The sequence below is a fragment of the Protomyctophum parallelum genome, assembly GCF_964188405.1.
Source record: "Protomyctophum parallelum genome assembly, chromosome: 13".
NCBI classification, from domain to species: domain Eukaryota; kingdom Metazoa; phylum Chordata; class Actinopteri; order Myctophiformes; family Myctophidae; genus Protomyctophum; species Protomyctophum parallelum.
In genome coordinates this window covers 5,280,163-5,401,701 of record NC_139708.1, presented here as the reverse complement: position 1 = coordinate 5,401,701, position 121,539 = coordinate 5,280,163, and the positions used below count along the sequence as shown (strand labels likewise).

General features: G+C 42.5%; 5 protein-coding genes across 9 annotated transcripts; 3 read left to right on the top strand and 2 right to left on the bottom strand.

The window, feature by feature from the left end:
* The first annotated feature begins 9,391 nt into the window (after nt 1–9,391).
* On the top strand, nt 9,392–28,421 carry epn3a (epsin 3a). Of its 4 annotated transcripts, none has more exons than XM_083779352.1 (10): nt 9,392–9,681; nt 13,533–14,184; nt 18,833–18,927; nt 19,868–19,951; nt 21,109–21,192; nt 23,089–23,175; nt 23,282–23,429; nt 25,178–25,273; nt 25,783–26,022; nt 26,682–28,421. In XM_083779352.1, exons 2-10 carry the CDS (start codon nt 13,599–13,601, stop codon nt 26,984–26,986), a joined length of 1,725 nt encoding a protein of 574 aa, XP_083635478.1. In that variant the 5' UTR covers nt 9,392–9,681; nt 13,533–13,598; the 3' UTR covers nt 26,987–28,421. The 4 variants fall into 4 exon arrangements, with proteins under 4 accessions (XP_083635478.1, XP_083635477.1, XP_083635476.1 ...); XM_083779351.1 differs by having other exon boundaries at nt 13,439–14,184; XM_083779350.1 differs by having other exon boundaries at nt 13,436–14,184.
* A 677-nt stretch (nt 28,422–29,098) lies between these two features.
* arl16 (ADP-ribosylation factor-like 16) lies at nt 29,099–33,872 on the bottom strand (the record flags this gene model as incomplete). 2 transcript variants are annotated; one of them, XM_083779689.1, is made up of 6 exons in its annotated part: nt 29,099–29,772; nt 29,932–30,061; nt 30,612–30,727; nt 31,781–31,897; nt 33,348–33,394; nt 33,721–33,872. In XM_083779689.1, the coding sequence occupies 6 exons, from the start codon at nt 33,788–33,790 to the stop codon at nt 29,737–29,739; spliced, it is 516 nt and encodes a 171-aa protein (XP_083635815.1). In that variant the 3' UTR covers nt 29,099–29,736. The 2 variants fall into 2 exon arrangements, with proteins under 2 accessions (XP_083635815.1, XP_083635816.1); XM_083779690.1 differs by lacking the exon at nt 29,099–29,772 and having other exon boundaries at nt 29,785–30,061; nt 33,721–33,790.
* Nucleotides 33,873–34,044: 172 nt separating this feature from the next.
* Nucleotides 34,045–39,272, top strand: fn3krp (fructosamine 3 kinase related protein). Its single transcript, XM_083779904.1, has 6 exons — nt 34,045–34,338; nt 34,973–35,124; nt 35,434–35,525; nt 36,690–36,772; nt 37,296–37,418; nt 38,027–39,272. The coding sequence occupies exons 1-6, from the start codon at nt 34,198–34,200 to the stop codon at nt 38,363–38,365; spliced, it is 930 nt and encodes a 309-aa protein (XP_083636030.1). The 5' UTR covers nt 34,045–34,197; the 3' UTR covers nt 38,366–39,272.
* A 2,921-nt stretch (nt 39,273–42,193) lies between these two features.
* On the top strand, nt 42,194–118,238 carry tbcd (tubulin folding cofactor D). Its single transcript, XM_083780514.1, has 39 exons — nt 42,194–42,812; nt 43,666–43,716; nt 49,473–49,570; nt 49,707–49,808; nt 52,009–52,155; nt 54,589–54,644; nt 56,742–56,874; nt 58,141–58,186; nt 59,338–59,470; nt 60,359–60,501; nt 60,761–60,821; nt 61,013–61,087; nt 62,189–62,283; nt 67,919–68,075; nt 73,058–73,115; nt 73,264–73,293; nt 73,674–73,759; nt 75,677–75,757; nt 75,863–75,936; nt 76,055–76,172; nt 78,012–78,072; nt 78,180–78,202; nt 78,576–78,607; nt 78,729–78,791; nt 79,023–79,099; nt 83,634–83,715; nt 83,917–84,035; nt 84,141–84,232; nt 85,892–86,032; nt 87,670–87,753; nt 90,870–91,028; nt 92,233–92,371; nt 95,220–95,341; nt 97,334–97,411; nt 99,764–99,850; nt 100,653–100,740; nt 111,364–111,473; nt 117,083–117,167; nt 117,810–118,238. The coding sequence occupies exons 1-39, from the start codon at nt 42,614–42,616 to the stop codon at nt 117,822–117,824; spliced, it is 3,600 nt and encodes a 1,199-aa protein (XP_083636640.1). The 5' UTR covers nt 42,194–42,613; the 3' UTR covers nt 117,825–118,238.
* znf750 (zinc finger protein 750) lies at nt 62,872–66,850 on the bottom strand. The gene is made up of 3 exons (XM_083780607.1): nt 66,773–66,850; nt 63,913–65,213; nt 62,872–63,798 (listed from the first exon to the last, which is right to left on the bottom strand). The coding sequence occupies exons 2-3, from the start codon at nt 65,190–65,192 to the stop codon at nt 63,195–63,197; spliced, it is 1,884 nt and encodes a 627-aa protein (XP_083636733.1). The 5' UTR covers nt 65,193–65,213; nt 66,773–66,850; the 3' UTR covers nt 62,872–63,194.
* Nucleotides 118,239–121,539: the final 3,301 nt, after the last annotated feature.

The following is a 121,539-nucleotide window of genomic DNA, read 5'->3' as shown; positions in this document are numbered from 1 at the left end:
AGTGCAATCTCTTATTTTTCCATTATGTTTCCCATTTCCCCCCTTTTTATTGTATTCAAATGTCCTGTGTGTGTGTGTGTGTGTGTGTGTGTGTGTGTGTGTGTGTGTGTGTGTGTGTGTGTGTGTGTTTTAGTGGTGCAACGACTCCCTTACGGAGCTGTGTGTGGGTGGCTGGGTCTGAGCACGAAAACAGCATGGTTGTTTTTCACCACCGGTGTGCAACCTAACACACACGCACATATTAACTGTATGATTTTGTACACTGTACTGTGCAGTACAGTACAGTAGAGTAGAGGGACCCCCACACGGTAATTCTGTCATTTCTCAACCGTTTCGGACGTGGGGCGGCTCGCCGGAACCGGCCCGGCCCCCTGGGGGTTTTTATAACTCTGTGTCCTGAATAGGTAATTGCCTTGTTGAAATAATCATGCAAATTTGTTTTTTCATGCCTAGATGTTTTTGAACAAAACCTTGCTGCAGAGCCTTTTCTATTTATAAGTGTGTGGGCAAGTGGGAACACCGTGTTTTCGCCTTTGTATGATTAGATGGATTGCACCGACATGACCTGATATACTGATAATGTTCACTCTGTTGTCATGGACACTCAGGATGTGAAGTATGTGACTATGTGCACGATGTTCTCTTACAAGGCTGTCATTGAGACAATAGTGTGTAGCCTGTATTTACATTGATTTAAAATGTATTATAGTTATGCATATTGCATTCATTCAAGACCTGTAATCAAGTCCCAATGGCATGTTTGCAATCATTGCATTTTAAACATATTTTGTCATTCAATATTCTTAACAGTTTATAAGCCACAGTATCAACTGACATAACTCTTCACTTGGTGTTTTGTTTACATGATAAAGCAGGCTTTACAATAAGTTATTGTTGCATGACAAACCTCTGTGTGCTCTACAGCAATCACAGCTTCATCCACACTGTTACGTGTTGCTGTGTAAAAGCTGAAGAAACGCCTCATGCTCTGATTCACCAGGACATACTGATGACTCCATTTTGCACCAGGTACCATCATGACATTTACATGTTTAAAGGTATATTCAGTGATTTCACTTAATTCAAATATCACTTATTTTTTTGTTTTGTTGTGATAATCCTCCCTACTATAGAGTGTGCTGGCCATATAAGGAGTTCCTCCCTGTCCCCGGTTAACCCCTGGGGGTCAAAAAACCTTAGGTTTCGTTTTTGACTCTCTATCCTGATTGGACGAAAGGCTGGGTCCCACAGCCAAAAACGAAACCTAAGGTTTTTTGAGTGAAATCACTGAATATACCTTTAAGCATAAAATCCTCTTATTGGGAGTCTTTGGGACGTACCTTTTTGTGTGAAAATTGAATAGCTGGACGTTTAGAAGTCATGCAATATAAACCCAAACGCCCACTCCAAACTTAGTTGCAGTGATGGAAGTACTGACATTGTGTACTTAAGTAAAAGTATCAAATAGTCTGTTAACAAGTGCATGTTTGGTATTCAAAATGTACTTTAGTAAAAGTGCAAAAGTATTGACATCAAAAATGGAGTGAGTAAAAGTACTCATTATGCAGAAGGTCCCATTTCACAAGTTTTCAAATGTAGAAAAACCCTTCGGAGTAAGATGTAACGCACATCCTGGTCATTGGTTCTGAGCCAAACCGTTAAAACAGACAAAGTAGAACAACGCAAAAATAATATGACGTTTCAACCGTGTGGTCTTTGTCAAGTATGTAATACAATATATATTTTACAAAGACCACCTGGTCGAAACATTATTTTTTCCTGCTGTGTCACTGATTAATATCTTTAGGCTATTATTATTATTAATTTAAAAACATCCTCAAAATTGTACTTCAGAACAGTTCTTGAGTAAATACACTTAGTTACTATCCACCACTGATTAGTTGTATAGTAGGCCTACAGAAAACGGTTCCCGGTGAAACCTGCTATGGAATTAGGCCTTCTTTCAACACATGCGTGAAGCATGTGAAATGGAAGAACATTATATCCCCCATGATAGAAAATGATTAAGCCAGTCTGTTTTCTCTTGAATACCACTAGGAATTCAAGTCAAAATGTGAGATATCTCCTTACTTTACAATAATGTTTCAAGGTTGTTTAACCGCTTGAATTCTAGCATCCCGTTATTCTAGGCATGTCATAATAAGCATAAGAGAGAAAAACATGGCAAGTTACATAATGGTTGCCTACAATGCTGAATTTCAATTAAATTCAATGCCCTTTCTCTATCCAAGGACACTCAAAAATAAATAGCATTGTGCTGTTGGAAAGGGAAAAAACCTATTGCCATGGAGACACTATTCTTGTTAGCATTGACAACTTTGACTAAGAAAGGATAGAAGCCACACAGCTCGTGGTCACGATGCTATAGAAGCTTAATTAAGCATTGACAACTTAAACACTTCCATTCTGCCAGATATATTTGTCATCATGTTTCATTACTCTTAATCTATAGCATTTCAAGTGAGACAGGGATTTTTTAAATAGCAGATCTACAAGCTCATAGCATGAAGAGACGCACTGTCTATGACAGGGATATTCAACTAGATTAGGCAGGGGGCCACAATTGTAAAAATTACTTGACGTCGGGGACCACCAGACAGACCGTAAATAAATGTGTAACTGGTTGGTTAAAACGGTTAATTGTGACCGAAGGTGCAAAGGTCATTTGTAGGTAAGTTTATTACTATAAAGAATGCACATATTTTTTAGTTTTGAGCGGACTCCAATCACCCATAATAGCATCCCGGGCTGAATATCATGATGCCCCAACTCTATACTAATGTTCATGAAATGCATCATGAGAGCTTGTGATCTCTGTCTCTCTCTCTCTCTCTCTGTCTCTCCCTTCTAAGATGAAATAAATGGTGCCTTCTGATAATGCGCATGAGGTCCGAATTCCAATTATATGAAGATAGACTGAAAATTGGTTAATCTGTAGCTGCCTATTTTTGAGTTTTGAGTGGACTCCATTCACTCCAATCATTCAGCTGTATGGCTGAATGTCATGATGCCCTAGCTAACTCTGCTTCTGCCTAACCTCGCGTCACCAGACTTTCCACCTTCGAGAAAAGCCTGGTCTGTGTTTCTAAATCTCTGTGTGATCCGGTCTAGACTAGAAAAAAAGAAAAACGTTATTCCCGTTAGTGGTTTCCGGCGTTTTCTTTGTTTTTGGTCCCACCCTATTGGTTTTTAATCCTGCCACGAGTTGGAATAAAATATGGATATACCAAATGAACAATTTCAATACGAAGAAACGTGTCTGATTCATATGCCGCATCAAGGCTTTTAATGGGTAGGCCCTAAATTTACGATGCCCTTGATCATGGGGAATTTTGGATACGTATTATTCCGCTTTGTGGTTTCCTGGACCTGAATCCTGCCTGATGACTACAAATCAGTGACTACGACGTGACGTAAGTTACCATCCACTCCCAACCCGGATCATGAACACGAAAAGGAATGCTTCCCAGGCTACTGCCTTGTTCTATAGGTTCCACCCTGGTTCTACTGCCTTGTTCTATAGGTTCCACCCTGGTTCTACTGCCTTGTTCTATAGGTTCCACCCTGGTTCTACTGCCTTGTTCTATAGGTTCCACCCTGGTTCTACTGCCTTGTTCTATAGGTTCCACCCTGGTTCTACTGCCTTGTTCTATAGGTTCCACCCTGGTTCTACTGCCTTGTTCTATAGGTTCCACCCTGGTTCTACTGCCTTGTTCTATAGGTTCCACCCTGGTTCTACTGCCTTGTTCTATAGGTTCCACCCTGGTTCTACTGCCTTGTTCTATAGGTTCCACCCTGGTTCCGTCTTATGGTTGTTGAATTTGATAAACCTAATTTATGCCCAGTAGTATACTGCACCTGAGATGTTCCTTTTTTACTGAGACCAAGTAAAAAGAAAAAAAATACACTGAATATCAATACGAAGCAACTGAAAAACCCGTTATTTCGATGGTAGTGGACGGAGAGAAAGGATTTTTGTCCAACCAAGAAACATCAACCAATGGATGGGAGCAAAGAGGGGCACAACCACGGGCGGGACTTGACAAAGACACACCCGAAAAAGCCGGATGTCCGGGGTATTCGAACCCACAACCTCTGTGGTGGTGGGCAAGGACTTTACCACAGAGCGTTATGAATTTCATTTTAATGTAGGGGCTTAGAGCTCATTATCTCTGTACAATCACCATGGGTACGGACAGCGTTCTATTATTCATTGTCTATGGAAGCAGATGACATCATTCCAGTCCTGTCACTGCTGTTGTGTTTAGCTTAAGGATAGACTTGTTCAAATTCACAAATTAAAACTATAGCAGTACAATATTATAGAAATAACATGCTGTACAGTATGACCAAAATGTTCCTTTTTAAATTAAAATGTCGGAAATAGCAGATTTACAACGCCAATGTGACATGTTTTGAGCTTGTAGTCACGCCATTGATCATTATTGCTTTAAGAAATTGGAACATTTTGTGTCCAGGGAACATTTTATTGAAAGAATAATGAATGTATTGTTTCTGGGTCACTTCGTTGCCTCTGGGTTGGATCATTGTTGCCCAAAATACTTTACTATATACTATTGTTATCTCAAGACACTGCAATACACTGACAAAGGGTATAGTGCACTATTTGTAACTTTTTCTGTTTGTCTGGGGCTAATCTTGCAAAATGCTCGACAGATGAATTCCAAACTTCTTATGGATGCTGCCAGTAGTCCAAAGAAGAACATTTCCACTTATTGTTTTCACACATTTCATGTTTTGTATTTTTTTATTTCATAGTGGAAGTCGATTAAATTTAATTCAAATGAGCTTCATTGGCATGAGAAAACATATGTTTACATTGCCAAAGCAAGTGCCAAAATCTATCTATCTTATATATGCACCACGTCTCAGTCTGTGTACGGTTGTAATGCACGTAACTCGAGAACCGTTCACCCCACCGACTTCAAATTCGACACACGCGTTCCACACCCCCACAGGGAGTGCAGTGCCCGTTGTGTGTCGGACCCATGGTTGTCCAGAACCGCCACAAAAGGCCTCTGCCCAAGGCTCTGGACAGGGCCACTGCCCGACGTCAATATTTACAATTTACAATTTAGGCATTTAGCAGAAGCTCTTAATCCAGAGCGACTTACATTAAGCAGGAACAAAAAGCATGGGAATACATCACAAAAAAGCATTTATCATGAAACATGCGTAAACTAAGAAAGTAACAGTGGAATATCTATATTATGAGACTATACATATAAACTATATATATATACTACTATGCTATTATGTACTATGGCGTGCTATAACTATATACAATGCAATTATAGTGCTGTCTACATAACATGCTATAAGTCTGTATCAAATGCTATCTAAGTCTACAGAAATGCTATCTAAGGGGGTAGGGTAAGTGCTATGGGCCATGATGGAGTCTGAAAAGGTGGGTTTTCAGACTACGGCGGAAGATTGGGAGTGATGCTGCAGTTCTGACTGCAATGGGAAGTGCATTCCACAGTTTTGGAGCCAGAAGGGAGAAGAGTTTGGGACGTGTGGAGCGTTGTCCCGGCGTTTTTAGTGAGGGTACTTCCAGCTTCCCTGCGTTGGCTGATCTGAGTGCGCGGGAGGGTTTGTAGGGTTCAATCATACTTGCAAGATATGGGGGAGCCATACCTTTGGTTGCTTTGAATGCCAGCATCAGAGTTTTGTATTCTGTGCGGGCAGCGACCGGGAGCCAGTGGAGGGAGCGGAGCAGGGGGGGGGACATTTTGGCTGGTTGAAGACCAAGCGAGCTGCGGCATTTTGGATCAGCTGGAGAGGCTTAAAGATGGAGAGCCACCATTACAATTTACAATTTACAATTTACAATTTAGGCATTTAGCAGACGCTCTTAATCCAGAGCGACTTACATTTAGGCAAGAACAAAAGCATGGGAATACATCACATAAAAGCATTTATCATGAAACATGCGTAAGATAAGAAGGTAACAGTGGAATATCTATATGATGAAACTATACATACACTATACATAATAAACTATACATATTCACTACTATGCTATACATATGTACTATGGCGTGCTATGACTATATACAATACAATTATAGTGCTGTCTACATAACATGCTATAAGTCTGTGTCAAATGCTATCTAAGCCAACAGAAATTCTATGTAAGGGGTTAGGGTAAGTGCTATGGGCCATGATGGAGTCTGAAAAGGTGGGTTTTCAGGCTACGGCGGAAGATTGGGAGTGATGCTGCAGTTCTGACTGCAATGGGAAGTGCATTCCACAGTTTTGGAGCCAGAAGGGAGAAGAGTTTGGGACGTGTGGAGCGTTGTCCCGGCGTTTTTTCCATTCTTTTCCACCCTAAAACATGATCATCAGGTATTATTACAATATAAGGGGGAAGAACTTTTTCCAAAAAGTGTACAGTATTTGTTAAAATCATGCTTTTATGTGGACACGCCCACCAGTTCATTAAGTATGCCTGGTCTGCCTGGTGGGTGGTGATGGGTGGTGATCCACCTGAACTGAAGCCGCACCCACAGCTGTAGTTGTATGATAAAGGGGGAGGGGTTAGGGGAGGGGCTGATAGTGTGGTGTCACTATATTACTGTTTACTTCATTGGCCCGTTTGACTGTCAAGGGTTCAGCCTCCAGGAAGAAACCCTAAATACAAAGTCAATACACCATTGCACATAAAAACAACTCCAGGGTGTCTAATGAAGTACTGTCACCTCATAGACACATGACAAACTGGAAAAATACAAAAATTGTGGCCCTCCTAATTGTGGATTAGGAGCTGGCCTGTTCTGACATCATTCTGACATCTGCATAGACTTCATATTTGGGCATGCCTGGCAAAGAACTCCATATATGGGCATAAATGGGACACAAACACAATATCTGGGTGGGGCATTCATTTCCAACTATCGTTCCACAGCAGTGCCCAACGGGAGCCAATGTAGAGGTTCCAAGGGGCACCGCTCTAGTATAATAAAACAGTTGGAGTATGGAGTATACCCTAGTATACAGTTTATACAGTAGTATATAGTACAGTTGGAGGCGGTACACTACAGTCTACAGCATTGTGTAAACACTGAGCTATGTCACATTACATTGTTATATACATGTTATATGTACAGGGTCAAGGTATGACAAACTGACCAGTTTGTTTTGGGAGGTCTGGAGCCTTGTTTTAAGGGCCTTTGAGGTGCTGTGGTACCAAGAGGTGCATGCATAGTCAAAGAAACCTTGTACGAGGGCTCCTGTTAAGGTCTTCAAGGTGTTTTTGTTGACCAGTGAGGAGATCCTGTAAAGGAATCTTGTGCTTTGATTGACCTTTTTGATTACGTTGGTGGCCATTTTATCACCGGAAAGATTAGCCTCCAGGGCCAATACTGTAAGGAGGAGGGGTGTTTGGTTTCATGTGTTATTTAAGGTAAATGTTGGTTTTGATTGAAGATTTTAACTGAACAACATATTGTAATACTCTGGCAGGATGAACTGACCAAACAAAAACACTTGAGGGCAGCAGAAACATACACTTTCAAGAATGAGAGTATAGGCTTTGTTATGTGGGCAGACTGGGCACAAATTGACATTTGACAACTCACTAAGCAAGGTCCAGATCTTACACTGCTATGTATTCCAGCGTTGATCCCAGCAGGAATCACCTCTCTCCCGTCCCGTGATGTTACAGCCATGCAGTAGGCTGGTATTATTATCAGTTTCCCCCCACCTCCTTCTTTTATCTTCCTTCCAAGACCATGCCAGCATGTCCCCCTGCAATGACATCACCCAGCCTTTGTTTGGAAACAAAGAATGTCCAGGAGTCTGTTTTCAGAAGAAATAAGAGAGGAGGCGGCCTGAATGATGAGATATAAATTGATCGTTTGAATACAACTGAACCAACCTTTTGACAGAGAGTTTTATTAAAGATGAATAGCAGTTGCAGTTGCAACAAGTGTACAGGCGAAACATAACACAAACTTATTTGAACTATCCAACTAACCGTTTCTGAAATGCTGACCCCTGCTCTTTTGTATAATGTCACCTCCGCCTCCTCCCCTTGTTGCCAGATAATGTTATATGGTTTCTTTACTCTGCTCCATTGTCGTGTCTTTGTGGCTTCAAGGTGGAGCTGGTATTTCCGGAAATTCCTGCTTATTGAACCTGTCACAAGATCCACTGTTCCCAGTCAACAAGGAATGCCTTTTCACTATGACTTTACCTGTTTTATAGCCTGTTTTGTATCAATTCCTACATCATTTACACAGTTTATAATAATGAAGCTGTATATAATCATATGTGCACAAGATTATTCAGAATTGAATAAGATGTTTACATCTTATCGGTAGATTCAGTAGGCTACACAAGAGTAAATCCACCTTGGTTTTAGTTTCTCAAAATCTTAGCAGCAATAACAAAAAGGAAAAAAGTAATGTACAGCGCACTTTGAGTTTGAGGGGCTTGAAGGTGTTGTGCGCATGGGACCTACTTCTAAATAGTATATATATATATATATTATACTATATTATATTAATATATTTATGTGTAAATCACATGTTTATAAGCACATGTACATTGGGCCTATGTGTACAGTTTGCAATCTTCATTTGTAAAGTGTCAGGGAGGGGGTGGATTAAAATGCGGACCCCTCAACCGATACTCTTAGTAGCTTTAGCTTAAATCCTTACCAGCGACATAAAAAGTATCCAGGGCTTTGTATAATGTATAAGAATGTGACATCACAAAGTGTGCCATTAGTGTCCATGAATAAGTAAAGGCCACACTGTAGCAGAGATTGAACAATGAGGCTGCTAAAACGGAAATGAGTGCTTTGAGGAATCCCTCTGGAATGTTTTACCATTATTTTCTTTTGTTGTGGGATTTAGCGTATCTCATTTCATTTGCTATCATTATAGCTAACAACTCCATTGAGTTAAAAGCATCTCGTTGCACAAAATGTGAACACACATTCACAAAATGTATACAGAAGGCCTACTGAAACCTAAACCATGCCATCTGAAGAAACACCTGATACCATGCATTGTATTTTGTGTGTAGGGGCTACTATCCATCACTTTCTCCAGCCAAGCCAATACACAATCCTCCGTATTCATTTATCCTTTATCATAAGTCTGAGAATGTAAAAATGGAACCAAAATAACGGACCCGCCGTATAATGTACAGTAGGCCTACTGTAAATAATGAAAGCCCAACAACTGTGTAGTTAGTGTGTACAGGGCCAGGCATTTACTTCAGCAATGAATGGGTTAAATCTGACTATGCAGGCACCCCTCCCTCTCTGACTCCCTCCTGTCGTTCCGTTCCATTCCATTCTACTGGCTCTTTTTAGGGGGTTGTGCCAATGCTCTGCAAGCCTGCCGGGCCGTGCTGTGTTTTTGTCATATGCACACAAGCAACAAAGTTTCACGTCGGACGCCCGGTAGCAGAAAAAAGACGTCACCACGCAAAACATTTTCGGTTCATGTAGCTCTCGGTAGATGCTTGTGTTTCTATGATTCGAGTATTATTTTGTATTAGTTTCTTTCCCCCCCTTTTCCACTCGAAACCCTCGGATTCGGAAGATGTCGACGGGAGGCGTTGCTTCTTTTACCGAAACTGATCCCAAGTTGGGACCTTTTTGACGCGTGGATCAATGCCAGAGAGGTAAGAGAACGTGTAACCATACGTGGTTTATTTTTTACAGTTTGTTTTAATTTAGAATTCTGATTGTTTGTAGGATCAACTGTCTTATAAACTTAAAACCAAGAAGCTATCTATACTATAGCTGAGTCACGGCTGTGCTCTGTTTTGCCTGGGCTCACCTCAGCCGATCATCCCATTTGACGCAATGTGAGGGATGGGGGCTCATATGCGTCCTAGTTAAAGTCATATCCCCAAAAATAAAGTTGCAAAAGGTGCCATCAGTGGCTCAGCATTAAAACGCAATTAATATCGGAAGGACTCAATACAAATTAATGTACAAGTCTAGCAACTAGACCAATGAGTGTAACCTCACCGTAGCTACATGCATTTTATAAGTGGTAACAACTAAATGACAATGACAATCAGCTTATAACCTGAGGATAATGTTAATGAAAAAATATATATCCACAAACTGTCAAGTTAGCGCTCTACTTTCACCATTCAGCCCCATATATGTCATGTCAACAGTCAAGGTCATGGCTCCCATTCTTTCCCAACATATTCTAATCTAAGGTGTGTAACAGTTACACAACACCAGAAGAGAGCTAATGGAGAATGCTGAAATACTGTCTGATATGTCTGTGTGAGGTTCTTGTTGTTGTTTTTTTTTTAATATCTGAATGAAACACTGCACTCAATTAAAACAATTTAAATTAGCTTTATTGGCATGAGAAAACATACATTGTAATACAAGCCAAAGCATATTATAGTCCGTGTCAAGGTGATATTTGTATCACAAAGCTGCATGTGAATCTAAACATATGTCAGTGGAAGCATCCAAGTTGGACCAGAAATCTGTCCTGAGGCAGAGATTTGTCCCACTCTTCCATCGTCCCATCATGTCAGTTTCATCATTAATAAGTAGCCTATGAATTCAACCCTGTACCTCCCCAATGAATAAACAGTAGGCTACCAGCCAGGTATAGATATCTTTTTTAATAAACAATGTTTTTTATTTGTTATATTATATTTATTTCCTACTTCGGCCTGAGTGGGAATTCCAGGAATCCAGGGTTTTGCTGGACTGTCTGTCTGCCACAAGGATATAGTCTCATAATATAGATATTCCACTGTTACTTTCTTAGCTTACGCATGTTTTATGATAAATGTTTTTTTGTGATGTATTCCCATGCTTTTGTTCTTGCTTATTGTAAGTCGCTCTGGATTAAGAGCGTCTGCTAAATGCCTAAATTGTAATGAGTGCTGGGCAGAACTTGTATGGTGACCACTTGAGATAGAAGCCTGCAAGTTGTCAGCCGAACCACAACACTGTCTGCCCCTTCCACTTATCTATTTACAGTTACAGTTTGCTATCTATTATGATATCATAAAACGTATTAGCTGCCCAAGTCAATGTGGTCACCTTTTTACTTATTGTACGTGTGGTGTGTATTATAGTGTGGTAAACTTATATATTGTGTTGAGACAATTAGGCCTACAATTGGTTGCTTTTGTAATATACTATGTTTAAAAACTATAAGAAAGATGTTTGGTCATTTGGTTTCTTAATGATCACTAGCAAACCATTTAAAGTGGGCAGACTCCTACTTAACTTAATTTTACCACCATTTTGGAAACACTATAACTTGGGGCAACACTTTCTCCTGAACAAAGGGATTGATCCTGGTACCGGCCCATGGGCCGGCCGGTGCGATAGGCCGGTCTGTGGATAGGTCGGCCGGTCCGTGGGTTGGTCGGCCGGCCGGCTTTGAGACCCCCAAAGACGCCCCAGGGGTGCGACACGATTCAAATGAGCCCACCCCCGTCCAAAACGGTAGAGGAATGACAAAGTTACCATTTGGGGGTCCCTGGGGGACCCCGAACCTTGAGACCCCCAAAGACGCCCCCAGGGGGGCGACACGATTCAAATGAGCCCACCCCCGTCCAAAACGCAGAGGAATGACATAGTTACCATTTGGGGGTCCCTGGGGGTCCCCGAACCTTGAGACCCCCAAAGACGCCCCCAGGGGGGCGACACGATTCAAATGAGCCCATCCCCGTCCAAAACGGTAGAGGAATGACAGAGTTACCATTTGGGGGTCCCCCAACCTTGAGACCCCCAAAGACGCCCCCAGGGGGGCGACACGATTCAAATGATCCCACCCCCGTCCAAAACGGTAGAGAAATGACAGAGTTACCATTTCGGTACAAAAAAGATGACCCACCCACGGACCGGCCGACCTATCCACGGACCGGCCGACCTATCCACGGACCGGCCGACCCTCCCACGGACCGGCCGACGGGCCGGCCAGTACAAATGGATTCTGCCCTTGCTGGGATCCTGCATGTTCATGCATATAAATTATTTGTTAAATAGGTACCACTGACTTATGAGTGGAAAGTTTCCTGCGTTCCTGATTCCCTCCCTGGCTTGATAGGTAACAGAAAGCATTTCAAAGTCCAGGTTAATGCCCACTGCTGCATAGAATGCAACGTGGAAAGTGTAATTTAATATGATGTCAACTGGTAGTAATTTCATTATTGTTGTGTGTATGCATTGCAGATATGCAATAGGTAACCACTTAAACCACGTATACTTCATTAACTGGAGTCCCCCATGGTTCTATCCTTGGCCCCCTCATTTTCTCCCTCCACCGAATCTCTTTGCCAAAAATAGCTGATCTACAAGGCAAGCTCACAATGCGTCGCAATGTATGTCTGCTATTTTTACCAAAGCGAGGCCGGTTCATATGTTAAACTGATTAGTCAAGTGGAGTTTTGCAGGTCGTCTAATGGTCTGAGGTCATACTGTACTTCTGCTCTGGTGTTGCAGTTTATAGGTCACTAAAGATGAGAAGGGGCTCCTCCCTTTTTGTAATATCTCTCAAAGGAGAAGTGTTGGACAGATTTTTTTACTCAGGGAATTTGGCTTGTAGTTATAATTTCTGCGATCACACCCATTCTCAAACTAATAATATTTGTGTTGCCATGAAACAAGACCTGCTGTTCTGATATGGCATGGAGGGAAAAGGCTGACAACAGGCCGGTGATTATTGCTTATACTTTGAGAGGATTCCACCATGATCAACTCCAATAGATGTCACTGTGCCACTGCCAAGTTCACTTAGGTTAAAAAAAAAGGTCCAGGTGTACTGTTTCACATTAGTGGGGAGGTGCTGAGTGGTTCCCTCCATGATCTACTCCTGAATGGACAGAAGGGCGACAGTTGAGTTGTATTTACCCAAGCATGTGTTACAGATAACATGCCAAAGGTCTCCGTGGTACCTACTGTAGGAAGAGGCTCCGTAGTGTTTGTTTAGCAGGGTAAGAGTTCACTTAATATTGTAGACCCTGGAAGGTACCAGTATGTGTGTGTGTGTGTGTGTGTGTGTGTGTGTATATACAGTATATATATGGTCTGTGTGCGCTGACCAGCTAAGCCACAATTCACTCTGATATCACAATATGTCTTTAGACCATATATCTTGATGTGTCAAATAATATTGTGCTGATGACTGTTGGTGCTTTCATATTCAAAACATCCTCAGTAGTGCCTGTATAATAACTATGCAAAAGCAAATAATAGAACAGTTAGGTACAGAAGATTACCTTACTGTAATGCAGCCTTTAAACACAGGAAGAGACAACACTAGTGCCATTATGATATTATGATATCCATAAACACAGATTAATATAATATCGATATAGATATATACTATAGATAGTTAATAATGACACTGCCTATGCATCTAACTGATATGATGTTATCTTTCAGTAGGACTGAGCTCATGGACGTCACCGAAGTTCTCTAGAGGAGGACGACGTTGCTACTTAATCCACTGAACTGATCGTCAAGCCTCTTCCCTTTCCAGGACAATACAGTAGGCTGGCCTGCTGTTCCAAGAACTTCTGTTAGCGGTGCTGCTCCCACTGCCACCATGCAGACCTCATCGCTACGACGGCAGGTGAAGAACATGGTCAACAACTATACGGAGGCCGAGGTCAAGGTCCGCGAGGCCACGTCCAATGACCCCTGGGGTCCGCCCAGCTCGCTCATGTCGGAGATCGCCGACCTGACCTTCAACGTGGTGGCCTTCACCGAGGTCATGGGCATGATCTGGAAGCGGCTGAACGACCACGGAAAGAACTGGCGCCACGTCTACAAGGCGCTGACCCTGTTGGACTACCTGATCAAGACGGGGTCCGAGCGTGTGGCCCAGCAGTGTCGGGAGAACATCTACACCGTCCAGACGCTGAGGGACTTCCAGTACACAGACCGGGACGGGCGTGACCAGGGCGTCAACGTGCGGGAGAAAGCGAAGCAGCTGGTGACTTTGATAAGGGACGAGGAGAGGTTGAAACAGGAGAGGACCCAGGCACTGAAGACCAAGGAGCGCATGTCGGGAGCTGGGTCGACCATGCCGCCCCCGTACCCAGGGCGTCGCACGAGCCAGCCCACAATGGCAGCCCTCTATGGGGACGAGTTCAGCCGGTCTAGAGGGTCCCCCCCATCCTCCTTCCAATGTGAGTATTACAACACCCGTTAAGCCTTATTTATACTTTGTTTGTTGATGCTTTACTTGGGAACACTCATACAGTACTGTATGTATGCGCTTATTGCGCATACATACAAGCAAGCATACATACATAAAAGTTATAAATCTGGCATTTCATTTCTGAGTGTCAAGTTAACTTACAGAGTGTACAAATAAACCCATACGTCCTACTTCTAGAGTCTTGAACGTTGCATTGACAGTATTGTACAGTGTAGACGAAACTCGACACTTACCCATTGAAGGAATGACAGAAATGACAGAAACCAAACATGAAAAAACATAAAATACCGGTTTACAAGATTAAAACATTGCCTCCTAGCGTTCTTCAGGCAGGCTCACTTACCCATTCTTGAACATTATTGGACAAATCATGTTTCCATTCCTCATGTGGTTCATAGAGTATCATAGACCTACCCGTTCAAAGTAAGAATGTCTCTTTCAGTACACAGCCTCATCACCTGAGCGGAATGTACTTTAATCAGATTTAACAGCATTCAGGCTTTGAATTCATCACTTGTTCTTTTGTTATTTGAGAAGGTTTTATGGTGAAGACACAACATTCTTTTGAACTTTGTGATGTTCTTTTCTGACACTCACCTCTCAAGAGCTTATGCAACCAGCAGGAATTTACTCTCATATCTGTGTGGCGTGGGCCCTGTTTGAACAACAAAGTTTACTTTTTGCCCATGTGATTTTCATAATGAAAAAAATAGCTGTATATTTCCGCTCTCTCCAACATTCTGTGTGGTTTTGCGTACAGGCCGCTGCAGCTGCAGCAGCAGCAGCATCAGAAAGTGACAAACGTCAGCCCCAGTGGCCAGTTCCCCATTGAAGCAGGTGCCATTGTCCTTTCAGCAGCTGGACACCAGGACCTCGATAAAGTCCCCAATGATTCGTTCCTCCGTATTGTCCTTCCGGTGGTTCACAGTCACACACAGAAAGTGTTTGTTAGTTGCTGTCCTGGTGGTGGGACATGGAGGGCATTCCACTCATTCCCCTGCTTATCGTCCCGTCAGCTAAACTGGAATGACAATGGTGGGGAGGCCCTTTTTTTCTGTCTGTCACACACATGAAAACCATGAGTGGCCAACTGGCCATCCACCCACCGTGGTCGCACTGGTTGTACAAGTACCGTTGTGCTGCAGCTGTGGTACATAGTTCATAGGCCAGATTTATATTTACGTGTATTGTGGTGCTAATGTACCATGATCATTTTGAATTCATGTTGGTCTGTGCAAAGGATGTAGTGTTAGTGTGTGCTTTGTTTTTAACCACTTTAACCGTGGCATCCCAATTTTTTGGGGAAAATCATAAATTAACAAAGAAGAAAAAAACAAAAACATAATTTATTTTCCTCCAAAATAGCCAATCTACAAGGTTATTTTCAAAAATAAATATGAAATTGTTTGTGGTTAAATGGTTATGGTAAGTGTAAGTGGTTAAGTATTTGGGCTGTGGTTTCAGAAAAGCATCAGACAGTCACTTGTGTCACCCACATGTCATAGACCTACGTCTGGTCTCTGTGGCCAGCTTGAGCTTCCCAGAGTTTCACGGTGGGCAGAGTTAGACGTCACGTGCGTGCCCATAGATAATATCAGACTCTCTTTCACCACGGACTCTTTTAAAATCCAATCCCAGTTGCTGTTTCGCTCCAGAGAATTTTCCACTTGATTTAAGTTCCCGCACATACAGTAGCTTCCCCCTTTCCCCTAGTTCTCTGGTTCAGTGTTACCTTACCTTACCGGTATACAGCTTCACGAAAAGAGCATCTCTGAGAAACCGAAAGGAAATCTGATAGGTCCTCCTGACTGGAATGCATTATAGCAAATGTTCTACAATATGCTCACTTTGGGAGTTTGTTTTCACCAGACCAAAACAAAGTGTGTCAACGTCGTGTTCAGTGAATTTTTGTTTTGATGGCGGAAGATAAACATTATGATTCCACTCGCTAGAATTTCAACTTGTAATTAACCCATTCTGACCCGAGATCAGATTCATACGAGGTTTCCGCCGGACACACGCTGGTCTGACGAACCCATTCTGACATGAGATCAGATTCATACGAGGTTTCCACCGGACACACGCTGGTCTGACGAACCCATTCTGACCTGAGATCAGATTTAAAAAAATGTCAGTCGTTCTTCGATTTTTCAAAAAATAGCAGACCTACAAGCTCGTATCGCGCCACTCGGTGGCGCGATATGAGCTTGTAGATCTGCTATTTTTCAATAGCTAAAGCACAACATGATGCCGACACCAAAATGGGTGCCCGGTCAGAATGGGTTAAAATCACTTGGTCTAAATGCCAGGTTGGCATGCTTCCAAGCAGGCTGCACAAGAAGCTGTGGTTGTCCCCTTGAAACAGTTGAGTCTGTGTTTGTTCCCACAAACACTCTAGTCTACCGCACCTCAATATTGACTTTTTATCACAAATGTAATGTACTGTAGGTTTCAAATTACTTGAAAATGGACATCTGTGCATTATGTGCTGTTTTGTCTGCGTGTGCGAAGTACAAGAAGTTATGCTTAATATATCTAGTAGGCACAGGGTTGTGTGTAAGTATGACAATATGCTTTAGTGCAATTTGCCAAATAACGATAACGCTGTGAGCTTCTGGATCTGCTATTTTCACAGAAGGTTTGATCATTTTCACTGAATCTTCACCTATTATGCCCAGAATAGGGACACTAGGGTTCATGGGGTGCAGTACTTAGTTTAGACAGTACTTGGTTTAGACCAGTCATTAGTCGTTAATCACTTCTGGCTCATTTTGAAAAAGGAGAGTGGAGACAGAGTGCTACTGCGTCCATTAGAGACCTTTTTTGACACCCGCATCCGTGTGTGCATATTAATAATCCGCCCTTTATCCCACCGCATTAATTAATCCAATTTATAAATCGCAACCGTTCACTGATTAATTGTAAATGGTGGACCCTGTTGTAAACAAGTGTAATGCTTTATCAGTGTGTCGTCCACAGTAATAGTCTTTGTATTGAGTTGTGCTTTCATGTGAAATGAACCCATTTTGCAAACTGTTAATAAACACTTCAATCAGTCAATTCAATCGCGCATGGAAGCACAGTCAGTATAATTCAGCCATTAATCAACGCGGATCGGCTACACAATATGTCACTCACCACTCTCGAGAGTCACCAATGTTATGTAGTGGTTGTATTTCCATGGTAACAAGCCGTCCACGTTCTGACGTTCACGTTCTCATATCGTGACGTATCGTCGGCAGGGTTAAGAACTTCAATCCCATGATGTCTCACGCCAAACTTATATTCCTCTCTTCTTTTTGAGTGGGGCAGCCACTCCAAGGAACAGCAATGTCCCTATGTCCATCCCTATGTCCGCATCCCTATGTCCCTATGTTTAGAGTACCAGTAGGGGCAAAAGTGGCGCTGTTGTGCTAGAAACAGAGAGAGAGAGATAGTGTTGCACTGTTGCCTGCTAATTACAATGTGGAGCTTGCATGTGAGAGAGAGAGAGAGAGAGAGTGTTACAGTAACTCACGACCATTTCGGACGTGGGGCGGTTCGCCGGAACCGGGCCGGAACCCTGAGCGCGTTCCTGTGGGTCTGGAAGTTCCAGGGACCCACCGGGGACCCCCACACGGAGTTGCACCACTCAGTTCACACGGGTGTGATTAATATTTAGTTTTAACTTTCTCTCAGACTCATTATAGCTGCCTGTAGCCTGTACCCACTGTGTTTTGGGTCCTTCCCAATGCAATGTGTATATTGGCGGGTAATTTGTGCCAGATGAAAGAATGTGTGTTTTAAAAGCTATAATAAGCCTATAGATAGATGCCATACATTTTCTTTCTGGCATTATTTCACCCGCGGTTTATCCAATGTTAATTTATAATATGTTTTAACGACCCATATCCACCGCGGTTAACTGCGGCAACCACGGCTAAATCGGCCACCCGCTGGTCTCTAGCATGCATAGTAGCGCTGGTGGCCTTGTGCGGGTTCCAGCCAGTCAGCCTGTGGCTGAAGGTTTGATGGGCTGCTGATGGACAGAGTGGGTGGAGGTCAGGAGGTTGGACATTCCAGTCCAGGCGGGGGACATTGAGGGGCAACGCAGTGGAAGTGATTGGGTTCAGGGACCCGGCTGTGCCAACGTGTGGCCCACTGCACTTTTTCTTTAGCCCCATTAGCCCTGACCCACAGCCTGGCACCCAGACTGGTACCCCGCCAGTTTACCCTCCCCACACAATCTGGACGTTACTTTAGTCCTCCTGGAACCCACCCAAAGGATGTGGGGGTAATAATACGGGCCCCACTCCAACCCCCTTCCCCTTTCCCTCTCTCACTCCCTTCACCACCCCAATTCCTCACACAGGCACGCCATTGTTCAAGTTGGAGGCACAGTCAGACAGGCCGTGGTAAGCGATGCCAGCACAGGCCCTGAGACAACAGAATTAACATGCAAAACCAGTGGCAGCTCTTTCTTATGCCCTGATCTAAAAGAAACAAGTCCAAAGCAAACTGTTTACCTCCCCCCCAACTTCCATCTGTCAGTGCTTCTCTCAATACGCCGCATGAGAACACCACTTTCCTGTCCTGTTCCTCTGTCATTGAGCCTCGTCTTCTTCCCCCCCGTACAGCTCCGGACTTGGAGCAGGCTCGGCCCCAGACCAGCGGCGAGGAGGAACTACAACTACAGCTGGCCCTGGCCATGAGCCGTGAAGAAACCGATAAGGTACATTTCCTCATCATAACACACATGGAGGCACGCACGCACACACATCACACACAAGCAAACACAGTGACCAGACACTAAGCACAGCAAACCTCAGTGCAAGGACCTTACAGTTTGTAAGAAGCCCTTTTAGTCCTGCTGACTGTGCAGGAATGCTGTAAACACGATCACCCGCCCCCAACCCCTCCACCGCTCCACTCAAATGCTTGGACAGTGTCCCCTATGGAGGAGGGGGAGCATCCCTCTGCGCTCCTCTCCCCTCTAAAAGGGGCCTCCACTTCCCACAACCCTGAATCGAAAAGAGCACCATCATCTCCTGTCTCTCCAATGTGGTCAGTAATGGAGCTTTGGCCAATCGGTGCGAGTGATGCTGCAGGAATGAATGAATGAGAGGCCAGGGCACATTGATCCACTGCCAGCCCTGGTGTCTGATCTAGCAAGGGCAGTCACTGTCCTCTGTGCAGCCTATTTATGTTAAAGGGAATATTGTGCATGAGAAACCTCCCGCTTTTCCATTGTAATCAAAGCAAATCACGAAGATTTATCTTTTGTCATGAAATTGAGTTTATTATGAGTTATACTACTATAAATATAATTATAATAGATTCTCTGTTCTAATCACTTTTAACCGGCGAATGATTACATTGATTAACTGTGTTGTATGTCTTTCAAGTTATAAGATCATCTAATCAGGCGTTTAACCCATTAAAACCTGGAAAGCATCTGTGTCATTTTAGCATACCAGTATTCAAAAATAGCAGACATACAAGCTCACAGCATGTCACTTCGTGCCGCGCTGCGAGCTTGTACATCTGCTATTTTTGAACCTTTTGGGAAAGTGTGAGAACTACTGATTCAGGAGGGATTTGTATAGAATGGTCCTCGGGTCTTAATGGGTTTAGTCAAAGATGATTTGACCTTTTACCCTACTTGAACCCAGCCGCCGCCGCCTCCCCCGGTGGATATCGATGAGCAGACCCAGCTCCAGATCGCTATGAGTCTCAGCAAGGAGGAGGCCAAGAAGGTACACAGAGAGATGCCTGACCCAGGGATGTCCCCCCCTGCCTTGCACCTAGCCACTGACCCAGGGATGTCCCCCCCTGCCTTGCACCCAGCCACTGACCCAGGGATGTCCCCCCCTGCCTTGCACCCAGCCACTGACCCAGGGATGTCCCCCCCTGCCTTGCACCCAGCCACTGACCCAGGGATGTCCCCCCCTGCCTTGCACCCAGCCACTGACCCAGGGATGTCCCCCCCTGCCTTGCACCCAGCCACTGACCCAGGGATGCCCCCCCCTGCCTTGCACCCAGCCACTGACCTGTAGCACATGCATTTCCCTTCAGAACAAACTGCTGCATGCACTAAGTACTCACTCTCTCTCTCCCAGCATCTGATCTGTGGCCTCCCCTCACCCCTGAGCAGCTGAAAGTGGCACGTGTCTTTCTCGCTCTAATAATTAGAGACTAACCAATAGCACTCTCTTTACTGTATCCTGTCTTTAGACCAATCATTTGCCAAGCCCAACAACCTTAGCCTCTCTGACCTCTTCTGGTGTGATGGCCGAACCGTTCTGCCAGGGAAGGGCAAAGGGACACCCCCCCCCTTTGCTCTTATTGGTTGGGTGGAGAAATCTAGTGTGGCTTGCATGGAATATATATTGTATGGTTATAGCAATGCACTTTGTTTTAAAGGGGATGTAATTTATGTGATATGTTTTTGTTAAAATGTCTTGTTTGTTAAAAAGTTATATCTCTATATACCGGCAGTAATCATTGCCTATAGAATGTATTATTATTATTTGTATTATTACAGTATAGGGGTCTCCCCATCTCTAGCTCTTTAGCAAATAGCAAAAATAACAAATATCGGAAATATAGAGGAATTTAAAACGTATTTTAACACAAATATATCAATTACTCCCCCTTAAGTCTAATGTTGATGGTTTGCAATGTCCTTCACTGATCAATGTCCTTCACTGATCAATGTCCTTCACTGATCAATGTCCTTCACTGATCAATGTCCTTCACTGATCAATGTCCTTCACTGATCAATGTCCTTCACTGATCAATGTCCTTCACTGATCAATGTCCTTCACTGATCAATGTCCTTCGCTGATCAATGTCCTTCACTGATCAATGTCCTTCACTGATCAATGTCCTTCGCTGATCAATGTCCTCCCAGCCGGTGCCACGCCCGCCCCCTGAAATGGACGAGGAGGTTCAGCTACAGATCGCCCTGAGCCTCAGCAAGGAGGAACACCACCAGGTAACGTTTGAGGCCTGATTTATACTTGATTGTGCACTTAACCCATTTAGGCCGATAAAAAAAGGCTTCTAAATCCTAACAGTTTTCTGAAAAACCTGTTTCTGTGTCAGTGGTGCTCAACCATTTTCATGTCTAGGACCCCCAGAATTATCTATATTTGCCTGCGGACCCCCATCTGAAAATATATAGTTCCAGGGACCCCCCCCCCCCCCCCAGAAGCAAAGATTTTAGTTAAAAACGTTACATAATGCTTAGAACACCAAAAGGCCAGGGCACGGTGGCACAGTCGGTAGTGCTGTCGCCTCACAGCTAGAAGGTCCTGGGTTCGATTCCCGTGCGGGATGCTGTGGGTGCTGGGGGCGTGTTCTCTCCTCCGTGTCATCAGTGCCCATACCTGAGATGGGGTTGGCGAAAGGGCCTTTCTGTGTGGGGTTTGCATGTTCTCCCCGTGTCCCCTAGGGTAGGTACCCTCACAAAAACATGCAGTAATCCTGGTCTCTATACTGCCTCCCCCTGGCCAGCCGGGACGCCTGATGGAGGGGAAAGGAACTGGTTGGAATAACGTGTTCCTTCCACGTGCTACGTCCAACCAGGGAAACTCCCTCCTGTCAGGTGTAAAGGAGCGACTTGGACACTCATGCATATAGGAAGCATGAGTTCAAGTCCGTTGCTCTCCCCAGGTTGGCGGAGGGTGTGTAGAGCCCAGGACCAGATAATTGACACAGGGGTGAACAATGGGTTACAAAATCGTGGGATAAAATATTAAAAAAGAACACCAAAAGGGGTTCCCGTCCAGAATGGGTTAAAATAGCGGATCATCAAGCTCACAACGTATTGCAGCGTGATGTGTTGTGACCTTGTAGATCTGCTATTTTTTGGCACTCATTACAACTGAGCCATGAATCAGCCATAAAGGTAGCTCTACAGTAACACTACAGACTACAGATTACTGCAGACTGGTAGTCGAGTGAAGTCGGGGGAGATCAGTCGGTTGGAAGGTGGTGTAAAAAAAAAGTTGCTGAATGCACCTGAGAGCCGATACTGACAGGCGGCAACTATGGTGCTAAAATCGCCTATTGCTGTTGTTGGGTGAAATTCTGACCACATTCTGCTGACTGCCTCGTAACATAATGGTCTAGTGACTAGACTTTCAATCCATAGCTCCCGCGTTTGAATCCCACTTGCGCCACTATTTTTGTGCCAACCGCAAACAACTTATTTTGGCGAGAAAGTAAAGTTTTATACCGCGACATAGTCTGTGAGGTTAGGTTAGTGGTACTGTAGGTGTAAAGTTGGCCGATTGGTCAAGGCTCCGAAAAGTCGAGAGATGCAAAGTTTGGGGCGTTTTATTTTCTCCCAAACGAGTCTTCCAACAACAATTATAGTGCAATATAAATAGTGAAGGCCTTAAATAACACTTTACCAAAAGTTCACAAAGAAACTAATACTTGACAGCAAATTAAACTAATGAAAACAACCTAGGAACTTAAGTTACGGTTTAACAGGCGACACCCTTACATGACAAGGGCCCTGGCAGCTCTCCCCTAGGCACTTACAGCTTGTCTCCCTCTTATAGGGAGTGGATCCTACCACATGGCATGCAATCAATTAACAGTCATTAACCCAGCTATACATTCTCATAGCCTATGATGACTAACCTCGCCTTTAAAGGATGTTGTACACCATAATATAAGTTACATTTCTCACTCAACATTATATTCAACAGACTACTACAGACTCTGTAGTGTGCAGACATTCAATCTCTTGGTCTGGTGTTGGGTGGGACCAGATTTTATGTGTGTGCCCTCTCCCTGACTCATAAATATAATGTTTATGACAACCTGCCCAAAGTACTGTCATGCCCACTGGCGTCCATGTGTCTGTGTCCATTGCCAGGAGCAACAGAGTCGCCAGGGAGACGAGTCTTCGCTCCAAAAAGCTCTTGAAGAGAGCAGACGAGAGATGGAGACCAAAGGCATTGGGGTATGTTCTTTTTACTGTACCAGGAGACTCTTTCACACATTCTCTTCAGCATTTTATGGGAAATATCACCTTTAAAAAAACAACATATTCTTGTTCCTGTGGTCAGACTGCCTTCATGGACCTGGTGGATGTTTTCGCAGTACCCGCAGAAGCTCCCCGCAGTGACAACCCCTGGGACATGTCAGGGAGTGACGTCCATGTCCGGCCTCAGGCCTCTGCTCACTTGGCTGGCTCAGACCCCTGGGACTCGCTTGGTGAGCCATGAGCTAGCGTGCTACAGTATGCCTGGTCCACAGCATATACATATTAACCTCGCTGTACTGAATCATTGATGAAAGGCCCATATGGGGTCTCCATATGGGCCTGTGATCACCAGTCATACTGCCTGTCAATACACATCGATTGCACAACACATTTTGTATTGGTTATTCATTAACACAAGTCCTACTACACACGCATTGCAAAAGTATGGTGCAATCCATACATGCAAATGTATGGATTGCACCGCATCTGACACATACAAGGATAATGTTACAGTTCAGTACAAGATAAAAACCAAAAAATTAAACACCTCAACAAAAGGCAGCGGTAAATGGAAAAGATTTCTGCACCTTGTGGTCAAGTTCACCCTGGACTGGCCTTTCATGCATTTAATAACATAACTGCAGGAGTATTGTTGTATATTCTGATAAAACTAATGTGCATGTCACTCAGAAACAGTTTTTATCATGTGAAGTAGGCCTAAATAGCACAGCGTATCTGATAATTTTCGTTTGCTGCTTACCGTATCTAAATTAATCGTCATTCTGATTTATTTAATAAGAAATGGATGAAATTGGCTCAGGTAACTGCAGCTGACAAGACACACATTGGATTCAGACAAAGCTTTGGGTTACAGTGTGGCTACAGTGTTGATAATGTGAATGACTTTAATTACATAAGATTATATTATTATATTTATTATTATCACGTTTTACAATTTTTGGGGGCTTTTCTGTCTGTATTTTGGATAGTGCCGTGTAGAATGACAGGAAACAGGGAGAGAGATGAGGAGTGACACGAAACAGGTCGCGCTCTGGAATCAAACCCGCAGCTTGCTATCAGGCTGCAATAGAGCCTATATAAGATACACACCTTAACCACTAGGGCTAGGCCATCGGCGTCATTACGGGATACATTTAAACTTTCAGATTTAAAACAGTTTCCGTGCCGGGAATGGTTTAATCCAGGTTACTGTCGCTGCGATATACGACATACCCGCCTTTTGTTTTATGTGTTTAATCCGCTGTATTGTAATAAATAAAAAGAAAATCCGTCTTCGTCGCGGAGATAGAGACTAGATGCATTCGCTTTGATGACGAAACCGGAAATCGTCACATGCTGTGGGCTGCTAGGGCTTCTGGGAAATTGAGGCCAATGGAAATGCATGGGGTGCAACGCCTCATTGAGACGAGTCTTGTGTGCGTCTTCCGGGTGCACCAAGATGGTGGATGATACGCTCGGATCACAACAAACCGAGGGAGCTTTTTTCGCTGGATTTTCGCAGATTAAAAGCCCAAATTATTCAGCGTATGCTCTAAAGGTAATACAACAATCTCGGCAGTGAAGGGGGGTTGATTAAAATGCGGGTTAAGCGTGTAAAACAGTCAAACTGTTAATGGCCATCTACCGGTAGTCTAGTTATCGATGGCCCACTCAACTTGACTCAAGTGTGTATTTATATATATTCACAACTGTTCACATTGTTGCTTTTTAAGCTAAATACAAATGAAATCAAATGAAGCATGTTCATAATGAATGGCCGTCAACAAAGGCGAACTCAGTGTGGACATATATTTCCTGTGTACACTAAGGCACTCGCTGGTCTTTCCCGCAGCAGACGCATGCGAGACACCACATCCATGTGATTCTTCCAGTGTGTTTCGGGTCTAAGCACGTACTCTGGTTTCGAATATGTTGATGATATAATAACACAACATTGTGTCTTGGCATGTCTCTGCAGCTGCTTCGGGTGTCGATCCATTCTCTGCCCCAAGAGAAAGAGCTGCACCTGTGGGTGCTGCTAGGGCACCTTCTCCCCGAGCCGGGAGCCCCTCAGGTGAATACATGTTAAACCCTGTTTTGTCATCATTATTAGGCTTGCCAATATTATGACATAATCGTCGAATCGCAATTATTTTTTAGATTAGATTAGATTCAATTTGACATTATTTTGTTTCCATGTTGAAAAATTTTCATACATTTTCCAAAAATAGCAGATCTACAAGCTTACAACGTGTTGTGTTACTGCTATTTTAATGGCCATCAAGAGCAGAAAATCTGATGAATCGCAATTATTTCTGTGACAATTAATCGTCAACTTCAATTTGTAATTAGCACTTGTAATTAGCACTAGTCATTATAGGTGAATACTTTCAAAAGTTTTCAAAAAACATTATTTCCCTTTCTTCCCAAAATGTGCAGAAATAGCGAAAATAGCTGATCTACATGATGGTATTCTAGTTTTGCTATTAGTCGTGTGACAGAGTATACCGGGATTGTGTGGCTAATGAGGTTGGATGACTCCCACATACGTTGGACTTCTGACCTCTCTTCTTCACCTGTTAGATGGGGATCTGTTCGATGAAGCCATGGATGGAGGCCACATGAATGGGAACTGGAGGGGTGGCGGCAGCCCTGAGCTCTTTGACCTTTCACGTCTCGGGGAGAGCCTGGCCGCTCCCAGCCCTCGTTCCTGTCGGACCCCCGAGGCCTTCCTGGGGCCCACCGCAGCCAACCTCGTCAATCTGGACACGCTGATCCCTGCCAACTCTCCGGCCAAGAACAAGAACCCTTTTCTATCATCAGGTAGGCCCCATACTTCAAATCCCAAAACATGGTGTGGCAGCCTAAATTGGGAAAGCATCTGTGTTTGATTTTTGGCTATTATAATGGAAAATATGAATATCCAGTCAGGGTGAAGTTTTGAGAATTAATTCTGAAGCTTCAGGCAGAAGAACAGCATACAGATCATAAGGAACAGGCCTGTTCCAGCAGCCCCTCGGGACACAAGCCTTCCTCAGCCCCAAACTTAGACCATTCTTATAGTCCTCTCTAACAGAGATGCTATTCTAAATGTTTATATAAGGATCTGCACTAAAGATAAGGGCAGCACACAAATAGTTACACAAGTACACATTCGCTGACAGAGTGATAGTAAGTAAGGAGGAGTCAGGTCAGCTGTTAGATCCACAGCTGTAGTCTAGTCTAGGCGAGTTAGATTTAGCACATTGATGCTGTGAAAAGTGACAAATACAGAATAATACATATATTTTTTAATATATTTGGCATTCTAAAATATCTATTACACTATTCAAAAATAGCAGATATACTGTACAAGCTCACAGCACGTTGAACATTTTTGAAACATCTTGAAAGTGTGAGAACTACTGATTTAGAAGGAATTCGTAGAATCGGCCTCAGGCCTTAATTCAAACAGACCTGATAATATCTGTTTCCTTCTTCAGGCCTGAGTGCTGCTCCTTCAGCCACAAATCCGTTCCAGACTGAACAGCCCAAACTGACTCTGAATCAGATGTCGATCGGCTCTGGTTCTCCCGTACCGCCTCCGGCCACGTCTCTCACATACAGTGCGTCCCTGCCCCTGCCAGTGAGCACCCACCAGCCCGCCAGTCTCCCAATGTCCCTCACCCACCCGACGCAGCCTGGTCTGGACATGCCAGGGGCCCTCCCCCACCCGCTGCTGCCCCTCTCCTCTGCCAGCACTCTGGGATCACAGGTTGATCAGCACAGTCAAAACCCTTTCCTATGAGGAACAGGAAAAACAAACTGGAACTGGACCTTAACTCATCGCAGTGTGTATAGAGGGAGAGGGGAGGGGTTGGAGGGGGGCAACAGGTTATACATACCGTACTTTTGAATTATCAGTCTAGCCTCAGACAGAACTGGAAAGTCCCAGGACTCAAAATGAAAAACCTTGTTTTTATATATTCTCTAATACTGTAACCCTTAGAGTGCTGCAAGTTGCCTCTGCTCTGTAACAGCCTGCCTGGTTCCTCATTTTTGATGGAGGTTGTGCTTTTTGTATCCTGACAAGGTTAGTGTCACGTATTTAGGAACTCCTCAAGGCCCTAACCTGATGTCAAGTGAATCCAGACACGAACCTACTGTATATGCCCGCAGGCTGATATTTTGATGCCGTACCGTACTTTGCCATAATTACCGGACACAGGTTACTGCTTTTTGACTTCACACCACTCGCCCTACTCCGCTGCTTTATATGGCTGCCTTAGCACTGTTGCTGTTGATCTAGCAGCACTGATCATTGAATGCCAGATATGCCCGCTGCCTCAGCTAGTCCACAATGCTCTTGAGATAGGCTGTTCTCTGCTGCTTGCACCGGTCCTAGGCTCTCACACATTATGGCCCCAGGGAGGAGAGGGTATCTGAAGATCTAACAACCAGCCCATCCAGTTAAGTTTGCTTAAGTTCACTTGAAGTGAGCTACTATTGGATTGGTACGGATTGAGAAAAAGTGTATGGCTTAATTATATTGTAGTGGAATGATTTACTGGGGTTAACTGAATGAAATATTACATGTTCTTATGTGATGAATGCATCAGAATTCACTAGTGAGCAGGGTAACAGTTGAAAATGTAGGAAATAATGATTTTTCATTGCTCGTTGCTTGTGAAACACTGATTCTCATGAAATACAAGGTTAGACTTAAACACAACTGTATTTGCTATTCTTCAGTTCATTCTTTTCTTGTTTTCATTTCTTGAATTTCATGAAGTGCATTCACTGAATCGTTCATCAAAGAAGCACAAATGTGAACTGGCGTTAAGCACATTTCAGGTCATTTTTATGGATCTAATGCCCCCTGGTGGTCATTACTCATCAATTCATTGCAGCCACCGTTCCACACCTTAGTGCCCCACTAGTGAATAAAATAAAACATAGCCATTTGTATTTTAGGTAAGACTTTCTATGAGTCCCAAAGCCCCATAAATAAGCCTCCTTAATGTCACCATGATGTCTTGCAACAACAACTTTAAAGTCACTTCATAATGTTTAATGCAAACACATTGGTTATAATTATGAGCAAATGTGATGCCTGAAGTCCTATTACAATAATTGGAAGTGGTTCAACGTAAGTTGAGTAAGACATTGTGAGGCATTTATGAAGGCTTATAAAAAACCCTTATAATGCATTATGCATGTGTTATAATGCACGATAGATAAATGCTTAACCCATTCTGAAGGGGCACCCATTTTGGTGTCAGCATCATGTTATGCTTTAGCTATTTAAAAATAGCAGATCTACAAGCTCATATCGCGCCACCGAGTGGCGCGATACGAGCTTGTAGGTCTGCTATTTTTGAAATATCGAAGAGCGACTGACATTTTTAGAATCTGATCTCAGGTCAGAATGGGTTCATCAGACCAGTGTGTGTCCGGCGGAAACCTCGTATGAATCTGATCTCAGGTCAGAATGGGTTAAACGTGTTAGCATATTGGTAGATGATCGCTCCATTATACCGTGAGATACTAACACTTTTCCAATACTTAAATTTCACTCAGATTTCTATTTTTTTACATCTAGCTATTTATAAACTTGTAATTTGTGCAAATGACTACTGTTGTAGGAGCAATTTTAATATAGGTTATAAAACTATTGCTACTACTATATTCCTGCAAATCAAACATACCGTTATTGAATCTTATAAGCAACTGTGATCTTTTAATCCTATTATAATCTTGACTTGTTACTATTCCAATGACCAAGTTGTGACAAGCGATATTGAAATACAAAGGTACAGTGCACATTTTCACATGACTTTGTAGTGTTTATTTAAGGACAGTCTTTAACATAAATGAAACTATAATTTGATTAGCCAACAATTATTATTTTTTATTTCAAACTGACCGTCAAACTGACTGTCTTTGAAATAGTATTGGTTTATATTCAGCTGGTAACAAAAAATAATAAAATAAAAAACTACAATAAACCTAGTGAGAGCTAAACAGGGAACTAGTAATTCAACATTGCTAGTTTCTGTTAATAAATGGTCAGTAGGATTGTACTACTTATACAAGTTCAAGATGTCTTAAAATTTGCTTTGCAGTACTGGGATTCAATGTCAAAGCTTTAATAACGCTCACTTCTTTAAAACTGAACATTTACTGGGAATGCAGATAGTCGATTATTACAATGGCCGGTAATATCGTCATTCCAGTTTCCTATGATAATAAGTTACAACACATTGATTCATGACTTCATCATCTTCAACAGTTCCAAATAAATGTTGTGCCACACAAGATTATTAATTTATTTACTTTCAAGTCCATTACGTTTTCTTTCTTTCTTCTCTACCAGAGCTCTTATACAAACATATAAAGCATGTATAATAGAAAATTGTGTGAAAATACTCTTTTATTTATATTACGATGACATCTCCTGCCAACTCGGTTTGTACAGTACATCACTCAAAGTCTTGAAGTTGTGACGGACGGTGGTGTCATGCGTTGTTTGCAAGAGGAGGAGGATGGCGTGCAAGTTCACTTGGTCACGGCTGCATCGAGCCAGGCCAGTACCTCCTGAAGTCCCTGACCAGTTCACTTGGTCATGGCTGCATCAAGCCAGGCCAGTACCTCCTGAAGTCACTTGGTCACGACTGCATCAAGCCAGGCCAGCACCTCCTGAAGTCCCTGACCAGTTCACTTGGTCACGGCTGCATCAAGCCAGGCCAGGACCTCCTGAAGTCCCTGACCAGAACGGGCACTGAGTTCCAGCGTTGTGATTGGCTGCGTAGCGGATGCAACAATGTCGTCCATTCTGAACAATGACTTCAGCTCTACCAAACTCATTGTGCAAGGCAGATCCCTGGGAAAAGGTGGGAAGAAAAGAAAAGGGTGTTTCCAGCTGAGAATGACAGCACTGTTCTCTCTGAGAGCCTGAAGAGTGGGGTCCAGGGACCCTCAGGGTTCTAAATGGACTCTGAGAGTGTACAAATGGAACCAATTTGTTACCCTCTCAGGGTTATGGGGGTTCTGATCCTTGAAATTAAAAGGTTTGAGAACCACTGCTATATATTATTTTATTTCCTGTCTCTGAGATCTAAGTAAGTACCGTAATTTCCGGACTATAAACCGCACCTGAATATAAGCCGCACCAGCCAAATTTAGGGAAAATCCCATATACAAGCCGCACCGGACTATAAGCCGCACCGGACTATAAGCCGCAGCTACGTTAGCTCAGCGCCTGAGATGGCTCTGCGTTAGCTGTAAAAATCCATAGATTAGCCGCACCGTTGTATAAGCCGCAGGGTTCAAATCATGGGTAAAAAGCCGCGGCTTATAGTCCGGAAATTACGGTATACAGAGTGCATTAAATGTCAGTGTTATGTCAATGTTATGTATTATGGCAGATTCACCTTTTGTTGAATATAACTAGAACGGAGGCAGTCTGCAGAGGCTTGGCGGCGAGAACAGACAGCAGCTGGATGCAGGAGGAAGATACCTGTGATATGTTGGCTGAGTCCACCATGAACTATGTAAAAACATACAGTACATAAATGTATCGGTCAATCAGTCAAGCATCATGTCAGCACTGAAAACTTAAACAGGCTTTCAGTTCACATGTTGATGTTATTGTGTATTTTAGAGTTAGCCTAAAATAATACAGAAACGGCGAGTATGCCAGTCCGATACCACATCATTTATCACATGATACATTTAATTACAGTCATATTTTGAATGCTTCAAATGATGTTGCAAGACTGTTTTATACACTTAGTGCTGGACACTGGACACGTTTTTCGGAAAAACTCAGCTAGAAATCCGAAAAACGCAGTACTGTGCAGGGACCTTTACTAATTAATTTAAATAATATTTTTAATTTATTTTTACCAACTTGTAGCTGCACTCTAACAAATTATTAATGGAATTGTGATTTATTCCTAGATCAGTGGCTCTCAAACCTTTTAATTTCAAGGACCCCCATAACTCTGAGAGTGGAAGCATTAAGGGTTCACACTCAGAGTTACAGACCTGTAAGGGTCCATTTGGAGCCCCTTCAAGGACCCCCATAACTCTGAGAGTGGAAGCATTAAGGGTTCACACTCAGAGTTACAGACCTGTAAGGGTCCATTTGGAGCCCCTTCAAGGAACCTAGTTGGCCCCTGGGCCCCACTTTGAGAGCCATTGTTTGTCCTAGATTTGTTTGACCCATTCTGACCTGAGATCAGATTCATACGAGGTTTCCGCCGGACACACACTGGTCTGATGAACCCATTCTGACCTGAGATCAGATTCTAAAAATGTCAGTCGCTCTTCGATTTTTCAAAAATAGCTGACCTACAAGCTCGTATCGCGCCACTCGGTGGCGCGATATGAGCTTGTAGATCTGCTATTTTTAAATAGCTAAAGCATAACATGATGCTGACACCAAAATGGGTGCCCGGTCAGAATGGGTTAAATGACACAGTGGTATCGGATTGGTTTCTGGAAGGAAGAAATTGTATTGGCACATCTCTCTAGTGTGGCTTAGTGTTAATTCAGAAGTGATTCTGAAAGAAAAACGTATGCTATAAGAAGAACGTACAATGACACAGGAGCAGTCGTTGAAGTAACTCGGCCAGATGGGGCCCATACAGCCTCCTAGCTCCCTGACAGTCACCCTCTTCTTCTTCAGTGTCACGTCTGTTAGGTTGGTGCCCACCTATTTTAGAAGAGAGATATTATCCGTTAGGTTGGTGCCCACCTATGTTAGAAGAGAGATATTATCCGTTAGGTTGGTGCCCACCTATGTTAGAAGAAAAAATAAAATACAGCGCCATATGACAATCCACCCATTTTTATATATATATAGAGCACATTTCACAACTCAGGGTTTACAAAGTGCTGTACAGAAAGTTCAAAGCTAAATACACTGTAAAGCTAAAACATAGAGACACCAGCTAAACCACACAGTAAAAAGAACACATAACAACAAAGCCAAACATAAACACAGAAACTCAAACAGAATTAAAAGCCAAGGTGTAGGCCCAGGCCGTAGCGTAACGGTCTGGGCACCGGACTGGTAATCCAGTCGCAGTGTGCCGCGGGTTCGACTCCCGGACCCGACACGGCCTTTACTGCATGTCATCCCCCCATCTCTCTCCCGTTTCCTGTCAGCCTACTGTCTGTCCCTTCAAAAATCAATAAAAGGCGTAAGCCGCAAAACTAAAATATCTTAAAAAAAAAAAAAGCCAAGGTGTACTGGTGGGTCTTAAGATGAGATTTTAAAGTCTTGATGGTGGGGGCCAGTTTCACATGGGAAGGGAGCTCATTCCACAGTTAGGGGGCTACGACAGAAAAGGCGCCTTTTTTGTGACCTTGAGATTCAACTGGCCTGCAGACCACAATGGCCTTGAGGGAGTATAAACCTTTATAAGATCAGAGAGGTACTATGTGGTGCCAGACCATTCAGTGATTTAAAGACAAACTATAACATTGTAAAATCCACAAGCATTGCAGTAGTCCAAACTTTTGAGTGTAAAAAAAAAGCATGAATAACATGTTCAAAATCGTTCAAAGAATGCTCAGACTTGATTTTGGCAAGCAGCCTCAGGTGATAAAAGCTGAAACTGACCACAGCGTTTATACCTGTTTGTCTAGTTTGAGTGCATTGTCAAATTTGACTCCAAGGTTGGAGACAAGGGGTTTGGCATTATGGCTGCAGGGGACCAAGGTTGGTGGGTACAACACCAGGGCCACTATAGGCCTAGCCCTGAAACATGACTGCCATGATGGTTAGTCATGAACCATGGCTACTATAGGCCCGACACTATGACTTCCGTTTTGCTTTCATTTACACTAAGGAAGTTAAGAGAAATCCAGCCTAATCCAGGCCTGGCCTAAATTAAGATCTTTCGCTGCCTGCAACACGGAGGACCTCTGCTTGGATTCATGGTGAGTGGGGGGGCACCGACGATCTGCAAGCTTACAACGCGCTGCATGTGGACGCAACACTTGGAGCTTGCCAAGCCGTGTATATCCAATTATCCACGGATATCCGTGTACAATGACCTAAACATGAGAGAGATGTGCATGCCATATATGCGCACGCACGATGATTCCATTCACACCTCTCTCTCTCTCTCTCAACACCACTTCTCTTTATTACTCACTGTAGGCAGAGTAACAGGCGGTTCTCCCAGATCAGCTGACCCATCACCTGTGAGCTGTACACACGACCCGTGTTAAAGAAGAATGTTTATATACTTACTTATCTTCATACACAATTTCAGTTTAGGGTTGTACTCCCCCAACCCTACACCCACCTCCAGTTATATTACCCTGTGTTGTCGTTGTCGCATTTATGTACAAAAACCTAAGGTGTGTAGCCTAAAGATGTAAACTCTCGTACACACACGTGCAGTCAATAACCGTGTAACCAGAAATAATGTAGTAAATCAATACTGGCCCTAGAATGGCAGATCATACAGTATACTGTATACACATGACGTATTACACACTACAATCTGTGTAGACCACCGACACAAAGGATATTATGTAGACGCTTCAACAATAGAGTTTTCCCAACACCAGTCGCTCCAAGCAACAGACACATTTCATTGCTTTTCCAAAACAAAACATGTGCTATTATCAAACAGGAGTAGATCACACATCACAGCGATGAGCTAGCAAAGACCACTAGCCAGACAGCCTGTCTGGTACCATAGAAACGGACGCTCATGTGACAGTACACCGGAACTGTGATAGGACAAAAATAAACCAATCATCCAGTTGCGGATTGTTGATTGGTTAATACCTTGATGACACACTCACACACATAACCAAGCACATAACCCCGGTACCAAAACACAAGTCGCAACATTACAATAACAAGCAGCTATACTCCCATCCTCATGTCAACCTATTAACTCGCCTCGAGAGTCCTACTGTCAACAGTAGGAGTACAGTGTCGTGAACATTCTACACCGGTTCCTCGAGAACTTGTATCACACCATATGGACCATGGAAGCTAAGATCAAGAAGGAGCTGGGCACCTCCACGCTGAAGGCAACTGGATATTCTGGGAGTGGATGCATCAGCGAAGGGCACAGCTATAACACTGACAATGGGACTGTGTTTGTGAAGATAAACCACAAGAGTCAGGTTAATTTAGCTGTTTATGTCTTCTGATTTAATATCAGTTCGTTTGCAATTTACTTTAGTGTCCCCCTGGACTCCCCCTCATGATTCTCATCACACCTAAATGGACACACAGGATAGGTGCATGGGCACATCGATGTAAATATTGTATTTTCTAATATTTTGGAAAGAATAGCCAATTTAACATGGAGATGCCCACTCTTGCTTGTTGCACACCTATCCTGTTACCATTTAAATGAGTTGGCTCGATGGAATTACAGTTACACGTATTATATAATAATACAGTATTCATGGATATGGAAAATCTAAATGTTGAGAGCCGACACTAATCTTTTAATGGTGCAACCACACACACGTGCAATTTACAATTTACAATTTAGGCATTTAGCAGACGCTCTTAATCCAGAGCGACTTACATTTAAGCAAGAACAAAAGCATGGGAATACATCACATAAAAGCATTTATCATGAGACATGCGTAAGCTAAGTGCACACACACACACACACACACACACACACACACACACACACACACACATATATCTTAATTGTTAACCATACAACAGGTGACGTGTATCATGTTACTTCAGGCATGTTACTGAATCTCAAATGTTACCGTTTTCTTTGACCGTATTCAGGCCAAGGAGATGTTTGATGGGGAAATGGCCAGCTTGGAGGCCATCATAAAGACAGAAACCATAAAGGTTCCTAAGCCTGTGAAGGTCATTGAGCTTGACACAGGAGGCTCTGTGTTTGTGATGGAACATGTGGACATGAAAGGCCTGACCAAGTAAGATCTCTTTCATACTATTATTGGTATAATACTGTATATATTGACATTTGTTATTAATCTGACATTACCGTACACAGGATGCAGGTACTCACTATTTCTCCTACACTGTTGCGTACATTTACTATGTCCTCATACAGTATTAACATCAGAGCTTAATATGTGTCTACTTCTGTATGTACAGTTTGTAAAATTGTATATTCTTACGTTAAGTTAACTTGTAGCGTCACGTGGGGTGGATTGTTGGGAGTACTGAGGTGAATATATTTGATGATTGTTTACCATCTTCAAACACTTCCTCAAATACAGGTATTCAAAGGTACTTGGAGAGCAGATGGCAAATCTACATCTTCACAACAAGAGACAGATTGACAAACTAATTGAAGAGCAACAGACCGTAGGTAATTCAACTCGTATCAATAATAACTCACTCAATACCAGCCACTGTAGGTAATTGTAAAATGTAAGAGATTTTTGCCGGATACCTTACTGTACATGTTATCGTGGTTAGTCTATGTCTCCTTTAAGTATAATATATAAATACATATTATGCAAAATAATAATAACGCCTCAGATTTATATACCGGTAGTACTAAAAATCGAAATGAGAAAGTTCCACCAGGAGGTTAGCGGCATCACTGGACTGGACTAGCCCCTTTCGGAACCCTACATAAAGCTTTTCTGAAATTTTGATGAGTTTTATGTAGGGTCCCTGTTCATGACTATATTTCCGTATGGGAATTCTGAAACGCGGACATAAACATTCTCTCTAAGAACGAATCTGCGGCGTTTGACGGCCTTTTTTTGTTTGCGTTATTCTGAATTCGGGAACTTTAAGTACCTATACATTCCGCTGCGAATATCTCCTGTGGCGCGGAAGCCGTTAAGTATTTTTAATCTTTGTTTGACCGATTTGGTCGCTTTATTTCTTCTTGTTTGTTTACCGTTTATTGTACCGCCTCCTGGTGTGCGGTTGTCTTGTGCCGGCTACGTCCCTGCCTCTGATCTGCTGTGTCATAGCTATAGCGCCACTAGCTAGCCAGATAGGCGGTACAATGAGTTGTCAATAAACAAGGAAGGAAGAGAAGAATCAAAGCGACCAAATCGGTCAAACAAAGATTAAAAATACTTAACGGCTTCCGCGCCACAGGAGATATTCGCAGCGGCATGTATGGGTACTTATACTTCACATATTCAGAAACCCTCACACGAAAAAATGTCGTCAAAGAGCGCAGATAGGCGTTATCCATGTTGTTTATGTTTTATGTATGTCCGCGTACCAGGTGGCATGGTACTGATGCAACAGGACCCAATGCACTGGGTCTAACAAATGTCAGAAACTTCAGTAGCATTGGGTTCTGCTTGGAGGGCTAGGACTGGACCAGAGTGGACATGAGGAAGTAGGAAGTCAGAGAGGTATGGAGCAGTGTTTTGTAGTGGATTGTTTGATGGGTATCCCGTCGAGGTCACGGAAGAGGACTGGTGTAATGTGGTCTGGGGAGTGGGCACTGGTGAGCAGGCGGGCAGCTGAGTTCATGCTTAATTTATGCTTAATATGCACGCAGGAAAAGGACCTGGGCAGTCTGAGGTGGCCACCATTGAAAATTATGGCTTCCATGTACCTACATGCTGTGGATCAATACCACAGGTAAATCATGGTATCACTGAAAGGTCTGTGCACAGATCATGTCTATTAATACTGGTTTGTTTGTCTCTTGACAACGAATAATGGAGCTTGCACTAAAACGAAGTTCACCCTCTTCTTTAGACCTGTAAACATGTGATGAAATTAACTCTGATTCTCTGATGATTTTAAATTGATTGCTCAAGTGGAATATTGCTGGTCTTCTAATAATCAGTTCAGTTCAGTTCAGTTCAGACTTTATTGTCACAACACATTACAAGTAACATGGGTGAAATTTGGTTGTGCAGACACTTATTGCAATTACAACAATCAGAGTTTACACCAGCTGCAGCCATATTTCGGCGCTGCTATATACTTCTCAGAGCATCATCGAAAAAGCGACCGCCCTCTTTGAGTAGCTGAGAGAAGTCCAAAGTCGTACTATTTTTACAGAATGTTTGCCTGTTATTACATGCCCTGAATACAATAGCGACGCTAGGGTTTTAACTAAGTGATTACATTTTGTATGCTTTTCATATCTTCCCAGGAAAATGAGTGGCAGGATGACTGGGTGACATTTTACTCCAGAAATAGACTGGAGCATCAGCTTAATCTAGTGGAGAAGTCTTATGGGGACAGAGAAGCCCGGGAGTTATGGACTCTGCTCCAGGTAACCCCCTCCCTCAGTCAGAACATTTTGAATCATGTATAAGTCTTAAGTAGCAATATCAGAGTGTAAACCTACCATTAAAACCGGGAAAGCATCTGTGATTTAAGCAATATTACACAAGTTTAACGTGATTATTGCCACGGTAAGGAACGAGACGAAGTCGAGTTCCGCAAGCATCACTGAAGTGGCAATAATCACTTTAAACCACACCCTCAAGTGTAATATTGCAATTCTACAACAGTTAAAAACTTAAAACTAAGAAAATCGCTGAAAAGATATATATTTTTAATGACAGATGTAGTCACTACGACCACAAATGTCCCAAGAAACTAGCTAGCCTAGCCACCGAGTTTGCTAGCGCTCTGGGAAAACAGAGCAGCTGAATTCTTTGTTTTGATTAGGTGGTGAATGGTGCTGGTTTGATCCACGGTAGTATCAAGTTAAGAACCAAGCACCTCTATACAAGATCTGATATTTTCACCAGTTGTGGAGCTAAAATCTTTGGGAACGACTGCTGTAAGTGTAAAGTACATCTTATCAGTAATGGACAGATAAACGTTTCTCTTCATATACTCTCCTGTCTCTTGTCCTTGACCTGCTGTTTACAGCCCAAGATCCCTCAGATGTTTGCGGATGTGGAGGTGGTTCCTGCCCTGCTTCACGGAGACCTGTGGGGAGGCAACGTGGCAGAATGCTCCGAGGGCCCCGTCATCTTTGACCCGGCTTCATTCTATGGCCATTCAGAGTACGAGCTTGCCATCGCGGGGATGTTCGGCGGTTTCAACAGCTCCTTTTACTCTGCCTACCACGACAAGATTCCCAAGGCGCCGGGATTTGCGCAGAGAAATCAGCTCTACCAGCTCTTCCACTATCTGAATCACTGGAATCACTTCGGCGGAGGCTACAGAGGCTCCGCCATAAGGATTATGAAGGACCTTGTGAAATGAGTGCACACTTAACCGATTCAAAGAGATCTAGTTTGACCTCTAATATCCAAAAGCTTTCATGACAAATTGTAACAGAAACCACTTTCTTCTACGAATATAAACGTCACTGCTAAATACTTGGAGGTTGAGCATATTCTGATTTCTGTTGTGTTTTGGAGATATTCCAGCACTGAAAAAAAGGTAGTCCGAAATCATTCCATTTCTCAGCACACAGACATGGCATTCCCTCTCCTAAATTCTAAAATGTATTCTTTATAATTATTCACTGTTAAAGTTAAATATTATTCTATAGGTTTCTTTATTTTAGTATGATGATTGATTATGTATGTACGAAACTGAACAAGTTTATTACCTTTTATTAACTTGGTTATGATGTCTATGACATAGACAGCTTGCACACTATGTTTTTATTGATCTGTATTGAACAATACATTAATTAACTGTTAATTATTACCTTTGATTCCAAATAAAACGAATATCCCATGTTTCAGATCTCTCTTGGAGCATGGGATGGGGAACTAAGCTTAATATATTGCCAGGTTTATTCTGTACAAAATAACAGTGAAGATATGTATTACAATGTGATAATGAGAAGCGCACGGATGAATTAGGTCAAACGCCATGAATGCTTGGCCAATACTAGTTCATTTGCATAATATAGAAAGGTAAAAATCACACCCTTGTGAAGTGAGGGGCACTCATCATCTCATTCCGGCTAATCGCAATTTGCGTCTTCACTTTTCTGCCCTCACTTTTTAATAAAAACTTTATACCCTCAATACGTTACATACTTTACTCAGCCAATCAAATCATCTCAATTCGTGCTAAGCCAAATTATTGTTATGATTCACACAAACGCACAAAATTGGGCATAGGAGGGACTAGCACCCCTCAAAAAAAGGTGATTTCCAGGCAACGAGACTATACCTGACTTTATTCTAGTGAAAACATTGTGTAAAGTTTCCATGACGTCATGTGGGTCAATTCATCATCATCAGGCCCGGATTAGCAATGGAACCATCAGGCCCGGATTAGCAATGGAACCATCAGGCCTGGATTAGCAATGGAACCATCAGGCCCGGATTAGCAATGGAACCATCAGGCCCGGATTAGCAATGGAATTGACTAGAGTTTACTCCCCAGGGCCTGCAGCCTGCAGGGCCCTATTTCAAATGGGTACAGTTGTTGCTTCCGTCTAAACCGTATTCATAGGTCACCGATTTCAATGTAACGCAACACAGGAACCCCAGCTAGTGTTTTTGGTCATCCAACAGTTTCTAAACCACTCAGTGGGAGGGAGGAGACAAAGAAACTGCATTGGGCGCGTGAACGCAAAAACGGTTGTACTTGATTGTGTTACGCGCACATGAATTTACAGGCACGCACGCAAAGATGGAGCCTTTTGATTTTGTGTAGTGCTAGGGCCCTCGGAGATTCATCATACATCAGCAACCACACTTTACCTCTATCTTTCTGGTTTTGATTTATTGATTTATTTTTCTTCTATTTCCATTGTTTTCATTCAATTTTAAGTTGGGTTTATTTTGGTTTGGTTACTTAAAATGTTATTGATATTTGTTAACATATATATATATATATTTTATGTTTGTGGCTTTCGCCTGTATTTTATATTTTTATAGAGGGTTAGACAGTAGACTGACAGGAAATGGGGAGAGAGATGGGAGGGTGATATGCAGTGAGGGCCATCGGGATCGGGAGTCGAACGTTTTACGTTTTTTAATGTTTTACTATACAGGTGTGCCCCCTCGCCACTTTCAACTGCCCCCCCCCCCCCCCCCCCCTTGTTCATTTCATCCTGGAACTTCTATAACCTTTGACCTGCTTGTCATACAGACAACAGATGAGTCGCCTCACTGGACTTGGTTCAGATTCCTTGTCCTTCATTTGTGTGATTGACAGGAGAGATGATCAGAGGAGTAGCCAATGTGAAGTGAGGGGCGGTCTTATCTTATCGTACATCATCATACATCATCTCATTCTGGCCAATCACAATTTGTGTCCTCACCTTGGTCATCAATGTTTGTGTTTACACAAACACTCAAAATTGTCCATTCATTGTCAATGGGAAATTGTGTAGGATAAAGTTTGTGCACACCAAAAGCTGGACACATGAGGCCCTCAAAAAAGCAAGAAGAAAAAGAAGAAAAAATTAATAAATGTATTTACTTTATAAAATAAGTAATTTGGCCTACTGTATCGTGCAGGAAAGGAAGGAGCCTAGTCCTCTCATTTGCGCTAGCCCCTCCTATATACAGGTTTAATGTTTGTTTTTAGTTCAATGTTAAAAACGCCATTGACAATGAAGGGAAAATGTACGTCATCTTGTCCCTAACACAAACATTAAATGCCATTAACAATAAAGATAATTTAATGTTTATTTTGACACCGTTTGTTTGATTCACATCACCATTACATCACCTAATCAACATGAGTTAGACTTTAATATATTAGCGCCACTCACTTCACACAGGTGTGATGTAATACACATAAGAACTCAAAAGCAGTACATAGCAAAGTATTTAATTGTCTCCACCAGGCCGAAGGCATGTGGGGAGAGTATGTTTTGCACTCCGTCCGTCCGTGTGTCCGTGTGTCCGTGTGTCCGTGTGTCCGTGAACAGCTAATCTCGGCCACCGTTAACCCGGTCGATGCCATATTTTGCACACACACTCCCTGGATGCCAACCATGAACCTCTGCCCCAAACTTTCCAGAACGGCCTGTTATAGCGCCACCAGGAGGCCGCTTTGTGCAAAACAAGTTTTTCGATGCCATATTTTGCACACACACTCCCTGGATGCCAACCATGAACCTCTGCCCCAAACTTTCCAGAACGGCCTGTTATAGCGCCACCAGGAGGCCGCTTTGTGCAAAACAAGTTTTTGCACAGTACACCTACAGATTTTGTCCAAACATCACGCAAATTGGTACACAGTCTCTCTAGAGCCATTCAACGAAACGGGTCTTTCAGATTTATCAGACTCCATCCTGATTGGTTAAGATTGGCTTCCAAAGTTCACAGGAGTGCTCAGTTTCAAACAAAATGCTGCAAATCATGAACACATCGCGTGATTTCCGTGAAATTGTGCACCCACATTCCCACTAGGCCGAGGACAAAATGCCACATGAACAATTTCAACTCAGCCTCAAGGTGGCGCTATAACTGGCCGAAAAGTGTTTTTACCTCTAACTGCACGGATCTGTGGATAACCTGGTGGAGACCTGTGCCCGGAAGGGCACTTTTTCTAGTTTAATATCAATCTGAATTTCCTCATTAGTTTGCACTGTACAGCTGTCATAATCCAATAGACATACATAATGGTATACCCGGTAGGTATCTGCATTATAATAATAATAAATAATATAATAATAATAATAATTATTATTATTATTATAATGGTATACCCGGTAGGTATCTGCATTATAATAATAATAAATAATATAATAATAATAATAATAATAATTATTATTATAATGGTATACCCGGTAGGTATCTGCATTATAATAATAATAAATAATATAATAATAATAATTATTATTATTATTATGGTATACCCGGTAGGTATCTGCATTATAATAATAATAAATATAATAATAATAATAATTATTATTATTATTATGGTATACCCGGTAGGTATCTGCATTATAATAATAATAAATATAATAATAATAATAATTATTATTATTATTATAATGGTATACCCGGTAGGTATCTGCATTATAAAGCCGCAGCATAAGAAATCAAATGAGTTGACATAACACAAGCTGAACTGAACCTTCTCGCTCACCGTAGCGGCTAGGGGCGGGGCGGTAACCAGCGTGATGTTGTCGTGAAGAACAGTGAGCACAGAAAACAAGTGGACACATTGTTACAACTTATATTACTGTTGTATTCTTTGTGCGCGTACGTCTTTTTTTTTTGTATTATTAAAGATAGCTATTCTATAAATGTATGTAACTGACGACGCAGACTAAAACTTTATCCGCCTGCTGCACCGCCGCAAAAAGCAAAGAGAACCCAGTTGGGTTTGTTATGTCGCAGTTCCTCCGCGTTAGCCATCTGTCATAGCAACAGTACCATTAGCTTAGAGTCAGCTGGACACTGACACACTGTGCTCAGTGGAGACAGTCTACGGTCAGTCTCCTCTCCAGGTTCTCTGTGTGCGCGCTACTAAGTGAAATTAGACGTCCTTTTCTTTGTTGTTAAAAAACTCAAGCTACAATTAAGCATGGCCCTGACGGAGACGGAGGAGAATAATGGCTGCAGCGGCGAAGGAGGTGGAGGAGGTGAAGCAGCGGAGGTGGTGGCCAAAGCCTGCCTCCTGGGGGAGTTCAGGGAGAGCGCCGAGGCCCGGGCTCTGCTCTGCAGCCTCCCGGAGGTGCACGGCAACGCCACCACCAGAGATGTGGCAGTGGAGAAGTTCCTGGGTGAGATGATGATGATATAAATATATAAAGCACTCACTCACTGTGTCAATCCAGTAGAATAGTTCACCAAAAATATCACTTATTACAGTTATTACACACCCCATGTTTGTGTTCATGGAGATTTGTATATCCCCATTATCACCAAAAACGGGTTCAATATTAGGCAGGAAAAAATAACCGACACCGGGCGGTGGAAAAGGGGCCAAAGAGTCTCCTACTAGTACTGACCGACCGATGACCCGCTCATCAATTTAATAGTGTAGGATTAGGATTTAGGAATGATACAAAAACTAAAAATGGGGGTTTCTGCCTTTTATTGATCGTATAGTAGATTGACAGGAGTTGGGGAGTGACAGAATAGGTTGTCGGGATCGGGATTTGAACCTGTGACACGCTGTCAGACTCACATTTAGCAGCTTATTGCCCGGACCGCCAAGCCAGCCAGCCGCCCATGCAGTGGCATTTCCAGGAATTACATTTTGGGTACACACAATCAGAAACACTAAAGGTGGCTACAGGTGATGGTCCCCTCAGACCCCCACACCTAGAGCACCCCATGACACAAAGGCCGAAAGGCCAATCTGCTGCCCAAATAGTTCTCAGGTTTGGTGTTTGAACTCCTTTGGTCTGCCTTTAGTTTACAGTGATACGCCGCTCTGCGCCCGGGCCTAAAGAGTTATTTTTGATTGATTGAATACTTTATTAACAGTTTGCAATTAGTACAGAGGTACATTTACAATAATTGTTAAAAGGATAACACAATCCCTCTAGGCCGGGGCTTGTTTCCATTGTATCAATTCATTAACTTGTTAGCTAGATACCTCACTCTAACATGGTGCTTATTTTTCTACAGTCATCATGGATCGATACCAGGAGCAGCCGCATCTTCTGGACCCACATCTAGGTAAAACACACGCTTGCACACGCACGGCCGCACACACACACACACACACACACACACACACACACACATACACACACACAATTCAAATTTCAATTCAAAGGGCTTTATTGGCATGAGAAAACATATGTTTACATTGCCAAAGCAAAAAGCACAATACAACAATACAATCAAAACAAAAGTAGTAACAGAAGTATGTGTCTCTGATGTCTTGGCACGCACACACACACACACACACACACACACACACACACACACACACACACACACACACACACACACACACACACACACACACACACACACACACACACACACACACACACACACACACACACACACACTCTCTCTCTCTCTCTCTCAGTGTGGTAGGATGGTGTCTCGTGCTATGTGATTTGAGCCTATGTAAATTGTGCAGCCAATAACCAACATATGTTGGTTATCATCCAGATAGAGTTAGATAGTGCAGAATGGATGGGATTATGGGATTTGTGGTATTGTAAACCGTTCAACCGTGCCTCGCCTGCAAATGGAACTTATTCTATTCACCATTCTAGACAGTCTTGGTTCCTTGGCAACGAATGTGACTCCCATTGAGCTGCATTTATGTATGAAAGGTGCTATATAAATAAAGTTTATTATTATTATTATTATTATTGCGAGAAACCTGGGTGTCCAATTTGACACTGAACTCCGTTTTGAATGCCAGGTAAAAAATGGTAGTACAGACCTGCTTCATGCATTTAAGAAACTACAACATAATTTTTTTTCTCTCTAGTCTACAGGTAATCTTAAGACTTTTGTGAATGCTCTGGTGTATTCTCGCTTAGATTACTGTAATGCTTTGTACTCTGGTTTTAGCCAAAGCCTAATACATCGCCTACAACTGGTTCAAAATGCGGGAGCTAGGCTCATCACAGGTACTAGGCGATATAAGCACATACAACACCGGTCTTAACCCATTCTGACCTGAGATCAGATTCATACGAGGTTTCCACTGGACACACACTGGTCTGATTAACCCATTCTGACCTGAGATCAGATTCTAAAAATGTCAGTCGTTCTTCGATTTTTCCAAAAATAGCAGACCTACAAGCTCGTAGCGCGCCACTCGGTGGCGCGCTATGAGCTTGTAGATCTGCTATTTTTAAATAGCTAAAGCACAACATGATGCTAACACCAAAATGGGTTCCCGTTCAGAATGGTCTAGTGCCTAGCTATCTATGCAATATGGTTGAACTATTATGTGCCGGCACGTATCTGGTCGGCGTCTATTTGAATTTAAGGTGACTCATAATAAGGCTAAATTGGTCACCAAAGTTGTAAAGGCCCCTATGCTCTGGAACAGCTTTACCAGAGGTCAGGTTAACTCAATCATTAACAGGTGTTGTTATTGAAAGGTGGCAGATGTACAGGGAGGAGACGGGAATACAGACGGAATGAACCAGGCGAACTCCAACTGAATTAGCTTAGTAAGGGTTTACTCGCAAGAAAGTAAAGTACAGACAAACAGGATACGCTGTCAATATCGTAGAAGCAACCAGCTCGTCCTAAAATCTGCTCCTTTTATACTCTCTTTTATGTATCTGTTCCAGGGGGGCAGTCAGACAGATATTTTGTGAAGCCTATAAGGAAATCGCGATTCATATAATGGCCTGTTGTGGCGCTGTCATTGGACCCAGAAAAACCCATAGCCCCATAGAAGTCCATGTATTTGGGCCCAACTTCACCTAGACTGTATTACCTTAATAAACATGGTCATGAATACTTTCTGCTTCCAGTCACTAGTTTAAAGTCTCATTTCTAATGTCATAATATTCTTTTTGGAAAATTATGGTCCCATTTATTTAAAAAAATGACCATAAAGTCGCGCATGTTCTGAGGGGCGTGGCTACCGTTACAGTCTATGATCGGGATTCCCCTCCCACTCGAGTCAAAATAAAAACCAACGGAGAAGAAGGGGGGAAGTCCCGCCTCGTTGTCTGGGCCAGCCAATGGCCAGCTGGTCCAAAAGGGAGCCAGCCAATGGCCAGCTGGTCCAAAACGGATCTAGAAAGATGGCGATTTACAGTGCATTAGAATGCAAGGGATTTCAGGCTTCATTTTACGTTCATGTTAGACCCGGGGAACGCTTTGTCCATATTTCTTACAGTCTATGACAGGGAGGAGACAGGAATACAGACGGAATGAACCAGGCAAACTCCAACTGAATTAGCTTAGTAGGGTTTACTCGCAAGAAAGTAAAGTACAGACAAACCGGATACGCTGTCAATATCGTAGAAGCAACCAGCTCGTCCTAAAATCTGCTCCTTTTATACTCTCTTTTATGTATCTGTTCCAATAATTCATAGACCCCTGGATTCCAATATGACATTGTTATTGTGCAATCTTCATTTTGGCGTTCTAGTGGCCTGGTGTTGGCAATAAACCCCTTGTTTGTTACAAAGTTCTCTTCTCTCCTTGGCATTATCTCAGCCAAAAGGATAGACTCTCCTCCAAGCATCTGGTAAAATGTTCACAGAGGCCAAGGCCTCAGTTTAGTGCTGAGTTTGTTATTTATTTTTCTGTTGTTATTTCATTATTGCATTATTGTTGTTGTCTCCACCAGGCCGAAGGCATGGGGAGAGAGTATGTTTTGCACTCCGTCCGTCCGTGTGTCCGTGTGTCCGTGTGTCCGTCCGTCCGTCCGTGACAAGCTAATCTCGGCCACCGTTAACCCGGTCGATGCCACATTTTGCACACACACTCCCTGGATGCCAACGATGAACCTCTGCCCCAAAATTTCCAGAACGGCCTGTTATAGCGCCACCAGGAGGCCGCTTTGTGCAAAACAAGTTTTTGCACAGTACACCTACAGATTTTGTCCAAAAATCCCGCAAATCGTTACACAGTATCTCCATAGTCATGTGCTCAAGACGGATGTGTCTGATATTTCATATTCCATCCTAATTGGCTTAACATTGGCTTTCAAATTTTGCAGGATTGGCCTGTTTTGAACAAAAAACCTCAAATCATGAACGCAGCGTGCAATTTCACCTGAAATCTTTCACGCACTTTCCTACTAGGCTGAGGAATATAGCCCACCCATTTCACATTGCCCTGTTATAGCGCCACCAACAGGTGGATTGTGCATGCGTGCCATCAACACGGATCTGCACCATTTCCCATATTCCATCCTGATTGGCAAAGATTGGAACAAACAAACAAAAAACATGTTTATATTACTCCTAAATATTCCTATCCTCCTGGTGGAGACCTGTGCCCAGAAGGGCACTTTTTCTAGTTTATTGCTGTTTTGTTTTAAAGGTATATTCAGTGATTTCACTCAAAAAACCTTAGGTTTCGTTTTTGGCTGTGGGACCCAGCCTTTCGTCCAATCAGGATAGAGTCAAAAACGAAACCTAAGGTTTTTTGACCCCCAGGGGTTAACTGGGGACAGGGAGGAACTCCTTATATGGCCAGCACACTCTATAGTAGGGAGGATTATCACAACAAAACAAAAAAATAAGTGATATTTGAATTAAGTGAAATCACTGAATATACCTTTAAAAAGTGCTATATATAAAGTTTTATTATTATTATAATGGTAGAAGAATGCTAACAGACCCACAAGATGGAAACTTATCTGGGATGGTCCATCTGCAACATTCTGTGCTGTTGTCCGCTTGGAATCGCAGCCATGGCAGGCAGTCGTGGGAACGGGACTTACAAATTGCAATTAATGACCATCAATGGAAGAAGATTATGCTAAATACTAGTAAAAAGATATGTTGCAACTACAAGCCCCAGGAAATTAAATTCAAGATTATACATAAATTACAAACTACACCATATCAAAGGAGAAAATATGATAACTAGAAAAAGTGCCCTTCTGGGCACAGGTCTCCACCAGGTTATCCACAGATCCGTGCAGTTAGAGGTAAAAACACTTTTGGGCCAGTTATAGCGCCACCTTGAGGCTGAGTTGAAATTGTTCATGTGGCATTTCGTCCTCGGCCTAGTGGGAATGTGCGTGCACAATTTCACGGAAATCACGCGATGTGTTCATGATTTGCAGCATTTTGTTTGAAACTGAGCACTCCTGTGAACTTTGGAAGCCAATCTTAACCAATCAGGATGGAGTCTGAGAAATCTGAAAGACCCGTTTCGTTGAATGGCTCTAGAGAGACTGTGTACTAATTTGCGTGATGTTTGGACAAAATCTGTAGGTGTACTGTGAAAAAACTTGTTTTGCACAAAGCGGCCTCCTGGTGGCGCTATAACAGGCCGTTCTGGAAAGTTTGGGGCAGAGGTTCATGGTTGGCATCCAGGGAGTGTGTGTGCAAAATTTGGCATCGACCGGGTTAACGGTGGCTGAGATTAGCTGGTCACGGACGGACACACGGACACACGGACACACGGACACACGGACACACGGACGGACGGACGGACGGACGGACGGAGTGCAAAACATACTCTCCCCATGCCTTCGGCTGGTGGAGACAAAGACTGCTCTGGTACATGTCTAAAATGTAAGGAAAACGTGGGCACATATGTGCATCTAATGTGGCTCTATCCTATGGTACTGTGCTACGTTGTCAATACTACAATGTTGGATTGAGGATGTTGTTCCATCTGTCTCAACTATCAAGTTGGCTCCATAATGTTCTACAACTGCTCCCACTAGAACGGCTCACACATGTTCTCCATGGAGACGTGGATGGATTTTTCTTAGTTTGGGGCCCAGTTGTGGAATACATGGGAGGAGAATATGCAGAAATATTATCAAGGGAATTAGCTAATTAAGGAACCATTCCTGTTAAGTACGAAGGTTTTATAATTTCAAAGACTATATGAATATACATATATAAGTAGTAAGAAGAAGATGATCTATGGACATATGTATGCAGGTATGTCTGTGTTAGTCTGTCTATGTATATGTGTGTCATGTATCAGTTTGTGCAAAAATGAAAAATAAAATGATTGAAAGAAATGGCAGCCATGACTATTATCAAAACATTTCGTCTCTGCTATCATCACCTTCATCGCCCTTGTGGCCCAGGCCTTTAAGCCATTCTGACCGGGCACCCATTTTGGTGTTGGCATCATGTCGTGCTTTAGCTATTGAAAAATAGCAGATCTACAAGCTCATATCGCGCCACCGAGTGGCGCGATACGAGCTTGTAGGTCTGCTATTTTTGAAATAAATCGAAGAACGACTGACATTTTTAGAATCTGATCTCAGGTCAGAATGACACACACACACACACACACACTCTCTCTCTCTCAGTGTGGTAGAAGTTGAATGGGCTAATTATGTTTTCAGCACTGGTATATTCGTCTGGTTTCCAGGCTAGGCCAGCATAACTGCTTCTGTGCAACTCAAGAGATCCTTTTATGTTTCTGCTCAACACCATTTGTTGGAATATCTAGCCTTTGGTCCACAATCCACATGAGTTCTTCTCCTCTGCCATTGACCTCGGAATGGCAAATTGAAACCAGCTGTGTGTATGTGTGTGTGTCTCTCTCTCTCTCTCTCTCTCTCTCTCTCTGTATGTGTCATTGTCTTGTAATGTTCATTGTTGTTTTTTGTTTACTTGGATGAAAAAGGAAAAATCATCAATCATCATGTGATAAATGACATGGCAAATTTTTTAGGCACTACAGTATCGGTAACTTTGCCGATACTGGTTTCGAAACGAATGTGAAGTATCTGACAATTCCTTCTTACATAGCCTTTGTTTGAAGCTATTTGTTTTCTTCCCAAAACTTTCCAACAGAGTGGATGTTGAACATGTTGTTGGACTTGGTGAGAAGCGAGAAGTCTCCACCTATGCTGGTTCATCTGAGCTTCAAATGTCTCTACATTATCTCGAAGGTCAGCCAAAAGCCGTACTCTCTTTCGACTGTCCAGGTTGCTCTCTGTGTAATGTGGTTGTTAGTACAGTGGATGAACGAATGAACCCCTCTCTAAATTAAGTCTGTTACTTGTTTTTTTTTTGTTTTCTGAGCAGGTGAGGGGTTATAAAATCTTCATGCAGCTCTTACCTCATGAGGTCGCTGATGTGCAGCCAGTTCTGGACCTACTGTCCAGACAGGATCCTAAAGAAACTGAGGTAAGCTTACAATGAAAAGCCTGCAGTGCTTCCTAATAGGGATGCACCGATCCGATACTCGTATCGGAGATCGGCGCCGATCCAGGCTAAAATTCTAGATCGGGTATCGGATCGGTGGCCGATCCATTATCTGATCCGATCCGATAATTATGTGTAATTACAGTATGAAAACAACTCTACCTCCTCTGTGACACAGCAGTGTAGTATTGACAGTATAACATGTGGAATGCAGCCAGGCTAGCCTGCGCACACATTAACCTGGTCTAATTGTTGCACAGTTATTTAATAAATAATTCAGTGCATTTATATCTGTGTTTGTTACATTTTGTTTTACAAAGTTGGGAAAGTAATGTTTAAGTCAAGCCTTGATGTTGCCTTGCAAAATAATGATTCCAGACTCCACACAGTGAGGCATACAGCTTAATAGGTTATTACGTTTCTTTGTGGGGGGTATCGGATCGGTACTCTGTATCGGCAGATACTGGACCCCCATGTATCGAAATCGGTATCGAATGCCAAAAAGCCGGATCGGTGCATCCCTACTTCCTATATATGTCTGAATAGAATACTTTAGTGTACAATGTACTGTAGGGGTGCAATAATTAAACTAATGATAATACATCTAGAATTTGACACATTGTGAACTTAGGTTGGCGATATATGCCTGATACTGACTGTTGTATTGTAAAGTGCATAGTGCCGTTTTCATGCCAGGTGTTACTTTTCTCATATGCAGAATATTATCCCATTCTGACCTGAGATCAGATTCATACGAGTTTTCCACTGGACACACACTGGTCTGATTAACCCATTCTGACCTGAGATAAGATTCTAAAAATGTCAGTCGTTCTTCGATTTTTCAAAAAAAATAGCAGACCTACAAGCTCGTATCGCGCCACTCGGTGGCGCGATATGAGCTTGTAGATCTGCTATTTTTCAATAGCTAAAGCATAACATGATGCTGACACCAAAATGGGTGCCCGGTCAGAATGGGTTATAACAAATCAGTGTGGGAGTGGCTAATGGCCTGGTTCAGGTGGATGAGTGACGGTTCCATCTGGGGGAAGATACTGTTTCTCAGTCTGGATGTATGCGGGCATGAATAGTTTTATAACACCTTGTGTATGGGCAAACAAGGGGTGGCATGGGTGAGTTTGGGCCCTTGGTGATGTTGATTGAACCCACTGAGCTGCTCTTCTTCCCAGCGGAGTCCTGCCCCATGCAGGAGCTAACTCTTTCCATAGACATAGCACTCTATAGTGTACGATGCATTACGCAATGCATCGTTTCATTATATAGATGTTCCACTGTTAGGTTTTTAGCTCACGCATGATTCTTGATTACTTGATTTCTATGTATTTGATTTATTACCTTGTTTTGTTCTTGCTTACTGTAAATCGCTCTGGATTAAGTGCCAATTGCCTAAATTGTAAATGAGCAGTTAACCCATTCTGAACGGGAACCCATTTTGGTGTTAGCATCATGTTATGCTTTAGCTATTGAAAAATAGCAGATCTACAAGCTCATAGCGCGCCACCGAGTGGCGCGCTACGAGCTTGTAGGTCTGCTATTTTTGAAAGAAATCGAAGAACGACTGACATTTTTAGAATCTGATCTCAGGTCAGAATGGGTTCATCAGACCAGTGTGTGTCCAGTGGAAACCTCGTATGAATCTGATCTCAGGTCAGAATGGGTTAAGTCCACACTAATTATCCATAATGTATAAATGATGGATATGGGGCCAGGACAGCTAGGCCTTTTCGGGGAGGGGTCAGAATAAATTATAGACTCAGACTGTTATTCGTCTCAACTGCTCAATTGTTGACTCTTGAAGTTGTTTCTGGACTTTCTGGACCTTGTGGACATGTGGTCTCACGATGATATGATTTTACTGCATACTCAAACACTCATACATACACATACTTTATTTTATTTTTATTTATTTTTTTGCGGCTTACGCCTTTTATTGATTTTTGAAGGGACAGACAGACAGTAGGCTGACAGGAAACGGGAGAGAGATGGGGGATGACATGCAGTAAAGGCCGTGTCGGGCTCGGGAGTCGAACCCGCGGCACACTGCGACTGGATTACCAGTCAGGTGCCCAGACCGTTACGCCACGGCCTGGGCCACATACACATACTTTGACTCAGGACTTTGCAATGATGTAATGTATCTCTCACCCCTGCCGCTTCTTCCCAGATCTGGGAAACCCGCTACATGCTGCTGCTGTGGCTCTCTATGACCTGTCTCATACCCTTTGACCTTTCCCGTCTGGACGGCTACCTGGACTCAGAGGCTGGCCAGACCAGAGAGCCCACCATGGATCGCATCCTTTCTCTTGTCAAGGTAACCTCACAATGATATGTTGTTTTCTTTAACCCATTAAGACCTGAGGACCCGATTCTACAAATGTCTTCTTAAATCCTATCCTAGAGATAATCTAGTATGGTTCTATAGCAGTGCTGCTCAAACTATGCTCAAGAACCCCTATAGAATTATATGTAGGCTATTTGGCCACAGACCTCCATTTCAAAATACGTTGTTCCAGGTACCCCCCAGAAGCAAAGATTTGAGAGGTGATAAAATGGTTACCAATGTAATCAAAAAAGTCAACCAAAGAACAAGATTCCTTTACAGGACCTCCTCACTGGTCAACAAAAACACCTTGAATACTAACAGGAGCCCTTGTACAAGATTTATTCGACTATGCATGCACCTCTTGGTACCACAGCACCTCAAAGGCCCTTAAAACAAGGCTCCAGACCTCCCAAAACAAACTGGTCAGGCTCCTACTTGGCCTCACCCCCTGAACCCACCTCACCTCACCAACCAAGATACCCATGTACCTGTCTAAATACTTCCTTATTAATGTTAACGAAGTCCACACTCACAACACCAGAGGGAGTGCAACAAATCATGTGCAACCCAGATTCGGCTCAAACAAGGGACTAAATTATTTTCGCACCTATGCCACCAAAATGTTGAATGCCCTACCAACAGTCATTAAGACATGGGAATCCCTTGATTCCTTCAAAACCGCTCTCAAAGGTTACCTACCGACGGCTGCAATTCTAAACTGGCCCCCGTAAAATCCCCCCCCACCCACCCCTTTTCCCCCTCACTATATGTTTCTTTTTACCTCCTTTATGATGAATTCCTGTTCTGTTCTTTGGCTATATAGAAGTGTCTATTTGTACGTCTCTAAATGTTTTGATGAATTGAACAAGGTGGACCCTCTTGTAAACAAGTGTAATGCTGTATTGAGTCGTCCACTCACAGTTAACAGTCTTTGTATTGAGTTGCGCTTGAAACTGTTAATACATATTTCAATCAATCAATCAAAAGTTAAAATCGTTTGCTGGGAAAGAATAAATATTCAAAGATTTTCGCCACATTTTCAGGATGTTTCAAAAATAGCAGATCTACAAGCTCGTAGCGCGGCACTCTGTTCCGTGCTATGAGCTTGTAGATCCCCAGGACTTTTTTGTGTTATCCTTTTAGCCTTAATCTCTGACTGTACCACATGCTGTTTACATTTCTGACTAATATAGTATTCAATCAATCAAATGATAGGAAAACATTGGGCAAAAAATTGCAGATCTCCAAGCTCACAACGCGTCACAGTGGGACATGTTATGAGCTTGTAAGTCAGCTATTTTCGGCAATTCGATTTGGTGTAGAGGGCAAAAAAGAGGGAGCCAAGTATAGCCGGTCAATGAAGTATAGGGTTTAAGTGGTTTGGATATAGCTTTAATGCCTGTGGTGTGTTGTCTTGGGAATATTTTCATTTGTGTTTGTTTTTCTAAAGAGCATGTCTGCTAATGACTGCATTTACCGTGTCTTATCAATGAATAATTTATTCCACATTCACTTAAGTTAACACATCATCATAATGAATCTGTTGAGCACTTATCGTAGCTCAGTGCAGGCAGCATATGTCTTGGTTGGATATTAATTTTGGATTCTTAATGTTTAACAATAATATGTGATTGGCTGCAGAGTAACATCATTTGTACCTCCAAGATTTTCTAACTAGTCGAAATCACATCAGCTGACCACAATGCAAACATTGTGTGTGATTTGTCAGCAATTCATATTCATATTAATGTTGAATGGGTGTGCTGTTAACTGTTAACTAATGTATCAAAAAAATAATTCACCCACTTTTACTTGTAAATCTGTGATGTGACGATAAAGCTTATTCTGATTCTTATTCTGAACATTTAGTTCTCAAAGTGAAACGCTATTTCAAAACAATTTTGTCCGCAGATGCAAATAACTTATTTAGTTTCAACCAAAGTTATTTGCACTTTCGTTATGTTGCCTGTTTTAGTCGATTTGAAGGCCTGCATCTTGACAGGAGTATTCTGGAGAAGATCACAATTAGATGTGGCCCAGAGCCACCACATGTAATGACCTGCAGTGATATGATGATTGTATAAAAGGGCTGGCTGATGTGGACAAAACGACATTTCAATCAACATGTTTGACCAAATACCTGATAATATTGCAAAAATACTTTTGCCATTTTGGAAAAAACTTGAAAATATTGAAAGTATAAAATGAGACACAAGTGATTCAACCCAATAAAAGACAACACTTAAGACTTATGTATTACTTCTACATTACCGTATGTCCAAAATCGAACACGATATCTAGTCTCATGATAATGAGATCATAATGAGATAATGATCAGTGTAATACCAATATACTGTATTGCCAAGCCCTATTGTACAATTATGATGGTGGATTAACAACATGCATTTTGTTGGTTTACAGTCCTATCTAACTGTCAGCGATAAATCCAGAGATGCTGCATCTGTATTGGTATCAAAGTAAGTACACACTGGAACTGATCGCTGAATTTATGCTCCATCACACAACAGTGTCGCTTGTCCTTTGGGGGAGTCTCTGTTGCCTTCAAGGCTTTTCCAGTGTAATGTAAGGGGAAGTTCATGACGTCAGCTCCTGTCAGACATTTGTTTATTTATTAGAAAGTTGGTGACATGGAGTCTGTTCCATTTCCAGACCACAACCATTTCAGGAAGTGTCCACTTGGCGTGACATAGCCAAAGACAATACGAGAGGAAGCAAAGACAACCGTCCTCCATTTCCTGTATACATAATGTGTATCGTGTCAGATGGGTTTAGGAAACCTGTGTGTCTCTTAACCCATTCTGACCTGAGATCAGATTCATACGGAGGTTTCCACTGGACACACACTGGTCTGATTAATTCCAATGAAGAAGTGCAGCGACCACGCCCATTTAGGAGCCCCAGTTTGTGTATACATTCGTTTTGAGGCTGAATCTTGGCAGTAGGTACACTACTTTTAGTCACCACTTTGTCCACGACACGGTGGGGATTCAACTGATTGGTCAGCTTGGGTCCCGTGACCGTCGCTAATCTCTGTGGATTTAGACTAGCAGAGTGCAAGTGACGCATTATTAAATAAGCAAGTGATGTATTCATAAATAATCTACGATCATTCACATTTTAGCAAACAAGCACTGCACATTCCCACCTCTTTCAGTGCTTTAACAGACCATGTTCAAAAGTCTCACTGCTATTGTTGTCTTGTCTCTTCCACCGTGCTGCTTCGTATCACTGAATGTATGAGAGAGAATGTAAACATGATCATATGGAGGTTTTCCAGGATTAATGCATGACACTGCATTCTAGTTTTATATGGAGGTTTTCCAGGATTAATGCATGACACTGCATTCTAGTTTTGCAGGATTAATGCATGACACTGCATTCTCGTTTTGCAGGACTATAAATCACTCTGCATGAGATGTCTCAACATAGAAGTATAATTCAGCCTTTAGCCTTTCAAAAAAATGAAACCATGCATGAGGAACAATGCTGTACTATGCTGCTTTTTGTCATTAGTTTTGATGTGTATAACATTTATCAAATAGCCTTTGTATGATCTAATCTGGAGCTAATCATCAGAGGAACACACAAAGCTTGTTGCTGCTCGTCGACACTAATTAACTAAAGCGGCGGCTCTCAAACCTCTTCATGTCAAGGACCTCCACATTGATACGTATTAGGCCGCAGACTCATCTGAAAGGCTTTTGTGCCAGGGACCCCCAAAAGATAAGATTTGTGTCAAAGTTTTTCAAAATTATAATCACTAGCCCTTACCCGTTGTGAGATATTTGCCCCCCCCCCCCCTTGTGGACGTGGGGGGTACTGCGCCCGGGTGCGTTTGTAATTGACTAATCAATTCATTAATAATCATTAACGTGTCAAATCGAAAAAAGGGCTTCGTTACGCCCTCCACATGCATATGGTCAATGCCTGTGTGAAAAGTGAGTGATTGGTGCAGGCAGTAAGGAGTTACGGCAGTGTTTCTGACAGACACACAGACACACACACTCAGACATTGTTAGAATTATAGTATGATGATGATGATGATTTGTAGTTTTTTCAAAATAGCAGATGTATACAGAGTAGGGTTAAAGCTTTTAGACTGATTTTGATGCTATATTAAGTAATTCTGCTGAACTAAACTAATTAGTGCCTTTCCATTGCATGTGTATCAATCATCTAAACAAGCTATGTTAATCACTCATAATGAACCACATGAACACTAGTGTCCCTTTTCTTGTGCACACATTTTAAATAAGCTTGCGATGGATGCGTTGTTTTGAGCTTGTAGATCGGCTAGTTTTGTGTAGAGGGCAAAAAGTATTGACTCCCGCACGGCACGGATGGGTAAATATATAGGACTCCAACAAAATATAGGGTTTAAATGGTTAATACTATACATTTATAATTACTTATAAACCAGAGAAAGTTGCAATTAATTTACAAACCAGTGGAGGGCAACCACGTGTCTTTAAGATGGCTCCCCTGATGATGTCACAGGATTGTATGACATTTCTTTACACTGATGTGTCATTAATTAATGCTTGCCCGTGCAGGTTCATGACACGCCCAGACGTCAAACTGAAACGCCTGGGAGACTTCTTGGACTGGTGTCTCACCACCATATCCCAGACAAATGACCAGTCAGTGTCTGGCATAATGGTGCTGGATGGTGCCCTCAAGTCTCTGGTAATCACCTGAGCTCACTCACTCAGCTGTGTGTGTGTGTTGTGTGTGTGTGTGTGTGTGTGTGTGTGTGTGTGTGTGTGTGTGTGTGTGTGTGTGTGTGTGTGTGTGTGTGTGTGTGTGTGTGTGTGTGTGTGTGTGTGTGTGTGTGTGTGTGTGTGTGTGTGTGTGTGTGTGTGTGTGACTGTGTGCGTGTGTGTGTGCGTGCGCAAACAAACGTGGATTTCGGTTGTTTCCGTGTGTGCTGTAATTTGCAGAGGGTAGTTTACAAGAACTAACATGACTGCCTGGTATGTAATTACGGTAGCTAATGTGGTTTTGGCAGGTGCATGATGCACCTGCTGCATGCATTTTAACCCATTCTGACCTGAGATCAGATTCATACGAGGTTTCCGCTGGACACACACTGGTCTGATCGACCCATTCTGACCTGAGATCAGATTCTAAAAAATGTCAGTCGTTCTTCGATTTTTCAAAAGTAGCAGACCTACAAGCTCGTATCGCGCCACTCGGTGGCGCGATATGAGCTTGTAGATCTGCTATTTTTCAATAGCTAAAGCATAACATAATGCTGACACCAAAATGGGTGCCCGTTCAGAATGGGTTAAACCAGGTGACTTATTCTTCAACGCTAAACTGCTCCTTAGGCCTGATGTATACTTGGGCGTTTGCCACATGAATTGCGTCTGAAATGGCTGATTTACTAGGTCGCAATGCCTGATGCTTTGTGAGCTTGTAGATCAGCTATTCTCGGCGAGCGAATATATTATCCATCAGGTGATTACCCCTTGATTCCCCCCATATTTTAATGTATTTCTACAGCATTATTCCTACTCTGCAAATCATTCTATAGTGATAAAGCCACTTTAAATCACTTACTGCATCAATTATTTTAATTTAATTCATCCCCGAAGCGATCGCCAGCAGACATTATTGGCATTGAAAGTGGCAATGCATGTTTTGTAACCGTCCGTTTGTGCGTCACGCCTGTGAAGTCAAACTGGTGCTTGGGGCGTTCAAAACTGGCTCTGTTTGCTCACACAGCAAGCCTGCAGGGGTTATACTTGCAAACTCTGTTCTTAGGAGTTTCAAAAATGATTGAAAGGCACAAGAAAACATCTACTATAGACTGTGAGGGTGGCCTAACGTGAAGTGTGATGTTTAATTTCAACAAAGTGCTTGTTTATGTGTGGATTTGGGGTATTTGGGTTGTACATAGTGTCCTCCAGTATGGGGAAATGATCTGCTGTCTCTGTTTGTTTTCCCTAGGCTCAGCTTTTCAAACATGGGAAACGGGACGACTTCCTACAGTATGGTAAATAATCCATCAGACCTTTTTTCTGAATCAAATAAATTGGAATATCTGTCCATTTCACTCCCAAGATGAATGAAATGAAATGAATTTATTCATTTAAGATTTCTCTGTATATAACGGTATGAATTCCTGATTCATTTAATGAAATGAACATGTTGTACATTCTTTAACCCATTCTGACCGGGCACCCATTTTGGTGTTGGCATCATGTTGTGCTTTAGCTATTGAAAAATAGCAGATCTACAAGCTCACATCGCGCCACCGAGTGGCGCGATACGAGCTTGTAGGTCTGCCATTTTTGAAAAATCGAAGAACGACTGACATTTTTTTAATCTGATCTCAGGTCAGAATGGGTTAATAATGAAACTGTTAGGATGTAATAGACATTTTTTTAATCTGATCTCAGGTCAGAATGGGTTAATAGATTGGTATGCTTTTTTAACCCATCAAAACCGGGAAAGCATCTGTGTCATTTTAGATTTTATCATTGGCCTGCGAGTTTGTACATCTGCTATGACTATATTTGTGTTTATGTAGACTTATGTAGACTTGCTTTCACATTGTGTATTTTTTGTGACTACATGACATGAGTAACCCTGGGTAGGATAATTGTTGCAGTTGCAGCCTCTGTGTGTGTGTACATGCTTGGACCCGTTGTTGATATGATGTTATTGTTATCATCTATCAGTGTTGTTTTTGTCGACTAAAACTAAGACGAAAAATGTTCGTCGACTACCTTTTTTCACTGACGAAAACTAAATGGAAACTAAGCTATGATGACTAAAACTAAGACTACAATTATTGACAATTTCGTTAACAGCTAAAAACTAGACTAAATGCTAGGAAGGGACTAGTGGGCAAGAGATCCAGTATAAGTCAGTTTACACTTGGTTGCATGCTGAAAATAGCAGATCTACAACCTCACAACACATCGTTGTGAGCTTGTAGATCGGCTATTTTCAGCAAGTGTAAAATCAGTCATCAGTCAACTGTAGAGTTAGTAGACTAAAATCTTAGGACATTTAGTCGACTAAAACCTAGGTGACTAAAACTAAATGAAAACTATTCAAGAGACTATGACTAAAAGTCAAAATTTGCTGGCCAAAAACAACACTGTCATCTATCTACACATTGTTGTATTTGTTCCGCAGCACCTACAGTCCTACAATGTCTGGAACGCAAGCGTCTGTCAGAGAGCAGCCAGGCCATGCTGAGGAAGTTTGGGGTTAAACTGATCCAAAGGCTGGGCCTCACCTTCCTCAAGCCACGGCTGGCCAAGTGGAGGTCAGTCTTGGGGTTGGGACTGGTTGAAATAATGCATACATACTGTATATGAAGTCGTGTTGTTTTACTCCTGTCCATTATTTCATGGGAGATTACCCAACAAACACTGATGTTAGATCACGTCAGCTGATTGGGTTAAAGTTTGTCATTCAGTAACACATAAAGATGAATCCCTTGCTTGTCCTGTCACATCGAGACCACATCAAATCCACAAATAACCACAACATCGAGTTAAAGAAATCCCAGTTTATAATGAAGACGTCCTGTTTCTTTCTTTTGGTCTCTGAAAAAAAGAAGTGAGTAGAAGTTTTTAACTGTGACAAAGGTTTAGTTGTAGCATGTTCCAGCATGCTGAAAGTAGACAAGTGATTTATTACTGACGTACTGTATGTTTGGCTAAGTGACATTTTGACTTTGATTTCTTCGTTATAGACACCTCTGTCTTGTAGTGAAAATGTCAAATAAGCTGCAACACTATTTCCCTGGTCCTTTTCATCAAGCCGCTCTCAATGCATTCTGAATCTGATCAGCCGCTACAGAAACCAGTCTGAAACGGCACTGTTACTGCAAATCGCTCGGATCTGCTCTGGAGAACCGGATTATATATATATAATATATATATATATATATATATATAGCTGTTAGAGTGTCCGCCCGGGGTTCGATCCCCGGCCGGGTCATACCAAAGACTGTTAAAAATGAGACCCAATGCCTCCCTGCTTGACACTCAGCATCAATGGGTTGGATTCGGGGGGTCAAATCAACTAGTCAAATGATTCCCGAGTGCGGCACGGCTGTGGCTCACCGCTCCAAGAGATGGGTCAAATGCGGAGAACAAATTTCACTGCGGTAACGTGTGTGACAAATCGTACGACTTTGACTTTTAAGGTACCAGAGAGGAAGTCGCTCACTTGCAGCCAACCTGGCCGTGTCCCAAGCTACTACGACTGTCGAAGCCGTGACTCCAGATGTGGAGATGCGGGATCAGGACGAGGACTATGACATTCCGGAGGAATTGGAGAACGTCATTGGTCAGTCTCTCTGCCTCAGTGCCTCTGCTCCGCTTGCTTCATCATAGATATAATGCAGCTTCATCACCATTTCCGATTAATTGAAAATGGAGGACCTCAATGTAAATACGTCTTAGCGCTTTTCTGGGGTTGTCCTCTTATAGCAGACCTTGTATTGAACTGTGCTTACTGTACTCTACAAACTGTTAATACAACTTCCAATCAATCAACGTCTCTGTGTTCAGACACTCACATTTTTGTGTGCATGCTATTTTCACAGAGCAACTGCTGATTGGACTGAAAGACAAGGAAACCATTGTCCGCTGGTCTGCAGCGAAGGGGTAACATCAGTACACTGTACACGCACTACACACCATTCAGTTGTAGAATATTACAATGAATGAATGATACTTTAATTCTAAACGTTTGGTATCATCATGACATCATGTCACGGTGGAACATGCTCTGAGTGTCGAGTTGTTCCGTTTTGTAAGACTACATGTGTGGTCTCTGTGTGTGTTCTGGTCCCCAGCGTTGGCCGGGTAACGGGCCGGCTGCCCAAGGAGCTGGCAGATGAGGTGGTTGGGTCAGTGCTGGACTGCTTCAGGTAAATAGTTAGATAAATATTAAATACGTAAAACATGACAGGGAAAATTATCTCTTCTCTTTCCAGTGGTGGGAAAAGTAATGTCTCAAATGTTTCACTTAAGTAAAAGTATCAATACTGCAATGTAGAAGAGTACAAGTAAAAGTGTGGAATTCAACATTTACTTGAGTAAAAGTACAAAAGTATTGACATCAAAATGTACCTAAAGTAACACAAGTAAAAGTACTCATTATGCAAAATGTCCCATTGTAAGTTTTCAAATGTTTAAACCAATCCAATTTGGCTTAGTTTGTTTTAGTTTGTTTTGTAAATCTGATTTGCAAAACACAGAAACAGGAAAAACTGGGGGCGCCTGCTGGCCTAGTGGTCCAGACGCATAGGCTCTGGCCTGACAGCGTGTCGCGTGTTCGAGTCCCGTTCATGACGACCTTTGCTGCATGTCTCTCCCCTTCTCTCTCTCTCTCTTTCCTGTCAGTCTTCACTTTACTTTAAACTATCAATAAAGGCAGAAAACATAATTATATATATATATATATATATATATATATATATATATATAAAATAAAGAAAGAACCCTCTAACACCCGCATTAATTTCTACTTGCAAAAAATTGATTTCAACATTACTACAACTTTGTACTACTAGGACTAAGACTAAAAAATATGTTAAAATTAATTATATAATAAATTAATAATTTACATTTGGGGGATATCTTTCACAATAATGAATAAAACATGTTCTAGACATTCTAATGATCACAAAAAAACATATTACAATTATTTTACCTACTTTTATTAGGGTAAAGGTCAAAAGTCTTAGGTTAAAAAATGTTCGAAAGTCCAGTCCAGACATTTTTTATTTGTGTGAATTTCAGCCTCTGTGGGGGGGTATTTATATGCAAATATCACGACCAATGGCATTGAAATGGCATTGCAATGAACATCACTGATGACGTTTAGGTGAAAAAAGAACAGAAAAAAAATATAATAATTTTGTAATTAAATTAAATAAAATTGTTGCTAAAAAGCAACGCTGGGTCTTAGAGGGTTAAAGAAGAATAAAAAAGGTTCAGACATGTCGTCATATGCTGTATGTTCTCAGCTTCCAGGAAACGGACAATGCTTGGCATGGTGGTTGCCTGGCACTGGCAGAGCTGGGCAGAAGAGGCCTGCTGCTGCCCTCCAGACTCAGAGATGGTAGGTGTCAACATCATTTACAGTGAAGTAGCCATCATTTCTTTTATGTTTTTCTTCAGTTCCGTACGGGTGCATGGGGATGTTTACATGTCACCACAACTAGGGATGCACCGATCCGGCTTTTTGGCATTTGATACCGATTTCGATACATGGGGGTCCAGTATCTGCCGATAGAGTACCGATCCGATACCCCCCACAAAGAAACGTAATAACCTATTAAGCTGTATGGAGTCTGGAATCATTATTTTGTGTAAGGCAACATCAAGGCTTGACTTAAACATTACTTTCCTAACTTTGTAAAACAAAATGTAACAAACACAGATATAAATGCACTGAATTATTTATTAAATAACTGTGCAACAATTAGACCAGGTTAATGTGTGCGCAGGCTAGCCTGGCTGCATTCCACATGTTATACTGTCAATACTACACTGCTGTGTCACAGAGGTAATTACTGTAATTACACATAATTATCGGATCGGATCGGATAATGGATCGGCCACCGATCCGATACCCTATAGAATTTTAGCCTGGATCGGCGCCGATCTCCGATACGAGTATCGGATCGGTGCATCCCTAACCACAACCCCCATAGATATACATATAGGTATACATTATCAAATAAATCATGTACATTATTTTATTTTCAATATTTACATAACCTAACCAAACAAGAGTTGAGAATTTGCATACAGTCAGTGCATTTAGGATTTTTGTCTTGTGAGACACCTTGTCATGACTGTACCACAGAGTATAGTGAACATGTTCAGTGCTTAGAAAACGTTTGATCATTGTTGTCTCATAAATTCATATTTTTACATTGAGGCTTACACTAGCGACGGTTAAAGTTAGTCGAGTCCACATAACCAATCATTCAAAGAGTTCAGAGTTTTTGTTCCTGTCAACATTGTTCAGGAACAGCGAGGCCTCCTCCGTAGGACCCGGCCTGAGTCTTTCACCTTAGCTTTCTTAGCTGGTGGTTTCTGGCAGTTGGGCAAAGCCTGGCCACTGCTTTCTCTTTCCACCCCCCTCGCTTTAGTGCTTTGCCCAGCCTTGGCTCTCTCTTTGTGGTACAAACTTGGATAACCTGCTGGGCTCTCGGCCTCCGTGGAGTTGCCTGAAGTACTGTCTACTGTGCTGAGGCTGCAGGGGCTACTGACAGAGCTGGCTCTGGCCAGCTGGCACAGCGCCAGGGCTGCGGTCTGTCTCTGGTGGTCACATGGCTCCTCGTCTGACTGGCTGTGTAGCCTTTGTTGAAGACCTCCGGGTGGGCTGTGGGTAGAGTGGTGCTCTGTGTTGCTGTGATGGTCCCTGAGGCTGAGGTTCATAGGCAGTTCCACCTCTGTATGTTTCCCTGTGGCCGCGGCGGATGAACTCATTTCCTTCTCCTGGTCCCTTGTAGAGAGGTTGAGCGGAGCTAGTTCTTCTGTGGTCTCTCCATCGTCTCGCTCCGACGAAGACTCGTGGCGTTCTTCTCGAGCAGAACTAGAAGCTTTGCTGCTGTTCTCTGTTGACCTGAGAAAGTGGAAATGAGGATGGACAGCTACTGTCAATTTGCTGTACCGTCATAACTCATTTAAGTTGTTAATTATCAACATTCATCAGTAATCAATGAGGTAATGTACTCACCCTCTGTCTACATGTCTTAACTGCAGCAGGCCTTGTGCAGAGTCCTCTCTGCTTAAGTCTGCTGGGCGTTCCCTGACCGTAGCTTTGTTTCCTGGTTGGGAGATGGACTGCGTTTCACCCAGGGTGGTGTAGTGCAGACTAGCGTCCGTGTCCCTCTGAATGATGTTTGAGTGGCTCGGCCTGTCAGGAGACCCTGAAGCTGAACAACCCGCCATAGGACTCTGCCTAGTGGCTTTGTCTCCAGTCTGCACCTTGTTGCTCTCCTGCTCAGTAGGTCTGCTATGGGGGTCATTGTGCGGCGGACGCAGGTGCGTATACAAGTCATATTCTTTTGTGCCGAGTGCCGGGCCATACAAATCAAAAGTAAGGTACCTGGATCCTGGCATCGGCAGGGAGAGCTCAGGTGGTCGATACAGGCCATAATGCAGAGGGGGCCCGGGGTGCAGGGAGGGACAGTATCTGTATGGATACTGGGGGAAAAGGGAGTTGTGAGCTGGGCCGATGGGCTGTGGCACTACTGGCCTCTGGAGCTCTAGAAGCTCTGGGCGGAAGGAAGGAGGGGTCAGTCCGTTCACATGGTGGTTTCCTGGGAGGTAGTACGGTGCATAGAGAGGGTGGAGGCCGCGCTCTGGCAGGAGATACGGAGAGTACTCTGGAACCATGGGGGTGGGGAAAGGTTTTAGTGGCATGGATGGTGACAGTGGCCCCCATGGGAAGGTGGGGTTGTTGAATAGTGGTGGAACAATGGCTGGTGGATCGTTGGATGGCTGTGGAGGTGACGGGAGCACCTCAGAGCCCTCTCGGTTGGGTGTGACAGGTGAGAAGGCGGATGGGCGTGGCAGCGACTTGGTTTCTTTTGATTCCCCTTTCTCCCTCTCTGGACTTGGTTTTGTCACACTCTGCCCGTCCTTCCTGACAGGGCTGTCGCAACCGACGTCTACGTCCTCTGTCTCATCCCCATGCTTCTCTTCGTCGGTTTCGCTCTCCCCCACACCTCCCGCTTTGTCAGGACTAACGTTCTGAACTGCTGGGCTGCCCTTTGCTGCGACCGGTGAAGGGACAGTCTTTGATGATGGCTTGGCCGGCCTAACCGCTTGCCCTCCCTTTTGTGACACCAGGGAGATGGAGTTTTTACACAAGTTGTATTTCATGTGGTTGAAAAGATGGGACTTCTCATTACAGGTGAAGGGACACTGGAAGCACTGGTACTTGTAGGGTTTGCCTGGTGGTCGGGGAATATAGTGGGGCCTTTTGGGCTTGCGTTCCTGAATGGTGTCCATCTCGCCCCATGCACACTTTCACTGTAAAGACACAAAAGAAATGGCAAATAAAACATCAGATGAGGTGTATTGGCATTTCTTTCCCAGCTCTTTTCAGATGGATTATGACTAAGAGAGCAATCCATTGTGAGTGCTTAACTCCTCTGTCTCACTCAGTAGATTTGGCCTAATTGAGTTGCTGGACTGGTTCTGATGGAGAGTGACTTGTATAGGCAGTTTCCTTTTTGTGTCCTCAGTTGCTCAGGCAGAAAAAAAAGAATCCCTAGCTGTATAAAACACTGCACCCTCAGGCTAACCTATTCTACCAACTGTTACTTCAACCTGTGTTGGGCAGCAAACATAGAGAAATATACAAATTAGAAAATTGATATACTACTCTATGCAAAGCACTACATGTTTGCATGGGCCTTTTGTCCTAGTGTTGTGTGTCGAGGTTCATTTGTGACAACCTACATTTATACCAGCATCTCCGCTTGCCAGCTCTCTTCGGTTGGTCGAGACTGTCTGTCATCATATTCCACTCATCGATACTAATGGATTACAGCGAGATAAACTTGAGATTGGCAGAAGCTGGTAGAGAAGGCACCCTGCAGGGCATGTAGAAACTCGCTCCCTCTCCGTACTCTACTAAACTCTGCGCTCTCAGCGTGGGAACCAGCAGCCACCTGCTTCCCATGACTACACGTGCGGGATGCACTCAGCTGCCATTCATCACCTGATGAGCTCACCCATGTTGGAGAGAGTGTGGCGCAGGCCCTCTTTCCAGGGAAGCCATACATGTTGCAATGACCAGTGATGAGTGACAACAGATGCCAGCCTTTTCTTTTTTTAAATGAAATGCTGTTTAACATGCTGTTGGCATGCGAAACCCCTCGGGTTGGTCTTTCAAATGAAGCGTCTAACCTGAGGCTGTGAGTTAGGCGTTGTTGGGTAGGTTGCCGTCTGGAGGAACCTGCTTGTGATAGCGCTGTCGCAAGAAGTTGCCACTCAAGTTTCTGTCCAGGTGTATGCAGGACCACACCCTTCTTATGAAAATAAATTAATTTGGGGAAGCCTTTAAGCTTTAGACTTTAATGTCTTCTTAGTGCTTACTGTAAAAGTATTACATCAGCTTAGACTTTTTTATTTTGAATGATAGGTATATATGTGGTATAAACAAAAGGAGATGGTACCTTGGCAAGTTGGCTAAATATTGAACTTTAAACAGTAAGTACAGTAGGAGACAAAAGAAAGAGAGAAAATAAAAGTATTTTCTTGAATCTCAACAAGTGCACTCAGCAGCACTGCTTAAGCGTCTGTCTGTATCCACAGCACACCAAGCAGATCATTTCAACCCACACAGGTGACAGGTGCATGGCTTGATCCTACAGCCTACACCTGTAAAACAATACCTCCTGAACCAGTGACAGACAGCCAGGCCACAGCTTTGACACATAAGACCAAACATAACTAATAACCAACCAGTCTCTTGTTTCTGTGAAGTCTGAGATTGCTCTCGGAAATTCCAATGAATTACACTTCCTCTTAACGATGGATAGAGAGTAAGGGCCGTTTAAATATCAATGCACAATAAATCTTACCTGCTCTTGTGTGTGTGTGAAAGTCTGGAGTGATCGGCGAACGATCTCCTCCTCGCGCCTCGCCAGGCTCAGCGGCGGTGACTTAGATAGAAGGCTCTGTGCGACGTGCACTACGGGTCCCGAGTGTGTGACGTTTAGTGGTGTGGTGAGTTGACTTGCTCTCTGGGAGGTGTTGGCTCTCTGGGAGGCGGGGCCTCAGCCCAACCAGCAGAGCCCTCAGGCAACATCGATGCACCTGATATTAGTCAAGCCCCAAGCCACGATTTACATGATGGGCAAAGAGCTCCCCCCCCCCACCCCCCCCCCACTCCCTTGCTTTCATGTTCCATCTCTCATTGCTCGTGGAAATGCCCAAATGCATGTGTTCATTTAACTCTGGAGAGTGTACAAATGTAAGTGCACCCTTAAGGGTTTATTTTGGTTTCATTTCATTTGGACATAAATAATACCTGATATTACTGTGTGGAAATCAGGGGGGGGCTGGTGTAATTTCCTTTTTGCTTTTTACTGGAAATAAGCTGTTGATTGAAAACAAATAATCGTGTCACTTTTGAACAAACATTCAAACAATCTTTCCCTCCCTTGCGTTTCCCCCTGTTGAATGTGGTGTTGTTGAAGGAGCACATTGCTGTGTGAAACTAACATAAACCCTCTGTTTATGTAACGTTATACACACATTAAATATGGATGAAATAATATGAAAAGATCACGTCATAAATTCTCATAATTATTGTGACCAAAATAATTGTTATTAATTATATCATCGCAATATTCAACCATCATTCAAGCCAAAAATAGACAATCTACAAGTGCGACACGCTGTGAGCGTGTAGATTTGCTATTTTTGCTGTAGAGATAAGAGATTTGGACTAGATGGTGGGGAAAAAGGTGTACAGAGCCAACTTGGTACCAGTACTTGTTTTTGCCAATGGTATTCAATTCCTGCTTTCTTTTCACTTATTTTGTCAGTACCACAAAGAACTTTGGTCATTCCTTAAGTTCTTGTGATAACAATATACACCACCATAATCAAATGGATGCTATCATATCGGATGACATAATTATGGCTTCCCATTTGTCTCTCTCTAGTGTTCCTGTATCTTGAGACTAAACTGCTCATCCCTTTCTTCTTGTTCTTGTTTTCAGTCGTTCCACTCGTACTGAAGGCCCTGACCTACGATGAGAAGAGGGGTGCGTGTAGTGTTGGCTCCAATGTGCGCGACGCCGCCTGCTATGTGTGCTGGGCCTTCGCCAGGGCCTATGAACCTCCAGAGCTCATCCCCTTTGTCAACCAGATTGCCAGGTAAAGTCACTGTAAAGGTCCCTGCATACAGAGCGCGTTTTTTATTTTTTTTAGCTGCGTGTCTCCATCGGTTTTCCCGAAAAACGCGCCCAGTGTGCAAACCACCTTTACTGACTGCTATGTGGATTGAAGTTTGCAGTCGCCACAACTTATTTCTGTCATTTGGGTTCCATAGAAGCCAGCATGTCTTCAATGGAAGCTTGATGCACAGTGGAAACATTTTCAGTCATGGACTGAATACCTCTTTGTTGACAAATGTTATTAACCGCTTGCAATTGTGCACCACCAGAAGCTCACTCGTATTTCACTTTAAAACACTTTTGGGTCTACTTTAGTCTTTGTGCACCCAGCCCCAGACAGGTTTTAAGTTGCTTGTTTCAACATTTAGGTATTGGGTATTCTTTTTTATCAGACATGAAATCAGTGACACTCATTATTTGTTCTGGTGACTGATATTGTCCTTTTTTTTTTTAGGAAAAAAGTTTAATAAAATAAATAATGATAAAAGTAATTGAAAAGAACCTGGGGGGACGTGTGTTTTCAGTGAATCTAACATGGAGTTTGATGTTACAATGGCTTTGTATAGGAAGGGGGCGTGTCTGATAAATAATCAATTTCAAACATCTAAATATTGAATCAAGCAATACTTTATCTCTAGACTAGATGGGTCGTTAATATGTCCTCTCGGTGATTTGCATACAAGCTGTAGAGCTTGATGTATAAAGCAGTTATGTACATGTACAGCCTGAAAACCAGTTTTTCTGTGCAGCGCTACATGTCCTTGCTTTACCCATGTTAGCAGCAGACATGATTTATTAGTACCTATACCGTTGAAAGCAAGGGTTCTGAGAGTGCTAGTCTATACCTGGCATTTTCAGAAATACCCATTGTCTCAGCTGATTTAACCCATTTTGGGCGGGCACCCATTTTGGTGTTGGCATCATGTTATGCTTTAGCTATTGAAAAATAGCAGATCTACAAGCTCATATCGCGCCACCGAGTGGCGCGATATGAGCTTGTAGGTCTGCTATTTTTTTTTAATCGAAGACACTTTTAGAATCTGATCTCAGGTCAGAATGGGTTAATAATGAAACTGTCAGGATGTAATAGACATTTTTAGAATCTGATCTCAGGTCAGAATGGGTTAACTGTTTTCTCTTCTGCCTCGTTCCTGTCAACATGGTTTTTAGACACCAGTGACTTTTGCTTCTTATTAGTCCCTGGCCTATCCCATCTTCAAATGAAATCATAGGCCTACTGCCTAGCCCATTTTGGGGCGGGAACCCCTTTTGGTGTTTTAAACATTATGTTATAATTTAGCTATTTAAAAATAGCAGATCTACAAGCTCATAGCGCGCCACCGAGTGGCGCGCTACGAGCTTGTAGGTCTGCTATTTTTGAAAAATCGTTAAAATGTGCCTCAAATCTTTCAGAAAATTGTCATGATTTAGAAGATTTTTTTTTTTTTTTTCGACGTCAGGCCTAAATGGGCTAGTTAAAAGCAGAACATGCCTATCTGCCCTACAGCTGTTGGATCCATTTCTTCTTCTCAAAACCCCGTCAAGTAACAGGCTCTATAGGATAGCTGATCATGGTAGAAATAAGTTGTATCAGCAGTTTTGTAATAAATAAATTGATTCGAATTTTAAGGTCCAAATGAAATTCACTAACTTTTATAAACTTGGCATCCTTTTTCTAGGCATGTCATAATAAGCATAAATTGGCAATATACCGGTATACATAGAAACTGAGATTTCGGTCTGTGATGCATTGTGAGCTTGGAGATCTGCTAATCTCGTCAAAGAGATTTGGGGCCCTATTTTCATCAGTGCCCTTATCCTCAAACTTCTTTGCCATATCCTCAAACTTCTTTGCAGCCCCCTTTCATGATGACGAGTGCCCCGGAAGACGATTTCCAATTCATTACCCTGCCCTTTTTTTCTTCTTTCTAATTATTTGTTCGGCCCAACAAATTTGTTGTCATGCGTTGTCACGAATCGATCCGAATTGGCTTTGACCGAGGCTTACAGGTCTTTAAATATATCCTTTATGAAACGTCTATGGGAAAAATCCGGGCCGCTCGTCGGGAGCGGGACTGCAACGCTCTATAGACCCCTGGGGGACCCAGTCAACAAAGTATATAAGTGGTACTGAGTGTACAGCACTTTGGTTCAATGTTGTTTTAAATGTGCTTTATAAATAAAGTGGATTGGATTGAGTTTAAGTGGTGCAACTGAAAGTCACCCAATGTAATTAAAACATTGCTATAAAAGGATTCTTTAATTCTTCAGATATCCCATGGTACCATTTTGCAACTTTGACTTGTAGTCGAGTAATATTTGACTAGAAGTTTCTATACACTCAAGTACTGTTTTTCAGTGCTTTTTTTTGGCGCTACTGTAGTTCAACCTGGATGTAGCAGTTGTTGTAAAGCCTCACTTCCTGCCGTTTTGCTGTTCCTGACTGATCGGACACATGTCGGTTCCAATGTCAGTTGCTGAATGGATGTAATGCCATTCGTTTTCTTGGAAAGAAACCTATATATATATTGCCTTCTCGTCTATAGGTTCTGACATCTGCTGACAGGTATTAGGTAATGGCGCATTACTTCGGGGGGAGGGGGTACATCAATGAGTAATTGTTTCACTTCAAGATACAGTATGTCTTGGAACATTCATTTCGATTAGTTTCAAAATTACTTTGTAGAAGAATGAGAGAAAGGAGCTCATCTAGTTGGCAAAGTAAAAATTCCCAACAAGGTGCTCTTTGGTACAAATGGGTCCCAAAATTGAATTGCAAAAAATGGAAACACCAAGGCACTCTTGTGGCAAAATTAAAAAGTATTTAATTGTATGGCTGATGCATGGCAAGAAATGCAACAAAAGTTCAAAATTAACTTTGTATTTGACATATAAACTGATAAAATAATTTTATACGTGATATATAATTGATATTGGTCAATTTCAAATATTATCAAAGTATTCTGCATCACCCAAACCCTGCTGTAGATGTCTACTTAAAATATTTTAAAATAATACAACATGAAAGATACTAGTCTAGCGATTCTGTCTGCCTATGCTTTTCACAGGCAGGGTGTTCTGACTGAACGTCCGATAGGGGCCTGGACAGAAACGTCCAGGGCCTTAGTGTTTAGCAGCTAGGATGTATAACGTCCGATAGGGGCCTGGACAGAAACGTCCAGGGCCTTAGTGTTTAGCAGCTAGGATGTATAACGTCCGATAGGGGCCTGGACAGAAACGTCCAGGGCCTTAGTGTTTAGCAGCTAGGATGTATAACGTCCGATAGGGGCCTGGACAGAAACGCCCAGGGCCTTAGTGTTTAGCAGCTAGGATATATAACGTGCGATAGGGGCCTGGACAGAAACGCCCAGGGCCTTAGTGTTTAGCAGCTAGGATGTAGCAGCCAAGCCTTCAATGTAATCGGTGAGATCTTAAAATCAGTTCAAAAAGTGACAGTCAAAGAGTAGAGCGGCTACAAAATAGGGGTAACATCACAAGTACCGTGCACTGTCAAAAGCAACGGTAAACCTCCATGCTACCTTTCCCCCCCCCCCCCCATCTGCATGTGTGGACCTGCGGCCTCTGACTGTGCAGACCAGCTCTGCAGTGTCAGTTTGAACCCCCCCCCCCCCCCCCCAGCTCCCACTCCCATTATCATTATCATCAGCCCTCCCATTCCCTTGCCTACAGCACTGCCAGGTTTCGCCTGTTGCTGTAGGTTTCGGTCGCCGTTTGCCAGTGAAGCTCAAGACAAGCTGAGTCCTGCTGCGTATCCCTCACAGCGTGATGACATCCACACCATTTGTAATGTGGCATTTCAAATAAAGTGCAACTTTTGTGACAGATCTTTTGTGACACATTCTGACGCATGTTCTACTTGTTATTTGCTGTAGCATCCCCACGCTGGGTTCAGGATGTCCTCAGGGCGTTGTCCACAGCAGAATCAAGTCTATTTTTTATTTATTTCCACACCTCCAGGCCTCAGACACTAAGAAATGCTCCTGTGTCCACCTCCAGGCCTAGGTTTTAATATTTGCAGACAAGGCACTCCAGGGAACAGAGCTGATTGCAAACATCTTGCAGCAGTTTGTCTCATACATACTATATTTAAATCATTTGCTGGGTGTTTCTTCAACAACCCATGATCGCTCCATGAAAGACTGAGAAGCAATACATTAAATAAGGCTTTTGGGCCATGGCATAATCAACTGCCCACTTTCAGTGCCGCCGGTGGATTCATACTTAATCATCAAGTGCCTGTGTCAGCTTATTACTGGCAGTCGACCAACTTGACATGCTGTTCTGGGAACGTGCACATGGCACACAAGGCCAGTTCCAAGACAATGATTTAGTCCTGAAATATAAGCAAATTATATATGCTTAGTCTGTACTGTGTCAGCTACACATTAACTGTCATAGTCAGTCACAGTCGAGTGTACTATGAATCACAGACTGAGACGTGAACTTAACCAGAACCCCAACCCCAACATCCCTGTTCTGGGGGGAACGTTCACCAACAATAGCAGATCTAGACCAGTGGTTCTTAACCTTTTCATGCTGTGAGTCTGTGACCCCCCCCCTAAAATAATCGTATTTGAACTGGGGACCCCTCACCTTGACATTTTGACAAGCACTTGAAATGAAGGAGTTGAGGCATTCAATTTAGTTTGACTCATTTCCACAGATAAATATTGTGAAAAGAGCCGATCTACAAGTGAGGCGCTGTGAGCTTGTAGATCAGCTCTTTCTTACAGTATATCATTTGACAATTTGGCCAATGTTTGACCACAGGTTGAGAACCACTGATCTAAACGTATAAAACTACAAAACTACAGTTGCAGCTACTCGAGTAGTGGGTTTAAGTGGCATTTAATACTCAGGGGCAATGCTAGACAGACGTTTACCACACCAATTATGGACAGTAAATTCCATTGTGTCCTGGTCTGTGTTTTCTTTCTGCAGTGCTCTGCTCATCACAGCCGTGTTTGATCGAAATGTCAACTGCAGGCGAGCCGCATCGGTAAGTGCCTACGTGTGTTATCGCTGACTTCCAAAATCTGCACTGTACAGCTAAGAGATATGACAGAACCTGACTTTATTAAATCTACACTGTACAGCTAAGAGATATGACAGAACCTGACTTTATTCGTCTGTTTCTGTCCCGCCAGGCTGCTTTCCAGGAGAATGTCGGAAGACAGGTTTGTGACCACAGTGACAAAGTTTTTTTTTTTTTAACGACTCACAGAATTACTGTGATTTCAGGCTATGAAACATCAAGATCTTGTTGGAACTTGTTTTATCGGTGGTGAAAGTCTTGCGAGCAAAAATAACGGCCTTCAAAGTGGGCCAATCCACCTGCAATTGGCTACAGGGCACTGTAACAAACAGTTAAATCTGGCAGACATTAGTGGAGCCACGCATGTAAACCTCTGTAAATCCTTTGATCTGAGCTTTATCTTAAGTTGCACTGAATCACTCATTTCCCCATCATGTCATCCTCTGCTCGCCACCAGTGATTAGGGCTATTCTCACACTCTGCACACTGGTCTGTTTGGTTCAACCTCTTCTCCTCCCACAGGGCACGTTTCCTCATGGTATTGACATTTTAACCGCTGCAGATTACTACGCTGTTGGAAACCTTAACAACTGCTACCTGACCATTAGGTAAGAGACGCTTCCGTCTGGAGGCCTTTCCCTCACAGCCTTCATTTGGTATAGTCTCTCTATTTTGGGCATATAGACATATATATTTAGGTCAAAAAGTTAAAGCATATCTACAACCCAGAGGTCACGTTATAGTTGCCGGTTTTGACCTTTTTGTTTGTTTTTTTACTTTTTTTATGTTCAAGAGTCGAGACCGAACATTTTAATTCCCTCTGGACATCCTGACCGATTTTGAAAAAACAGTAATTTATTGTTATAACTGTCTACAAATCAGTCACATTTCTCACTCTCAATCTCTCTCCCACACGCAATAATGTCGTAGACACTATCACAGCAGAGCCGCTCTGTTACACAAGAATACTGTGATGTTCTCCATGTGGAACTGTCACAAAAGATGTAATAAATACACAAAGTTGTCTTGCCACAAATCAAGAACAATGCTCACACGGTTGAAGATGAAGCATCAGAGACAGTGGGAAGATGGACTGATGAAGCATCAGAGACAGTGGGAACGCACCGTAAACAAACATTACACACACCACCACAATGATGCGCCACCTGGCCCTTTGTCCCATTCTGACCGGGCACCCATTTTGTTGTCCGCATCATGTTATGCTTTAGCTATTGAAAAATAGCAGATCTACAAGCTCATATCGCGCCACCGAGTGGCGCGATACGAGCTTGTAAGTCTGCTATTTTTTGAAAAATCGAAGAACGACTGACATTTTTAGAATCTGATCTCGGGTCAGAATGGGTTAATCAGACCAGTGTGTGTCCGGCGGAAACCTCGTATGAATCTGATCTCAGGTCAGAATGGGTTATTAGCCAATTGATCACACCTGATCACCCCCCAACGGCCACCGCTCTAGTTTGAAAGAAATCCCGGAATGGGTCGGAATCGGACCAAAATAATTGTCACGGGTCCATCCGGCTGTGTTTCAAAATGTTTTTGGAACGGGTCGGAATCAATCAGATCAAATTTCACAAATCCATTTGGGGTTCGGGACGTTTTTTTTGGGACCTGTGAAGAGCTCTAAATTGTTGAAAGGTGTGAACAAATCCATTTCTTTTATGAAACGTCAACCATTAAACTATTAACCATTAACGCAACCATTCCATTTTGAACTGTAACATTTGGTCTGCCAAACATACAGCTAGAATTTAATGAACATCAATGGGTGATCTTGACAGCCCCAATATTTTGAGACAAAATAACACTTTCACTTTTTACCTGTCTATATTATGTACGTATAAAGTCCTACTATTCGTCACATACATTGCTGAATGCGAGATTCGTTCTCCGCATTTGACCCATCTCTTGGAGTGGTGAGCTGCAGTCGTGCCGCGCTCGGAAATCATGTGTAGTTGATCTAACTCCCCAATCCAACCCTACAGGCTTCTTTTGTACTCGAGACATATATGCCTGTCAGCGTGTAAGTTTGCCATTTAAGATATGAACTGTGTGCAGTGAATGTCACCATGCAACGAAACAGAGCCACACCCTTCTTCAGAATTGTCCCCTCCGCAGCCATCTGAACAAACATTTCTGAGCTAACAAATGGAGAAAGATGCTAGCCCCAGGGCATGAGTGGTCATAGAGCTACTGTATACAAACAAACTCAAACCTAGACATATCATACGTCTGAACCGCATTATTTTTAATAATGGTGACCCTAACTACTTTCAGATACATCATTAAAAGAGAAGGAGCATGAGACTTGCCACCTACATTTTTGTCACCTGTTCGCTGTGAATGTTAGCAGCTTAGTTTTTTTACACATTAGGGAATAGCTAGTGCCTGTCAGCTAGTGCTATTGACAAACACTGCAATTGGAAATCATTTTTGAGTCTTTACTTAAAAATATGTTTTTTTGTGTGTGAAAATGTGTGTAACTAAAGATGTCTTTGGCCCAACAGTGTCTACGTAGCTAGTTTCCCAGAGTACACCAAGCCAATGATAGAACACCTGGTAGCCATGAAGATCAACCATTGGGACGCGTAAGGACTAATTTTATATCCCTGTCCTGACAAAATAATTAATAAAATTAATGTATTGTCACAGCATTGGTGATTAAGAATGCGTAACATTGTTTTGGTTTTCAGGGTGATCAGGGAGCTTGCGACCAAAGCTCTCCACAACCTGACGCCTCAAGCGCCCGATTATATGGCAGCGACAGGTAAACAATGTCACTGTACCTGTTCCCCAGGCAATAAGAGAAGGCCTAAGGAAAAGAAAGAACACATTTTACCAATGGACTTTAAGACCTGTAATTATTTGAGGTATGTCTGTTTCAGTTCTGCCCCAGTTGTTGCCGGTGGCGATGGGTATTGACCTCCATAGTCGTCATGGTGCTATCCTGGCATGTGCTGAAATCACCCACGCTCTGCACAAGCTGGGCACACACAGCAACAGGTAACCTCTCAGCACGTCTTAAAGCTGGGCACACACAACAACAGGTAACCTCTCTCAGCACGTCGTAAAGCTGGGCACACACAACAACAGGTAACCTCTCTCAGCACGTCGTAAAGCTGGGCACACACAGCAACAGGTAACCTCTCAGCACGGCGTAAAGCTGGGCACACACAGCAACAGGTAACCTCTCAGCACATCATAAAGCTGGGCACACACAACAACAGGTAACCTCTCAGCACGTCATAAAGCTGGGCACACACAGCAACAGGTAACCTCTCAGCACGTCATAAAGCTGGGCACACACAGCAACAGGTAACCTCTCAGCACGTCATAAAGCTGGGCACACACAGCAACAGGTAACCTCTCAGCACGTCATAAAGCTGGGCACACACAGCAACAGGTAACCTCTCAGCACGTCATAAAGCTGGGCACACACAGCAACAGGTAACCTCTCAGCACGTCATAAAGCTGGGCACACACAGCAACAGGTAACCTCTCAGCACGTCATAAAGCTGGGCACACACAGCAACAGGTAACCTCTCAGCACGTCATAAAGCTGGGCACACACAACAACAGGTAACCTCTCAGCACGTCGTAAAGCTGGACACACACAGCAACAGGTAACCTCTCAGCACGTCTTAAAGCTGGGCACACACAACAACAGGTAACCTCTCAGCACGTCATAAAGCTGGGCACACACAGCAACAGGTAACTTCTCAGCACGTCATAAAGCTGGGCACACACAGCAACAGGTAACCTCTCAGCACGTCATAAAGCTGGGCACACACAACAACAGGTAACCTCTCAGCACGGCATAAAGCTGGGCACACACAACAACAGGTAACCTCTCAGCACGTCGTAAAGCTGGGCACACACAGCAACAGGTAACTTCTCAGCACGGCGTAAAGCTGGGCACACACAGCAACAGGTAACCTCTCAGCACGGCATAAAGCTGGGCACACACAGCAACAGGTAACCTCTCAGCACGTCGTAAAGCTGGGCACACACAACAACAGGTAACCTCTCAGCACGTCGTAAAGCTGGGCACACACAACAACAGGTAACCTCTCAGCACGTCGTAAAGCTGGGCACACACAGCAACAGGTAACCTCTCAGCACGTCATAAAGCTGGGCACACACAGCAACAGGTAACCTCTCAGCACGTCGTTAAACTGCAGAGCTATAGCCTAGGGTGCGTAGATTTTACACCAGTGGTTCTCAACCTGTGGGTCCCCACATGATTTTTGGGGGGTTGCCAGATGACGGTGAAGTGACAATTTATGGACCTTTTTAATACCTTGAAAGAAAAAAAAGGCTTGTAGGTCTGCTATTTTCCACAATATTTATCTGTGGAAGTCAAGCTAAATGTGTTTTTTTTTTTTTCACAGTTGTCTGTTTATTCAAGATTTCAGGGTATACAGTAACTCCGATAATATAACAATATATGTGACACACCCATACGGGACATACCAAAAATGTACATGTACATATAAATGTCATAACCACCATATGCAAAGTATTGTGGTAGCATAAAAGAAAGATAAATTGTATAGTCCTATACTAACAGGGAAGTGACACTGCAGTTGAGTCAAGCTAAATGTAACACCTCAACTCCTACAATTCCAAGCTTATCAGGGTGGAGGGTCCTCAGTTCAAATATGATTATTTTGGGGGGGTCCCCTGTTCGAATATGATTATTTTGGGGGGTCACCTGTTTGAATATGATTATTTTGGGGGGTCCCCTGTTTGAATATGATTATTTTGGGGGGGTCACAGCCTGAAAGGTTGAGAACCACTGACCCCAAACCGTAACTAACAGAACGTGGTCTTGATCTGTAGATCCGTGGTGGAGTACATCTCTTCAGAATGTGTGGACGGCTTAAAGAGCATTCACCAGAAGGTCGGTGTCCTTTGAGAAAACATACTGTATTTTCAGAAGACAGGAGATTTTCATGTTGAAAGTCTTATCATCTCTGACAACGTTTGTCTTTTTCCTCCCCCCGCCAGATTTTTGACCGCAAGCAATACAGGTAATCCAAATGCATAGCGGTATTTTTTAACCCATTCTGACCTGAGATCAGATTCATACCAGGTTTCCACTGGACACACACTGGTCTGATGAACCCATTCTGACCTGAGATCAGATTCTAAAAATGTCAGTCGTTCTTCGGTTTTTCAAAAATAGCAGACCTACAAGCTCGTATCGCGCCACTCGGTGGCGCGATATGAGCTTGTAGATCTGCTATTTTTCAATAGCTAAAGCATAACATGATGCCAATACCAAAATGGGTGCCCGGTCAGAATGGGTTAAATCTTTGGCGTTAAATAATCTACAGTATATACACAATAGAGACGTTAGACTGTACTGATTGGCTTCATAATAACGTTGTTTCTCTGCTGTAGGGGACTGTATGGTGAGCTGATGAGGCCAGCAGGTATGTATATCTTCAAATCAAACATTAGACACTGTTAATGGGGAGAAGAATGAAGATGTTATGTCAGCATTGGTCTTTAATAATACATAGGGTAACTATAGACTCTTGTTTCTCCCAACAGTGCTTACTCTCATAGAAAAGATGTCCCTCTCCCAAATGCCTTTCAAGGATGACCCTATCATCAGTGAGTTATTAGTTATTATTACTTTCCCGTTTAATTAGGAGTGTTTGTGGCACTGTTTCCCAAAGTGGGCTCCCAGAAACCCCCATGGGTCGTTGAGCGGGTTCCTGGGCTTTGCTTTCCCCGCAAAATGAGGAACACTTAAACACTTTAAACTAATTTATATTGCTCACAACGCATCGCCATGTGATGGTTGCTGGGTAGGCGTGTAATACTTGTGACTGTGGCTTTCAGCCGACTGGCAGTGGCTGATTGACGACACCCTGAAGAGCCTTCACCTGGTGTCCAGTGGATCGAGGGATGCCATCACGGTATGTGAATAACCCCATCCCTGCATGTCCACTGTGATGTTTCTGTTAACCCCATCCCTGCATGTCCACTGTGATGTTTCTGTACTTAACCCCATCCCTGCATGTCCACTGTGGTGTTTCTGTACTTAACCCCATCTCTGCATGTCCACTGTGATGTTTCTGTACTTAACCCCATCCCTGCATGTCCACTGTGGTGTTTCTGTTAACCCCATCCCTGCATGTCCACTGTGATGTTTCTGTTAACCCCATCCCTGCATGTCCACTGTGATGTTTCTGTTAACCCCATCCCTGCATGTCCACTGTGATGTTTCTGTACTTAACCCCATCCCTGCATGTCCACTGTGATGTTTCTGTACTTAACCCCATCCCTGCATGTCCACTGTGATGTTTCTGTACTTAACCCCATCCCTGCATGTCCACTGTGGTGTTTCTGTACTTAACCCCATCCCTGCATGTCCACTGTGATGTTTCTGTACTTAACCCCATCCCTGCATGTCCACTGTGGTGTTTCTGTACTTAACCCCATCCCTGCATGTCCACTGTGGTGTTTCTGTACTTAACCCCATCCCTGCATGTCCACTGTGATGTTTCTGTTAACCCCATCCCTGCATGTCCACTGTGGTGTTTCTGTTAACCCCATCCCTACATGTCCACTGTGGTGTTTCTGTTAACCCCATCCCTGCATGTCCACTGTGGTGTTTCTGTTAACCCCATCCCTGCATGTCCACTGTGGTGTTTCTGTACTTAACCCCATCCCTGCATGTCCACTGTGATGTTTCTGTACTTAACCCCATCCCTGCATGTCCACTGTGATGTTTCTGTACTTAACCCCATCCCTGCATGTCCACTGTGATGTTTCTGTACTTAACCCCATCCCTGCATGTCCACTGTGATGTTTCTGTACTTAACCCCATCCCTGCATGTCCACTGTGGTGTTTCTGTACTTAACCCCATCCCTGCATGTCCACTGTGATGTTTCTGTTAACCCCATCCCTGCATGTCCACTGTGATGTTTCTGTACTTAACCCCATCCCTGCATGTCCACTGTGATGTTTCTGTACTTAACCCCATCCCTGCATGTCCACTGTGGTGTTTCTGTACTTAACCCCATCCCTGCATGTCCACTGTGGTGTTTCTGTACTTAACCCCATCCCTGCATGTCCACTGTGATGTTTCTGTACTTAACCCCATCCCTGCATGTCCACTGTGATGTTTCTGTTAACCCCATCCCTGCATGTCCACTGTGATGTTTCTGTACTTAACCCCATCCCTGCATGTCCACTGTGATGTTTCTGTACTTAACCCCATCCCTGCATGTCCACTGTGGTGTTTCTGTACTTAACCCCATCCCTGCATGTCCACTGTGGTGTTTCTGTACTTAACCCCATCCCTGCATGTCCACTGTGGTGTTTCTGTACTTAACCCCATCCCTGCATGTCCACTGTGATGTTTCTGTACTTAACCCCATCCCTGCATGTCCACTGTGGTGTTTCTGTACTTAACCCCATCCCTGCATGTCCACTGTGGTGTTTCTGTACTTAACCCCATCCCTGCATGTCCACTGTGATGTTTCTGTTAACCCCATCCCTGCATGTCCACTGTGGTGTTTCTGTTAACCCCATCCCTGCATGTCCACTGTGGTGTTTCTGTTAACCCCATCCCTGCATGTCCACTGTGGTGTTTCTGTACTTAACCCCATCCCTGCATGTCCACTGTGGTGTTTCTGTTAACCCCATCCCTGCATGTCCACTGTGGTGTTTCTGTTAACCCCATCCCTGCATGTCCACTGTGGTGTTTCTGTACTTAACCCCATCCCTGCATGTCCACTGTGATGTTTCTGTACTTAACCCCATCCCTGCATGTCCACTGTGATGTTTCTGTTAACCCCATCCCTGCATGTCCACTGTGATGTTTCTGTTAACCCCATCCCTGCATGTCCACTGTGATGTTTCTGTTAACCCCATCCCTGCATGTCCACTGTGATGTTTCTGTTAACCCCATCCCTGCATGTCCACTGTGATGTTTCTGTACTTAACCCCATCCCTGCATGTCCACTGTGATGTTTCTGTTAACCCCATCCCTGCATGTCCACTGTGGTGTTTCTGTACTTAACCCCATCCCTGCATATCCACTGTGGTGTTTCTGTACTTAACCCCATCCCTGCATGTCCACTGTGATGTTTCTGTTAACCCCATCCCTGCATGTCCACTGTGGTGTTTCTGTACTTAACCCCATCCCTGCATGTCCACTGTGATGTTTCTGTACTTAACCCCATCCCTGCATGTCCACTGTGATGTTTCTGTACTTAACCCCATCCCTGCATGTCCACTGTGATGTTTCTGTTAACCCCATCCCTGCATGTCCACTGTGATGTTTCTGTACTTAACCCCATCCCTGCATGTCCACTGTGGTGTTTCTGTACTTAACCCCATCCCTGCATGTCCACTGTGATGTTTCTGTTAACCCCATCCCTGCATGTCCACTGTGATGTTTCTGTTAACCCCATCCCTGCATGTCCACTGTGATGTTTCTGTACTTAACCCCATCCCTGCATGTCCACTGTGATGTTTCTGTTAACCCCATCCCTGCATGTCCACTGTGGTGTTTCTGTACTTAACCCCATCCCTGCATATCCACTGTGGTGTTTCTGTACTTAACCCCATCCCTGCATGTCCACTGTGATGTTTCTGTTAACCCCATCCCTGCATGTCCACTGTGGTGTTTCTGTACTTAACCCCATCCCTGCATGTCCACTGTGGTGTTTCTGTACTTAACCCCATCCCTGCATGTCCACTGTGATGTTTCTGTTAACCCCATCCCTGCATGTCCACTGTGGTGTTTCTGTTAACCCCATCCCTGCATGTCCACTGTGGTGTTTCTGTACTTAACCCCATCCCTGCATGTCCACTGTGGTGTTTCTGTACTTAACCCCATCCCTGCATGTCCACTGTGATGTTTCTGTTAACCCCATCCCTGCATGTCCACTGTGGTGTTTCTGTTAACCCCATCCCTGCATGTCCACTGTGGTGTTTCTGTACTTAACCCCATCCCTGCATGTCCACTGTGGTGTTTCTGTACTTAACCCCATCCCTGCATGTCCACTGTGGTGTTTCTGTACTTAACCCCATCCCTGCATGTCCACTGTGATGTTTCTGTTAACCCCATCCCTGCATGTCCACTGTGATGTTTCTGTACTTAACCCCATCCCTGCATGTCCACTGTGGTGTTTCTGTACTTAACCCCATCCCTGCATGTCCACTGTGATGTTTCTGTACTTAACCCCATCCCTGCATGTCCACTGTGGTGTTTCTGTACTTAACCCCATCCCTGCATGTCCACTGTGATGTTTCTGTACTTAACCCCATCCCTGCATGTCCACTGTGATGTTTCTGTACTTAACCCCATCCCTGCATGTCCACTGTGATGTTTCTGTTAACCCCATCCCTGCATGTCCACTGTGGTGTTTCTGTACTTAACCCCATCCCTGCATGTCCACTGTGGTGTTTCTGTTAACCCCATCCCTGCATGTCCACTGTGATGTTTCTGTACTTAACCCCATCCCTGCATGTCCACTGTGGTGTTTCTGTACTTAACCCCATCCCTGCATGTCCACTGTGGTGTTTCTGTACTTAACCCCATCCCTGCATGTCCACTGTGGTGTTTCTGTACTTAACCCCATCCCTGCATGTCCACTGTGGTGTTTCTGTACTTAACCCCATCCCTGCATGTCCACTGTGGTGTTTCTGTACTTAACCCCATCCCTGCATGTCCACTGTGGTGTTTCTGTACTTAACCCCATCCCTGCATGTCCACTGTGATGTTTCTGTACTTAACCCCATCCCTGCATGTCCACTGTGATGTTTCTGTTAACCCCATCCCTGCATGTCCACTGTGATGTTTCTGTACTTAACCCCATCCCTGCATGTCCACTGTGGTGTTTCTGTACTTAACCCCATCCCTGCATGTCCACTGTGATGTTTCTGTACTTAACCCCATCCCTGCATGTCCACTGTGGTGTTTCTGTTAACCCCATCCCTGCATGTCCACTGTGATGTTTCTGTACTTAACCCCATCCCTGCATGTCCACTGTGATGTTTCTGTACTTAACCCCATCCCTGCATGTCCACTGTGGTGTTTCTGTACTTAACCCCATCCCTGCATGTCCACTGTGGTGTTTCTGTACTTAACCCCATCCCTGCATGTCCACTGTGGTGTTTCTGTACTTAACCCCATCCCTGCATGTCCACTGTGATGTTTCTGTTAACCCCATCCCTGCATGTCCACTGTGGTGTTTCTGTACTTAACCCCATTACAACAGGGAAATCATCTGTCATTTTAGATTTGAATCACTTTAACCATTATTTTATACTTGCTATGCTATTTAAAAAAATCGTGAAAATGGGTGCAAGATGCATGTCCACTGATCATAGCAAACATACATTTTCAGAAAACTGAATTTTTTAAAACTGAAACTGACATTTGTAGAATTGGCCTCGGGTCTGGTTTAAAGGGTTTGTCTTCCTGTCTCTGTTAGGATGCAGCGGTGTCGGCCCTGGCCGCTCTGTGTGTCCAGTACTACCAGACAGAGACGGGCCTAGCTGACCCTAAAATGCAGGGTGAGTAGGAATACGGAAGACCACATTACATTTATATACTTAGAAAAATGGATACATGAATACTGAGGATGTAGTTACATAGCTTGTGTGTGTGTGTGTGTGTGTGTGTGTGTGTGTGTGTGTGTGTGTGTGTGTGTGTGTGTGTGTGTGTGTGTGTGTGTGTGTGTGTGTGTGTCTGTGTCTGTGTGTGCGCGCGTGCAGAAGTCCTGGTGTCCCAGTACGTTGAAGGGCTGCGGAGTCCAGTGGTGCTGACTCGTTGCGGCTCGGCCCTGGCTCTGGGCTGTTTGCCAAGGTTCATGATCGTTGGCAAACTGCAGCAGGTGTGTTTACTGTTGTTTCCTCAAGTCAAGTATACCCGTCTTCATTGCACAGTATATAGGTATAAGATAGGTGTGTGTGTGTGTGTGTTCATGTTTGTTTTTTAGATCCTGGAGGGCCTTCAACAGGCGTGTAAAGCTAGCCAGAAGGAAGTGAGCTTCACAGAGGCCAGGAGAGATGCCATCAGAGCCATGGCTCAGTGAGTGCCACATTCTGCGCGTGTCTCTAGTAGGGATGAAAATGACACGGAAGATATTTTGAATAATGATATTAACGCGATAATCCAAATATGCATTAACCCATTCTGACCAGGCACCCATTTTGGTGTCAGCATCACGTCATGCTTTAGCTATTTAAAAATAGCAGATCTACAAGCTCATATCGCGCCACCGAGTGGCGCGATACGAGCTTGTAGGTCTGCTATTTTTTGAAAAATCGAAGAACGACTGACATTTTTTAGAATCTGATCTCAGGTCAGAATGGGTTCATCAGGACCAGTGTGTGTCCGGCGGAAACCTCGTATGAATCTGATCTCAGGTCAGAATGGGTTAAAACCTATTATGCCACTTTAGTTAGCCACACGATGGGGCGGCAGTCGCTCAGGGGTAGATTATCCAGTAGAACGGCCGGATGGGAAAACCGTGAGGTTCCCAGTTCGATCCCGGGCTCCCCCAGAGTTAGTGCTGAAGTGTTCTGAGCCTCTAATTGCTCCTGATGTGCAGGTTAACCCATTCTGACCTGAGATCAGATTCATACGAGGTTTCCACTGGACACACACTGGTCTGATTAACCCATTCTGACCTGAGATCAGATTTAAAAAATGTCAGTCGTTTTTTTTAGATTTTTCAAAAATAGCAGACCTACAAGCTCGTATCGCGCCACTCGGTGGCGCGATATGAGCTTGTAGATCTGCTATTTTTCAATAGCTAAAGCATAACATGATGCCAACACCAAAATGGGTGCCCGGTCAGAATGGGTTAAAGCCTTGCATGGTATCCTCTGCCATCGGTGTATGAATCTGTGTGTGAATGTAATGCACAATCTCTGTAAAGCGCTTTGGATAAATGCACTATATAAATGCACCATTTTCCATTTTACTTACTTTCTACAGTACAAGATCTACAAGCTCACTGCGCGTTGCATTGCAACACGTCGTGAGCTTGTAACAGATATGCTATTTTTGGCTAATCGGTTTGTGCAGTGGGAAATAATAGTGCATCAAATGTGCGCTATGAACTTGTAGGTCTGCTATTTTTTGAAAAATCGTTAAAATGTGCCTCAAATCTTTCTGAAAATTGTCATGATTTAGAAAACTTTTTTATTTTTTTTCGACGTCAGGCCTGAATGGGTTAAGTGGTTCTGAATTTGCAGCTATGTTGTCCACTTTCGGCCTGTCTCACACGTACATATATCCCACACAGTCCTCTGCAGTTCCCATGCCTAGTGCCCACCCACATCTTGTGTGTCTGGTGGCTTATGCGCTCAATTCAGGTGCTGCTCGTAAGGCTAAAATAAACAGCCACCTGCCCATACCTGCAGGACCTGAATGACACGTCTGTCCACCACACTTTCCCTCACTCTCTTTGTCCACGCTTCTTTGAGTAGAAGTCCTCATTTTGCCAGCATGCGCATGCCATCAGACATTGTTATGTCTTCTTGCGCACCTTTTCCGTGTTCTTTCGGGAGGCTTGGCTTATTAACATGATTGCTACTGTGTATTCCCAAAATAATGTTTTATATGATGATATAATGGACATATGGACAGGTTGAGATTTTATGGAATATTAGCCAAAGTATTAGTTAATGTCTCCCTTATTGTCTGTCTGTCTGTCTGTCTGTCTTTCTCTCTGTCTCTCAGAGTGTGCTTGACAGCAGGTGTGCAGGCCAATGGGTCCTCAGACTCCGCAGTCTGTGTGGAGAATGTAGCAGGCGTGTACAGAGCCCTGCTCGGCGGCATTGACGACTACACCATAGACAGCAGAGGGGATGTGGGGGCCTGGTGAGACACCTCTGACCGTCGTCAATGCACACACACACACACACACACACACACACACACACACCAATAAACAAATCACTCACTATCATTTGTCGTAATGCTTTGAGGAAATGGAATGTCCCGCCAGAAAGAATCCTGTGTGTGTGTGTGTGTGTGTGTGTGTGTGTCCATCCCTCCACCCTACAGGGCCATGGGGAGTTGGGGACATCACACCTGCCCCGGGGCCATGCTTACCTGCTCATAGGAATGTCACCTGGCTTGTCACTTGTCTCTCCATTTTGGGATGGGCTGCTTTTCCCTCCTGTCTTTAATAATCACTTCTTCACCTCCTGTTTGTCTACACAGTCCGTCAGGCTCTCCCTTCCTTTCTCTCTCTCTCTCTTATGCCAAACATCACACCCGTGTGAACTGAGCTGCTGCTCAACAACACTCCAGACAGACAGACATACATAAACAAACACGGGGCCAGTCATTGGAACGGTTAGGCACCGCTCAGAAATAGCACATCTACAAGCTCACAGCGTGTTGCATCTGATATTTCTTTGCTGTGCGACACCCGTCGTTGGACAAAGTATAAGTCAGACGTTTGCTTCCCAGGTTGGATCCATACACACATCATGCTGTGAGGGCACATACCACACATGTCCCCCTAGGCGCTCTCTGTTGCCGTTCACCTTAAAACATGTTCTTCCACCAAGCCAATAAAGCACTGCTCCATTGATCGTGCAGCACACATGCACCTGTCTCCACCTGTTCGGTTGGGAGTGAGCGACGTTGCCCAACAGTTCTGAACGAGTGCCCTGATTAGCATTTCACACAAACAAATTGTGCCCCGCAGCCACCACACCACACAGCATATTTGCGTTATCCAAATCGCTGTATTTAGACTAGAATGACGGTGTCGGGGGGGATGATGGCGAAGTTAGGGGTGTATATTAAACTCAGGGACGTTGCTGCTTACTGTATATTATGAATGTATAACCTATAGCACTGTTTCCCAAACAGTGGGTTTGCGGGTCGTGGACACATTTTTATGGGTCCCTTTATTTATGTTGTTTTGAATTATCTAATTATTCTAAAAAGAAAAAAAAACATTTTAATTCAATGATTGTTTTCAGTAATTTCATGAAGAAATCAAAGTCCATAAATTAGGAAACAAATGTTTTAAGTAGTGAAACTAGCTGAACTGTAACAAGCTCGCAACGTTATGAGCTTGTAGATCTGCTATTTTCACTAGTTTGGGTCCCAGGGAGACATCAAATTTCTCTATTTGGGTCACAGGCTAAAATGTTTGGGAACCACTGACCTATGGTATGGAATGGATGCATGTTGATGATGGATTGTGTCTCAGTCTGCAGACACACCAGGATGATGATGGATTGTGTCTAAAGGCCTATTCATAGTCTGGATTTTCGGTGGTAAGGTGACCACCGCTCCGGTGGTGAGCTGACCACCGGAGCTGAAATAACGTTGAGCGGTGGTGAGTAGAAACAGAGAGAAGGGCTGGAGCGGTGGCGGTGGTTTGCTCTTCACCGCGGCTCAGTGACGTCATGTTGAAAATCCAGACTATGTTTGAGCCTTCAGTCTGCAGACCCCCAGGATGCAACCCACTCATGTCTCTGTCTGTCTGCCCGCAGGGTGAGAGAGGCAGCCATGTCCAGTCTGTTGGACGTCACCCTGTTGGTGGTCAACAACGCTCCAGAGCTGCTCTCTCCTGACCTGTGAGTAAGAGGCGCTGAACTTCAATCTAAAATTAGCTGGCTCTTTTTCAACCAAGTGTCACGCCTTAAATAAAAAATAAGCTTTGTTAATAATCAAAGCACCAGCGGTGGAGCACAGTAAATCTAGAGTTGAGCAATCTCTGACTTGTTCTTTGTTCATTGCCTCGGGGAGTCTTGATTTAACGGTGCGAGATACAAGCACGTGCAACTGGGCTCTTCTTATTGCTCCTTGTACCTTCTAATTAGGTTAGGGATGTCCGATATTGACTTTTTTACCGATATCCCGATATTGTCCAACTCCTAATTTCCGATATTGCGGACAGGCTTTTTCCAGTGGTGGAAAAAGTACTTAGTACAAGTATAAATAAATACTGCAATATAGAAGTGATCGTTACAAGTAAATTCAACATGTACTTGAGTAAAAGTACAAAAGTATTGGTATCAAAATGTACTTAAAGTACCAAAAGTAAAATGACTTATTATGCTGAATGTCTCATTTCAAGTTTTCAAGCTCACAATGTGTCGCATTGCAACACATTGTGAGCTTGTAGATCTGCTATTTTCAAATGGCCGAAATATAGGGCTGAAGTATAATGTATGATTTGTATTTTGTAATAATAAAAGTCACTTGTAACTAAGGTTTTCAAATAAATGTAGTGGAGTAAAATACAATAGTTGCCTCTGAGACGTAGTGGAGTAGAAGTAAAAGTATTGGAAATTGGAAATACTCAATTAAAGTAAATGTACTTAGTTACTAAGTATAGAATATATATAATATTATGGATTACTGTGATTATGGTAGGCTCACATTTCACTGTACCATACAGTAAGAACTCCAATATTAATTTTCATGCCTATAATATAATGTCGATAATATCGGGAGGCCGATAATATTGGACATCCCTACTTCTAATATAATGATAATGAATTCATTTATACACCTTAACCCATTCTGACCTGAGATCAGATTCATCTGAGGTTTCCACTGGACACACACTGGTCTGATTAACCCATTCTGACCTGAGATCAGATTCTAGAAATGTCAGTCGCTCTTCGATTTTTCAAAAATAGCAGACCTACAAGCTCGTATCGCGCCACTCGGTGGCGCGATATGAGCTTGTAGATCTGCTATTTTTAAATAGCTAAAGCATAACATGATGCTGACACCAAAATGGGTGCCCGGTCAGAATGGGTTAACTCCATTGGACCCTCAAACTGTCTGCTAAAACGGCTAACTCCACCACCTCTCCCCTCTCATGCAAGTAATTGACAATATATAAAGTCACAACAACAACTTTGATGAGGCATTAATGCTTTGTTTTCAAAATATTTATATACAAAACATTTCCTGAAAAAGTTATATTTTTCATTTTCTGGAAAATGAACATTTTGGAGTTTGGTCGGTGATTTCTTCCTGACAGCAATATCTACAGGGAGGCAGAACGACTAAGAAAAGGCCTTAACGTAAGGTTCGGTTTTTAGAAGTGATTTAAAGGAAGACACTGATTTTGCTCGCCTCAGCTCCACAGGCAGGTCATTCCAAAGCGTGTATATATATATATACACACAGTATAATATGTATTCATCCCATACTGTCCTGTTTGCAGTGTAATATGTATTCATCCCATACTGTCCTGTTTGCAGTGTAATATGTATTCATCCCATACTGTCCTGTTTGCAGTGTAATATGTATTCATATGGGCTGCCTGGCCCATATATATATATATATATATACATATATACACAGTATAATATGTATTCATCCCATACTGTCCTGTTTGCAGTATAATATGTATTCATCCCATACTGTCCTGTTTGCAGTGTAATATGTATTCATCCCATACTGTCCTGTTTGCAGTATAATATGTATTCATCCCATACTGTCCTGTTTGCAGTGTAATATGTATTCATCCCATACTGTCCTGTTTGCAGTGTAATATGTATTCATCCCATACTGTCCTGTTTGCAGTGTAATATGTATTCATCCCATACTGTCCTGTTTGCAGTGTAATATGTATTCATCCCATACTGTCCTGTTTGCAGTGCAATATGTATTCATCCCATACTGTCCTGTTTGCAGTGTAATATGTATTCATCCCATACTGTCCTGTTTGCAGTATAATATGTATTCATCCCATACTGTCCTGTTTGCAGTATAATATGTATTCATCCCATACTGTCCTGTTTGCAGTGTAATATGTATTCATCCCATACTGTCCTGTTTGCAGTGTAATATGTATTCATCCCATACTGTCCTGTTTGCAGTGTAATATGTATTCATCCCATACTGTCCTGTTTGCAGTGTAATATGTATTCATCCCATACTGTCCTGTTTGCAGTGTAATATGTATTCATCCCATACTGTCCTGTTTGCAGTGTAATATGTATTCATCCCATACTGTCCTGTTTGCAGTGTAATATGTATTCATCCCATACTGTCCTGTCTGCAGTGAAATATGTATTCATCCCATACTGTCCTGTCTGCAGTGTAATATGTATTCATCCCATACTGTCCTGTTTGCAGTGTAATATGTATTCATCCCATACTGTCCTGTTTGCAGTGAAATATGTATTCATCCCATACTGTCCTGTCTGCAGTGTAATATGTATTCATCCCATACTGTCCTGTTTGCAGTGTAATATGTATTCATCCCATACTGTCCTGTTTGCAGTGTAATATGTATTCATCCCATACTGTCCTGTTTGCAGTGTAATATGTATTCATCCCATACTGTCCTGTTTGCAGTGTAATATGTATTCATCCCATACTGTCCTGTTTGCAGTGTAATATGTATTCATCCCATTCTGTCCTGTTTGCAGTGTAATATGTATTCATCCCATACTGTCCTGTTTGCAGTGTAATATGTATTCATCCCATACTGTCCTGTTTGCAGTGTAATATGTATTCATCCCATACTGTCCTGTTTGCAGTATAATATGTATTCATCCCATACTGTCCTGTCTGCAGTGTAATATGTATTCATCCCATACTGTCCTGTTTGCAGTGTAATATGTATTCATCCCATACTGTCCTGTTTGCAGTATAATATGTATTCATCCCATACTGTCCTGTTTGCAGTGTAATATGTATTCATCCCATACTGTCCTGTTTGCAGTGTACAGTGCATGATGCGCTGCCTGGCCCAGCAGGCGGCCGAAAAGATCGACCGCTACAGAGCGCACGCCGGCACCATCTTTCTGCAGCTCCTCCACAGCACGGAGCCTGCAGTGCCTCACATCCCCCACCGGGAGGAGCTGCTGGACATCTTCCCTGTGTGAGTTAGACTCTCTCTCTGCCACTCCTTTTGGTGTGTGTGTGACCGTGTGGTATTATCGGCAGTCTGCCATTATTCACATGTCAGTGGTTAAGCCTTCTTTATACATCCGTGGGCTCAGCGCCACCTGGCTCACTGGTCAGGTTTTTGTTTTAACCAAGTTTGTCTTTTAAACGTTGTACCTTCAAAACTGCTATTTAAGTCATCAGTGTTGGCAGAGGGCTGTGAAAAGGGGCCTGCGAGTGAACACAAATAAGCTTTACATTTGTCGGTGACTTGAGACAACCACGTTGACTCACTGTCATTGTGCTCACTGTGTTTTGTTTTTTAACACTATTTTTATGCAGACTTTTTCCATCTGCCACATTTTCCACAAGTTCCCACATATAAACGGTAGAGACAATTATTGATTGTTGTGCACATTACTTGCACAACAAATTACAATGTATAAGTAAGCTACGAACCTAATATCCGTCTTACAGTAGAATATCTGTACAATGAAACTATGAGTATACACTCATACAGTGCTATGTCTACATAAAATGCTATCTAAATTACATAAATGTAGCCTTTGCATACAGTACGCCTCGCCTGTAAGGTAGTCGAGACTAGTGCACTTTATACTTAAAGATCAATAATTTGAACTTTGAAAGGTCTTTATTCCTATGATGCTGTGAGTACACTTTACACATTTGTCTGTACCAAGTCTGTTGTCTGTTCTTACTGTTCTTATACATTGAAATACATGAAAAACACATTTTTGACACCTGCCCCTAAACCACAGGTCATATGTTATGTGTGTGTATGGCTCATTATTGGAGCCAGCTTATCAAAACCGACATAAAACGTGTTTATCTTATTTACATGTTTGAAGATATTGACCAATCAACTTAAAAATGGTGTGGTTCAGTACATGAATGGTCAAAATAACAAGCATCAACAACCAATACAAACTTTCAGGATAGGTCTACATTATGGTAACGTATCTTATCCTGAAAGTTTCATTGAATTTAAGTTTACAACAAGGGGTATATACTGTATACTCACAAATCTGACATAAATGTATAGTCTGATACAAAAACATTTTGCAGTCCATAATTTATTGCTTTGGAATCCAAATAACAAAGACATAATCTTCAATTAAGGTGTCAGAAAGTCACATGTTTCAACTTATAAAATTAGATTTTCTTTTCTTTTTTTCAAGTGAGACGTCCGTCAGTCTGAACTGGAACGCCCCGTCTCAGGCCTTCCCCCACATCACCCAGCTGCTGAGACTGCCTCGTTACCAGTACCACGCCCTGCTGGGCCTCACCGTGTCTGTGGGAGGCATCACAGAGTCCACGGTACGAGTCGTACGACTGCACACACACACACACACACACACACACACCCTGCTGCTGGGTCTCACCGTGTCGGTGGGAGGCATGACAATTTACAATTTACAATTTAGGCATTTAGCAGACGCTCTTAATCCAGAGCGACTTACATTTAAGCAAGAACAAAAGCATGGGAATACATCACATAAAAGTATTTATCATGAAACATGCGTAAGCTAAGAAAGTAACAGTGGAATATCTATATAATGAAACTATACATACACTATACATATAAACTATACATATGTACTATGGCGTGCTATGACTATATACAATACAATTATAGTGCTGTCTACATAACATGCTATAAGTCTGTGTCAAATGCTATCTAAGCCAACAGAAATGCTATCTAAGGGGTTAGGGTAAGTGCTATGACGGAGTCATAGACTTTTGAATAAATGTTTAATTTCCTTTTGTTTAGTCGTAGTCGTTTTTAGTCTAGTCTAGTTTATAAGATTTTAGTCGCCTAAATCTATGGTTGAATTTATCAACAGAAATGTGTTTTGGCGCACCTGAGTGGCTGGTTTTACACTTGCGTGCTGAAAATAATTTCGTTTTCGTCATTGAAAAAAGGTAGTCGACGAAATGACTCACTGCGGACTGCCGGTATAATGCCAACCCAAACAGGATCTATTGGTGGGCTTGATAGAACGGATATTATAATAATGAGCTTTCCTTTCTCCTGTGATATTGACACTGAATAATGTCTTTGTTATTTGGGTTCCAAAGCAATAAATTATGGACTGCAAAATGTTTTTGTTTTAGTCGAAATACAATCTTAAATGACGCTGAAATGCTCAGATTTCATGTACGGCAGTGATTTATTTATCCTAGGTTTAATTTATGTTCATAGTTTATTGCCTTGGATAATATTTCTTTCTGTTTTCTTTTACCCAAAAATGTGATACTAGAACAAGTGCAATAATGCTAACAATTATCCAGGCTTACTGTTGTTTTGGGGTTTGAACCAATAGGTGGAGCCAGAGTTTAGACTTATGTGTAGTCTATTCCAAGCTCTACACATAAATATACTTTTTGTCCCAAGAAAGCTTCACTTTCTCAGAATTATTGAAAGCACGCGCACATATCAGGTTGTATAATTATGACTCTGACCCTATCTCCGCTCCCCCTTGTGAACAATATGGTGTCCGTGGGTTAAACTTCAAAAGACTGAGGGGCTCATCCATAACCAATGGATCTGAAGCCAGCGTTTCCCCATCTGAAACGGTGACTTGCATTGATGATGAATGGCCACTTCTAAAGAGCATGTCAGCAGCTTCCCACTCCTGACCCTGCTGCGCTCCCGTCACTCTACATTAAAGAACGCAGTCTGGAGGAGGCCCCAGAACAGGGGGGGGGCAACCAGTGGTCTCTCCTCCTCCTCCTCAGTCAGTGGTGGGGACATTTAGGAGAAAAAGTACAAAAGTATTGGTATGGAATTGTACTTAAAGTACCAGAAGTAGAAAGTAACCAGAATGTTCCGTTTCACAAGTTCTCAAATATGTAAAATGTCTAAAGATCTTTTGAAAATAGCAGTTCTACAAGCTCACAATGCGTCGCATCACGACACATTGTGATCTTGTAGATCGGCTATTTTCAAATCACCGAAATGTATAGGGCTAAAGTGGTTAATGTATGTTTTGTAATGATAAACAAAATCTACAAAGTAACTAGTTTTTTAACTAAGTTTTCAAATAAAAGTACATTATTTGCCTCTGAGACGTGGAGTAGAAGTAAGTATTGAAAATTGGAAATAATTTAAGAAAGTAAAAGTACCTCAAATTTGTACTTTGTACGATTAACTATTTTTAAACTCTAGCGTTTGTGGATATAATAAAGAAAAATAAGGTAAAAGCCTCTAATGGTTGCAGTGAGATCTGTAAAGCTGAGCTCATCTGCCAACAGGCTATACATATATTCCCCAGGGGGCAATCTGTCTGTATTCTAGTGTTCACCTCCTCATTCTCCCCTAGCCTTTCCCAGATAGACCATCACAGTGAGTTGACTCATAAGTTAGGACAGGGCGTTGAAAGGGAAAACTGTGCCAAAACAATGCATCCCTGGGTGTGAAATGACCATTCTTAAGTTCTTTACACATCCGGGGGCCGGGTATTACCCACATTCTTCATTCATGCAGGTTGATGCCTTTAGTCGCAGTGCAAAATAAACCTCATTCCAAATAAAAAATAGCGTTGCTTGAATGTATGTACATACGTATGACATAAACAACAATTTGTCTCACACTGGTCCTAGTGTGTATGGGCCCACACACACCCACGCACATTCTAATGTGAGAATGCAACCTGTGTCGTGTGTACACAAAATGTGAGAAATTAATTAACCTGTACACCTTTTATCACTGATGATTTCACTGTGTGTTGACTGTTGAGTCCTGCGTCGCACCCTCAACTCCACCTTCAACAGCAGTCATGAGTTTGTCTTCTTCCCACCGCGTTACGACATATCTGATCTCACTGACGGATCACTCTGATGTTCAAGTGCGATATTGCTGGTTCTATTTCTCAGAAGTGCATAGTGTCGTCTTACCGTGCTTACGTAGGTTGTCGAGGCGGTGTTGTGTGTTACTATCACTGAACGTGTGCGTCAGTGTCCCAGTGTGCTTTTCTATGAAACCAATGGGTGTTCCAGTCCGTAGATCTGTTTCCCTAACCTCTAGGTTGCTCCCGCTGCTATTGAACTGTTTGGAAATGGCAGATCTACAAGCTCACAACGTAACGTGTCACGGCATGCTAGGAGCTTTTCAAAATTATGTTGAAATCAAGTGGTTGTAACTTTCCTGCTCTGCTTTCTTCAGGTGCGATTTTCCTCCCAGTCACTGTTTGATCATCTGAAAGGCATCCAGCAAGACCCCACTGCTCTGGGACAGTTTGGAGACACACTACTGAGCATCTTCAGAGACAACATCCGCAATGACAGGTACACGCGCGCACACACACACACACACACACACACACACACACACACACACACACACACACACACACACACACACACACACACACACACACACACACACACACACACACACACACACACACACACACGGTACACTACATCAGGGTTTTTTCAGGCCAAGGACCCCTTAGCTGAAGCAGGGACCCCCACTACATATTGGATTCATGTTAAATGTGTGTTTTCAGACATATAAACCCTTAAACCCTCAACTTTTTAAACTTGACCTATGGCTTGCTCTGCTCTTTTTTCCCTGTACACCAAACCCCTTCAACAAAAAATAGCTGATCTACAAGCTCACAACGCCTGCTTAATGTATTCATTTTTTAAATAAAGTCCCTATAATGACACAAAGATTTGGCGGCCCCCCCCTGCAGTATCTCTGAGGACCCCCTAGGGATCCCTTGTGAAGAACTGCAATATCTGCTAATGGCAAGAAGTCAAAATTAGACTGGTATGGTAATTTTAAATGCCTGCAACCATGATACAGTATTTTACAAGATGTATTCATACAAGATGTCACGGCCTTGAGTGTATTAACGGGTCCTCAGCAATTAGCAGTAAGATGCACTGACAGTTTTAACCAAAACCATTTTGTTGCCTATACCAAAACCAAGAAAGCAGTGGGTTACGGTTTATTCTACTTGAACTTCAGTGTGTTCTAGAGGGAACCGTGTTTTCATATAGAATATCTACCACACACTCCAGAATTAGTCATGGATTGTCATTTACACCAGAGGTTCCCAACCACCGGTACGCGGACCGGTGCCGTTCCACGGGACACGTGCCACTGGACCGCGAGAGGGGAATTCCATAAAAATATAAAAATCCATTTGAAAACACTGAGAAAAGAGAGAGGACAAACACCAGACCTGATTGGTCGTTGCGCGTAGAGCGCGACGCTCAATCACCCATTGGAATGCAAATGCTTTGCCTTTCAGGCTTCCTTTGTATCCTATACAATCTATCTATTATTTCATCTCTTTGAAAACGCTTCTGATTGTGGACATAAGCCTAATCCTTTTCTTTTTTTAAATAAATCATACTATCATTGTTGATAATGATATAACGCCATTTAGGTCAATGATATAAAAATAATAGGCCTATAGCAGCGGGTAGCCTATTTAAGGGCCAGTCAAGTCAACTGTCTTCCATGAGAACGTGGAAGATGTTCGTGGTGCCGGTCCGTGGACATTTTATGAACTATCAAGTCAACTGTCTTCCATGAGAACGTGGAAGATGTTCGTGGTGCCGGTCCGTGGACATTTTATGAACTATCAAGTCAACTGTCTTCCATGAGAACGTGGAAGATGTTCGTGGTGCCGGTCCGTGGACATTTTATGAACTATCAAGTCAACTGTCTTCCATGAGAACGTGGAAGATGTTCGTGGTGCCGTTCCGTGGACATTTTATGAACTATCAGCCGGTCCGTCACAATATAAAGGTTGGGAACCCCTGATTTACGCCAGGGCTCCACTGGGCGCGTCTGCGTCACGTCTGCGTCTGCGTCTCCGTCAGTGTCGGGAATGTGCCCTTTTAATCAATGGAGGGTGGCTCCACTGCCCGCGTTGCGTCGCGTCTCCGTCACCATAAAATTGAACCGGTTTGTTTTTTGACGCACGCACGCGTGATGCAACGTGCCCAAACGCGCCCAGTGGAGCCCTGGCGTTACACGACATGACTGGTAGCGTCGCTGACCTCACCAGGCCTCTGGAACATGACTGGTAGGGTCGCTGACCTCACCAGGCCTCTGGAACATGACTGGTAGGGTCGCTGACCTCACCAGGCCTCTGGAACATGACTGGTAGCGTCGCTGACCTCACCAGGCCTCTGGAACATGACTGGTAGGGTTAGCAGACCCTGTATTGAACTGTACTTTTGTGTGCCCATTTTTCTTGCACACTGTTAATAAAGTATTCAATCAATCAAAACCTAAGTTTCTCCCCTGTCCCATAGGGTGTCCATTCCTCTGCTGAAGATGTTGGATCAGATGCTGGCTAATAGCTGCTTTGAGATCTTCACAACCCAGGACAAGTGAGTATTGTGAGAGACTGGCAGCCCAAATCCCAATTTGTCCTATCTGGGATTGGAACCAAATTGTTTTTTGAGCGGTGCACACCGTTCCAATGGCTGGCCGCGTCTGTCCCTACACTTATGTCCCTATGTATGTATGTATGTATGTATGTATGTATGTATGTATGTATGTATGTATGTATGTATGTATTTGGTTAGAATGGGTAGGGTTTAAAAAAAGGCAAGAGTTTGCTCTGGTGCACTGGCCTAAAAGTGGGTCCTTAAAAACTGCTAAAACTTCTGAAATGTATTTATGTAGGTATGTATGTGTGTATGTATTTTAAAAGGGGGGGCTTTTTGGTAAAAATCCATGCCCGCAATACCTTCATATATTTAAAACTAGAAAAAGTGCCCTTCTGGGCACAGGTCTCCACCAGGTTATCCACAGATCCGTGCAGTTAGAGGTAAAAACACTTTTGGGCCAGTTATAGCGCCACCTTGAGGCTGAGTTGAAATTGTTCATGTGGCATTTCGTCCTCGGCCTAGTGGGAATGTGCGTGCACAATTTCACGGAAATCACGCGATGTGTTCATGATTTGCAGCATTTTGTTTGAAACTGAGCACTCCTGTGAACTTTGGAAGCCAATCTTAACCAATCAGGATGGAGTCTGAGAAATCTGAAAGACCCGTTTCGTTGAATGGCTCTAGAGAGACTGTGTACTAATTTGCGTGATGTTTGGACAAAATCTGTAGGTGTACTGTGAAAAAACTTGTTTTGCACAAAGCGGCCTCCTGGTGGCGCTATAACAGGCCGTTCTGGAAAGTTTGGGGCAGAGGTTCATCGTTGGCATCCAGGGAGTGTGTGTGCAAAATTTGGCATCGACCGGGTTAACGGTGGCCGAGATTAGCTGTTCACGGACACACGGACACACGGACGGACGGACGGACGGACACACGGACGGACGAAGTGCAAAACATACTCTCCCCACATGCCTTCGGCCTGGTGGAGACAATGAGGCCAAAATAGGGTTACCAGTGAAGGGCCAACTGCCTATTCACTGGGGACTATGCAAGGCAGAGGCGTCCACCCCCCTGAGTCCAAGTTTAAGCTAGACCGCATACCTAAACCATACTCTAAAACCCAATGGTAAAATGGATATAAAAAGGGACATTAATAAAACAACCTAAAACCAAACAGGAGTAAAAGTTCACAGCAAGGCCTGGATACCATTTATTTATTGTACATAAAAATGAACAGGAAGGGGATAAAAATCAACTTCTTTCATTAAGACCAGTGGGTGTTACAGTTTGTAATTTTCTTATGTATGTATGTATGTATGTATGTATGTATGTATGTATGTATGTATGTATGTATGTATGTATGTATGTATGTATGTATGTCTGTTTGAAGTATGAACAGCTACAATACCGCTGGGTGACCTACCTTCAAGTGTTGAACTTTACACTGTACTATAACTATTACAATAGTACTGTACAGTACAGTACAGAGTACAGTACAGGAGTAAAGTACTCTGAGTACAGTACACATTATAGTACACCGTACGGTACAGTACAGACGACAGTAACTATCACAATTCAAGTATAGTTGCAACGCTCAGTTCACACAAGTGTGATTTTTTATATTTAAGTCTGAACAGCACAATGAAAACACATGGAAACTGATTTTTTCCAGTCAGATTTGAACCACAGGCAAATCAAATTTCTAACAACGTCTCAGTCTGGACACTCGAACGCGACGCTTGTCGTACGACAGTGTTGCTTGATGAAGACATCATCTTACAAACACAGTATAATTTAAGCATTGCTTACTTACACCTATGTCATAATGCGAGCGATCTTCTTTTGAGAAACAGTTGAGAAACCAATCTGATTTGCGAAGCCTTAGATCAGGGGTCTTCAACAGGGGGTCAGCATCCTTCTACCGATACTCACTAATATGTACCCATACTCAGTACTATCCCTCCTCTGTACATGTCCAAACCATCTCAGTCTGGCCTCTCTGACATGCGCTGTCCCTCGGGTGTCCCTCGGGTGGACTCATTCCTGATCCCTATCCATCTCTGTTACCCTCAGTGAGAACTTCAACATTTGAGTCTCTGCTAACTCCAGCTCTTGATATTGACTGTAATTATCAAAAAAAATCACATTAGCATGCATCCAACTATCTATGAAATCTATGAAAACGTTTGATCTGCAACACAATCTTATACAATATGTAGTGGAGGGCGGGTTCCCTGCTTCATCTGCATGTTAGCTAAGACTCTTAATTCAGAGAGAATGTGCATAACCAGTTTCACCATGCATGAAAGCTCAACGCTCGCCAACGTTTGTCTTATTCCTGTCTCCTCAAAGTCACCGGTTCTGTGTGGAGCTGCTGGCGCTCTGCAAGGAGTTCAAGAAGTCCAAGGACTTCCAGAAGCTACGCTGCTGCATAGACGTGTGAGTGTCTCTGCTCTGCCTTCAGCATATAAACACACTAGTACTAGTCCAGGGCTGTCACCATTATGAAATGCAACTTGTCGATTAATTGTCACTCAATCATTTTTTTGCTTTTAGGCTCCGTAAACAAAAGGTGTTTAGGCAGATATAACAAATTAATTACACAATTATATGAATAGTGGAAATAGATCTACAAGTTTAAAATGTAGGTCTTCTATTTTTTATACTTATATATATTTTCTTTTAATATATGAACTTTTTTCAACATGGAAACTATTATGACTATCATGGCAATTATCTCAGATTATTGCGATTAGGCGATTTTGTAATAATTTAGTTTGGGTCTCAGGAGGGCACCATATTTCCTCTTTTTGGTCATCCTGAGCTGGGAACACCTGTTCTAGGATGTTCTGGGTCATCCTGAGCTGGGAACACCTGTTCTAGGATGTTCTGGGTCATCCTGAGCTGGGAACACCTGTTCTAGGATGTTCTGGGTCATCCTGAGCTGGGAACACCTGTTCTAGGATGTTCTGGGTCATCCTGAGCTGGGAACACCTGTTCTAGGATGTTCTGGGTCATCCTGAGCTGGGAACACCTGTTCTAGGATGTTCTGGGTCATCCTGAGCTGGGAACACCTGTTCTAGGATGTTCTGGGTCATCCTGAGCTGGGAACACCTGTTCTAGGATGTTCTGGGTCATCCTGAGCTGGGAACACCTGTTCTAGGATGTTCTGGGAACACCTGTTCTAGGATGTTCTGGGGTGCTGCCGTTGATTCTGCTGCCGTCTCTCATGTTGTCTCAGTTTCTGCGGGTTGGTCCAGTTCCCGGGCGAGGTGAGGAAGAAGGTTCTGCTCCAGCTGCTGATGATGCTGTGCCATCCCTTCCCTGTGGTACGTACGTCTTCTGGCCATCTTGGGCTGGAAACAATCTGTTGTCCACAGTGTGGTCCACACAGTACAATACGTCTCCACAGTGTGGTCCACACACAGTACAATACGTCTCCACAGTGTGGTCCACACACAGTACAATACGTCTCCACAGTGTGGTTCACACACAGTACAATACGTCTCCACAGTGTGGTCCACACACAGTACAATACGTCTCCACAGTGTGGTCCACACACAGTACAATACGTCTCCACAGTGTGGTCCACACAGTACAATACGTCTCCACAGTGTGGTTCACACACAGTACAATACGTCTCCACAGTGTGGTCCACACACGGTACAATACGTCTCCACAGTGTGGTTCACACACAGTACAATACGTCTCCACAGTGTGGTTCACACACAGTACAATACGCCTCCACAGTGTGGTCCACACACAGTACAATACGTCTCCACAGTGTGGTCCACACACAGTACAATACGTCTCCACAGTACAATCTGTTGTCCACAGTGTGGTCCACACAGTACAATACGTCTCCACAGTGTGGTCCACACAGTACAATACGTCTCCACAGTGTGGTCCACACACAGTACAATACGTCTCCACAGTGTGGTCCACACACAGTACAATACGTCTCCACAGTGTGGTCCACACACAGTACAATACGTCTCCACAGTGTGGTCCACACACAGTACAATACGTCTCCACAGTGTGGTCCATACACAGTACAATACGTCTCCACAGTGTGGTCCACACACAGTACAATACGTCTCCACAGTGTGGTCCACACACAGTACAATACGTCTCCACAGTGTGGTCCACACACAGTACAATACGTCTCCACAGTGTGGTCCACACACAGTACAATACGTCTCCACAGTGTGGTCCACACACAGTACAATACGTCTCCACAGTGTGGTCCACACACAGTACAATACGTCTCCACAGTGTGGTCCACACACAGTACAATACGTCTCCACAGTGTGGTCCACACACAGTGCAATACGTCTCCACAGTGTGGTCCACACACAGTACAATACGTCTCCACAGTGTGGTCCACACACACAGTACAATACGTCTCCACAGTGTGCTCCACACACAGTACAATACGTCTCCACAGTTCTCGTGATGAACCCGCTGTGTCCACATGTTCGGGTAGATTGTCTGAATCTAGTTTATTTTATTTTATGCGTGACTTGTTTGACAGCTCTGTGGTGGCTGTATTGTTCTGATGCAAGACAGAAAATTAGCCTTTTCAAAAAGAACAGTGAAAACTTAAAAACCTTTAAGATGTGCCCGTTGGGGTATTTAGCATAGTATGGGAGACATCAAAGGCTCTTCAGAATAACGCAATGCTGGGAAGGTCCATGTTGTCTCAGAACATCTCATTATAATAATAATAATAATAATAATAACATCTCATTATGCTCTTCTTTCAACATGGAACTCTTTTCCTCACAGTCAAATTCGCAGTAGGGCTGCATCTATTGATTAGCGTCTTAACGATGATTCTATCCATTACAATTGAATCGAATAATCAAGAAGCGCATTCTGTTTTTCTTTTTTTTTTTTATTATTATGAATTAGACTCTTTGCGTGAGGTGGTAGATCTGCTATTTTCTCCCAAAAATAGTTGATTGAATTGATTAGTTTGATTAGCTAACTCCAAAGAGGTTACAGATGGAACGACTGATCGATCGAACATAATAAAGCACAACACATGCTGGCTCCAACTTACGTATCTGAATTACTGTACTATCAGGACACTGTGAGACCACTCAAGTCTTTTGATCATGGCCTTTTAACTGTCCCAAAACTAAGTTTGACCGACTCTTTGCAGTTGTACTGCCTTACCCTGGTGAAGGGGGAAAAACGCAGTCAGTTGATTCTTTAAAAAAAAAGTTATTTGCAAGCGATTGCGATGTGTGTGTGTAGATCAGGTTAAATGACTGTGTTTCTGTGTGTGTAGATCAGGTTAAATGACTGTGTTTCTCTGTGTGTAGATCAGGTTAAATGACTGTGTTTCTCTGTGTGTAGATCAGGTTAAATGACTGTGTTTCTCTGTGTGTAGATCAGGTTAAATGACTGTGTTTCTCTGTGTGTAGATCAGGTTAAATGACTGTGTTTCTCTGTGTGTAGATCAGGTTAAATGACTGTGTTTCTCTGTGTGTAGATCAGGTTAAATGACTGTGTTTCTCTGTGTGTAGATCAGGTTAAATGACTGTGTTTCTCTGTGTGTAGATCAGGTTAAATGACTGTGTTTCTGTGTGTGTAGATCAGGTTAAATGACTGTGTTTCTCTGTGTGTGTAGATCAGGTTAAATGACTGTGTTTCTCTGTGTGTAGATCAGGTTAAATGACTGTGTTTCTGTGTGTGTAGATCAGGTTAAATGACTGTGTTTCTCTGTATGTGTAGATCAGGTTAAATGACTGTGTTTCTGTGTGTGTAGATCAGGTTCAATGACTGTGTGTTTCTCTGTGTGTGTAGATCAGGTTAAATGACTGTTTCTGTGTGTGTAGATCAGGTTAAATGACTGTTTCTGTGTGTGTAGATCAGGTTAAATGACTGTTTCTGTGTGTGTAGATCAGGTTAAATGACTGTGTTTCTGTGTGTGTAGATCAGGTTAAATGACTGTGTTTCTCTGTGTGTAGATCAGGTTAAATGACTGTGTTTCTGTGTGTGTAGATCAGGTTAAATGACTGTGTTTCTCTGTGTGTAGATCAGGTTAAATGACTGTGTTTCTGTGTGTGTAGATCAGGTTAAATGACTGTGTTTCTCTGTATGTGTAGATCAGGTTAAATGACTGTGTTTCTCTGTGTGTAGATCAGGTTAAATGACTGTGTTTCTGTGTATGTAGATCAGGTTAAATGACTGTGTTTCTGTGTATGTAGATCAGGTTAAATGACTGTGTTTCTGTGTGTGTAGATCAGGTTAAATGACTGTGTTTCTCTGTGTGTGTAGATCAGGTTAAATGACTGTGTTTCTCTGTGTGTAGATCAGGTTAAATGACTGTGTTTCTGTGTGTGTGTAGATCAGGTTAAATGACTGTGTTTCTCTGTGTGTGTAGATCAGGTTAAATGACTGTTTCTCTGTGTGTAGATCAGGTTAAATGACTGTGTTTCTCTGTGTGTGTAGATCAGGTTAAATGACTGTGTTTCTCTGTGTGTGTAGATCAGGTTAAATGACTGTGTTTCTCTGTGTGTGTAGATCAGGTTAAATGACTGTGTTTCTCTGTGTGTGTAGATCAGGTTAAATGACTGTTTCTCTGTGTGTAGATCAGGTTAAATGACTGTGTTTCTCTGTATGTGTAGATCAGGTTAAATGACTGTGTTTCTGTGTGTGTAGATCAGGTTAAATGACTGTGTTTCTCTGTATGTGTAGATCAGGTTAAATGACTGTGTTTCTGTGTGTGTAGATCAGGTTAAATGACTGTGTTTCTCTGTGTGTAGATCAGGTTAAATGACTGTGTTTCTCTGTGTGTAGATCAGGTTAAATGACTGTGTTTCTGTATGTGTAGATCAGGTTAAATGACTGTGTTTCTGTGTGTGTAGATCAGGTTAAATGACTGTGTTTCTCTGTGTGTGTAGATCAGGTTAAATGACTGTGTTTCTCTGTATGTGTAGATCAGGTTAAATGACTGTGTTTCTGTGTGTGTAGATCAGGTTAAATGACTGTGTTTCTGTGTGTGTGTAGATCAGGTTAAATGACTGTGTTTCTGTGTGTGTGTAGATCAGGTTAAATGACTGTGTTTCTCTGTGTGTAGATCAGGTTAAATGACTGTGTTTCTCTGTATGTGTAGATCAGGTTAAATGACTGTGTTTCTGTGTGTGTAGATCAGGTTAAATGACTGTGTTTCAGTGTGTGTAGATCAGGTTAAATGACTGTGTTTCTGTGTGTGTAGATCAGGTTAAATGACTGTGTTTCTCTGTGTGTAGATCAGGTTAAATGACTGTGTTTCTCTGTGTGTGTAGATCAGGTTAAATGACTGTGTTTCTCTGTGTGTAGATCAGGTTAAATGACTGTGTTTCTGTGTGTGTAGATCAGGTTAAATGACTGTGTTTCTCTGTATGTGTAGATCAGGTTAAATGACTGTGTTTCTGTGTGTGTAGATCAGGTTCAATGACTGTGTGTTTCTCTGTGTGTGTAGATCAGGTTAAATGACTGTTTCTGTGTGTGTAGATCAGGTTAAATGACTGTTTCTGTGTGTGTAGATCAGGTTAAATGACTGTTTCTGTGTGTGTAGATCAGGTTAAATGACTGTGTTTCTGTGTGTGTAGATCAGGTTAAATGACTGTGTTTCTCTGTGTGTAGATCAGGTTAAATGACTGTGTTTCTGTGTGTGTAGATCAGGTTAAATGACTGTTTCTCTGTGTGTAGATCAGGTTAAATGACTGTGTTTCTGTGTGTGTAGATCAGGTTAAATGACTGTGTTTCTGTGTGTGTAGATCAGGTTAAATGACTGTGTTTCTCTGTGTGTGTAGATCAGGTTAAATGACTGTGTTTCTCTGTGTGTAGATCAGGTTAAATGACTGTGTTTCTGTGTGTGTGTAGATCAGGTTAAATGACTGTGTTTCTCTGTGTGTGTAGATCAGGTTAAATGACTGTTTCTCTGTGTGTAGATCAGGTTAAATGACTGTGTTTCTCTGTGTGTGTAGATCAGGTTAAATGACTGTGTTTCTCTGTGTGTGTAGATCAGGTTAAATGACTGTTTCTCTGTGTGTAGATCAGGTTAAATGACTGTGTTTCTCTGTATGTGTAGATCAGGTTAAATGACTGTGTTTCTGTGTGTGTAGATCAGGTTAAATGACTGTGTTTCTCTGTATGTGTAGATCAGGTTAAATGACTGTGTTTCTGTGTGTGTAGATCAGGTTAAATGACTGTGTTTCTCTGTGTGTAGATCAGGTTAAATGACTGTGTTTCTGTGTGTGTAGATCAGGTTAAATGACTGTGTTTCTGTATGTGTAGATCAGGTTAAATGACTGTGTTTCTGTGTGTGTAGATCAGGTTAAATGACTGTGTTTCTCTGTGTGTGTAGATCAGGTTAAATGACTGTGTTTCTCTGTATGTGTAGATCAGGTTAAATGACTGTGTTTCTGTGTGTGTAGATCAGGTTAAATGACTGTGTTTCTGTGTGTGTGTAGATCAGGTTAAATGACTGTGTTTCTGTGTGTGTAGATCAGGTTAAATGACTGTGTTTCTGTGTGTGTGTAGATCAGGTTAAATGACTGTGTTTCTGTGTGTGTGTGTAGATCAGGTTAAATGACTGTGTTTCTCTGTGTGTAGATCAGGTTAAATGACTGTGTTTCTGTGTGTGTGTAGATCAGGTTAAATGACTGTGTTTCTGTGTGTGTAGATCAGGTTAAATGACTGTGTTTCTGTGTGTGTGTAGATCAGGTTAAATGACTGTGTTTCAGTGTGTGTGTAGATCAGGTTAAATGACTGTGTTTCTCTGTGTGTGTAGATCAGGTTAAATGACTGTGTTTCTCTGTGTGTGTAGATCAGGTTAAATGACTGTGTTTCTGTGTGTGTAGATCAGGTTAAATGACTGTGTTTCTGTGTGTAGATCAGGTTAAATGACTGTGTTTCTCTGTGTGTAGATCAGGTTAAATGACTGTGTTTCTCTGTATGTGTAGATCAGGTTAAATGACTGTGTTTCTGTGTGTGTAGATCAGGTTAAATGACTGTGTTTCTGTGTGTGTAGATCAGGTTAAATGACTGTGTTTCTCTGTGTGTAGATCAGGTTAAATGACTGTGTTTCTCTGTGTGTAGATCAGGTTAAATGACTGTGTGTTTCTGTATGTGTAGATCAGGTTAAATGACTGTGTTTCTCTGTGTGTGTAGATCAGGTTAAATGACTGTGTGTTTCTGTATGTGTAGATCAGGTTAAATGACTGTGTTTCTCTGTGTGTGTAGATCAGGTTAAATGACTGTGTTTCTGTATGTGTAGATCAGGTTAAATGACTGTGTTTCTGTGTGTGTGTAGATCAGGTTAAATGACTGTGTTTCTGTATGTGTAGATCAGGTTAAATGACTGTGTTTCTCTGTGTGTGTAGATCAGGTTAAATGACTGTGTTTCTGTGTGTGTAGATCAGGTTAAATGACTGTGTTTCTCTGTGTGTGTAGATCAGGTTAAATGACTGTGTTTCTGTATGTGTAGATCAGGTTAAATGACTGTGTTTCTCTGTGTGTGTAGATCAGGTTAAATGACTGTGTTTCTCTGTGTGTAGATCAGGTTAAATGACTGTGTTTCTCTGTGTGTAGATCAGGTTAAATGACTGTGTTTCTGTGTGTGTGTAGATCAGGTTAAATGACTGTGTTTCTCTGTGTGTAGATCAGGTTAAATGACTGTGTTTCTCTGTGTGTAGATCAGGTTAAATGACTGTGTTTCTGTGTGTGTAGATCAGGTTAAATGACTGTGTTTCTCTGTGTGTAGATCAGGTTAAATGACTGTGTTTCTCTGTGTGTAGATCAGGTTAAATGACTGTGTTTCTCTGTGTGTGTAGATCAGGTTAAATGACTGTGTTTCTCTGTGTGTAGATCAGGTTAAATGACTGTGTTTCTCTGTGTGTGTAGATCAGGTTAAATGACTGTGTTTCTCTGTGTGTGTAGATCAGGTTAAATGACTGTGTTTATGTGTGTGTAGATCAGGTTAAATGACTGTGTTTATGTGTGTGTAGATCAGGTTAAATGACTGTGTTTCTGTATGTGTAGATCAGGTTAAATGACTGTGTTTATGTGTGTGTAGATCAGGTTAAATGACTGTGTTTCTCTGTGTGTAGATCAGGGTAAATGACTGTGTTTCTGTGTGTGTGTAGATCAGGTTAAATGACTGTGTTTATGTGTGTGTAGATCAGGTTAAATGACTGTGTTTCTGTGTGTGTAGATCAGGTTAAATGACTGTGTTTCTCTGTGTGTAGATCAGGTTAAATGACTGTGTTTCTCTGTGTGTAGATCAGGTTAAATGACTGTGTTTCTGTGTGTGTAGATCAGGTTAAATGACTGTGTTTCTGTGTGTGTAGATCAGGTTAAATGACTGTGTTTCTCTGTGTGTAGATCAGGTTAAATGACTGTGTTTCTGTGTGTGTAGATCAGGTTAAATGACTGTGTTTCTGTGTGTGTAGATCAGGTTAAATGACTGTGTTTCTGTGTGTGTAGATCAGGTTAAATGACTGTGTTTCTGTGTGTGTAGATCAGGTTAAATGACTGTGTTTCTCTGTGTGTGTAGATCAGGTTAAATGACTGTGTTTCTCTGTGTGTGTAGATCAGGTTAAATGACTGTGTTTCTGTGTGTAGATCAGGTTAAATGACTGTGTTTCTGTGTGTGTAGATCAGGTTAAATGACTGTGTTTCTGTGTGTGTAGATCAGGTTAAATGACTGTTTCTGTGTGTGTAGATCAGGTTAAATGACTGTGTTTCTCTGTATGTGTAGATCAGGTTAAATGACTGTGTTTCTGTGTGTGTAGATCAGGTTAAATGACTGTGTTTCTGTGTGTGTAGATCAGGTTAAATGACTGTGTTTCTCTGTGTGTAGATCAGGTTAAATGACTGTTTCTGTGTGTGTAGATCAGGTTAAATGACTGTGTTTCTGTGTGTGTAGATCAGGTTAAATGACTGTGTGTTTCTGTGTGTGTAGATCAGGTTAAATGACTGTGTTTCTGTGTGTGTAGATCAGGTTAAATGACTGTGTTTCTGTGTGTGTAGATCAGGTTAAATGACTGTGTTTCTGTGTGTGTAGATCAGGTTAAATGACTGTGTTTCTCTGTGTGTAGATCAGGTTAAATGACTGTGTTTCTCTGTGTGTAGATCAGGTTAAATGACTGTGTTTCTCTGTGTGTAGATCAGGTTAAATGACTGTGTTTCTCTGTGTGTGTAGATCAGGTTAAATGACTGTGTTTCTGTGTGTGTAGATCAGGTTAAATGACTGTGTTTCTGTGTGTGTAGATCAGGTTAAATGACTGTGTTTCTGTGTGTGTAGATCAGGTTAAATGACTGTGTTTCTGTGTGTGTGTAGATCAGGTTAAATGACTGTGTTTCTCTGTGTGTGTAGATCAGGTTAAATGACTGTGTTTCTGTGTGTGTAGATCAGGTTAAATGACTGTGTGTTTCTCTGTGTGTGTAGATCAGGTTAAATGACTGTTTCTCTGTGTGTAGATCAGGTTAAATGACTGTGTTTCTGTGTGTGTAGATCAGGTTAAATGACTGTGTTTCTGTGTGTGTAGATCAGGTTAAATGACTGTGTTTCTCTGTGTGTGTAGATCAGGTTAAATGACTGTGTTTCTGTGTGTGTAGATCAGGTTAAATGACTGTGTTTCTCTGTGTGTGTAGATCAGGTTAAATGACTGTGTTTCTGTGTGTGTAGATCAGGTTAAATGACTGTTTCTGTGTGTGTAGATCAGGTTAAATGACTGTGTTTCTGTGTGTGTAGATCAGGTTAAATGACTGTGTGTTTCTGTGTGTGTAGATCAGGTTAAATGACTGTGTTTCTGTGTGTGTAGATCAGGTTAAATGACTGTGTTTCTGTGTGTGTAGATCAGGTTAAATGACTGTGTTTCTGTGTGTGTAGATCAGGTTAAATGACTGTGTTTCTCTGTGTGTAGATCAGGTTAAATGACTGTGTTTCTCTGTGTGTAGATCAGGTTAAATGACTGTGTTTCTCTGTGTGTAGATCAGGTTAAATGACTGTGTTTCTCTGTGTGTGTAGATCAGGTTAAATGACTGTGTTTCTGTGTGTGTAGATCAGGTTAAATGACTGTGTTTCTGTGTGTGTAGATCAGGTTAAATGACTGTGTTTCTGTGTGTGTAGATCAGGTTAAATGACTGTGTTTCTCTGTGTGTGTAGATCAGGTTAAATGACTGTGTTTCTCTGTGTGTGTAGATCAGGTTAAATGACTGTGTTTCTGTGTGTGTAGATCAGGTTAAATGACTGTGTGTTTCTCTGTGTGTGTAGATCAGGTTAAATGACTGTGTTTCTCTGTGTGTAGATCAGGTTAAATGACTGTGTTTCTGTGTGTGTAGATCAGGTTAAATGACTGTGTTTCTGTGTGTGTAGATCAGGTTAAATGACTGTGTTTCTCTGTGTGTGTAGATCAGGTTAAATGACTGTGTTTCTGTGTGTGTAGATCAGGTTAAATGACTGTGTTTCTCTGTGTGTGTAGATCAGGTTAAATGACTGTGTTTCTGTGTGTGTAGATCAGGTTAAATGACTGTGTTTCTGTGTGTGTAGATCAGGTTAAATGACTGTGTTTCTGTGTGTGTAGATCAGGTTAAATGACTGTGTTTCTCTGTGTGTGTAGATCAGGTTAAATGACTGTGTTTCTCTGTATGTGTAGATCAGGTTAAATGACTGTGTTTCTCTGTGTGTAGATCAGGTTAAATGACTGTGTTTCTGTGTGTGTAGATCAGGTTAAATGACTGTGTTTCTGTGTGTGTAGATCAGGTTAAATGACTGTGTTTCTCTGTGTGTAGATCAGGTTAAATGACTGTGTTTCTGTGTGTGTAGATCAGGTTAAATGACTGTGTTTCTGTGTGTGTAGATCAGGTTAAATGACTGTGTTTCTCTGTGTGTGTAGATCAGGTTAAATGACTGTGTTTCTCTGTGTGTGTAGATCAGGTTAAATGACTGTGTTTCTGTGTGTGTAGATCAGGTTAAATGACTGTGTGTTTCTCTGTGTGTGTAGATCAGGTTAAATGACTGTGTTTCTCTGTGTGTAGATCAGGTTAAATGACTGTGTTTCTGTGTGTGTAGATCAGGTTAAATGACTGTGTTTCTGTGTGTGTAGATCAGGTTAAATGACTGTGTTTCTCTGTGTGTGTAGATCAGGTTAAATGACTGTGTTTCTGTGTGTGTAGATCAGGTTAAATGACTGTGTTTCTCTGTGTGTGTAGATCAGGTTAAATGACTGTGTTTCTGTGTGTGTAGATCAGGTTAAATGACTGTGTTTCTGTGTGTGTAGATCAGGTTAAATGACTGTGTTTCTGTGTGTGTGTAGATCAGGTTAAATGACTGTGTTTCTGTATGTGTAGATCAGGTTAAATGACTGTGTTTCTGTGTGTGTAGATCAGGTTAAATGACTGTGTTTCTGTGTGTGTAGATCAGGTTAAATGACTGTGTTTCTCTGTGTGTAGATCAGGTTAAATGACTGTGTTTCTCTGTGTGTAGATCAGGTTAAATGACTGTGTTTCTCTGTGTGTAGATCAGGTTAAATGACTGTGTTTCTGTGTGTGTAGATCAGGTTAAATGACTGTGTTTCTCTGTGTGTAGATCAGGTTAAATGACTGTGTTTCTCTGTGTGTAGATCAGGTTAAATGACTGTGTTTCTCTGTGTGTAGATCAGGTTAAATGACTGTGTTTCTCTGTATGTGTAGATCAGGTTAAATGACTGTGTTTCTCTGTATGTGTAGATCAGGTTAAATGACTGTGTTTCTCTGTGTCTGTAGATCAGGTTAAATGACTGTGTTTCTCTGTGTCTGTAGATCAGGTTAAATGACTGTGTGTTTCTCTCTGTATGTGTAGATCAGGTTAAATGACTGTGTTTCTCTGTGTCTGTAGATCAGGTTAAATGACTGTGTTTCTCTGTGTCTGTAGATCAGGTTAAATGACTGTGTGTTTCTCTCTGTATGTGTAGATCAGGAAGACCACAGCCAGCCAGATGTATGAGATGCTGCTCACTTATGATGATGTCATCGACCCAGAGGTGTTGGATGATGCCATGACACTGCTGAGTGACACTAATTGGTCAGTTTAGTGAAGTGCTTCGTCCGATAAATGTTGTCTATTATTAAATATAGATGTATGCAGTGGTGGAAAGTAACTAAGTACAGGTATCTTTACTGGAGTATTTCCAATTTTCAATACTTTTACATCTACATCTCAGAGGCAAATATTGTACTTTTATTGTTTATGATTAAAAAAAAACATACATTAACCACTTTAGCCTTATTTATACTTTGGCTATTTTAAAATAGCAGATCTGTGTTGTGTTTGTACACAATGTGTTAAGTAAAAAAAAAAGAGTATTCCACCACTGTACTAACAGTGTACTATGGACAGAACAGTAAGGTTGTACTAACAGTGTACTATGGACAGAACAGTAAGGTTGTACTAACAGTGTACTATGGACAGAACAGTAAGGTTGTCCTGTACTAACAGTGTACTATGGACAGAACAGTAAGGTTGTACTAACAGTGTACTATGGACAGAACAGTAAGGTTGTACTAACGGTGTACTATGGACAGAACAGTAAGGTTGTACTAACTGTACTATGGACAGAACAGTAAGGCTGTACTAACAGTGTACTATGGACAGAACAGTAAGGCTGTACTAACAGTGTACTATGGACAGAACAGTAAGGCTGTACTAACAGTGTACTATGGACAGAACAGTAAGGTTGTACTAACAGTGTACTATGGACAGAACAGTAAGGCTGTACTAACAGTGTACTATGGACAGAACAGTAAGGTTGTACTAACAGTGTACTATGGACAGAACAGTAAGGTTGTACTAACAGTGTACTATGGACAGAACAGTAAGGTTGTACTAACAGTGTACTATGGACAGAACAGTAAGGTTGTACTAACGGTGTACTATGGACAGAACAGTAAGGTTGTACTAACTGTACTATGGACAGAACAGTAAGGCTGTACTAACAGTGTACTATGGACAGAACAGTAAGGCTGTACTAACAGTGTACTATGGACAGAACAGTAAGGTTGTACTAACAGTGTACTATGGACAGAACAGTAAGGCTGTACTAACAGTGTACTATGGACAGAACAGTAAGGTTGTACTAACAGTGTACTATGGACAGAACAGTAAGGTTGTACTAACAGTGTACTATGGACAGAACAGTAAGGTTGTACTAACAGTGTACTATGGACAGAACAGTAAGGTTGTACTAACAGTGTACTATGGACAGAACAGTAAGGCTGTACTAACAGTGTACTATGGACAGAACAGTAAGGTTGTACTAACAGTGTACTATGGACAGAACAGTAAGGTTGTCCTGTACTAACAGTGTACTATGGACAGAACAGTAAGGCTGTACTAACAGTGTACTATGGACAGAACAGTAAGGTTGTACTAACAGTGTACTATGGACAGAACAGTAAGGCTGTACTAACAGTGTACTATGGACAGAACAGTAAGGTTGTCCTGTACTAACAGTGTACTATGGACAGAACAGTAAGGTTGTACTAACAGTGTACTATGGACAGAACAGTAAGGCTGTACTAACAGTGTACTATGGACAGAACAGTAAGGTTACTGTACTAACTGTACTATGGACAGAACAGTAAGGTTGTACTAACAGTGTACTATGGACAGAACAGTAAGGTTGTACTAACAGTGTACTATGGACAGAACAGTAAGGTTGTACTAACAGTGTACTATGGACAGAACAGTAAGGTTGTACTAACAGTGTACTTTGGACAGAACAGTAAGGTTGTCCTGTACTAACTGTACTATGGACAGAACAGTAAGGTTGTCCTGTACTAACAGTGTACTATGGACAGAACAGTAAGGTTGTCTTGTATTCCACCACTGTACTAACAGTGTACTATGGACAGAACAGTAAGGTTGTACTAACAGTGTACTATGGACAGAACAGTAAGGTTGTACTAACAGTGTACTATGGACAGAACAGTAAGGTTGTACTAACAGTGTACTATGGACAGAACAGTAAGGTTGTACTAACAGTGTACTATGGACAGAACAGTAAGGTTGTACTAACTGTACTATGGACAGAACAGTAAGGTTGTACTAACAGTGTACTATGGACAGAACAGTAAGGTTGTACTAACAGTGTACTATGGACAGAACAGTAAGGTTGTACTAACAGTGTACTATGGACAGAACAGTAAGGTTGTACTAACTGTACTATGGACAGAACAGTAAGGTTGTACTAACAGTGTACTATGGACAGAACAGTAAGGTTGTACTAACAGTGTACTATGGACAGAACAGTAAGGTTGTACTAACAGTGTACTATGGACAGAACAGTAAGGTTGTACTAACAGTGTACTATGGACAGAACAGTAAGGCTGTACTAACAGTGTACTATGGACAGAACAGTAAGGTTGTACTAACAGTGTACTATGGACAGAACAGTAAGGTTGTACTAACAGTGTACTATGGACAGAACAGTAAGGTTGTACTAACAGTGTACTATGGACATAACAGTAAGGTTGTACTAACAGTGTACTATGGACAGAACAGTAAGGTTGTACTAACTGTACTATGGACAGAACAGTAAGGTTGTACTAACTGTACTATGGACAGAACAGTAAGGTTGTACTGTATTCCACCACTGTACTAACTGTACTATGGACAGAACAGTAAGGTTGTACTAACAGTGTACTATGGACAGAACAGTAAGGTTACTGTACTAACAGTGTACTATGGACAGAACAGTAAGGTTGTCCTGTACTAACTGTACTATGGACAGAACAGTAAGGTTGTACTAACAGTGTACTATGGACAGAACAGTAAGGTTGTCCTGTATTCCACCACTGTACTAACTGTACTATGGACAGAACAGTAAGGTTGTCCTGTATTCCACCACTGTACTAACTGTACTATGGACAGAACAGTAAGGTTGTACTAACAGTGTACTATGGACAGAACAGTAAGGTTGTACTAACTGTACTATGGACAGAACAGTAAGGTTGTACTAACAGTGTACTATGGACAGAACAGTAAGGTTGTACTAACAGTGTACTATGGACAGAACAGTAAGGTTGTCCTGTACTAACAGTGTACTATGGACAGAACAGTAAGGTTGTACTAACAGTGTAATATGGACAGAACAGTAAGGTTGTACTAACTGTACTATGGACAGAACAGTAAGGTTGTACTAACTGTACTATGGACAGAACAGTAAGGTTGTACTAACAGTGTACTATGGACAGAACAGTAAGGTTGTACTAACTGTACTATGGACAGAACAGTAAGGTTGTACTAACAGTGTACTATGGACAGAACAGTAAGGTTGTACTAACAGTGTAATATGGACAGAACAGTAAGGTTGTACTAACAGTGTACTATGGACAGAACAGTAAGGTTGTCCTGTACTAACAGTGTACTATGGACAGAACAGTAAGGTTGTACTAACAGTGTACTATGGACAGAACAGTAAGGTTGTACTAACAGTGTACTATAGACAGAACAGTAAGGTTGTACTAACAGTGTACCATGGACAGAACAGTAAGGTTGTACTAACAGTGTACTATGGACAGAACAGTAAGGTTGTACTAACGGTGTACTATGGACAGAACAGTAAGGTTGTACTAACTGTACTATGGACAGAACAGTAAGGTTGTACTAACAGTGTACTATGGACAGAACAGTAAGGTTGTACTAACAGTGTACTATGGACAGAACAGTAAGGTTGTACTAACAGTGTACTATGGACAGAACAGTAAGGTTGTACTAACAGTGTACTATGGACAGAACAGTAAGGTTGTACTAACAGTGTACTATGGACAGAACAGTAAGGTTGTACTAACAGTGTACTATAGACAGAACAGTAAGGTTGTACTAACAGTGTACTATGGACAGAACAGTAAGGTTGTACTAACAGTGTACTATGGACAGAACAGTAAGGTTGTACTAACAGTGTACTATGGACAGAACAGTAAGGTTGTACTAACTGTACTATGGACAGAACAGTAAGGTTGTACTAACAGTGTACTATGGACAGAACAGTAAGGTTGTACTAACTGTACTATAGACAGAACAGTAAGGTTGTACTAACAGTGTACTATGGACAGAACAGTAAGGTTGTACTAACAGTGTACTATGGACAGAACAGTAAGGTTGTACTAACAGTGTACTATGGACAGAACAGTAAGGTTGTCCTGTCTGTACTAACAGTACAGTGGACAGAACAGTAAGGTTGTCCTGTTTGGTGTGTCCTCCACTGTACTAACAGTGTACTATGGACAGTACCAGTAACAGTAAGGTTGTACTGTACTAACTGTACTATGGACAGAACAGTAAGGTTGTCCTGTCTGTACTAACAGTACAGTGGACAGAACAGTAAGGTTGTCCTGTTTGGTGTGTCCTCCACTGTACAGTGTACTATGGACAGAACAGTACAGTAACAGTACAGTGGACAGAACAGTAAGGTTACTGTACAGTAACAGTACAGTGGACAGAACAGTAAGGTTGTCCTGTCTGTACTAACTGTACTATGGACAGAACAGTACAGTAACAGTACAGTGGACAGAACAGTAAGGGTGTCCTGTTTGGTGTGTCCTCCACTGTACTAACTGTACAGTGGACAGAACAGTAAGGTTGTCCTGTTCGGTGTGTCCTCCACTGTACAGTGTACTATGGACAGAACAGTACAGTAACAGTACAGTGGACAGAACAGTAAGGTTGTCCTGTACTAACGGTGTACTGTACTGTACTGTAACTGTACTATGGACAGAACAGTAAGGTTGTACTAACGGTGTACTGTACTGTACTGTAACTGTACTATGGACAGAACAGTAAGGTTGTACTGTACTAACAGTGTACTGTACTGTACTGTAACTGTACTATGGACAGAACAGTAAGGTTGTACTAACAGTGTACTATGGACAGAACAGTAAGGTTGTACTGTACTAACTGTACTATGGACAGAACAGTAAGGTTGTACTAACAGTGTACTATGGACAGAACAGTAAGGTTGTACTGTACTAACTGTACTATGGACAGAACAGTACAGTAACAGTACAGTGGACAGAACAGTAAGGTTGTACTGTACTAACTGTACTATGGACAGAACAGTAAGGTTGTACTAACAGTGTACTATGGACAGAACAGTAAGGTTGTACTGTACTAACTGTACTATGGACAGAACAGTAAGGTTGTACTAACAGTGTACTATGGACAGAACAGTAAGGTTGTACTGTACTAACTGTACTATGGACAGAACTGTACAGTAACAGTACAGTAACAGAACAGTAAGGTTGTACTGTACTAACAGTGTACTATGGACAGAACTGTACAGTAACAGTACAGTAACAGAACAGTAAGGTTGTACTGTACTAACAGTGTACTATGGACAGAACTGTACAGTAACAGTACAGTAACAGAACAGTAAGGTTGTACTGTACTAACAGTGTACTATGGACAGAACTGTACAGTAACAGTACAGTAACAGAACAGTAAGGTTGTACTGTACTAACAGTGTACTATGGACAGAACTGTACAGTAACAGTACAGTAACAGAACAGTAAGGTTGTACTGTACTAACAGTGTACTATGGACAGAACAGTACAGTAACAGTACAGTGGACAGAACTGTACAGTAACAGTACAGTAACAGAACAGTAAGGGTGTCCTGTTTGGTGTGTCCTCCAGGGAGAGTGACATCGTGACGGTACGCACACACAGGAATCAGCTCTGCGATTGGCTGGGAGTGACCAGGCCCCAAGTAATTGCCAAGGTGACTGTTTAACCAATTTGATTTTTATTTGATTTATTTATTTTCATGTTTTACGGTTAATGACACAAGTGTATTGAATTTCTGTGGAACCTTGAGCTAACTATTGTACACACAAGTGAACTTCTGTGTTGTGTCCAGTGTTTCTTATTGGACACATGCGCCTGCCTCCCTTACTGAACTCTTGCTCCCTGATTCACTTCTCTAGACAATTAGCGCTTAACGAGGGAGTTAAGTTAGTGCAGTTAACTAAAGGAGTTTCTTTCAATAAGCTATTTTGGAGCGTAAAGGGCTTGATTGCATTTCTGTCCGTAATTATACATAGCAAATGTAATGTACTTTTATTTCCTCGCCACGTTCAGATAACCTTAACCCATTCTGGGCGGGCACCCATTTTGGTGTCAGCATCATGTTATGCTTTAGCTATTGAAAAATAGCAGATCTACAAGCTCATAGCGCGCCACCGAGTGGCGCGATACGAGCTTGTAGGTCTGCTATTTTTGTAAAAATTGAAGAACGACTGACATTTTTTTAATCTGATCTCAGGTCAGAATGGGTTAATCAGACCAGTGTGTGTCCAGTGGAAACCTCGTATGAATCTGATCTCAGGTGAGAATGGGTTAATCACTTCTCTTTCATCAACAGGGCCCCGTCGACTAGGCCTCTTTGGTTCTGAACACGGCGTCATCTCATCCAGGAGGAGCCACGGTGAAGCACAGGACTGGAAGGTGACTGCAGGCCTCCCCGAGGCCCTCTTGGCCTGCCAACATGGAACATGATTAAACTGGGCATGAATGAATCAAACTACAAATCTGTCAATTTAACATAACTTTTCATGGCCTGACAATAAATCAGTTCAGTTAAGTAAGTTCAACTTTATTGTCATCTGTACTATAGTACAATGGAATACAGTACTTGTGTAAAGGACACACTATCTCAAACCCACATAAAATACTAAAGACCTACATATAATAGACTCTGTATGTATACAATGCGTTGTATGTACATACATGATATACACTATAGAGACAGTACAGGATAACATTTCATACCGGTATTCTTGCTGTTGGGCAGAAACATTGTATTTTTCATAAACTAGACCTGTGCCTGCCGGCCACTGGCCTACATGGGAACTATGCAAATCAATGTAGCAAGATGTTCTGACCCTGTATAGTAGATCTGCTCTTTATAATTAAATGTTCACCTACAATGACATGCCCAAAATAGGGACACCCTTTTGAAAGTCATTACGTCTGGTTTTGGTGGGTCCATTGGAACCATAGACTGTAAAAAAAAATATGGACAAAGCGTTCCCCGGGTCTAACATGGACGTAAAATGAAGCCTGTTATTCCTGCACTGTAAGTCGCCATCTTTCTAGATCCGTTTGGGCCCAGCTGGCCATTGGCTGGCCAGCTGTTGGTTTTTATTTTGACTCGAGTGGGAGGGGAATCCCGATCATAGATTGTAACGGTAGCCACGCCCCTCAGAACATGCGCGACTTTATGGTCATTCTTTTAATAAATGGGACCATAATTTCCCAAAAAGAATATTATGACATTAGAAATGAGACTTTAAACTAGTGACTGGAAGCAGAAAGTATTCATGACCATGTTTATTAAGGTAATACAGTCTAGGTGAAGTTGGGCCCAAATACATGGACTTCTATGGGGCTATGGGTTTTTTTGGGTCCAGTGACAGCGCCACAACAGGCCATTATATGAACTTTCAGGAGTTTCAGGCTTCACAAAATATCTGTCTGACTGCCCCCCTGATTGGAACACAGGCGCTTTTAGTTTTGCTCCTTTCCTGAAAGTCTTTCGACAAGGTTTGGATGACTTTGGACAAACCCGCACATTGTACAAGGTTTCTGCAACCTGACCTAAAATGCACATTACCGCAAGTTAATCCCTCAGTTTTATTATTGAAACTCAAAATCCTTCCTTCCTACTCAAAATCCTTAAATTACCTTATTTTACTACAGTATGTGAGGCGGTCTTTAACCCATTCTGACCGGGCACCCATTTTGGTGTTGGCATCATGTTGTGCTTTAGCTATTGAAAAATAGCAGATCTACAAGCTCATAGCGCGCCACCGAGTGGCGCGCTAAGAGCTTGTAGGTCTGCTATTTTTGAAAAATCGAAGAACGACTGACATAGAAACATAGCTTTTTCAGAAAACTGTCATTTTCAAACATACATTTTTTTAATCTGATCTCAGGTCAGAATGGGTTAAATTAATGCCAGCTTGCAGTCTTATGAAATGTTTCTCTCCGGGGGAAGAGGGGGTATTTGCAGAGATTGCTACCTTCGCGGCTGTTGTAACCAGCACCGAGAACAACACCCATCGTTGAAACCCAAACTATAGCCCAAGTGTTCTCCAGGGAAGTGGTTGCCATTTAGGAGATTTGGCATAACCACCAAACATAGTCACTGGGGCCCTGGGGTCCCACGCAGACCTACTTTGTTTGGCGTTATTGGAGGTGCCAAAGGCTGGAGGATTCCCATGGCTGTAGAACAGAGGACAGTGGCCATTGTGTCACCATTTGGGCCAGAACTTCTTATTATCCCATAAAGACCTGATTCTACAAATGACTTCTAAAAATCAGTTTTTCTGGAAAAAGAAATGTTTCTAATACTATATCAGTGGTTTCAAAGTGTTTCATGTCAAGGAACTCCCAACATTATTATGTATTTGGCTGCAGACTCCCAACTGGAAGTATTTTGTTCCAGAGGGACGAAAGCAAAGATTTGAGTTAGAAATGTTCACTTTAAAACATATTCAAAGACATGCACACATTTTCACGATTTTTCTAAAAAATAGCAGATCTACATTGAATAGCCAACCAATGTGCTATTAGCTCAAATGTAACATGACATGGATGCTTTCCCGGTTTTAACCCATTCTGACCTGAGATCAGATTCATACGAGGTTTCCACTGGACACACACTGGTCTGATTAACCCATTCTGACCTGAGATCAGATTAAAAAAATGTCAGTCGTTCTTCGATTTAAAAAAAATAGCAGACCTACAAGCTCGTAGCGCGCCACTCGGTGGCGCGATATGAGCTTGTAGATCTGCTATTTTTCAATAGCTAAAGCATAACATGATGCTAATACCAAAATGGGTTCCCGTTCAGAACGGGTTAATAGCTTAGATACCAATGAGGTCCACATCATTGTATCGGTTCCGACTCGGATTCCCCACTCCAACAACGGTCCAATTGTTACATGGTTTTGACCTAGGTGGGGTTGGGTGGTTAACCATGTTATTGACCTAGGTGGGGTTGGGTGGTTAACCATGTTATTGACCTAGGTGGGGTTGGGTGGTTAACCATGTTATTGACCTAGGTGGGGTTGGGTGGTTAACCATGTTATTGTTACATGGTTTTGACCTAGGTGGGGTTGGGTGGTTAACCATGTTATTGACCTAGGTGGGGTTGGGTGGTTAACCATGTTATTGACCTAGGTGGGGTTGGGTGGTTAACCATGTTATTGACCTAGGTGGGGTTGGGTGGTTAACCATGTTATTGACCTAGGTGGGGTTGGGTGGTTAACCATGTTATTGACCTAGGTGGGGTTGGGTGGTTAACCATGTTATTGACCTAGGTGGGGTTGGGTGGTTAACCATGTTATTGACCTAGGTGGGGTTGGGTGGTTAACCATGTTATTGCAGAAACCCCTGAGGCAAGTAGTCATTGTTCTGTTGCATTACATTTTTTATTATGATTAATTCTATGAGGTTTAGCTTTTTCCCGTGGAAATGAAATTTTAGGGGACTTTCACTTCCAAGGGGACTTCCCAAACTCTTGCCTTAAATGTAACCTCGCAAAAAAAATAATAAGGGCGTGGAAAATAATCTGTTAGTTTTGTCTTGTGGGCTTTTGCATTTGTATATTTGATCAGATCGTGTAATTGAATGTGCGGTCGAAGCTTTGATATCATCTGGCCACTATGTCTGCATGGTTTATTTTTGCCAAGTTTGAAATTCTGCAAAGAGTCCATTATGTCATTCCAGGGTTTAGTTGTTTTTTAATACGGTACTCTGCATTTATTTAACCCATCCTATTGAGATCACTGGACTCTTTTAACCCATTAAAACCAGAGAAAGCCTCTGTGTCATTTAGATTTGAGCTATAATATAGAGTAACATACGATTTTGAATTGCATTTTTATAGCTTTTCCAAGTGCTCAAAGCGCTTTACAATGGTTCATTCATTCATTCATACGTTGGGAGGTGAAGCGGCGAACAGTCGACGCCAGCGTCCTCACCTCCCACATTCACACACCAATGGTGGCGAGCTCACACTGACCAACTCATTGGAGGCAATGTAGGGTTCAGTGTCTTGCCCAAGGACACTTTGACATGTGGACAGG

Excerpts from the sequence above, each read along its gene's own strand:
- epn3a (XM_083779352.1), top strand. The coding sequence starts at position 13,599 with ATGCAGACCTCATCGCTACGACGGCAGGTGAAGAACATGGTCAACAAC. Across the intron at positions 18,928-19,867 it reads GCCGTGAAGAAACCGATAAG|CCGCCGCCGCCTCCCCCGGT; the intron begins GTACATTTCCTC and ends ACTTGAACCCAG. Across the intron at positions 21,193-23,088 it reads GCAAGGAGGAACACCACCAG|GAGCAACAGAGTCGCCAGGG; the intron begins GTAACGTTTGAG and ends GTCCATTGCCAG.
- fn3krp (XM_083779904.1), top strand. The coding sequence starts at position 34,198 with ATGGAAGCTAAGATCAAGAAGGAGCTGGGCACCTCCACGCTGAAGGCA. Across the intron at positions 34,339-34,972 it reads AGATAAACCACAAGAGTCAG|GCCAAGGAGATGTTTGATGG; the intron begins GTTAATTTAGCT and ends GACCGTATTCAG. Across the intron at positions 37,419-38,026 it reads AGTTATGGACTCTGCTCCAG|CCCAAGATCCCTCAGATGTT; the intron begins GTAACCCCCTCC and ends TGCTGTTTACAG.
- tbcd (XM_083780514.1), top strand. The coding sequence starts at position 42,614 with ATGGCCCTGACGGAGACGGAGGAGAATAATGGCTGCAGCGGCGAAGGA. Across the intron at positions 73,760-75,676 it reads AACTGCTACCTGACCATTAG|TGTCTACGTAGCTAGTTTCC; the intron begins GTAAGAGACGCT and ends TTGGCCCAACAG. Across the intron at positions 75,937-76,054 it reads CGATTATATGGCAGCGACAG|TTCTGCCCCAGTTGTTGCCG; the intron begins GTAAACAATGTC and ends TGTCTGTTTCAG.
- znf750 (XM_083780607.1), bottom strand. The coding sequence starts at position 65,192 with ATGGACACCATTCAGGAACGCAAGCCCAAAAGGCCCCACTATATTCCC. Across the intron at positions 63,799-63,912 it reads TTAAGACATGTAGACAGAGG|GTCAACAGAGAACAGCAGCA; the intron begins GTGAGTACATTA and ends CCACTTTCTCAG.